At 47.8% G+C, this 142665-nt stretch overlaps 1 protein-coding gene and 5 long non-coding RNA genes across 9 annotated transcripts; 3 read left to right on the top strand and 3 right to left on the bottom strand.

Moving 5' to 3' along the window:
• Positions 1-11572: 11572 nt before the first annotated feature.
• LOC110146252 (uncharacterized) lies at positions 11573-58395 on the bottom strand. Of its 2 annotated transcripts, XR_011490188.1 has the most exons (4): positions 57525-58395; positions 21646-21801; positions 17173-17330; positions 11573-12519 (listed from the first exon to the last, which is right to left on the bottom strand). It is a non-coding gene; the product is annotated as an uncharacterized lncRNA (long non-coding RNA). The 2 variants fall into 2 exon arrangements; XR_011490187.1 differs by lacking the exon at positions 57525-58395 and having other exon boundaries at positions 21646-25518.
• Positions 58396-60636: 2241 nt separating this feature from the next.
• On the top strand, positions 60637-75033 carry ZNF281 (zinc finger protein 281). 3 transcript variants are annotated; one of them, XM_020906969.2, is made up of 3 exons: positions 60637-60677; positions 62618-62666; positions 63442-75033. In XM_020906969.2, exons 1-3 carry the CDS (start codon positions 60658-60660, stop codon positions 66079-66081), a joined length of 2709 nt encoding a protein of 902 aa, XP_020762628.2. In that variant the 5' UTR covers positions 60637-60657; the 3' UTR covers positions 66082-75033. The 3 variants fall into 3 exon arrangements, with proteins under 3 accessions (XP_020762628.2, XP_070329920.1, XP_070329919.1); XM_070473819.1 differs by lacking the exons at positions 60637-60677; positions 62618-62666 and adding an exon at positions 63172-63318 and having other exon boundaries at positions 63446-75033; XM_070473818.1 differs by lacking the exons at positions 60637-60677; positions 62618-62666 and adding an exon at positions 63193-63318.
• A 14852-nt stretch (positions 75034-89885) lies between these two features.
• LOC139037407 (uncharacterized) lies at positions 89886-93145 on the bottom strand. Its single transcript, XR_011490189.1, has 2 exons — positions 93059-93145; positions 89886-91769 (listed from the first exon to the last, which is right to left on the bottom strand). It is a non-coding gene; the product is annotated as an uncharacterized lncRNA (long non-coding RNA).
• Positions 93146-94064: 919 nt separating this feature from the next.
• LOC139037408 (uncharacterized) lies at positions 94065-100620 on the top strand. Its single transcript, XR_011490190.1, has 2 exons — positions 94065-94153; positions 94292-100620. It is a non-coding gene; the product is annotated as an uncharacterized lncRNA (long non-coding RNA).
• A 19062-nt stretch (positions 100621-119682) lies between these two features.
• Positions 119683-122727, top strand: LOC139037409 (uncharacterized). The gene is made up of 2 exons (XR_011490191.1): positions 119683-120090; positions 120240-122727. It is a non-coding gene; the product is annotated as an uncharacterized lncRNA (long non-coding RNA).
• Positions 122728-122735: 8 nt separating this feature from the next.
• Positions 122736-125112, bottom strand: LOC110146244 (uncharacterized). The gene is made up of 3 exons (XR_002316455.2): positions 124619-125112; positions 123827-123993; positions 122736-122984 (listed from the first exon to the last, which is right to left on the bottom strand). It is a non-coding gene; the product is annotated as an uncharacterized lncRNA (long non-coding RNA).
• Positions 125113-142665: the final 17553 nt, after the last annotated feature.

Here is a 142665-nt window from a genome sequence, read left to right on the forward strand (position 1 = left end):
TGGAGTTTCAGCTTCAACATCAGTCCTTCCAGTGAGTATTCAGAACTGATCTTTAGGATGGACAGGTTGGATCTCCTTGCAGTCCCAGGAATTCTCAAGAGTCTTCTCCAACACCACAATTCAAAAGCATTAATTCTTCAGTCCCAGCCTTCTTTATAGTCCAACTCTCACATCCATACATGACTACTGGAAAAACTATATTGCATAGGAACCTGGAATATTAGGTCCATGATCGCATCTAAATATGTCTTAGTAAGAAATCTCCAAGTGAGTGATGGAACAATACTCAGATCATTTAGAGACATCTAGAGCTTCAGTCCTACTAGAGCAGTTGCAGAATATGGGCAAAACCAAGAAATCAAAACCCTTTGGAAGAAATAGTTGCTAGCTGAGTTTCATGCTGTTGAAATAGGACATTTCTGAAGGCACCCCCAGCCTCCACGCGGCCTTGAGGCTCTTCTGCACAGATCAGAGGGCGCTTTTCTTCTAAGAGACATTGGGAGACCCATAAACCCACTCTCTCATTAACACGGGATCACAGAAATGGGAAAAAATTCATTTTTAAATAGGCCATTTCTGACTTCTAAATATAGACCAAGAGGCTTGTCTTTGTTTTTAAACGTAAAAATGCAGGTTCCCGAGAGCAGTGTGACTGGGACCTTTCGTCTCACGTGTGCGCTATTTATTTATTTTGCTATCATCTGGCGCGTCAGCCAGGCCTCCTAACACCCCGTGTCACAGAAAAGCAAACGCAGCCACGGCATACTCATGAACGCGCTGAGCTCAGACCGCTGCTGGCTACAATTCTATGCCCCCTTTGCTATAGAAACGTGACCCTCAATCCTAACCAGCTTAGAATAAAAGGCCCCACAATTATGATACAGCAACAAAGCCCATGCTGTAAACAATGTGATTGTTTCAATACTTCGTCCGTCCCTTTTCATTTTACCTGCTATTTATATGAGGCAGTAAAAAAGTCAAGTGGAAAATCCACTCTTTGGTGTGTTAGGGGTAATATTCATTTACCCAGCATGTTTGCAGGATAAAACTAAACGTGGTGGAACCTTCTTTTATAATCCTGGTGTTTGGAGTTAGAGCTACACCCGCCTGGCAGTGTAATTGTAATCACAGACCTTTTCCATATGTATCCACATTTCCCAAAGGCTGGAGTCATGATTTATCTCTAAATACCTGGTCAGTCTTCCCCAAGGTCCCTGAGTTTTATCCGGATGGGTCTTTACCAGATAATAGATACTCAACAAGTACTAATCATTTGGAGCAGAAGCAAACCTTCCGTTTGGGCTGTTTCTTCTCCAAACGACGCAGTAGAGATTTGTAAAAGCAAGGCAGCAAGTCCAAAGTCTCAGGCAAGACGGTGCTAGCGACGGTGGGTCTGCGTGGCTTGTCCGCCCTGCGGAGGGCGAGCAGCAGAGGTTGACCAGCACTCTGTCCTTCCTGAGAGGCCTGTGGGGCTGGTTTTTGGAGGCCAGATGGAGAAACATCTACCGTGGTATCATTTCCGTCAGAGTCGGCAGCTTTTATTCTTTTCAGTAAGTGTGTAGAAGAAAGTGTTGATGCTTATTAATCTGTTTCTTGTCTTACACACATGTGTCCGCAAGATTGGTGGCAAAAAAAACTTGTGTGTCTGACGGGCCTCGATGTAATCTTCGTGGCAGGACGAGATTGTTAACACTGAACAGATCTGTTTGGAATTGTTATTCTTTGTAATTACCTTCATTAACTGAAAGCATGTGTCAATCAACTTTGAACTTTAAACAAACCAGGAATTTGCAAGAAAAATGCATTTCTATTTCCTAGGGGCCCATGTGTGTTTGGAGATGAGTGTGTGTGAGAGAGGTATAGAGATGCTGTGCTAGAAATGGGTTTTTGCAATTTTCCGAATATGTCATTCCACCCTGGTTTGCATTTGCTAACTTTAAATAGAAACAAAGTGCATGATGGCTCCAGAGAAATGTGTCAACAAAGAAGATTTAATCAACCCCAAGTTCACACCCTCGAGTGAGCGGATCTTTTTTAATTAAACAACAATGCTCCCTGAATTTCTGCAATAAAAAAATACATTCATGTTCATTTTAACAGCCAGTGGTCGCTATGGAGACATGAACTCTGCTGTTCTATGTATTGGAAGCCAACCGTGCGCTGCAAGTTTCTGGATTTGATCGGACCTCCCCAGGTCAGAACTCTGCGGCCAAAGTAGAGAACGTGCCGTGACCACACCCTCGACCTGAACAGGCTGGAGGCTGACGGTGCCCCTGCACCTGCTCAGCGGGATGCGTAAGGTGCCCAGAGACGGTCCAGGAAGGAAAGAGGGGGGAAGCGTGGAGCTGGTCCCCGCGGGCATACACTCTGTCTGGGTGAGGAGCCAGTCACCTCCACCAGGGGGTGGTCAGGGACAGAGAAGGACAGACCTGCGAGTGGGGAGGGGAGGTCAAGTCCTCTGGGGGACCCTCACCCCAGAGGCTGCGCGCAGACCCCGGGGACCCACCCCCACCCCACGCCACCCGCCACTCCTCGGCCTGCCCCCCGAAGACTCCCGAGCCCCAGGCCCGGCTCCCAGCCCTCTCCCCCCTCCCCCGCCGCCGGGCCCGGCCCCCCGCCCCCTCTGGGCCTTTGCCCTCCTGTCGCCCCTGCAGTCTTTGTCGAGGGCGTCTCCCTGTGCTTCCAGAAGCTGCTGCCCCAGCCGCCCCCGCAGGACCCCTTGCTTCCAGGGGGCGCGTGGGACCCTGGGTGCTGAGTCCCGGGTCAGCTCACCCAGCGAGTGGGGTCTGTCCCGCCGCACCTCAGGTACATTCTGGGGCCCGGAGTGAACACTATCTACAGACACCTTTGGAGTAAATGAGCATTTTCAGACCCCCAGACTGAGCACGAGGTCAGGCTTGTCAGAAGGCCTCGCTGAGGCGCTGCCGCTTCTGTCGGGGACCGACGGGGGGCCACGAATACACGAGAGCAAGGCGGCCGGCCTGGCCGGGGGTCGTGATGGGCCCTGGAGTGGAAGGTCGAACCCGTCGTCTCTGGGCTGAGACCAGTAATGACCTTGGGGGAGGGGGCGACCATCCGAGCAGCCCCCTCTTCAGGGGCACGATGTGAGGCGCTGAGACAGGGCGCTGGTTCTCTCAACACTCTCAGAAGGGCCGTAGGGGGCCTGAGTGTTCACTGAAGGACTGATGCTGAAGCTGAAACTCCAGCACTTTGGCCACGTGATGGGAAGAGCTGAGTCATTGAAAAAGACCCTGATTCTGGGAAGGATTGAAGGCAGGAGGAGAAGGGGACGACAGAGGATGAGATGGTTGGATGGCATCACTGACGCGATGGACGTGAGTTTGAGTAGGCTGCAAGAGTTGGTGATGGACAGGGAAGCCTGGCATGCTGCGGTCCATGGGTTTTAAAGAGTCGGACACGACTGAGCGACTGGACTGAACTGAACTGAACTGAGGAGGGGCCTGGTAGTCAGGAACCTGTGAAGACACTGCGGGTGGTCCAGAAACCTTTGGCTCCTGGAGGGCTTGGAGAGGAGGGGCTGATGGAGACCAGGAAGCCGCTGGAGCAGTTTGGGAAAACTTGCCTGTGGGGCGTGGACTGGAAAAGCGTCTGCAGGGCTGGAGGGGCGAGTGACACTTAGACGGAGAGGCCCTGCAAGGCTGCGGGGTTTCATCTGGGACGGAGGGGACTCACAGAGTCCTGGGTGCCTCTTGGGTGGGGCAGGTGGTGGCTGGGCTGTCACTGGCCTGGAGCTGACTCTGGACCCTGGAGGAGGGCCTTTAAGATCCAAAGCCCTGATCTTCTCCACGGAAAGGACTAGAACTCCCGCCAGGGCCTGCGTGTGGGGGCATGGAAATGAGCCAGCCGAGGATAGAAACGTTCTCACGCTGAGAAGGAAGAGGCGCCGTCAGACTAAACGGGGAAAGGGCAGGAATTCATAAGGCGCCCAGCCAAGGGCACGCTGCCATCCCGGCCTTCCTGCAAGCAAGGAAGACGTGCTTGGAGGGGCGGGTCCTGTCTCTCTGTAAGTTGTGGCTGCCCTGACTACAGTCTTCCAGGTAACACTTTCTTAGGGCCCTCACGACCTTTAAGATACATGCTCTGTTCAGTCTTTGTAGGTGTCTGTTGTTGAAGCACACATTTTATTTCTAATAGCTTTATTGAGATAAAATTCACTCACCATACGATTCACTGGTTTAAACCATGCAATTCAGTAGTTTTGAGTGTATCTGCTGAGCTGGGTGACCATCACCACGGTCAATTTTAGAACATACTTTTATGTTTTAATGTTATCTTTTAGAACAATCGGACAGTTTTAGAACACCCTTTCCCCCCAGAAGAACTGTACCCGGGGGCAGTCACCCTCCGCTCCGCCCTGCCCCCAGCCCCAGGACAATCTCTCCCCTCCTTCCCATCTACATTTTCCTCTTCTGTGCGTTTCGTGTAAATGGGGTCCTATAGCATGTGGCTTCTGTGACTGGCTTCCTGCACTTTGCAGATGTCTGCAAGGCTTATCCAAGGTGCTGCTGGATCAGAATTCCACTCTTAGGGATGAAGCCTATTACACCCCACTTTGTTTATCCACGCATCGGTTGATGGACATCAGGATTATGAACAATGCTGCTATTGGTGTCCAAGTTTCTGTGTGAACATCTGTTTTCTTTCTCTTGGGTGTGTGTCTAGGAGGGGAGTCCCTGGACCATAGCTTCAGGGCTTTCCTGGGGGCTCAGACGGTAAAGAATCCGCCTGCGATGCGGGAGACCTGGCTTTGATCGCTCGGTTGGGAAGAGCCCCTGGAGGAGGGCACGGCAACCCACTTCAGCATTCCTGCCTGGAGTGTCCCCATGGACAGAGGAGCCTGGCAGGCCACAGTCCATGGGGTCGCAAAGAGTGGGACACGACTGAGCGACTAAGCACAGTGCGGAAGCTTCATGTTGAGCCTTTAAAAACTGCTAGGCCGCTTTTCAGAGCGGTGACGCGCGTATGTGTGCGGCAGCAGGACGTGGTGTCAGTGCTGCAGCCTTTTCACCCAGACCTTCCCCTTGGAGCTGGTCTCTGCGGCCTGAAGCCTCCGGGGTGGCTGGCTGCCCAGGCGCCCCAGGTGCCCAGGGTGAGTGCCCAGGAGGCCCGTGGAGGACGGTGGGTGTGGGGCGGCGATCAGGGCAAGGAGGAAAGTCCGGGAGGAGAAAGAGAGAAAGAGGACAGGGCACTGAGGCAGGGGGAGAGAGGCCGGGGCTGCCTTCTGGAAGCTGCCCACTCCCGGAGCCGGACACTGATCAGTGTGTTTGTATGGTGAGTTCTCTGAGTAATTCTCTCGAGTGCTTGATTAAGAGGGGCGTGTGTCTGGGCTCCGCGTGGAAGACTGCACATCCCGTGCCGAGCTGCCTCCTGTTCGAGGGATGACTCACGTTGGGGGGGCGTGGGGAGCAGCGTGACTCCGCTCGCTTCTGGCCGCCCTCTCCACCTGGACTCACACGGGAGTCGCTGGGAAGCTTTTAAATATGATGCCAGGGCCTCATGCCAGGATCCCCTGTCTGGGCTGGGGCCTGGGTGCAAGTGTATTTTAAAGGCTCCCCGGGGACTTTATGCGGACTCCCTAGGTGGTGCTTGTGGTAAAGAATCTGCCTGCCAATGGAGGAGACATAAGAGATGTGGGTTCGATTCCTGGGTGGGGAAGACCCCCTGGAGGAGGAAATGGCAACCCGCTCCAGCATTCTTGCCTGGAGAATCCCATGGACAGAGGATCTTGAAGGGTTACAGTCTGTGGGGTCACACAGAGTTGGACACGACTAAAGCGACTTAGCATGCACCCTTTGAGTTGCCTCGTGAGAACCGGGGCCTGGTGCTCTGAGTTCTGCACCTTGGTCTCCCCGAGCCTTGGTGACCTACCTGGGACCACCCTGACCCAGGCCTCTTAGTGAGAGGGATCACTAAAAAAAAATAAATAAGAAATGAAAAAACATTTTTTTAATTAAAAAAAAAATCATATGCCATCATTCCCTCTCTCACAGCTTCCAAACGGCTTCTCATCAGACTCAGAATTAAATTCTAGCCCCTCCAGCCCTCCACGGCTCACCCGGAACCCCTGCCCATCCTCACCCTGCTCCTCCCCCCAACCCCGAGCCCTGGGCTCCCCTCTTCCTCTGCGCTCTGGACCTGCTGTTCCCTCTGCTGGGCCAGCCTTCCCCCAGATGATCAGTGGGAGCCTCGCTGTGCATCCCCCCGAAAGACGACACGCCCCCCACCCCAGGACCCCGGGCCGGGCATCACTGCGTCCCTGCAGCCCCCAGGGAGGCCTGCTTCGTGGACAGGGTCCTCGGTAACACACTGGGGCTGGCAAGGGACACAGATATCAAGCCGGTGGTGTGCTGGGAGGCCTGTGCCCGAAGTTGTCTGGAGCAGGTATCTCGAAAGAGCCAGATCAGCAGCTCCGAGGCCGCGCTGGCCGCCTCGCTGTCCACAGAGCGCTGGAGATTTTACGCTTGTGCAAGCGGGTCCTCCCGGGGAAGTAATTTTCTCTGCAGGACACAGGCTCAGCAGTAAATTCCCAGGCTCTTACAAGAAGATGAAAAGTGAGGAGCGTCTGGGAAGTTCTAATCGCACGCGAGCAGCTCCAATCTCTGTCGGTTAATGGTGTGGGGCCACGATTCGACCATAACTTCTGTCTGTCTGTCTGTGTGTCTCTTCCGTTTCAACTCTGAAACATGCCTCGTGGCAGGTCTACAGGGTGTGAAGTAAACCGGTGGTCGTGCAGACACATGTTTTGATGTAATACAGCCTTTGTTTCCCATTTTTATATCTTTATTATACCTTCATATATTTTCAGTGATATTTATATCTAACTCTAGATAATTTGGAAATAGACGGATTAAAGAAAAAGTCACCCGTAGTCTACTACTCAGAGAAGAGTCAGGGTTTTTTAATCTTCCTGAGTGGGAAAACTTTGGAATTTTTAACTTTTGCTCATGGTTCTGAAAGCCAGACATCTTCATCACAGAAACTTTGGGAAAGGCAGAGAGCCATAAAGGAGAGGAGAGAGAAGCAGGTCATAACATAGAGAGATTTGTCGATGAAGAGTGTTTCACCAGGACACACATGGAAACAAAAACGTCAGAGCAGCTGAGAAACTCTAAAGAAAAAAACACAAGATAGAAATGTCTCCCCAGGGGAGTTCCCTGGAGGCCTGGTGGCTGGGATTCTGGGCAACATTGCAGCTGGGGCGGGGGTGGGGTGGGGGGCTCAAGGGGCTGAGAGTCACCTCCAGAGGCGGGGAGAAGGGTGAATGGCAGCAGTGTGTGCGCGCGCGCGTGTGTGTGTGTGTGTGTGTGTGCATACGCGCGGAGGAGGTGGGGAAGGAGCAGGGCTTGCGTGCACACACACTCAGGGTGGGGAAGGCCGAGGGGCAGGGAGAGGAGGGCGGTGGAGGCGACAGAGGTGGCCCCTCGGGTCCTGGGGGCCTGCGGACACGGAGGCCCTGGTCCTCCCGGGGCCCCTCGGAAGCAGGTGGCCTTCTCTGGGGGGTTTGTCTTGGTCACAGGTCACGGCTCCTGCGCTCCAGCCGGGGCACCATCTACCTGGGGAGACTCGGCCGGGGTACCTGGGGGCCCCCATGGAGAGACAGGCCTCCCTGACTCGGCTCCCGTGGGAGGCACCCTCTAGAGGCTCACGGCCACTCCAGGGGCCGGCCTGTTCTGTTCATGCTGCTTTTTGTCTTATCTGAAACAGAAATCAGTGCATGCCTTGCTTGCCTCTCTGGAGAATTACAAGAATAAAATGAAGCGGTGAACATGAGAGACGACCACTATTACTAACCGTGATATTCTGTGGCCGATCCCCCTTGGATCTGTGAGGGTGGCACCCCCTTCAGAAGCCTCCGGGACCCCCAGTCAGGGTGAGGGGACCCCACCGGCAGCTGGTGAGTGGTCAGTTTTCATCTCTGGCCGAGCCGGTGATCAGGGCTGGCGGCTCCCTGCCCCCTCGTCCCTTCTCAGTGGTGGGCTTCCTAGCGCTGCGGGGGACGCAGTCCATCCATGCTGGCTGAACGAGTGAGCGCGTGCTGCTCCTGAGTCTTGCAGGGTGTAATGCAACAATCTCCTGCTTGCTTTTCATGCGAGGAAACCACAGGCTGAGAGAGGAAGCGCAGGGAGCGCAGAACCAGGAGGCTCAGCTGCTCCAGGCGTGTTTGCATGCCGGGCTCGCCCTCTTCGGCTGGAAGCGGCCCCTGGACGGAGCGCTGGGCGCGGATTTTGTGCCCACGGGAAAAAATGCATTAAAATTTCATAACTGCTGCTCTCCCCGCCGCGTCACCTCCTTGAGGATAGAAGGACGGCTGGGGAGGAGGCACGGGGTGGGCAGCGTTCCGGCCCCCGAGGGAGCGGGCTGGGCCCGCGGCTTGCTGCCCTGCAGGGAGACGCCCATGACACGTGGGGCCAGGGGTACAGGCGTGGGCAGCGCCCAGAGAGACGGCGGGTTCGGCCGCAAACGCCCTTCCGCCGCTCTGTCGGGCAAGAAGAGAGAGGTTTAAATCAAAGGGGTGAAAAGGCTGGATTTGGGCTGAGTCTCTGTGGTCGGGGCTAGGGCCTGGGGCGGAGCGGGGGAGGGGCTGCACCCATCCATTCTTGGAGCTGGTTACGCCTGTGAGGCATGCTAATACTAAACAGAACCGCAGAAAGTAGGTGTGCATGTGGGTGGGGGGCGGCTGGGGGAGCCCAGAGGAGGTCTGGGAAGGTTAGAGCCATTTATTGAATCACAGGTAATTTTCCTTTGCTATTTTTGGTAATTTTCTTAGGATGTATTTCCCATCACCACATATTTGTATTATGCCTGGCTGATGGCTGGCCCCCAACTCCCGCAATTGTTCCTAGGCCCCAGACATTCTGTATTAAAACTGTGAAATCATCTCTAAGCACTTTGTTATTTTGTTGCTAGACACTTGGCCCTATTTCATTTTGAAAGGACCTAACGAAGTACCTAACATATTTCAGTGTTACACTGACGCTGTATTTAACGTGTACCTCATGTGTGTGAAAGGCACAGAATATCAAATATCTTCAACTTTAGCTTTTAGCATTAATGGCCCTGTATTCTAAACTGAGGCACGTGCTTCTTGAATCTCATAAGGAATATATTCAGGAAGAACCAAACTGGGATTTGGATGGGTGGGAAAAAAAGTAATTTGTATTTTCTTTAATAAAATAAATTTCTGGAGAAGACAGTTTTGTTTGGATATAGGTATTGCAAGATGAACTTGTAATGTTCTTATTGCCTTCTTACCGTATCACTGTGTTTCTTTAGGAGAAAAAAGGTATCTTCCTCAACCCCGGGCAGGACATTTCAGATCCAGGAGCTGGATCTAGTCAAAAAAGAATAGTTGACTTATTCTACTATTCGGTCCTTAAAAATCAGTGCATATTTTGAGATTAGAGTGACCCATCATGCAGAGAAACTCTCCATTATTACTCCACTACGTTAAAAAACAAATGGTGTTTCAAATGAAGAAATAGGTTGCAGACTCACTTCGCCTGAGCCCAAAAGAAAAGCAGTCTATTTTCTTCCAACAGACAATGTTTAAAATTTGTGTAGAAATGAGCTTTGTCCTTTGTTTGAGAGAACAACAGCATGGCCCAACAAAAGGGTGATTTACCTCTTGCTAAACCGCCCTGACTGTGGATGACGGAGAGAAGACAGGGATCATCAGCCTCAGGTGCTGGGAGCGTAGAACTCACGGGAACAAGTAAGAGAAACACGGCCAAGCCCGCCCTGAGTGTGCGGCCAGCGGGCGAGGCCGTGAGCCACCGCCTCAGGCCCCCGGCGGCACCCAGGAGCGGGGCTTTGATACGGGGTGGGGCGTCGGTGTTACGTCCCCTCTCTCTGAAGTTGAAGCAAAAATTGTTTTTAGGAAAAATGGCTCTATATTCCAATGAAGGTATTTTTCCAAGTCCCTTGTAAATTCATAATTTACTGAACCGTTTTACCCCACCTTTTAAGTGATTCCTGTGTGAATTAGGGATGGATTCCTGATTAATTTATTTTTGCTGCTGTTCTTGGATGTTAAAAGCTTGCATTCCTCAAGATCACCCTTCTTCATAAAATTACCTTCAATAAATTTCAGCCCAGAATGACAGCTCAAGCTCTTTTCTCCTTTGCGGGATGATATAATTGAGCATTCTAAAGCAAATATGAATACGGTGACCCCCAAAATGCACCAGATTAAAACCCACCAATAAAAAACGAAGTGGTACCAGAGAAAACAGTCTGCAGCTGTTCTTTGCTCTAGACACAGAGCAACACTGCAGATTCGGGGTGAGATCTGGTCTCGGCGTGGCATGCATTCATTCACTTTAAAAACTCTTGTACATACGTTTATCTTCTTAGGAGCGTACTGCTGTTCTACATTACATTTACTCAGAATCTCTGGAGAGGATTGATTTTTTTTTTAAAGATAGTCAGCATCGTGAGGGGGCCTCTCTCCTCTTGTAAAGCCTGTGAGAGGAACCAGAACCGTGCTGACATAAAGGAGAACACTTCCTAATGCATGTGATATGTCGCGTGGTTCAGAAAACCCAACTCTTCTTCAAATCTAATTATCTGGTTTTGCCAAGCTTGGACGCCAGCGGCAGTCTCAGTTTGCACCGTGATCCCACCTCTATCAACACGAACGCCCCTAGTTAGTAACCAGATGTGGCTGAAAAAGGGGACTAATCAAAGCAGAACTCTCCTAATATTTTACCACCGTGGTAACCTTCGAATCTAGCAATGACACAAACTGTTTGAATTTCACCTGTGCAGTTTTTTTAGAGATAACGTTCAATTGCTATGAGATTGGAGTTTCAGAGGGTCTGATTTAGCTGCAATAGTTTAGTAAAACTCGGTAGACAGACCAAATGCCCCGGATTCCCTTATTAGCCATTATGATTTTGACACCCTCTGGATTGCTGAAAGTTTGACCAGACGAGCAGGGATGGCTATCACTGAACCTGATGATGTCTACATGGGGAGGAGCAGGGAAATCATTACATTTAAGAGACCAGCACCACCACCCCCAGCACGTGCGCGCGCACACACACACACACACACACACTCGTATTCAGGTGAAATGAGTGCATCTGGGAGCTGGAGCATGTGTTTGCGCTTTTGTTCCTCTCCGCTGCGTTTCAATTGGATTTCCTCACGCAGGCCCCAGGCCTGTCACCGCGGCCAGGCTCTGTTAAACATCGCCACCAGGCCACATTAAGGAGGAGGTTCAGGGCTAAGCTAATAACTCGCCTGCCTCCCTGACTGATCGCAGGCGTGCTGTCCGCGGTCACTGATCCTCTGCTCCTGGGGAGGGGGCTCTTTCTCGTCCGTGCCTCTGGGGGGGACCGGTCTTGTCCCCCTGTTCCTGGATCCTACATGAGAAGCCAGAGCCCACTGTTGCTTCTGTGGGGCGCCTGTGTCCGCCCCCCACCCCCACCCCAGGCCCTGTCGAAGGAACCAGGGTCACATGCGAACTAGCCTCGCTCTCGAGGTGTGAGCTCCTGGGATCACCTGTAGGTGATGAGTCCCTTCCTGCGTCCCCCACCCGGAAACAAAGGACAGGATCTACCACTAAATACAGTTTAAAGGAAGCTTCCCAGATGGCGCTAGTGGTAAAGAACTTGCCTGCCAATGCAGAAGACTCAAGAGATGCAGGTTGGATCCCTGGGTCAGGAAGATCCCCTGGAGGAGGGCGTGGCGCTCCAGTACTCTTGCCTGGAGAATCCCTCGGACAGAGGAGCCTGGCGGGCCGCAGTCCGTGGGGTCGCACAGGGCTGGACACGCCTGAGCGGCCGAGCACGCATGTGCACTGGCCCCTGTGTGGGTCGACTGCAAGATGGAAATGAGACCCCGGTGAGGACTCACCCAGAGTGAGCAGGTCTGGTTACTGCAGCACTGGAGACAGGGTCAGGGTGCCAGGCTCCCCCGACCCAAGTGGTGGTCCTCTTTTGGGGGAGAAAAGGGCAAAAATATTCAGATTTCTAACTACAGAAGCCATACCCCTGGGCCTTACTAAGTATGATAACACCTCTTTTGTTCTGATTTTACCTGTCACCTTTGCATATCCATTTTCTAAGGATTTCCGAAAAACAATTCCACTTTAACTCTAGCTGTGGAAACCTGCTCCAGAGATTGGTTGTTAGAAGTCCAGAATTATATTGTTAAAGTGGTTTGAGCTTTAAAGAGGGAATAAATTGATGGCGTGAAGAATCAGTGGAAAATTCTAGCATTTTGGGGTGAGCCTGTGATTTTCCTTTTGAGTTTGCTGGTAAAACAAAAAAACAAACCAAAACACCCAGCAACTTCGGACACTGCTGCCTCTGTGGACGCCGCTGGCTGATTCTTGCCGAGCATCGCCGAGACCAGTCTTGAACTGAGTGCCCACCTGCGCTATTGCCCGCGTTCTCACAAGAATCCCAGGAGGTCTCTGTTGCCTTATGGTCACTGAGCTGAAGCTACGCGGTTGTTCTGAAAAGTCGTCTGCACAGCAGATATATCCTCCTGCTGGAGAAAAATCCGAGACATGCCTGGTTCCCCCCACACTTCCCAGACCCCACTCCACCTGTGCCCCTCCTGTCCCACGTCAGTATAGAGTGAACCTGAGCAACCGCAAGCAACGTTAATTCAAACTCCTTGTTTCATTAAAAACTTTTTTAAGATTTTTTTTTGATGTGGACCATTTTTTAAAATCTTTATTGAATTTGTTGCAGTTTTGCTTCTGCCTTACGTTTTGATTTTTTGGCTGAGAGGCCTGTGGGATCTTAGCTTTCTGACCAGGGGTGGAACCCACACGCCCTGGGTTGGAAAGTGAGGTCTTAACCACTGGCCACCAGGGCAGTACCCCAAAATACTTTATTTTTAAATGATTTCGTAAACTACATACATTATCTCGGGCAATAAATAGGAGTGCCTGACCATAACTTTCTGTTTTTATTGTCATTTTCTTATTTTGGAACTTTGCTTTACTTTGACACAGTTCTTCTCAGGCACCAGTTCAATTTTGTATCCTACTTTTCTCCCCATTAGCGTTATATCTTAAGCATAGCATCTGCCATGGTTTTAAATATGACACAGAGATAATATTTTAATGGCTGTATAATATTCCACCCAGTGGGTGATCCAGTTACCCAATAGCTCATGCTTCAAAATGTTAGTTTCCAGATTTTTATTGGAAAATATGTTTGTGTGTACAAACATTTTAATAACTAGGACATCCTCTATGTCATAGTCCAAGAATCACCGAGTTAAGCATTGTGTGTAGTTGGAGATAACTGAGATTCTTTAATTTTTTAATAACATAAAGCTCTCCTTCAATGATTTAGTTTAAAACTCCTACCATGGTGAATTTGGTTATCTTATTTATTTTATCAGTACATGGAGTGGTCCCTGACTTATTCAGAACCACTAAGGTGATAACCAAAGAGAACTGTAAAGTGGAAAAAAAGCACCATTTCATACTTTGTGTTCAATACAAACTTTCCAGGAGAAAAAAAAAAATCTGATTTATCTTCATATACCTATAAGTTTGGCTTGTGAATATATCTTAGGGAAGGCAGAATCAGAAGGATGCAAAAACAGAGAGGGTGTATTAATAGGTCTGTAATGATATAAAATTTATTCTGGGGGTGAGGTAAAACTTAATGGTTCATAAATAGCAAATTCATTATATTTCTCATACTCAGGTTATATTAACACCATATAACATCTTTATGGTACCATTAGTAGCATTTAAATCCTTGACTCAACTTGAAAAAACAAACATTTCCAAATCTTGACCCTGAAATGATTAGCTAAATAAAATGTTTTAATAAATATTATTGAATGAGAACATGGTTTGTTGGGTCATAAACTGTCTTATAAATGTTTTATGTCATCTGTTACACTGCATTTTTAAATGTTAACAAATTAATTTATTTTAAAGGCCACATCAAGGTGAAAACACCTTGTTCTCACGGGGGCGTTAGGCAACGGGACAATACATCATGCAGCCATTTCTCATACAGCCACATCCCTGGCAGAATAGATGTTAAGACATAAAAGGTTGTGTGGTTTGTTAAATATTCATTTATAATTTGCATTCATTACTAAATTATGTGTTGGGCTGATCTTTAATTTTAAACATACACACAGTGTCATAAAACTCTCAGCATACATAATAAATATTTCATAATTTAATGTTACTTTAAGCATTGACTATAATGCACACAAATGTTTGTCAGTCATGATACCTAATTATTCCAAGGCAATCTGATCTTCACTGGGGTTGAGCTCCATAATTCATTCCAGCCTTCAGGTGACTAACAGAAATATCAGTTTGGGGCGCCATCTTCTCCTGATGAATGGGGATCCAGCTACGGGTCCCTAGGGTAACGCTGCGATTCTTTGCCCCAAACCATTTCAACGCTGAGTGGTGACTTGTGAAGTGGTGGCTTAGAAGTAGCGGGCTTGTTTTTCATGTGGTCTCAACTTCACTTTTGGTTTGGGAGCTTGAGAATTGAAATTCTTTGAGATTCAGTCCTGTGAACTGACTATCCCAGAATACAGTAAATTTCAGGCTAAGAATTTCCCATGCTTGAATAGCCAAGTATTTGACAAAGCTCCACAGCCGTGAGATTCAATTTGCATTTGCTAAACTGAAAAAGTACAGCCATCCCGAGCTAGCGGCATGTGGCGGCGTGGTGATTTGTATTACAGGAGCCTGGTAGCTGCCCAATGAACCATGTAAAAACAGTTCATTAAAATGTTTATGTGCTTGGCTGGTTAATGCAAAGAGAGCTTTATTGCAGCCTTATAAGCCCTTGGTAACTTCAAGATGAAGTCAGATCAATTCACTGTAATAACTCAGGCATATGCTTTACTTCTGGACGGGGAAGAAGAACCAAGACACTTCCTTATCCTCCTTGCTTTTATGACCACCTCTTTTCAGGTTTTTGAAGCTAATCTGGACTGTTTTCCTTTGGTTCTTTTTAAGCAAGATGAAATATTCCAAGTTCATTTGCAGGCAATTTGTAATAACTTTTTTTTTTTGCATAACACCATGGAGTTTTGATCATAATAAACCTTAATCAATGAATATGTGACATTTCTGCATCTCTGCCTTTTGATACATCTGCATTTTGTTTGGAGGTGAAATTTTTATGGAATATTAACTGTGCTGATGCTGAAGTTCCAATACTTTGGCCATCTGGTGCAAAGAGCCAGTTCATTGAAAAAGGCCCTGATGCTGGGAAAGACTGAGGACAGGAGGAGAAGGGGGCAACAGAGGATGAGGTGGTTGGATGGCATCACCGACGCGATGGACGTGAGTTTGAGCAAGCTCCAGCAGACAGTGAAGGACAGGGAGGCCAGGAGTCCAGTCCTGTGGGGTTGTAAAGAGTCAAACACGATTTAGCGACTGATCAACAACTACATTGAGCATCAAAAACTAATTCGTATTAAATTGGATGACAGACATGTTAATTTTCTCACCAGCTATTTTCTTTCATTTGCTTCAATGATTTTGGGGATGCATGGACCTTTTTTCAGCTCATGAGGGTATGACTAAGAGACTACGGTTAGTCATTTAAAAAGAAAAAACTTAACTATTGGGTGTATAACAGAAAATGATTTGTTTTTAAACTTCCTTAAAACTGGGACTTCCCTGGTGGTCCAGTAGCTAAAACTCTGAACTCCCAATGCAGGGGACCCAGGTTCAACCCCTGGTTTGGGAATTACTAATAGATCCCACATGCTGCAGCCAAGAGTTTACTCAACTAAGACCTGGGGCAATCAAATAAAATGAATAATTAAAAGAACACCCATTTTAAATAGAAAATTGATCCACATGGACATTTGCTTCCATGGGATAAACAGAATTAGACCTTTGGAGGAATAACAGTGTTTCCAATCCATCTACACCGTCTTCCAATAAACGGTTTATTCATCAGTTTGGTGTGCTCAAAACTGTCTCCAAAACTAGCAAGAGGAAGAAAGATGCTTTCAGTTGGAAAACCAAAGGTGCTGAAATATGAAAATAGTGTGATATTAAGACAGATATCCTGTAAGTTTTCTCTCCTTCCCTCATTACACATCGCTATCTATTATAACAAGCAGCACGCAGGGGGAAGAGCCCAGAAGGCCCAGAGCTTGCGCTGACACTCAGAAGGCATCAGCTAACATTGGGGCTCCTTGCACACAGCAGACTTCTCAGAACATGCTTAATATTCTGTGCTCAGTCAAATCACGGCATCTTAATGTACTAGTGAGCATCAGAAACCACTCCCGCCCTCCCACCTCACGCCGAGCTGGAGACTGGACAGCTACCCCTCCTTTGCAGCTGTTTTCCCCTAATTCCTAGGACTGTTCAATCCTTCAGTTAAGGAGCTGTTTGGGGATTTGGTACTACATCAAATAAAGATGAATTTGACTCCAATGCATGGTGAAAATGAAAAGTGAAAGTGTTAGTCGCTCACTTCTGCCTGACTGTTTTGTGACCCCCATGGACTGCAGCCCACCAGGCTCCTGTTCTCCAAGCAAGAACACTGGAGTGAGTTGCCATTCCCTTCTCCAGGGGATCTTCCCAACCCAGAGATTGAACCTGGGTCTCTTGCATTGCAGGCAGATTCTTTACTGTCTGAGGCATCAGGAATATATTCAAAATTGTTAGTAACACCTGAAAGCAACATTTAGCAAGATGTTTCACACACGGCAGTACTCAATAAACTTTTGTGGAATGAATGAATGTTTATAGGAGTGGTCTTTTAAAGTCTTTGAAATCCGGTGGCTGGGTGTCCTCTTACCTAAGAATATGAGGCTGGAAGGAAGGAAAGGTAGAGAAGAATCCAGGAAATTAAATACTTAAAGACAAATATGTATCTGCTCTGGAGCCTTAGCCTCTCTTCAGATGCACACGGAACACCATTTAACATGTCTCTTAGCACACTGCTGGACACCAGATATCTTCCTTCTCTATGTGGGTTTTAAAGTAGACTTGTGTTGTCAAATTGGGTCTGGAGCCACATGCATTCAAGACCACCCAATTGAGAATCTCTTCTTATTTTAAACTGCAATTCCATCAGCTTTCATATAAGATCCAGGATGTGAGCAGTGATATAGACTCTGAGTGCACCATCGTCTGGTTCGAGACTATAGATGGGACACTTAAACGCACTGACCTACCTGTAACTTAACAGCAGCCGTATGGACAGACGTCAACGGCAGACTTGGACTTGGATGGCTGTTTCGAGCTTCAGATGAGATTCAAAGCGAATCATACTGAGTGAATTAGGTCAGACGGAGAAAGACAAATATCATATGACATCACAAAGATGTAGAATCTAAAAAAAATGGGACAAGTGAACTTACTGATATTTACAGAACAAAAACAGACTCACATACATAGAAAACAGACTTCTGATTACTGTCGGGGGCTGGGGGGAAGGGGATGGAGGGATAAACTGAGCGATTGGGGTTGACACATAAACTCAGCTACACATACAATAAACAAGGACCTATTGAATAGCACGGGGTACTCTATGCAATACTTTGTAATGACCTATATGGGAAAAGAAGCTAAAAAAGAGTAGCTATATGTGTATGTATAAGTGACTCACATTACTGCTCACCTGAAACTAACACATTGTAAATCAACTATGCTCCAATAAAAATTTAAAAATGAAGAATCAATGTTTCCCAAATTTGACTAAAATCTGTGTGTGCACGCATGGTATAACTATTACTATGTCAGTACAGTGAGAGAGGGAACATTATAAGACTTGAAACTCAATATACCTAAGGTCATGGCTTTTCAGATCCTACAATGAAAAAAGAGCTTGGATACGTTTAATTAAGCTTCCTCATCTCTCACAGCTTCAGAAAGCCCGAGTAGGGTGGAGAGGGGAAGGCTTGCGAGGCATGTGGGTCCGTCCCCTCAAGCTCCCTCCAATTTAATTGAGAGTGTAAATGACCCCCAGTCCTGCAGCATCTCAACCTGATGTGTGTAATTGATGGCCAAACATGTTTTACAGGCTGTTAAATGGCGAGCCCACAATGAAATGTATATACGGTTGATTAAAGTGATTTTTGTACAAAAGGGTCAGAGACATTAACAAGTTAAAAGAAAGCGTGAGCTCTGTGCTTATTCTTCTAACCTTTGTTCGGTTTTTTCCCATAATTGACACCACATGTTTACTATGCCTATTTTGGTCAAATTTAAGGCTGTAAGTATTGTATGTATTTAGAAGTGCTCTTGAGATTAGGGCTCTCACAGAGTGCTCAGAAAGGTAGATTTCAGATATTATTATAGCACATGACGAAGGGGGGAGATTGAAAGAAACCCCTCCAGCATGCCCTGCATTAAGTTGTCTAGCTTGTGATGGCAGACAAAAGTAACATTCACTCTGAAAAGGATTCGAGTGGACATCTAAATGATAATTACCGGGTAATTTTGTTTTGGTTATAATTTGTGGTGTTATTTTTATAACTGACATGAGACATAATAGATTTTCAGGGTTCTGCAACAACTAAGCAACAAATGGAAGCTGTCAGGAAATATTTGTAGGAACAGTTCTTGAAGAAAGCTGTGACGCTGTTGAAACACTGCACAGGCCTAGCGTTTTTTTAGCCCACACATCAGCGGAATAGTTTCCTAAAAATGTAACTGCTCCGGCTGGAAACAGTCTCTGATTTTCATTAATGGGAAACCCACAGGGTCTCTTTCGGGATCTTTCAACACGTCCTGTGTCGCAACGTGAACATCCCTGGGCATCTGCTGCTGTGGGCCGGTCACCTCCCCGCCGCGGTCGGGCCCTGCCCCCTCCCTCCCCTTCTCTCTGCTTCTCTCGGTCTCTCCAAGGACGCTTCAGGCTCTTTAGCTCCTGGTCCTTAACTGGCAGCTCTCAAATCGACTGCATGTACTGACCTCTGCCCGAGCCATGAGCTGAGGCCGACGGACAGACCACCCAAACTGCCCGCAGCTACCAGATGGCGGTTGCACTCCGCCCTCCCCGAGCGATGTAATTTGGTAGAAGTGACCTCTCTGCTCGTATGGCTCTGGTTATTTGCTGACTTGTAATTTTAGGCCTTTGCGTGCGGGTCTGATCTTCCTCCCCGACGATAAGCTCCTGGACCACAGGAGTGACGCTTCATGCTTTCTGTGCGTCTGCCCTCGCTCCGAGTGTGGCCTGGTGCCCCGCACGCGGTGGAAATTCACTAGGGACATCGAACATCCTAAATGTAATTGGCAATGCCCGGATTGGCCACATCCCTGGCTAAATCTGCAGCTACTCAAAGTATGTTTCCAGTACCTTATTTCCATAGGTAGGAAATCAAGGCGGGGGGCGGGGGGGGGCGGTATTTATTTTTAAATTTCTACAGTATCTTATTTCCAGAGATTTGAAATCAAGATGTTCCATCTTCCTTCCCTGAGTAGGAAATAGCTCTCACAGCCTGCGGTGGCAGTACAAGGCTGAAGGAGTTATAATAATCCTTGGACTCAAATCTGATAACAGATTTTATTAACTGGTTGGGGACCGGAACAAGACTTGTGGGGGAAATCAGCATGACTCAAGCAATTCTAATCTGCAGGCACAGAAACTGTACTTTTATTTGAGCAATGGCTTTACTAGGAGAAATTCAACCAATCATTTAAGTTCTTTTTAATTATAGGAAAACGGAAACTCGGCCTCAAGCACCCAGATACACTCAGTATTATAATAGTGAGGCTGGCATTGCATTTTTGTTTGCTTCATGGTGATCTGGGGGAGATACACAAGAAGCTACCTATGTTTTTTTATGCATGTTTCTGACTTTTCTAGTTTTTCTTGACTCAGCTTTTCCATCATATAGAGACCTAAAATAATGAAATCAGCTCTTGCAATAATGAAAGCAGTTAGGACAAACCAGTGCTTTTCCATTTATGTGGTTTTCCAGAAAAAAAAGATTCTTTCATTCCCAACTATCTTTGTCCTCAATTTCTGTCCAGTCCTTGATACTAAATTTTAATTGAAATGAGATCATTTTCGAGTCACAAGCTCAAGAGTGCAAATAAGACCTTTCTAATATGTTATAAAAGTGAAAATTCAAAAATACCGAAGTTAGAAACCATGTTTCTAATGGTTTTTTCCATGACTAACCCATGTCTATTCTCTATGAAATTGATGTCAAAAAAGTATTATATATTTTCAGTAGGAAATAGAAGGCTGCCCTCTACTATCCTTGTCAGGACGCCGTATCCCTTTAATCATACTTTTCATTTCAGTACATTGAAATTTCCGTTACCAAGGACAACATCATAAATAAAAGTGTTTGTGAAATTTTACCTGCAGCTTTCTAACTTTGTGCATTAAGCATGAGGCCAGCAGAGAGGTGGTCAAATGTGAAAATTTATAATCATTTATTACGTACGGCTGAAGCAAGGAGGGAATAAAAGCGTGAAGGCATACATCTATAAACGGAAGCCGAAAAGCTTAAATGAAAAGTAAAGTGAATTTCTGTGTCTTGTCATAAAGTAATGAGAAGCTAGAGCTTTTATTCATAGCAACCCAAGATGCATTTACTCTCAATCTAGCTTCGGCAGTAAATGCTTCCCTGATGTATTGCTTTGGACTTACAGAGAAATATTTGTGCTCTACATAATAGTATAGTTAGGAGAATTACTGCATGGTTGAGAAGATTCTATAAAGGTTTATAGCTGGCGGTGTTACTGTAATTTAATCACAATGTAGCTAATGTCGTACTTTAATATCACAGGTTACTTTTTTATTTACCATTTATTAGTAACTGACAGAGTCAATCATCTCTACATCATAAACAAATCATGGGAGGGTTCTATAGGAACCCTAAAACCCCAGAATAGATGGACTGTGTTGTCATACACTACCACATTTCCTGTAATGAGCTAACCATCAGATTATTATTTAGATCTGTGAAATGTAAGTCAGGATCCTCGTTCGCAGTTCATTGGCCAAAGGAAACTTGAGAGCATTTTATGTCATCAATACAATTAACGCTGCACATCCTTGAAGCATGGAAATAAGTCATCGATCCAATGTGAGCAATGATTAGAAGTGATTTCTGAAGAATCCTAAGGTATTTAGCTAGAGATTTTATCTACCTGTTTTGTAATATATTCATGAACATTACTATAATATTAACCTTAGCTTTTAACTGAAGTACAGTTGATTTATAATACTGTGTTCGCTTCAGGTGCCCAGCATAGAGATTCAATATTTTTGCGGATTATATTCCATTATAGGTTATTACAAGATAATGGGTATTATTTTCTGTGCTATGCAGTCAATCCTTATTGCTTACCTATTTTATATACAGTAATTTGTAAGCTTGAACTGATGTTTTCTCATTAGAATTTTCTACAAAAAGATTTTTTGTTTTTACATTTGAAAATTAAAAGCAACTGCTATTATACTTTACTTAAATACACTCTTGTTTTGCTAGATAGATAGGTAGATAGAATAATAGATACAGAGAATGACAATTAGTTGTTACATAAATCAAGCCACATTGATTGATTGATGCAAGCATTAATCCAGACTAGTGAAAAAATGGGACTTGACTCGTGTGTGGGGGCCGTGGGATGTTGTGGAAAGTGGACTGAGGCCAAATCTACATCAAAGCCAAGTTTAGTTTTCTGACCTTGGACAAGTCTCCTGACTTTCGTGAATGTCAGTAGCTCCATCTGTAAAATACGAGTAGTGGTGGACTTCCCTGGTGGTCCAGTGGTTAGGACTCAGCGCTTGCACTATAGGGGGTGAGGGTTCAATCCCTGGTCAGGAATCAAGATCCTGCAAGCTGTGGGGTGCAGCAAAATAAGAGAGAACAAAAGGAATAATGACACTTGCCCTACTCACCCCTCTATTGCTGTGAGAATCAAACAAGATATTATAGGAAACGCATTCTGCAGATCGAAGAGGTGCATGAACTATCTGTGCATTGGACGTAAAAGACACTGAAATGAACACAGAATTGAGTGCTCAGAACAGATACTTTTCTATAATATTTGAACAACTTTTATGACAACATGGGTAAAAAAGGCCCCCCAAAAGTCTGTCATTTAGTTAGTAATTATTGAGGACCTACTATGTGTCAGGCACTGATGGAGCCTGTTGTATTAAGAAAAGTTGATGAAAACTTCTGAAGGGGTAATGAGCTTGAACCAGGTTCAGTGAGAGTACCCAGCCGAGTCCCATTCACCTCGCCTGCCACCCTTTCATGGAGGCGAAATACTCCTCCATCCTCCGTGGGATCAATTAGATTCTCTACATTCCTTAATTTCTGGGAATGTGCAGGCTTTCAAATGCTCCACAGATGTTCAGCTCACGCAGGGCTGGTCCTGTGTGACGTCGTTAAGCTCTAATTCGGTGACAGTGACTGATCTCTGGTTAGGAGGTGATGCTTCTGGAAATAAAAATAGTCCTGCTCCAAAGAACAACCTTAGATTAACAACTCAAAGCAAGAGAAACAGTCTTCAGGTACCTGAAGTGACCGTTCAGTTGAGAACTGAAGTGTCAACACGGTCGTGGGCTTTATTGATTTTCCCATGGATGTTATTTAGTTCTGGGTGTCTGGGAGATCCCCTCCTTTGTCAAAAGTCTTGCTAGTTTTTCAAGGTGCCGTTAGAGGGTCTACCCCTCGTATTCCATCACACTATTTCTTACTTATAATTCTAAGATTCTGCCTATGTTCCGTTATTTCATGTAATTATTTAGTATAGTTTAAGTTTTTTAAAGCAAGGGCAGTCATCTTCTTTGAGCTCCTTTTGGCTTCTGGTAGCATGTCTTGCACAAGAAGCAAACCAAATAATCATTAAACCTAACTACAACCACTTAAAAAAATTGTCTGACATAGGTGAGCATACAACATTAGGATTTTTATAATAACACACTGGTGACCTCAAAAATAACAGCTAAAGCTATTTTAGCCACTAAAGAATGGCGGCATATTGGGTTGATTTTCATCTTATGAAATTAATTTTAAAATATCACCAGTCTAGGGACTTCTCTGGAAGTCCAGTGGGTAAGACTCTGTGCTCCAAACGCAGGGGGCATGGGTCTGATCACTGGTCAGGCAACTAAGATCCCACATGCTGCATGGCACAGCCAAAAAATACCACCAGATTAACCTTTAAATGCAGTATTCTGTTTTCTCCTTTGTACATCTTATGACAGGTTCTTTAGTAAAAAGCAACACTAGTTCCTATGTATTTTAGCACCGCAGTGGGTACAAAATAGACTCGAGAAAATAGAAGATTAAACACTTTCTAGGAGGCTTAGCTGTCTGAGAATTGTAACAAACCCAGGGGGTTGGCGCCCGTCAGAACAAGCCATCATGAAGACCCGTGAGGAGTGGTTTGATCTTTGGGATTTGATGTTGATGGGATCAAAGGAGAAAGCAATGGGGTGAGGATGTGCTCGCTTTCCCAGATTCCCTGTGATGGGGGTACATCATCCCCATTCTAAAATATGGAACATTTCATCTCAGGACAAGACAGTACAAACTGTAGCAAAATAGGTTTGATAAAATATGCCCAGAGCCTTCCGTTTAAGGTAATTTTTAACCATTTTCTAAACACGTTTATCTTTCTTTTACTCTAAGATGTAGAAATAAGCTTAAATATTTGTGTTAGTGATAACAGAAAATCACAAGTTAGTGGGCAAAAACAACCTTGGGGGAGTCCTCTGTGTTACAGCAGCTTGAGCACCAAGGCACACCCCCCCACCCCGCGCACCTAGTCTCATTTCTGTAAACAGAGAACATTAATTTTTTATTTGCTTCATGTCGAATGTCTACTTGTGCCTTTTAACATCAGCGTGCGCGTGCTTAGTCGTTCAGTCCTGTCTGACTTTGAGACCCGTGGACTGTGGCCCGGCAGGCTCCTCTGTGCGTAGGATGCTACAAGCAAGAATACCGGGGTGGGTTCCCTTGCCCTCCTCCAGGGGATCTTCCTGACCCTGGGATCGAGCCCACATCTTTTATGTCTCCTGCATCGTCAGGTGGGTTTTCTTTAACACTTGACCATGTGGGAAGCCTTTTAACATTAGAGACTAAGATGATTTAGTTCAAACTTCATAAACTTTTTGAAGGCCTGCTCTTCCAGATCTTTTCTAGGTGTGTGTACGTATGCATGTGTGTGCACGCATGCGTGTGCACCTATGTTTTGGAGGATTCTGTGAACAGAAAAATAGGCCTGTCCTGGTGGACTATGCAGACCTGCCCACAAGGTCAAATGGCTTACCACATATGATGCAGAATTACCTTCTTCACAAGGGATTTCATTAAGTAGGATCTCTCACACCATATTCAAGACACATTTTCCCAATTTCTTTTCACTTTTGTTGTCTTTGTGTATTTCAAATGTCTATCCTCTTGGACTGGAATCTATTATCTTTTGCGATTTAAAAACAATTTAATTTTTTTTGCCAAATCTTGGAAACGATCATTCTTTCAAAGAAGGGATAAATACACATGAGTTTTTCATGGTTTGATTAATATTTAACTCTTTAATCCAAGTTTTGTTAAAGCGACATTTAAACCACTGTGAACCCTGGTACTTTTCCTTCACCTTTCAGCCCAGCTATCACTCCCAGGAGGTTCTGGGGCTGAACGGGGGTGGGGGGGTCCTGCTGCCTTCTCCCGGGGCGCATTCCTTTCCCTCACGCCACTAATCCAGTGATCCCAGTTGAATCTGATTGTGATGATACGTTTCTTCCTATGACTTATTTAATTTTGTTATGGATAGACTGCAAACACCATGGAAACAGGAGTAAGTTCCGGTTCTGTTCAGCCTCGTATTCTTAGCGAGGCGGCGGTGATGGTGCTGGAGACGGAACGAGGCGGCAGACCCAGCACACCGTTAGGATGTGAGGTTGTCAGGTCGGGACAAAGTTCCTGGTTCACAGAACTGGGTGAGGGGTGGCATCATTTTCCAACAGAGGAAAACCTGGGAGAGGGCCAGCTGGATGCGCCTTGCAGACACGCAGTGGAGCCGTCGAGCCGACGGCCGTCCATCGGGAGCTCGGAGAGCGACCGGGGCTGGAATCGACGGCCTCAGAGTCCTGGGCATGGTCACAACGAAGACGCCTCTGGAGAGGTTTCAGTGAGAAAAGTACGCAGCTGGGACCAATCCTGGAGAAATGCTAGCGTTTGGAGTTCGGGAAGGGAGACCGAGGCTGAGGAGGAGACAGGGTCCAGGTTCCAGCGCCAGCTCCCTGATTTCTGGTAGCCAGGATATTGCACTGTTTCTTTTTATGGAAAAAAAAAATGATCTCATATTCTACAAACTCTGATCTGAGTCATTTGTGTCTCCAGACGAATCTAAATGGTTACTCATGGTTCTAAAATCTTTAATTGAACAAAGATGTGCTGGCTTGTGATGCAGTTAGACCACGTAGCTCTTCTGTTCAAAAAACCGTTCCAAAGGTTAAAATATTGCTCTTTTATCTCCCGTTTCCTGAGTTAGTGAGCTTGATCACCTTTTCTTTTTCTTACATGAATAGGTAGGTGGGAGCCGCCTTAACATTTATTAAGAGCGAGGGGGGAGAGGAGGATGGGGAGGGGCTTGGGGGAGAGGAGGACTGGGGAGGGGGGCTTGGGGGGAGAGGAGGATGGGGAGGGGCTTGGGGGAGAGGAGGACTGGGGAGGGGCTTGGGGGAGAGGGAGGATGGGGAGGGGCTTGGGGGGAGAGGAGGATGGGGAGGGGCTTGGGGGAGAGGAGGACCTGGGGAGGGGCTTGGGGGAGAGGAGGACCTGGGGAGGGGCTTGGGGGAGACGAGGATGGGGAGGGGCTTGGGGGAGAGGGAGGATGGGGAGGGGCTTGGGGGAGAGGAGGATGGGGAGGGGCTTGGGGGAGAGGAGGATGGGGAGGGGCTTGGGGGAGAGGAGGATGGGGAGGGGCTTGGGGGAGAGGAGGATGGGGAGGGGCTGGGGGGAGAGCAGGATGGGGAGGGGCTTGGGGGAGAGGAGGATGGGGAGGGGCTTGGGGGAGAGGAGGATGGGGAGGGGCTTGGGGGAGAGGAGGACCTGGGGAGGGGCTTGGGGGGAGAGGGGGATGGGGAGGGGCTTGGGGGAGAGGAGGACCTGGGGAGGGGCTTGGGGGAGAGGAGGACCTGGGGAGGGGCTTGGGGGAGAGGAGGACCTGGGGAGGGGCTTGGGGGAGAGGAGGATGGGGAGGGGCTTGGGGGAGAGGAGGACCTGGGGAGGGGCTTGGGGGAGAGGAGGACCTGGGGAGGGGCTTGGGGGAGAGGAGGACCTGGGGAGGGGCTTGGGGGAGAGGAGGATGGGGAGGGGCTTGGGGGAGAGGAGGATGGGGAGGGGCTTGGGGGAGAGGAGGATGGGGAGGGGCTTGGGGGAGGGGGGGATGGGGAGGGGCTTGGGGGAGGGGGGGATGGGGAGGGGCTTGGGGGAGAGGAGGATGGGGAGGGGCTTGGGGGGAGAGGAGGACCTGGGGAGGGGCTTGGGGGAGAGGAGGACCTGGGGAGGGGCTTGGGGGAGAGGAGGATGGGGAGGGGCTTGGGGGAGAGGAGGATGGGGAGGGGCTTGGGGGAGAGGAGGATGGGGAGGGGCTTGGGGGAGAGGAGGATGGGGAGGGGCTTGGGGGAGAGGAGGACCTGGGGAGGGGCTTGGGGGAGAGGAGGGATGGGGAGGGGCTTGGGGAGAGGAGGATGGGGAGGGCTTGGGGGGGAGGAGGGTGGGGAGGGGCTTGGGGGAGAGGGGGACCTGGGGAGGGGCTTGGGGGAGAGGGGATGGGGAAGGGCTTGGGGGAGAGGGGGATGGGGAAGGGCTTGGGGGAGGGGGGAGGGGGAGGGGCCCTTTGGGGGAGAGGGGGGATGGGGAGGGGCTTGGGGGAGAGGGGGATGGGAAGGGCTTGGGGGAGAGGAGGTGGGGAAGGGCTTTTGGGGGAGAGGAGGGATGGGGAAGGGCTTGGGGGAGAGGAGGATGGGGAGGGGCTTGGGGGAGGGGGAGGGATGGGGGGAAGGCTTGGGGGAGAGGGGGATGGGGAAGGGTTGGGGGAGAGGGGGATGGGGAGGGGCTTGGGGGAGAGGGGGGATGGGGAGGGGTTGTGGGAGAGGGGGATGGGGGGAAAGGGGTTGGGGAGAGGAGGGTGGGGAAGGGCTTGGGGGAGAGGAGGGTGGGGAGGGGCTTGGGGGAGAGGAGGATGGGGAGGGCTTGGGGGAGAGGAGGACTGGGGAGGGGCTTGGGGGAGAGGGGATGGGGACCTGGGGGAGAGGGGGATGGGGAAGGCTTGGGGGAGAGGAGGACTGGGGGAGGGCTTGGGGGAGAGGAGGATGGGGAGGGGCTTGGGGTGAGAGGAGGATGGGGAGGGGCTTGGGGGAGAGGAGGATGGGGAGGGGCTTGGGGAGAGGGGGGAATGGGGAGGGGCTTGGGGAGAGGAGGAATGGGGAGGGCTTGGGGAGAGGGAGGACTGGGGAGGGGCTTGGGGGAGAGGAGGCTGGGGAGGGGCTTGGGGGAGAGGAGGATGGGAGGGCTTGGGGAGAGGAGGATGGGGAAGGGCTTGGGGGAGAGGAGGATGGGGAGGGGCTTGGGGGAGAGGAGGATGGGGAGGGCTTGGGGGAGAGGAGGATGGGGAGGGGCTTGGGGGGAGAGGGGGACTGGGGAGGGGCTGCGTGAGGGGAGGATGGGGAGGGGCTTGGGGAGAGGAGTGATGGGGAGGGGCTTGGGGGAGAGGAGGATGGGGAGGGGCTAGGGGGAGAGGTGGGGATGGGGAGGGGCTTGGGGGATAGGGGGGATGGGGAGGGGCTTGGGGAGAGGAGGATGGGAGGGGCTTGGGGGAGGAGGAGGATGGGAGGGCTTGGGGAGAGGAGGGATGGGGAGGGGCTTGGGGGGAGAGGATGATGGGGAGGGGCTTGGGGGAGAGGAGGACCTGGGGAGGGGCTTGGGGGAGAGGAGGGGAGCTGGGGAGAGAGATGGGGAGGGGCTTGGGGGAGAGGAGGACCTGGGGAGGGGCTTGGGGGAGAGGAGGACCTGGGGAGGGGCTTGGGGGAGAGGAGGATGGGGAGGGGCTTGGGGGAGAGGAGGATGGGGAGGGGCTTGGGGGAGAGGAGGACCTGGGGAGGCACATTTCCAGACCCCTGGTGGCTCAGTTGGTAAAGAATCCGCTTGCGATGCAGGAGACCCTGATTCAATTCCTGGGTTGGGAAGATCTGCTGGAGAAGGGGTAGGCTACCCACTGCAGTATTCTTAGGCTTCCCATGCGGCTCAGCTGGTAAAGAATCCACCTGCAATACGGGAGACCTGGGTTCGATCCCTGGGTTGGGAAGATCCCCTGGAGAAGGGAAAGGCTCCCTATGTCAGTGTTCTGGCCTGGAGAATTCCATGGACTGTATGGTCCACGGGGTCGCGAAGCGTCGGACACGACTGTCACTTCCCTTCCCAGCCGCAAAACCTCTCCTCCCTCTGCTCCCATCATCAGAGGCCTGACCATGGTTTACTTGGAATAATTCTCAGAACAGAAGCAATCACCTCGCCTGGGGAGAGACCCAAGCTGCCAGGAAGCCTGGACTCGCGGCTTCTCAGATGGAAGACCCTCTGGGGGTGCAGGGTGGAGGGGCGGTGGCCACTGTGCCTGAAGGCAACGCCCCGGATGCCTTTGTGGGTTTGCCCTGTGCTGACACGGGGGAGCGGGGCCTTGGGGTCTCCAAAGCCAAGGGAGGCATCGCAGGGAAAGGCCAACCGAGGCATGGCCTGGAGTGAGTCCATGAGGTCGCGGCGGCCGCTTTCAGTGGGGGCGGTTTGGGGGAGAAGGGGCTTTAAAGGGAGTGAGGAGTGGGTGGGAGGTGAAGAGATACATAGGAGGTAGCAGATGACGCTACAAATTTGATGTGAAGAAGAAGAGGGGGAGGACTGGAGAGGAAGGAAAATCCACGGGAGGGTTTTGGTTTTCTGTCTTTGAGGTGAGAGAACTGAGCATGTTTAAATCTCCCTGGCAAGGATCCCCGGAGAAGGTGAGATGAACGTCCCTGTGAGGGAAGGCGTGAGGATGAGAACCGGGAGGGACGCTCCTGAGGAGGAAGGGGAGCATGGGGCGGGGCTGGGGGCCTTTAAGGAGCGGGAGGGGAGGGAGGGGCAGGCGGGTCTAGGAAACTGCAACGATGCCCTTGAAATAGGCACTGGGTCCTCTGATCTTGCAAAGGAGGCAAATGAAAGTAGTTTAAAAACTTGGGAAAATTTTCTCACCTTGGAATGGTGAGTTCATGGACGTTATAAGCTTCTGCCCTAATTATTTTTGGTCCCAAGTGAAACCAAGAGTCGCTCATTTGTGTCCAACTCTTTGCGACCCCATGGACTATACAGCCATGGGATTCTCCAGGCCAGAACACTGGAGTGGGTAGCCTTTCCCTTCTCCAGGGGATCTTCCCAACCCAGGGATCGAACCCAGGTCTCCTGCATTGCAGGCAGATTCTTTATCAACGGAGCCACGAGGAAGTCCCATTTTTGGTCCCAAATGAACAGTAAATATGTGTTGAACTGAATTGATAAAAAGCCTCACTATTTCTTAAATCTCCCATTAATGAGTGTTAAAAGCCAAATCTTATGGGTTGCTGATTATGATCCAACGTAGTAAGACACGGACAACCTTCTTCGCCTGGCGAGAGCACATATTTTACAATATACGGACGTTTATCATGAAGGCCATCAAACTTCTAAACCACATTACCATTGACAAGTTTTTGTTTGAATCCTGTGAAACGTGAGGATGTGTGTCCTGGGTGGGATGGGGGATAAATGAGGAGTTTAGGGTGAACAGATACTCACTACAATATATAAAACAGGTAAACCAGTCCTCGCTGCACAGCACAGGCAACTATACTCACCATCTCGCGCCGGCATGCTCAGGTGTTCAGTTGTGTCCGACTCTTTTGTAAGCCCCTGGCCTGTAACCCGCCAGCCTCCTCTGTCCCCGGGGTTCCCCAGGCAAGAATCTTGGAGCGGGTCGCCATTTCCTCCTCCAGGGGATCTTCCTGACCCAGGGATCGAACCCACGTCTCCTACTTGGCGGGCAGACTCTTGGCCACTGAGCCACCTGTGAAGCCCAGATTAGAGCCATCTAACTAGTGGCCCAGTTCTAGAAAAGGGACCCCACACGCAACCCCCAAAGAGGAACCGACATGGAGGGGAGAGTGGCGGGAAGGGTAAGGAGGGCGGGCAAGGAGGACGGACCGGGGAAGTGATTCCCTGACACACAACGTCCTTGCGGGTTGCTGTGACCCTGACTCCCAGCAGCAGCTCCTAGCGCCCCCACCAGACCGAGGACACCTCCCCCCAGGAGAATTTAAGGACCAGCCCGATAAGGAGAGAGGAAACAGAGATGTGGGGGTGAGATTGGGAGATTTAGGGCGGTGCCTGTCAGAGGCCTCTTGCCACCTACATCAGACTGCTGGCACGCCCGCGAAGAGGGCAGATCCTTGGACCCTGGACCGGCTCCACACCTGCTCCGCTGAGTCTTGTACTGGAGGAGGGGTGGGGCATGCCGGGTGACATGTATGCACGCTGAGATGGGAAAACTCCTAATTTAGCGAAGGGCCAAGAGGCTGGTGGTGGGCGCCATGACAGAAAATCATAACGGAAAACAAGCTGATCTTCCCAGCTCAGTCTTCAAAATTTAGTGTCAGTGCTTTGCTAGCACATATGCTAAAAATAACTTACAAACAACAACAACAAAAAGCAAATAAACACAATTACTTATAGTTTAGTGGGGTTATTTTTGGAAGAAACATTAGGAAACTTAAGAAAATGTAAAGATAATAAAAGTCCCAGAAAGTTCATCAATTAGAGAAAACACCCACTACTATTTTGGCTATTTCTTTTCAGTCTTTTTCAGTATTCAGATCTCAATATATTTATATAACTGGGGTCACTCGCTCTATCCTCTTTTTCTCCTAACATTGTATCTATCGTGAGGAAACTTTCAAGTTGCTAAAAAGCCTTTGAAAAATTAATGACTGCCTGATGTTATCACTTGGATGAAAGGAATTATCACCGGTGCTTTCATCACTGGATATTCAACTTTCTGCAAACGGGGCTTCATGTGCAGACGGCACCGCCCTTATGGCAGAGAGTGAAGAGGAACTAAAGAGCCTCTTGATGGAAGTGAAAGAGGAGAGTGAAAAGGTTGGCTTAAAACTCAACATTCAGAAAACTAAGATCATGGCATCTGGTCCCATCACTTCAAGGAAAATAGATGGGGAAATAGTGGAAACAATGAGAGACTTTAATTTTCTGGGCTCCAAAATCACTGCAGATGGTGATTGCAGCCATGAAATTAAAAGACGCTTACTCCTTGGAAGGAAAGTTATGACCAACCTAGACAGCATATTAAAAAGCAGAGACATTACTTTGCCAACAAAGGTCCGTCTGGTCAAGGCTGTGGTTTTTCCAGTGGTCATGTATGGATGTGAGAGTTGGACTGTGAAGAAAGCTGAGTGCTGAAGAATTGATGCTTTTGAACTGTGGTGTTGGAGAAGACTCTTGAGAGTCCCTTGGACTGCAAGGAGATCCAACCAGTCCATCCTAAAGGAGATCAGTCCTGGGTGTTCATTGGAAGGACTGATGCTGAAGCTGAAACTCCAATACTTTGGCCACCTCATGTGAAGAGTTGACTCATTGGAAAAGACCCTGATGCTGGGAGGGATTGGGGGCAGGAGGAGAAGGGGACGACAGAGGATGAGATGGCTGGATGGCATCATCGACTTGATGGACATGAGTTTGAGTAAACTCCGGGAGTTGGTGACCGACAGGGAGGCCTGGCGTGCTGTGATTCATGGGGTCACAAAGAGTCGGACACGACTGAGCGACTGAACTGAACTGACTGATATGGGGCTTCCCAGGTGGCGCTAGTGGTAAAGAATCTACCTGACAATGTAGGAGACTTGGGTTTGATCCCTGGGTCAGGAAGATCCCTTGGAGAAGGAAATGGCACCCCACTCCAGTGCCTGGGAAATCCTACGGACAGAGGAGCATGGCGGGCTACAGTCCGTGGGCTCGCAAAGAGTCGAACATATCTGAGTGTCTGAGCACTGTTCGGTGTATCAAATACAGCTTTTATTATTGAAGATCCCGCTTGATTAAGTAAGGGATCTCCTTCTCATGCCTCTTAGAGAGTTCCAGCCGGTCTCATGAGAGTCTGTGAGGCATGCATGCCAGGTGTCTCAGAGCTCTGCATCCCGAGATGGATGTCTATCCAGCTGGGGTCCCAGGGGAGGGTTCTCTCTGCATGTACAACCATGGACTGGGAGATGAACTTGGCTCAGAAGTATATTGTCAGAAAGAATGAATGAAACAGCTATCTTAATAAAATCGAAACCAGGGGATTTTGCTGAAGCTGCTTTCAAAACATGAATGACCCATGCTGACATAAGGAAAGAATAAAGATCGCAAGGTTTGGTTTCTATATGATTGTTTTGGAATTTTTCCAGTTACAAAGTGTTATTTACTAGTACTGTAAAAGTATGCCAAAAATACATCTTCGAATGCAGAAGAGATAATTAGGTTTCACTGTCCCAAGTCAAAAGGAAAAGAATTATTTTCTGTCTGATCTCTCAAACTCTGGCTACCTGCCTGGTATTTCCCTGCGATTTCACACTTTGGCATGGCCTTCGGGCAGACACCCGGAACGGTACCAGAGAACAAGGCTGCCAAAATAACCCTTTCACCCACTTTTCAGAGGAAACCAGCCATCTTAAATCTATATTTAGAGGATAGCTAAAGTTAACCATTGCTTATTAAAATTATTGTTTTTGTGTCATATTTCTTACACTGCAGCTATCCCTGATTACAAGCCAATAGAATTCATGGAATTTATAACAAATACAAGTTATCTCACCTGAATCTTCAAGCTTATAGAGCTTTAACTAGATTGTGTCCATTTCCCTGCAAAACAAACCTTAGGCAAATTTTTGAAAAGTATATTGTGTCTTTGGATATTCTTGCATTGATTTTTTGGGTTCCTTACATGTTCTGCCTTTTCCCTACATGCAAACCAGGAATCTCTGTTATTAATTAGTACATCAGGTGACTCTGAGGCAGGTGACAGATATATAATGGGAAGAGGCACAGATGGGTAGGATTATATAAATACTGCCAGTGGGTGGTTAAATTATCATGTTGAATATTGAGCTTTTTCCTGTGTTTCCTAAAGTGGAAGTAGGGAAGAGGCCCAAAATCTGTCTCCCTCTGGGCCACACTTATTCCTCAACTACTCACTCATTCATTCATTCCCTCATTCATTAATTCACTCACTCGCTCATTAATTTACTCATTCAATCAATCATTTAACAGATACATCTTAAATATAAGCTCTTATTGAACTGTAGGGAGTGGAGGGTGGGGAGCACCCCAGGTGGAAAAGACTGTATTTGCCACGAATTCTAGTGTGGAATTTGGGCACATTAACAGGCAATCACAGTGTGAGACAAAATTCAAGAAATACCAAAGGATACCTGCAGAGGACATCATGAGAAACGCCGGGCTGGAAGAAGCACAAGCTGGAATCAAGATCACCGGGAGAAACATCGATAAACTCAAACACGCAGATGACACCACCCTTACGGCAGAAAGTGAAGAACTAAAGAGCCTCTTGATGAAAGTGAAAGAGGAGAGTGAAGAAAAATGGCTTAAAACTCAACATTCAGAAAACTAAGATCATGGCATCTAGTCCCATCACTTCATGACAAATAGATGCGGAAACAATGGAAACAGTGAGACTTTGTTTTTGGGGGGCTCCAAAATCACTGCAGATAGTGGCTGCAGCCACGAAATTAAAAGACACTTGTTCCTTGGAAGAAAAACTTGACCAACCTAGACAGCATATTAAAAAGCACAGACATTACCAACAAAGGTCCATCTAGTCAAAGCTATGGTTTTTCCAGTAGTCATGTATGGATGTGAGAGTTGGGCTATAAAGAAAGCTGAGCACTGAAGAACTGATGCTTTTGAACTGTGGTGTTGAACAAGACTCTTGAGAGTCCCTTGGACAGCAAGGAGATCAAACCAGTCAATCCTAAAGGAAATCAGTCCTGAATATTCACTGGAAGGATTCATGCTGAAACTGAAACTCCAATACTTTGGCCACCTGATTCGAAGAACTGAGTCATTTGAAAAGACCCTGATGCTGGGAAAGATCGAAGGTGGGAGGAGAAGGGGACGACAGAGGATGAGATGGCTGGATGGCATCACCGACTCAATGGACATGAGTTTGAGCAAGCTCCGGGAGTTGGTGACGTATAGGGAGGCCTGGCGTGCTGCAGTCCATGGGGTCACAGAGTTGGACGCGATTGAGTGATTGAACTGAACTGAAAGGATACCAACGTTTTCAGGAAGTTTTTTTTTTAACTTATTTCTATCACATTTGGCTTCAAAAGAGGATTTGGGGTAGCTCCAGGGATACATGTAATGCAACAGAATAAAAGTAAAATAGATGAGAAAGGCAGAGGAACATAAGGGTAAGATGAAATCAGAGTCAACACCGTACACGAAACGTCCATCTTCAATTAAGCACATGCATTAGTAGAGGTGGGCTGCATACTTGGGTCTGAGCTTTCTCAGCTGCCAAAGGAAAGAGTCCCATTCTGTGGTGAGTTCACTGTATCCATAAAATATAGAGCTTCCAGGGATTGAGGTCTGAGAGAAGTCTCTTCTGTGGGTCTCCATTTAGGATACTTTTGTGAGGCAGTGGACACTGTTCCCAATCAAATCCCTTGCAAAATACAAAACTGTGTTTCACAGACCTATCTATTGTAATGCTAAAATGCAAAACAATGAAGTTGGACCCTTACCTCACACCATATACAAAAATTAACTAAAACTGTATCAAAAACCTAAAAGTAAGCCCTAATTCTAGAAAGCTCTTAGAAGAGTCTTCCCTAGTGGTCCAGTGGTTAAGATTCCACCCTTCCACCCGGGGGACGTGGGTCTGATCCCTGGTCAGGGAACTAAAATCCTCTATGCCTCGTGGTGTGACAAAGAAAAAAAAAAAAAAAGCAAAAGCAAAGGAAAACACTTAGAAGAAAATATAACAACAAATCTTGGTGACCTTGGATTTGACAAGGGATTCTTCTATATGGCATCAAAAACACAAACAATAACAACAGCAGATAAATGGGACTTCACCAATATAGAAATATTCTCTGCTTCAAAGGACAAGTCAAAGAATGAAAAGACCACCTGTAGAGTGGGAGAAAATACTTGCAAATATAAGGAACTTCTTTCTAGAATATAATACTGGCAGTATTTATAAAAGAAACTTATACAACTCAATAATAAAAAGACAAATAACCCAATTTAAATAATGGACAATAATGGGCTTCCCTGGTGGTTCAGATGGTAAAGAATCCACCTGCAATGCAGGAGACCTGGGTTAGATCCCTGGGTCGGGAAGATCCCCTGGAGAAGGGAATGGCAACCCACTCCAGTATTCTTGCCTGGAGAATCCCATGGATGGAGGAGCCTGGCGGGCTGCAGTTCACGGGGTTTTAAGAGTCAGACGTGACTTAGTGGCTAAACAACTTGGCAAGGACTACTACCAAGGTGAGATGTCCCCATCTCAGAGGATACATGGTGTTAATGTTAAGTGGTGAAAGAAGCAAATCAAAAAGACTACATGTTACATAATTTCATTTATATGAAATGTTCAGAACACATGAATCTCTAGAGACAGAAAGCAGATTAGTGGTTGCTTATAACTGGGGGAGAGAGACAAAGAAGGGGCGTAATTGAAGAGTGGCTTTTTATTTTTTGGTTAGACGACTTAAACGTTCTAAAATTGATGGTACTGATGAGAGTACAACTCTGAGTATTCTAAAAACCAAAAACCACTGAATCGGACACTTTGAGTGAACATTTATATCTCAAAAAAGATGTTACCAAAACAAAAACAATCCTTGGAGAATTTAAAACATTGCAATCAAGTATATGGCCCTCTGATGGTCTGACTTGTCCCAGACAAGTCAAGAATTCTAGAAAAAGACATGCTGCATATCTTTCTGAAAATCATCTATTAATGTCATTTCTCGTAAGTGAGCTCTGATATGAATGGAGTACCAGAGAGTTCACATTACGCTTTCTGGCAGGATCCTAAAATACAATTTTTTTTTAATGATTAAGGATAAATTCTTGTACCTTGGCAATCCAAAATGGCATTCTTTCACAAGGCCTGAAGGTTTAGATATACTCTGGTGAGAGTGTGCAGAGGTTTTTTGATGACAGCACTGCTCAGGGTTGAAAATGAAGATAAAACACAGTGATTTTAGTCACCAGAACAACTGTTCACCAGGCAGAATTGAATTTAAACCATTACATTCAATGTGGTCCCAAGTACTACAATGATCTAAGATGATATAAACTAAAACAAAACAAAACAGTGGTATCTGCTATGATTTTCTTTAAGTAAGTAAAACAGACACCATAACTAAAAAAAAAAAAAAAATTTGCAGACGGGTATTCAAGGGACAGTCTGACACAAGCTCTGGGTGAGTCATCTTTATCTGCATGGGTTCACATTATCTTGTGTGATGTGTGAAGTTCAAATATTATGTTGCCGCCCTCAAAAATAACTACAGTGCAAGGGGAGGGAAGGCCAACGGTCATCTTGTTCTGGGTACACAGCCTCAGGTCAGTCCTCTTGGCACATTCTTCTGGTCAGAAGGGGCACAGGAGAGGCGTCCAGGGATGACACCTCGCCCGCTCAGAGCCCAGGTTTCCTGCTACAGCGCTGTCTTCAGAAGCCCGGCCTGCATCCTCACCGGCTGGCCTGCTCTGGGCACTTTCTGTCACTCGTGTCACGTGGAGACCACTCAGGTCCATCTCCGTCACCTCAAAGCTCCACCTCTCTGACTCTGTATCCTGCACATAGTCCTCATCTCAGGCTTTGGCCCCTCCCCAAATCAATCTCTTTTTAGTATTTGTTTTTGGCTGAGCCACATGGCGTGTGGGATCCTAGTTACCTGACCAGTGATCAAACAGTGGAAGCATGGAGTCTCAACCACTGGGCCGCCAGCACGTGCGTGCTAAGCCACTTCAGTCGTGCCCGACTCTTTGTGACCCCACTGTAGCCCGCCAGGCTCCTCTGTCCGTGGGATTCTCCAGGCAAGAGTCCTGGAGTGGGTTGCCATGCCCTCCTCCAGGGGATCTTCCCGACCCAGGGATCAAACCCGTGTCTCTTGTGTCTCCTGCATTGGCAGGCAGGTTCTTTACCACTAGCGCCACCTGAGAATTCATGCTGTAGTTCTGCATTTATTCCCTTCAAAAATATAGATGGTAAGAGAAAATAGCATGTTACAAAACAGAAAATAGTGTGGTCCCATTTTTAAAAGATGTACATTCATGTCAATCAGCATGGAGTTTCCTTTTTTTTTTTTGCCATGTTGTGTGGCTTGTGGGATCTCAGTCCCCTGACCACGGGCTGACCACCGGCTGACCCCGGGCCACGGCAGTGAAAGCGCCACATCCTAACCACTAGTTTCCTTTTTGTACCAACAAAAGTGAGACTATACAGTTTGGCAACTTACATTTTTATGTATTATGCCATTGACCTCTCTCCGTACTTAAAAATGACAAAACATAATTATCCATACAACTGTAAAGTTACTAATAAATGATGTTCGTTTTCTTTGGTACTATTATAAACACAGATTTGCATGTATTTTTAAATGTAATCACTCCTAGGGAGAAGAATTTGGGGTGGTTTTTACTTTCCTCTTTGAACTTTTCTTGTTGTTTAGCCGATAAACTGTGTCTGACTCTATTTGGTCTGATGGACTGTGGTCCACCGGCTGCTCTGTCCACGGGATTTTCCAGGCAAGAGTACTGGAGTAGGCTGCCATTTCCTCCTCCAGGGATCGTCTTGATCTGCGGATCAAAGCCATGTCTCCTGCATTGTGATTCGCCGCTGGGCCACAAGGGACGCACGCCCCTTTGTATTTTTCCCACCAGATTTTTTTTTTCACAACAAAAATATTTTTGAAAAAGCAGTAAATCACTCTTTTAATCATAAAAAGCTGGTCTACATACCAAAAACAAAGAAGATAAAACTCTGATTTCAAATCCTCCAAATAAATCACAAGAGAGGAGAGGCAACTGGATGGTTTATGTGAATAAGATCTGGGCTTTTCACTTCATGCATCTCGCCTGGTGTGGAACCCTGTGGGTGCTGTCGTGCTGAAATTCTGATGCACTCGTATGAGGCGTCAACGTTGAGTTACAGCATGCCGACCGTTGGCTTTGAGCGTGTCCAGACACTCATAGGTCAGCTCCAGTTGTGCATGGTCGACAGAGGCCTTACGATCCAGGGAGTGTTCAGACAGAGGACAGAGATCACAGGTCAATGTTGAGAAAACCCCCAGCAATTAGCACAGAATAGACGATGCAAGAGGATGTGTTTTGGTGTCCTCAAATATTTCCTGCTTTCGAAAGCAGGATGGAGTCCTTCTGTGTTGCCCCAAAGAGCAAAACTAGGGCAAGGCAGTGGGATTCACACAGAGGCAGCGTTCAGCCCGACATCACCCTGGACATCAGCGCTGGCCGTGCATAGCAGGCAGTGCACTGAGCTTCCCACCACTCTCAGTGTTCACCCTCCAGGAAGTCACATCACTGGGGGCTGATCCAGACGACAGCCAAGCCCACTTCTGCCCATAAAGGCATATCCTCAGTGGCCCCATAATCTGCTCACTCCTCACTACATCTCTGTCTTCAGTCACTTCAGTTTAGTTGCTCAGTCGTGTCCTAGTCTCTGCGACCCCATGGACTGCAGCACGCCAGGCCTCCCTGTCCATAACCAACTCCTGGAGTTCACTCAAACTCATGTCCATTGATTTCACTCAAACTCATGTCCACTGAGTCAATGATGCCATCCACCATCTCATTCTCTGTCATCCCCTTCTCCTCCTGCCTTCAATCTTTCCCAGCATCAGGGTCTTTTCCAATAAGTCAGGTCTTCATATGAGGTGGCCCAAGTATTGGAGCTTCAGCATCAGTCCTTTCAATGAATATTTAGGACTGACTTCCTTTAAGATTGACTGCTTGGATCTCCTTACAGCCCAAGGGACTCTCAAGAGTCTTCTCCAACACCACAGTTCAAAAGCATCAATTCTTCGGTGCTCAGCTTTCTTTATGGTCCAACTCTCACATCCATATATGACTACTGGAAAAACCATAGCTTTGGCTAGATGAACCTTTGTTGGCAAAGTAATGTCTCTGCTTTTTAACATGCTGTCTAGGTTGGTTATAGCTGTCATCTCTGTCTTATCAGTTACTTGGAATTACAATCTCATGGGGAGGGATAAACTAGGAGCTTGGGATTAATATACACACACTTCGATACATAAGATAGATAACCAACAAGGACCTACTATAGAGCACAGGGAATTCTACTGAATACTCTGTAATAACCTGGACGGGAAAAGCATCTGAAAAGGAGTGAATGTTTGTGTGTGGATAACGGGGTCACTATCCTGTACAGTTGAAACCAACACAACATGGTAAATCAACTATATGTCAATAAAATAAAAAACAGCACGACTACTGCTACCACAATCGCACAGCTCTTAGTCGGAGCAGCCTGTGGCCCAGTCGGAGCAGCCAGGGGCCTGTGCCAGAGAAAACAGGAATATATCTTGCCGAACAACCTGTCTTTCCACTTGCAGGATTTGTCTCAATAAAGGGGAGTTTTGCTAATAACAGACAGGCAGTGCTGCCTGAAATTGGCACTGACGATCCAATTGCCTCCCCCGACGACCCATCAGAATCACTCAGCAGGTCTCCATCGATTGTAGCATCCTCTGTTGGCAAGGTCGGTTTTCTGTGAATCCCTGGTGTCTATGCCAGTTACAATCAGGCTTATAACACTTCAAATGCTACGAATAAGGTTATTTTATCGCAGCTATTTAAAGATGGCCATTTTGACCAAGTATTCTGTGCAAGAGACATTCTAACCCCTCAAGGTTGACCCTGCATGTTAATTTTAACCCGTACTCCTCTTTCGTTCCATTTCTGAGTCTGGCTCCATTACAAAACCTCACCCATCCCTTTATTCCTATCCCATAATAGTCTAAGCTCTTCCTCACTCTCCCCCATCAAGGAAAGGCTGTGATTCCTCAGGAAACGGCATAGAAGGCCTTAGGTGGATACAAGACATAATTTCTCATCTCTCTCTGGGCCCCCTTTCTTAGATGCAAAAATCTGAAAGGCAAGGAGTCAAATGAAGGAGTGAAGTAAGATGCTAAAACAGTGCCTCACTGGCTAGGATGGGATTGCTGTTGTTCAGCTGCTAAGTCTTGTCTGACTCTTTAGCAACTCCACGGACTGTAGGCCTCCAGGCTCCTCTGTTCATGGGATTTCCCAGGCAAGGGTATTGGAGTGAGTTGCCATTCCCTTCTCCAGGGGATCTTCTTGACCCAAGGATTGAACCTGCATCTTCTGTGTTGCAGGCAGATTCTTTACCACTGAGCCACCAGGGAAACCAAACTCCTGAAGGGAGGTTCATTTTTCAAGCAAGATTATTTATTGCTTGTTTTTAATCTCTGTTTCCTTTCTATTATCCTCTATAATGAGAAAGCCTTTATTTGGTCTTGCTTAGACGTTTCACTTCCAATGAAGGATTATAAAGGATTCATTTATTGATGTGTTGATTTCCTCAATTATCCATTCACCGATCCATCACACCCGTATTGAACACTTTGTTCAAAAGCTGGGAGATGAGAAGGGACAAGACACAGGCCTGCCCACCAGGTGCCCATTCTGCAAACTGGGCAGGAGCTCCCTCCTTGATGCCCTGCAAACGGTAAGGCCAAAGTCGGGACATCAGAGATGTCATCTCTACTAGTGAATTCTCTTCCCAAAGGCCAGTCTTGAAGAAGCGGGTTTGTATTAAGATAGCAGCTCTTTGGGAAACTCCTGTTCATCCTTTGAAACTTACACACGACACTTGGCGTACTGCCTGGCTTCTTATCTGGTAAACGTTCCCTGGTTTGTCCTGGTGCTGTAGGATAATGAGTAATTCCACAGACAACTTGGGCACTTCGTTGTTTATCTTTCTGTGTCCCTCTTCCAGAGAGTTAACTCCTCTGGGAAGGACTGAGTTTTGCACCTGGCAGTGAGCTAGCCACACAATTGGCATGTGTTGGCACCCCATTTCCGGAAGGAGAGTCAGGGCCACCTCTCTGTTCAGATCTCTCTGGAAATTGTTGGGATGCCAAGGAGCTGGACTTGCTGAATCTCCAGGGGAGAGAGCCTTGGAGCATTCCCTTTCACTTAAGGGACAGTTCTTTCCATTCTCTTTAAGTCTCAGCTTTGTCTTCCATGTGAAGCTTCCAAATGGGTTTCCCCTTTGGTGGGACCTGCTGACCATAAATCAGTCACTTCTGCACATCTGTGCTTTATCCAGAGCAGAGTGGTGGAGTCCTTCTGTTTAGGGGTCCTGTCCTCTGCACCTTACGTACTGGTCTGAGCCAGAGAGAGGCGTCATCATCAACAGGTCTGTTACTCTGGATAGCCTTTACGGATGGTGATCAGATTTCGTAAACAAACACCAGAGCTCATGTTCAGTTGTGGAGGGAGAGACCCACGGCATAAGGCAGAAATGGGGGCGTAGTGGACATGATGTCCACGGTGGGGTCACTGGGCCCTCCCTGAGTCCAGGTCTCAGAGCGTCTCATGTGCGCTCTCGTCTTTTAAAGGTCCCACAGTGGTTAGCAGGGTTAGTAGAGCACCGCGCCATCCTTCTTGCCTCTTATTCTGTGACAAGGGCCATGCACTTGGACCTGGGCTTGAACTCCTGGCTCTGTTACCTATTGACCTATGACCCTGGGCAAGTGGGTGGACATCTCTGCACCTCTCTGCTTTTCTACTGAAGGGTGATCTGGAGCAAGCGTGTTGAAGCACGTCACGTGTCTAGTAGACACCATGGGCACTGCGTACATGCTAGGTTCTCTTCTGTTTTCCTCAGCTCCTGGGGGCAGGCTGAAATGATCACTTTATAAAACCAAAACGAGATTAAAAAAAAAAAAAAGTTAAAAAAGGAAAAGACAACAGCTTTAAAATTCTGGCTTCCAAATTCCTGAATACTTCACTCCAGGAGCTGTGGTCACGTCCAAAACAGCCCGGGTTAGCCTTGGATTGGGGTTCCCTCGCCCCGCTGAGGACGCCAGGGCTGGACACTGTATTCCTTGGGGTCAACAGAGGCCAACTTCCCTCTATGGAAGTGCCCTACTCCGCCGAGTACAACACTGATTCTACTTTTGTCATGGACGTTGATGAGCGCTGTTCAGAATACAATTCACAGTCTTGCCAAAATCACATTTTGCATTTCTTCAGACACTGAAATGTATGGTTTATCATTTTGGGTAGAAACTCACATTCTCTGAAGATCTGCTTATGTGATCTTTCTCAGCAAGTGACATTGTGAAAGCTGGTGGTTGTCTAATAAAGGTTCCTGGTTTCAAAATCAGTTTATTTCCTTATAAGTGTGTTTAAGTTCATTCTTGATGGTTTTTCCCTAAATTTTTCCAAGCTATTAAAAAGAGGCTGACTAATGCTTTTGTACAATGTACACAAAACTCTGAAAGGAAAACAATTTAACTGAAATTTAACCACAATGCGAATGTGTGTGATATGTTATTATGGGAAAAAAGCAGAAAATACAGAAATAGCTCTCCTTCCCTTCTAAATAGAATATATGTACATGTTTAGATGTGATAAAAAAAGACTAGAAAGGTATGTACCAAACTGACAGCCGTGGCTATCCCTAGGTGGCAAATTACAAATGACTTAATTTATGGGTCACTTGATAGAGAGTCTAAAATGAGCATGTGTCCCTTGTTTAACAAGAGTGGGAAAAAAAGTTATTGTTAAAAATATATTTAAAATATGCTCTAATTTAATATAAATATTTTATATTATAATAGAATAAATATATTTTATCATATAAGATATAATGTAAAATATAATATTTAAAATACTTTTAAAAATATGACTTCTAAAAGAATAGGCTGGATGGACAATGATGGTAAGGTTATTTATTACACTAAAAGCTCTAACAAATCAGTAAGATCTCAAGTGCCTCAACAGAAATGTAAAGGGCCTGAAGAGACAATTCACAGGAGAAGAAATTTCAGTGTCCAACACAGGTATAAAAAAACAAAAAAACTAGACCTCAGTCTTTTTTTTTAAATTTATTAAAAATTTTTTTTCATTTATTTATATTAGTTGGTAGACCTCATTCTTAATCAAAGAAACAGAAATTAAAGACAACAAACCTCATCAAATTTTCATTAACTGTTTGACGCTGGAGCAGAGTGGTGAGTCAGTAACAAGAGCCTCCATCTATTGAGTGTTGGCTGACAGGCAGGCACTGAACTGAGCCCAAAAGCTTAAGTAACCTGTTCGTGATGACTCTGAAGCCAGAGCAGACTCTCTGAACTAGACACGGCAGGCCATGGGTGAGTGGGGCAGGGACTAGGAACCGCAAGGCTCCTGAAGAATACTGACAATCTGCTTTCCAGGAGTCTGCCTCAAAACAAACCGTCTCGTCAACTTGTCAGATCCTACCTTCTAGGACTTTAACTCTCACAGTCAGATAACTATTTCACTACATGAAAATAATCAGAATGCCAACAAAAATAAATACAAAAGTGTGCTAAAGTAAAACGTGTAACTTGGAGAAATAATGAAACAAATGATATTATATCCTATTTTGCTGTCCTTGAACGTAGCTACTCTGAGGAATTTTTAGCAACCTAGCAAAATGCTCACGACTTAACACATTAAACCAGTAAAACACTCTAGCCAGATCACCACTTAGAGAAGCCCACAGTTGATAAGCCCTCATCTCCAGGTACAGAGTTTCCAGCCAAGTTTTATTGTGTCCCACTCGCAAATATATGTAAGAGAAAACTAGAAAAAAAGGAAAAAAAAAGACACCCCCAAATTGTAAAATTAATATCACTGGTATTCATGAAATGAGAATAAGATACTGTTAAAGGATAAGAGAAATTCAGGGAAGAAAATAAGAGTTTTCAAAAATTAAAATAATATGGCATGACAAATTAAAAACTCAATACAAGGTTAGAGACTTCCCCAGTGGGCCAGTGGCTAAGACTCCGAGCTCCCAATGCAGGGTTCTGGGTTCGATCTCTGGTTAGGGAACTAGATTCCACATGTCACAACTAAGACCCCACGTGCAAAACTAAGACCCGCAGCAGCCAAATAAATGAATATTTAAACAAACAAACAAACTCACTAAGAGGTAAGAAGATAAAGCTGAGGAAACAGCCCAGAAAGCAGAATTGCTGTGCCTAGTCCCTCGGTCCTGTGCGACTCTTTGTGACCGCGTGGACGGTAGGCCGCCAGGCTCCTCTGTCCATGGGGATTCTCCAGGCAAAAACACTGGAGTGGGTTGCCATGCCCTCCTCCAGGGGGTCTTCCTGACCCAGGGATCAGACCCGGGTCTCCCATATTGCAGGCGGATTCTTGATCATCTGAGCCACTGGGGGAAGGGGTAGAAAGCAGAATAAATAGATAAAAGATGGAATGTGAAAAGAAAAAAAGAAATTAATGATTCTATCCAGGAAATCCAACATTTAAATAATAGAGTATTCAAAGGTGGGGGGTGGGACATCAGGGGAAAGAGAGGAAATGGTCAAAGACACAATTTGAGAAAAATTCCCAGACGCAAAAGATAAGCGCTTTCAGGCTGGAGGAACCTGCAAGTGCCAGCTGCGTGGGTGAGGCTCCAGACGCCAGGAACACCATCAGCTATGTTGCTGCTGGTTCCTCGCTCAGTCCTGTCTGACTGCGCGACCCCACGGACTGCCGCCCGCCAGGCTCCTCCGCTCATGGGCTTCTCCAGGCAGGGACGCTGGAGCGGTTGCCATGCCCTCCTCCAGGGGGGTTTCCCGACCCAGGAATCGAACTCCCATCTCCTGCACTGGCCAGCGGCTTCTTCACCACTGAGCCACCTGGGAAGCTCATACTTTCAGCACAAGCAGATTGGCAGAGTCTGGGGGCTTCTCCGCCGCCCGGGGCCCCACCCACCTCTGGGACTGCTCGTCCACCTCCAAGAGCGTCAGGACCACCTCGTCCGTGCAGCTCCGCGCCAGCACGCGAAGCGCCTCCCGGACGGTCTCCCGGGCCGCGGCGTCCGGGGCGCCGTGCACGTGGTGGCAAGCGTGCTGGATCATCTCAGGCACCTGCGGGGCTGGGGGGCGGAGAGCCTGCTTCCTGGGAGCGCGACACCCGCTCGGCAGGAGCCTCGGACCCAGGCATGGTCAACTATACCTCAATAAAACTAAATGAATAAAATAAAGTTTAGAATAATAAATAAATAGAAAGAACCTGTGCAAGCGCTGGGACTAACGATGAACAAGCTTCCAGGCAGAACAATGTAGTCTTCACAGAACGGATCAAGGGTAAGAATGACGTCCAGCTCTGAAAAGCAGCCCCAGGATCCGGAGGATAACTGGTAGAGGCCTTCCGACTCCTGAGGGAAAATCACTTCCAAACTAGAATTCAGTACAGCCTGCCAAGCATGAGGGAGAAAGGAGAGGCATTTTCAGACGTGTGTGGCCGCCGGTTCACCTTTTCTCAGGAAGCCACTGAAGGGCACACTCCGCCAAAAAGAAGGGGTGAACCCACAGAGAGGAGAGTCAGGGTCGGTGAGTGGAGCGGTGCACGGGGAGCCACGTCCACATTTCTCACTGTGGAATGTCCATGGAGGGGATGAAAACCGAGAACCGGGAGCTAGTCAGATAAGCATATCGTTTAGACGTGTTAAGTATGAAAACAATCAGCCGAGAGAGTTAGTCACCTCTGGGGAGTGGGAAACTGGAGGTGGAGGTCCATGTGTTTTATTACAAGTCTTGGGCAACCATTTGACTCTGTACCCTCTGTGTATGTATAGCTTCCAAAAGAATAAAAGTTCAGCTTAAAAATTCACATAGAGAATATCATTACTGGCTGAAGGAAACCATGCAAACACGATTTGAATATGTTGCTCTCTGACGACGTAACTTCATGCAGAAACAGCACCCGGAGACTCTAGGAAGAGTTGGCAGATCCCATCCTACAACTGTCAGGCGTCCCAGACGCCTCTGACAAGTGCTGGGCGCTGGTCAATGGATCCCTGAAACCCTGTCAAGTGCCTGAAGGGCCGCCGAGAGGCGCAGAAGCCCCGCACCCCAGGCGGATCTTCCTCCCGCCGCACCGAGCGGACCTGCGTCCCCGCAGCTGTGTGTGCACGCTTGCACACGGCTGGGGGAGGTGGGGCACATGTGCAGCCTGCTCCCGAGCATTCCCAAGCTCGCTGGAAGCCCACTGCTGCGGTAACACAGAAGTGCTTATTTCAGCCCGAAGAACTCTGGCCTGAAGAAGGCAGCCTAACAGAGCTCTCGAGATGCCACGCAAAGGCGTCCTGAGGATCTGAGTGCCCCTGCCCGGCAGAGGCCTCTCCCAGCTACTTTCATATTAAAGTCATTCGGCTGGAGACAGCGCTCTCACTGTCAGTAGACTTGATGCTAAGCTGCCACTTCCTACTCTCCTGTGTCCATAGGATCAGCTGCTTCTGAGGTCAGCACCCAGGTGAGACATAGCTCTCCAGGCCATCCGCTCAGGGGCCAGAGCCTGCTCAATTTATAGAGTAACTATTTAATTTAACCAGAAAGTGAGAGAATGAGGAGTCTACCTCCAAGCTGTATTTTATCCTGTTTAGGAGTGAAGGTTCTTTGACCTGATCTCGGCAGTAATGGGCTTCCCAGGTGGCGCTAGGGGTAAAGAACCCGCCTGCCAAAGCAGATTGACGTAAGAGACCTGGGTTCGATCCCTAGGTCAGGAAGACCGCCTGGAGAAGGGCACGGCAACCCACTCCAGTATTCTTGCCTGGAGAATCCCATGGACAGAGGAGCCTGGTGGGCTACTGTCCATATGGTCAGCAAAGACTCAAACACGACTGAAGTGAGTTAGCACGCAGAACAGTAATATCATGCTAATAAATTCTGAAAAAAGAATGACTAATCATTCAGGATTTGGGGACAATTTAGTTCTAGAACCCAGAACCCCGGCTGTGGGTATGCCACAGAGATCCATGCTACCCTCAGCTCTCGTGGACCCACTGCTCCCGAGAGCTGCTTAATCTCACCAGATTTTCGGTTAGGTCCAAAAACTCATTGCCTAAAAAACTCAAGATATTTGGCAGAAATAGTAGATTTAGTCAGTTTTGCCATCTAAAGATGGGTTAAATGAGCTTTTAAATCCATCTTAAGAAATGGTGATGACACAGTATCTTCTGTAGAAAACTCACCCATTAATTTTTGGCATACCACATGAAGTGGGTGAAGATGACAACTGTAACAGTAAAAGAGAAAGAAGCAAACAGGAGCAAGCCACGTTATTTGTTAAGTAGGAGCGCGCGACACCAGGAAAACGCCAGCCAGGAGCCAGAGCATCTAGGTTCTGTCTTCACTCTGCTACTCCGCAACGCTGGGCAAATGGCTGCTTCTCCTAGTTTTTAGAATGGGACGTTGTAGGCCAACATGAGATCATGCTCCGTAAAAGTAATTCACAAACTATAAAGTACTATGCAAATATTTATAAGGAGTAAATTAAATACCAGGAACTGGAAACGGGAACTTGCACGGGCCAGCCTCAGGAGTTCTGGCTCTTACAAATAAATACTATGCCTGGGGTTAGATTTAAGGGGGGATTTCCAAGCATTTTGGACTTATGCCATCTTATTGTTGATTTTTAAAGTTTCATACTTATTTCTTCTTTCAAAAAGCTTTTTTTTGGGGGGGGAGGGGTATACATGTAACAATTATATGTCAAATACATACATGTAATTAACACACATGTTAATAAAATTGACATGTAATTTTACACTGATTGGTGTATGTGTGATAGAGGAGCCCTTGAACTTGATGAGATGGTTTGGAGACTAGAAATCTGAAGGCTGAATATCTGGCCAATTAAAGCACTCCACAACCCGTGTTCACAGTGCATGCTCACCAGTATTTGTTCAGTGAACGGAGATGATGAAGTCCTACCTGCAGGGTGCTTTTGGCCAGTGTAGCACCTTGATCTGAGAAACTGCTGAACTACTGACTCCAAGTGCAAATCGTCTGAGTTCCAAGAACTAAAGTTGACTTTGGCAGAAGATACAACTTGTTTCAACATGCCAACATTTTTAGGTTTTCTTTGTTTTTCGAATTTTTCAGCAGACCATGGCAACCACTCAGTGAATTTGTTTGCCTGGAGCACTTTGCCCGAATTGCATAGAAGAGGGTACCACGGGGTTTTTGGGTTTGTATCAACAACTTTGCTCCATGCTCTGTTTCCAGACACCAAAGCAGCGAGATACCCCGTCTTCCTTAAACTGTCCACTCCACGTCATTATCTTCCTAGACACAACAGGAAGTGTGGAAGTCGTCGTTAGCTCTGATTTTCTGGGACGTTCTAGGAAACTTAACAGGTTGTCCAATCCTGCTAAAATGTTAAGCTACTTTTGCAAAACTCTCCCAGAAATGTGTTGTGACATCTTTTTTAAAAAATGCAAGTGGAAGTCTAGATTTGTGACAGATATAGTTCACAAATAATTAGCAGAGTAGCCACTCTGGATAGTTCAGATTTATTAGGCTTTTAGGCCCATGGAGCTTTTTATATTACTTTGGAGGAGCAGTTCTGATTGTAAAAAACACACCCATCCACTGGAGAAACAGAAAAAAAAATGGAAAACAGGAAAAAAAATGCAGAAAAAGGACATTTTCTTAAATTTCACCACATAGTAGCGACATTCAGGTGTATTTTTGTCCATTTTTTTCTACGTATATCATTGTATCTTTGTGATTATATTATGACACAAATTTGTATGCAGATTTTTGTCATTTAACAGCCTAGAATATTTTTACCTCATACTATTTAAAAAATCTTTTAAAACCTATTTTTAGAAAGCATATTTCTGATAATAAGAAAAATAGAAAATTTGAAAAATATATAGTAGATATGGAAAATAAAATAATCCATAGTCCTACAACTCACAGTAATCGTCATTAATACTTTGCCGTATTTCCTCTCTTCTCTTTAAATGCATTTTCTTTTATATACCCAAGATAATACTTTTTTATTCTGTCTTTCTTCACTCACATATCTTAAGTAGTTCCCCACAAAATTAACAACATTGTATAAAAATTATTTTTAATGTCAGCAAGTGCTCTAGCATGTGAATATACATGCTGATCACACCAATATATCATATGCATGTATGTGCATGCTTAGTTGTTCAGTCATGTCTGACTCTTTGTGATCTCTTGGACTGTAGCCCACCAGGCTCCTCTGTCCATGGGATTTCCCAGGCAAGAATACTGGAGTGAGTTGCCATTTCCTCTTCCAGGGAATCATCCCAATCAATATATTTCCTTAAACATTCCTCTTCTCAGTCAAGGTTTTTTTCTAACAGGTTAAATCTATCTTTAAGTAATCCAGAAGTCTTGAGTTTTGTGTTAATTTTCAATAAAGACTCAAAGAGCTTGAGAAATTCTACCAAAGCTAAGGAAGAGAAATTGGGTCACTATAAATATGAAGTCAAGATGTCATCATTCTTAGTCACAGGTACTGAGCTGGGATTTTAAATATTTGCTGCATGTATATTTGCTTCTCACCTGTTCCAAAAAGAGCTTGAGATGGTTTATAGAGATCCTCAGAAATTAGGACACAGAGGTGCTAATGGCAGGCCACACTTCTAATTCTGAGCATCCAGCTGCCAAAGCAAATTAATCTTAAGAGTCACAGTTTGCGTACAATGGAAACCACGCTCAGCTCAGAAGGGCCGCTTTGCCTGGCATGGAGACAAGCGCATGGCGTTGGAGGCTGTACATGAGCCTAAGGGCAGAGGGCCTGAGTTCCAGCTCTGGCCTGGCCACTCACTAGCAGAGCAAACTGGGTAATCACTTGTTCGCTCTTACAGCCTTTATTTCTGTCACCAAGGGGTCATTTTTAAGTACCCCACAATGTGTCACCGAGAGCGGAAAAGCAAATAAGAAGATTGTGTCCTGAGGAGCCCAGATCCTGGTGGGGAAGACCGGTGTGTGCGTGGCTTGTTTGAAAACTCAGCCCAAAGCTTATCATAAAGGTGTAAGCAGGGCTTCCCTGGTGGCTGAGTGGTAAAGAATCCACCTGCCAGTGTGAGGGACAGGGGTTTGATCTCTGGTCCAGGAGAACCTGCGAAAGAATCCGCCTGCCAGTGTGAGGGACAGGGGTTTGATCTCCGGTCCAGGAGACCCTGCATGCCACAGAGCACCGTAGCCCACGAGCCAGAGCCACTGAGCCTGTGCTCTGGAGCCTGGGTGCCGCGACTACGGAAGCCACGAGCCAAGAGCCTGTGCTCCACAGCAAGAGAAGCCACCGCAATGAGCCCACGCACCGCAGTGAAGAGGAGCCCCAGTCGCAGGAGCTAGAGAAGAGCCCATGCAGTAACGAAGACCCAGTGCTGCCAGAAATAAACGAACAAAACCATTCATATGTGAAAAACATTATTTTTAAAAAGTATAAATGGGTTTGCGAATGTCCCATCTGACACCTGTGACTTTCAGGTTAATCCAGACACCAAATAGCACCTTCTGCAAAATTCCATTATGCTGGTCAAAATCCACACCCCGAATTAGGGAACCCATGCGACCCCACGGACCGTAGCCCGCCGGGCTCCTCTGTCCATGGGATTCCCCAGGCAAGAGTACTGGAGTGGGTTGCCATTTCCTCCTCCAGGGGATCTTCCCGACCCAGGGATCGAACCTGGGTCTCCCGCCCCGCAGGCAGACTCTTCACCGTCGAGCCCCCAGGGACGCTCTGAGTTAGGGAACACTGAAAGCTTAATAGGCAAGGATCGGTGAAGCAGCCATCGCTGGGGCCAGAATGACACGGAAAACCGAGCATGCGCAGAAGGTAAGCGGCGGTGGTATTCTCACTCACTTTTTAAGTATAATCTGGGTTGCTTTGCAAAATCTGTTCCAGCAGAGCGCAGTCTTTTTGAATCGCATGCCCTGTCGGAAAGCCAGGCCTGTCTTTCTGTCCCTGCATCCACTTCTCCGGCACGATGGCCTGGCCAAGCCCTTCTCAGTCTCTACGTGATGCCCTCCCGTCCCCCTGGCCACACTATGATCGCAAGTCCCCCTCTGCTGTTCCACTTTCAAGTTGAAAATATTCACATTTCTTTGGCACTGGGTTTTCTTTGGTTTCTTGTATCCAGTCCATCAAACTTGACAACTTTTTTTCCTGACGCACACGTTCGGATTTTCCATTCACCTCTGTACTCTCTAAGCCAGCCTGGCCTCCATTCTGGGGTTTTCTAATAGTTTTCCCGTGTGGTTTTCTGCCTTTCCCCCCAAGCCCCCTTCTAATTATTCCTATATATCTTTACATTATTAGCTTCTATGGTGACTTACCTCTTAGAATTCCTTTAATAACTCTGCCATTATCCAGAGTACATAACTACTTTGGACTCAGCGGAAAACTACAAAGACTCTAATCAGGGTTTTCCATCCAAGCAGGTTTTTTTTTTCACATAATCTTTGTCTCTCAGGCATTGAGACCTCTGATTGGTCACTATGATACTCCCTCCTCTTTTAAGACTCAGAATCCCAATTCACAAGAGATTCTTTCATATTTTTATTATTATTATTTGCTTAGGCTATGCCGGGTCTTAGTTCTGGCATCTGGGATCTACTTCCCTGACCAGGGATTGAACCCATGCCCCTTGCATTGGGAGTGTTACCCACTGGACCACCATCTGATCCCTTCATGTTTAACTTTGCATGTTCTTAATTCCATAATTCACATGTATTAGTCTTTCTGCATTTAAAAAAATGTTTGATATAATTATTTAAGATTCAAATCAACATTTCAAAGCAGACTTAACTCACTGGAAACATTATTAAAGCAGAACACCAAATGAGTCAAATTCAAAGCACTATTATTTCTTCTGTTCACTGACAGAGTTTATTACTCATTTTGCATTCATTAATTTTTTCAGTCTATGTGCATCTGTATTTCTTATATACAGCCTTGTCTGTTTTGCTCTCCCACTAACTTGTGAGTCCCGGGGACAGCGAGCTTGTCTGCCGGAAACTCTTCCTGGTGGGTCAGACATTTCTGTCCATCCCTCCCCACGGCTTCAGCCCTGTGGTCTGAAGGGAAGAGACCGTCTTTTCTCAGGATCTTGCTTTTCCCAGTCACACGATTGGTTAAGGGGTAGGACTGTAGACCAGTGTGAGCCAATCACAACAGTCCACTGGGGCCAGAATCCTGTCTTAGGACTTTGGAGAGAAAAGCTGTTTCTTCCCGATTGTGTGTAGAGCTGTAAGAACCAGGAGCCTGGACCTTGTTGGGCATGATATCTCCCACCCGAGGAGAACGGTCTGGGAGGATGTGGAGAAGCAGGCAGAGACGTCTTCACATCCCTCTTCCTGCCATTCTGAGATTTAATTATTCAACTAGTTACTCAATTCTGATAGCTACCCCAGTATCCTTTCAATAAGTCTCCTCCTGTTTTATGTGTTTCATCTGGTTTCAGTGGGGTTTCTGTCGTTTGCAACCAAGAGGGACCTGACACAGAAAATTTAAACTGTGTTCTGAAGTCCTTGAAGCAGAGAGCTGTGAAATGCTAACCCCCATATAATGCAAGCCTCAGAGAATATCAGGCCAATTATCTTCACTTCAAAAAAGCTTTAGAAGAACATTTTTGTTGCTAAAATTCTTTACATTCTGTCTTGGAATTCTTCCTATTTTTTTTTTTACTCCCCACACCCTGTGGTTACAATGCCTAAAAATTGTCACGAGATAGAATTTACTTGGTCTTCAGATAAGGCAAACTCCAACATCTCTAAAGTGAAACAGACTTATATTTGCTGATTATTCCTTAAAACACAAAGTACCATGTATAAAATAAATAAGGTACAAGGATGTATTGTACAGAACAGGGAATATGAGAGTGTTTTACAATAAGTCTAAATGGAGTATATCTATAAAGATGTTGAATCACTATGTTGTATACCTAAAAGTAATATAATACTGTAAATCAACTGTACTTTAAAAAATGATTTGTTCATTGTACATGGCAGATATGTGCACAATGTTTATATTGAGCCAGGCATGTGCTATAATTTAACTCATTTGATTATCCCAACAAATCTCTGAGGTAGGTACTATTATTATTGCCATTTATAATGAGGTGATTGAAGCACAGAGAGACGGAGTAACTTGCCCTAGGTCACAGAGCTAGTGGGATGAATTTGACAGTTTATTACGCATCAGAACCAATGGGGTGTGTGTGAACAGTGCAGAGTCCTGAGAACTACTTACTCAGAACCATACCAAGAAAAGGTAAGACTGCTCTTTCAATTTTTTTACATTGACCAAAAAACCCTGATCTCTCCTCTGCAAGCTTAGCTGTCTCAAATCTCGTCGAGAACACATTTCGTCGTCTTTAATTTTTGTAATAGAATGAGATTCTGCCACATGTGGATCTGACATTTCAGTTACACTGACTTTGCTTTAATAAATAGTGCCAAATACAGACCCTCAGGCATTCACAAGAGATCTTAGTCTTGACTGTCCCCCTAACTCACTGCAAAAAAATAGTGGAAACAGATATTTGAGACAGACTTAACCAAAGGACAGACTTAGTATTCCACCTTTCAGCCATTTTCTTATTCTATCATGCAAACGAAAGAAGCCCAAGAGTTTGCACTCTGTTTGCTTCTCTGTGGAAATGCGTTCAGTCTCTCCTGATAAAGAAGCCGCCACTCAGTGCCGTCCTAACAGTCTGGGTACTGCCCCCAGCCCCGCGCCTTTGCGCGGCCGTGTGTGAGGTCAGCAGCAGCGCCTGGAGGCCACAAGTGTAGAGACCGAGGAGGTGTTTTCCAGAGCCAGGCCAGCTCAGCTCAAAGACTGCTCTGCGTCTCCCTGGCCCCCGGGGACTTTTCAAGTCCCCCTGTGCTACTCCGTGTTCTTATCTGTAAAATGGGATAATTACGGTACCCACATCAGAGGGTGGTTGTGAGGAAGGAGCGGGGTCAGCCTGTCGCGTGATGAGAACAACACACATAATCCACATCCAATAAATCTCCTTCACCAGAGTATGAGTTCCATGAAGAGCAAGATCATTGTTTTACTCATGAATCTATCTAGAGCGAACTGCAGCCACGAAAATTAAAAGATGCTTATTCTCTGGAAGAAAATCTGTGACAAACCTGTGAAAGTGAAAGTTGCTCAGGGGTGTCTGACTCTTTGTGACTGCATGCGCAAAGACAGTCCATGGAATTCTCCAGGCCAGAATACTGGAGTAGGTAGCCGTCCCCTTCTCCAGGGGATCTTCCTGACCCAGGAATTGAACCAGAGTCTCCTGTATTGCAGGTGGATTCTTTACCAGCTGAGATACTAGGGAATCCTAGACAGCGTATTAAAAAGCAGAGACATCACTTCGCTGACAAAGGTCTGTATAGTCAGAGCTATAGTTTTTCCAGTAGTCATGTACAAATGTGAGAGTTGGATCATAAAGAAGGCTCAGCGCTGAAGAACTGATGCTTTTGAACTGTGGTGCTGGAGAAGACTCGGGAGCTCCTTGGACTGCAAAGAGTTCAAACCAGTTAATCCTAAAGGAAATCAACCCTGAATATTCACTGGAAAGGCTGATGCTAAACCTGAAGCTCCAATACTTTGGCCACCTGATGTGAAAAGCTGACTCATTGGAAAAGACCCTGAAGCCGGGAAAGACTGAAGGCAGGAGAAGGGGGCAACAGAAGATGAAATGGTTGGATGGCATCACCAACTCAACAGACATCAGTTTGAGCAAACTCTGGGAGATAGTGAAGAACAGGGAAGCCTGGCGTGCTGCAGTTCATGGGGTCACAGAGTCAAACATGACTTACTGACTGAACAATAACTATCTAGCATGCCTAAAATACAGTAGGGATGCAAATATAAATGGAATGAATAAATAACTCCCAAGCCCATTGGTGCTTCAGGGCCTTTATTTGACCTTAGTGTGACAATTATCATTCAGTAGCAATTACCTCGTGCCACGCTCTGTTCTAAGCATTTTATAGACACTTTAAACCACTGAATTCCTGCAACAATCCTATGAGACAGTTACAATGAGTGTGTGCCTTTTATGCAAGATGAAAGTGAGTGACAGAGATGGCGAGTACTTTGCAAACATCACATAGCTGGCAAGTGCCAGAACTAGATCCCTTTAACCTATGTTTGCCACTGATTATTTCTTCCTCCTTGAAACGCTCCTCCCATGTCTTCCCTGGAAACACCCTCTTTTAACCTGATTCCTCCTTCACTGGCTCTTTTCTTTCTTTTTAAAAAAAAATTTATTGAAGTAGGGCTGATTTACAGTGTTGTGTTTAATTTCTGCTGTACGGCAGATTCGCTGTTACACGTACATATTCTTTTTCATGTTCTTTTCCTCTGTGGTTTATCACAGGATATAGAATATAGTTCCCTGTGTTGTACAGGAGAACGTTGTTGTTCATCATTGGTTCTTTCCTTTCTGCTCATCTCTGCAGCAGAAATGACACCCCCCAGAGCCTTGTCCAAGGCCACTGTCTCTACTTACACCCTAACATACTGACCCAGTTGTTGGTTTCATTTTCCACGTGTACTCTGATGATCCCCAATCCATACAGATTTACATCCCAGACATCCTTCCTAAGGCTCGAACTTCTGTGTCCACTTGCTCATGAGACCACACTCACATCCAACATATGTAAAATAATAAATGGTTTGGTGGGAAAGTTTCTACTGTTTTCTCTAGTGTAATCAGTTCTATTTGGGCAAGGGGAAGGGAAGGTTTTCTCACTCGTTTTGCAAAAATGAGATGATATAATGCACGTGTCTGTCTTTTCCTCTTGTTTTTCTCATTTAACAACGCACGGGAATCTCTCCTGGCTAGTAAGCAAGCTCTCACTCACCCTTTCAGGTGCCTGATAGTCTAGGGGCTGGAGGTGCCAGTCTTTCTGCCGTATTCAGGTCGTAGGACCTGCAGTTTCCAGGTCTCTGGCACCTCGCCCCGTGCTGCCGTGAGCAACCTGGAGCATACATGCCAATGTCCCCTGATGCTTTGTTTCTATGGGATTTTGTCCCCCAAATGGGAATTGTTAACAGCAGCTAATTTGGAGCATGATTTATAAATAAATAAACACACGGAGAGGGCCATCCATTCAAAGAAGTTCAGGAGATGCTGATAATGATAAGGATATTTGACTGTACGGTTACTTAGCAGCCTTTTGATGTGAAAAGACACGTTTCCCAGCAACTAGCAAGCAGACATCATTGAATGAGATTTTGGTAGGAAAGTACAAAAGGCGGGGCCTGGCGCAGAGCAGCTAAGGATCACTGTTGGGAAGCCCATTTCCTGTTGCGCTTGCCAGGCCCTCTTAGGCTGGCAGAGGAGCAGGATTATTACTGGAGGCTGAGTCCCTGATCTTGAGCTAATCAAACTGCAAAATGCTTCCGGCAAACCCCAGCTCTGAAAGATCTTTCCAACTGCATTATCTTGAAGCTGGTGACTTAAGTTATGAAGGTGTCTACTGAAGGCAGCGTGTGTGAAAGAGCATCGTATGAGGAGTGAGAACTCACGAGTCCTTGGCTCCGCCAGCTTGTCAGCATGCTGGCCCTCCGAGCGAGCCTCCAGATCCCCATATATAAAATAAAGCTACTAATACGCAGGCCGCCTACTTGGCACCACTGTAGTGAGGAGCAAACAGAATTATGTAAATAAAAGTGCTTTGAGAGGGCTCTACATATATTAGCATTGTTAATCTTATTCAGATTCCTGAGTAGGCGGTATACTGTGTATGGTGGCACCTTTCCTGTTCTTTGTATTGCCAGGAAAGAACATATTAGCACTTAAAAGAAGATTATTTTGTAGCAGTCACAAAGTGCCCCATGAAGGTTCAGAACAATCAATACAGAAATAACTGACTAGATATCAGCCCATGAATCTATCAGCAGATATTCTTCCACAGACTTCTGTAACAGTATTTACGAAGCGGCCTCAGTTTTGAAAGTTTCATAGATAAATGAGAATAAAGAAACAGAGGATGAGTCCCACCTTCTCCCCTTAAGTTTCTATTTTTAACTTCTGCATTAACTGTAACATCCTGGTGTTCTTCCCCTTGATGGCTCTTGCCCATAAGTACACACACGCTACAGGAATCCAGCCACACCTGGGGTGCTTCCTCCCAATCGCTGTTATTTTTACGGGGACCAGGGGTTTCCCTGGTGCCTCAGACGGTAGTGTCTGCTGCAATGCGGGAGACCCAAGTTCGATCCCTGGGTCGGGAAGAGCCCCTGGAGAAGGGAAAGGCTACCCACTCCAATATTCTTGCCTGGAGAATCCCATGGACAGAGGAAGCTGGTGGGCTACATGGTTCATAGGATGGCAAAGAGTCAGAGTTGGACACGACTGAGCAACTAACATTTTTCACATTACAAGGACTAAAATATTAAGAAATTGGTACCTCCATAGATGGGGACTCCAAACACATGATGGATGGGTGTGTCTGTGGATGGAACTGCAGACACTTCCTCACAGACGTGAGGGGTCATTCATTCCGGAGATGTGGCATACTTCAGCATTCACCCTGGCAGCACAGAATGTGGGCCTAAGGAGCTCCAGGAACCTCAGTGCCAGTTGAAGTTTGGCAGTTGGTTCCTTCCAGCTGTTCTTAAAGGTATTCTCTGCGGGGGTTGGAGAGTGGGTCATAGTTATGGCTCAGGACCGCTATGTTTCGCTGTTTCTGTTTTGATTCTTCTCATTGGAAAATAGAGGAAATGCAATGTTAACCCAGTAGTGAAGCGTTTATGAAATTCCTGAGTTAGGTGTAAACTATCACAACTGTTCAATGGCTGGAGGCATCATGGGTGAAGCATACAGTTCAATTACAAATTGTCACTAACGCTTTACCTTTCAACTGGTTGTGGCGGTCCAGGTGCACAACCCAAGAGGAAGACAGGCAGGCGTTCATGGAGTGGCTTCGGGGCTCCGACTTTTTGGGGGTCTTGGGAAGTCATCATCTGGGGGCTTGCTCATCATGCTCTCAAGTGCTTCTGTTGAAGAAACAGGAAAACGAGAAAAAAAATGTTTGAGACTGAAGCTGCTTTTATTTAAAAATTTCTTTTCAGTCCAATTTCTTTTTTCAACAGGGAGAGTTTTGATGTTGATCATTTTACAGTACTTTAAGGATAAATGTATTAAAATTTAAAATGTGTAACAAGAAACATGGAAGTGCAATAAATACAAATATTCTCATTACTTCACCAAGATGTGAGGGAAAATGTGACTTTTTTTTCCTCTTGGAGAAAATTGAGTTTACAAAATAAATTATTGGAGTAATTATACACATTATAAAGAGAAATGATGATTTTCAGAGCGTCAAATGGATTTCATGAAAACAGCTAAATTTCCTAATATATTGATATTATAGTGCATATTATTCAGTATACAGGAAATTGTATTTAGTCACGAAGTCAGGTATGACTGTAAACAACACTGACTTTAGGGAGAGTGTACTGATTTCTGTACCAAAAAGTAAGATGGGTTGATGTGTGATAGAGGATGGACAGATTGATAGATTGGCAATTAAGCATATATAATGCTGTGTTAATGGTAAATTCTTAAAAAAAAAGAACTTATCTATTTCACAAAGCAAAATACTCCTATCTCACAAACAGAATTAAAGTTTGAATGACCTACTCTTAACTTTACAACTATAGAACACAGCATGAAATAAGGAGCAGCGGTTACTAAAGAAAGGCTGGCACTTCCCAGGTGTCGCGGTGGTGAAGAACCTGTCTGCCAGTGCAGGAGACGCAGGTTCCACCCCTGGGTCAGGACGATCCCCTGGAGGACGGCATGGCAACCCACTCCAGTATTCTTGCCTGGAAAATTCCATGGACAGAGGAGCCTAACTGGCTAGAGTCCAGGAGGGTGCAAAGAGTCAGACACGACTGAACACGCACACTCACACTCACCAAGGAAGGAGGAATGTCCATTATCTTACAGCTTTTTCATAAATCAGAGAAAGAAGCACTTTTTCCTTGAATGATCTAGAATATGTACGAATAGCCTAGAAGATGAGTGCTACTTAAGCAGCTTGAATTCAGTCCGCACTCTGGATATCTTGACAAAGGCAACTTGACAGGTGGGGTGCGAGTACTGTAATTGTTCTAGTTTCTGGCATTACATAGATAAGGGTATTGAAAACCAACAGGATTGATTGTAAAAAAAGTGCTATACTAACGTAAAATGTTGACGCTAGAGGAAACTGACTGCAGATACAAGCAAACCCTCGGTACTATCTTCTGAATTTTTCTGTAAATATAAAGTTGTTTTTAAAAAATAAAGTCTGCTAAAAAAGAACAAGAACAAAGAACAAAACTCATTTCTGTTTTATTTAGTCTCCTTGTTCTAGGGTGGTTCCCACAGTCTGTAAGATGTAAGTATTCAGAGGTAAAACAAATATTTAAATTTTCCTGTAATATTTTCTTTTTGAAAATGCCATATTACTTTATTTGAATCATATCCAGATTTTACCCCAGACACCTATTTAGTATTTGATTTATTAATACCTAACAAGACTAATATGATATAGATTTTTATTTCCTCTGTAAGGCAAAAACGCAGGGGAAATTTCTTGCTCCATATTATTTCTACTAAGTTTAAGCCGTATCAGTTTTATTTACTTTTAAAATGTACGATACTAGATCTAAAAAAATGTTTATTTTACAGAAGTATAGTTGATTTACAGTGTTGTGTTAATTTCTACTGTAAAGTGATTCAGCTATACAGACACACACACACAGACACAGACACACACATATATATTCTTTTTCATATTCTTTTCCATTGTGGTTTATCATGGGATATTGAATATAGTTCCTTGTGCAATTTTAGATTTAAGAGACAGATCTAATTTATATCTTACAATTAAGTATTTTCTAATGCTAAGAAATAATAAATACAGATCTTTGGAACTTTTATTACATATAGGATACAATAAAATTGTGTGCAGTTTCACAACAGCTGATAATGTGAAATTTTAACTTGAAGTGGCATTTTAAATATTTTAAAACTATTCAGACTTACCACCCTAAGTTTATCTTTTCAGCTGTTTTATACTTTATTATTAAAAAATTTTTTTTACCTCATTGAAGACTGTAACAAATATATTCTAATTGCTGTTGTCTAAAACATTGGTTATAAATACTGGTGCTTACTGCTATTCCTCTGAGCCCTGTGATGACATCTTTTGAGTTTGTTTTTCATTACCCAGCTGTCTTTCAGAGACTGGTATACTGATTTTTCTAATTAATATTCTAGGTACCTGGGATGGCATTTTTAGTTTTTCATTTCTAAGGAAAACTGAACAGCACAAGCACTGTAAGTGATGTGTTGGTATGTTATCTTATAAATGCTCAAGGCACCGCTTCTAATGTTGAAAAATAGAAAAATAAATTGACCTTGATGAAGTGTGTCTTCTTTTGTCTGTTCCCAGGAAAGTTTATTTCAGGTATTTCTACTGCTGAAATGATTAGCGTTAACAGCTTTTTCCCTCCATTTTATTTTACAGGGTCTCTTCATCTTCCTGATATATGGGGTGTACAACACAGAGGTAAGTCGGCTTGGAGTATCTCAAGGCTGACAGAGTGAATGAGAGAAATGACAGGTTTCTTATCTTGATAACTGAGGAACAAAGTTGGCTTTTCATATGAGTGTCCTGCTGCCCTTCATGCTTGGACTAGCTTATATGCATCCCAGCTTACCATTAAACACTGCCACCCCGAGCAAAGGGACGGCCTCATTTCTCATAGGCATTGACTAATACTAGACTCCTGCCTGAAGTTTGTGAACCTTCCGTCTTTCTTTTAACACTTAACTATACTTGACAGTATCAAAGTTGCAGTTTGAGTGGCAGAATACTTCAATGTAGTTGCACAAGGTTAGAAAAATACTAATATTTCTCTACTCAAAATACCATTAAATACTGTCTCTAAGTTTTTGAGGGGCTTCCCTGATGGCTCAGCAGGTTAAAAAAAAAATCTGCCTGCAATGCAGGAAACACAGGAGACATGAGTTTGATTCCTGGGTCGGGAAGATCCCCTGGGGGAGGAAATGGCAGCCCACTCCAGTATTCTTGCCTGGGAAATCCCATGGACGGCCACAGTCCAAAGAGTTATAAAGAGTTGGACGTGACTGAGCAATGGAGCACAAGCTTTTGAGCAGGCTCAGAGCAGCCATTTGTCGTCGTTGAGTCGCTCAGTCGTGTCTGACTCTTTGTGACCCCGGAGGCCTGGCGTGGTGCAGTCCATGGCGTCGCAAAGAGTCAGACACGACTGAGCGACTGAACTGAACTGAACTGAACTGAACTGCTGCATGCCAGGCTTCCCCGTCTTTCACTATCTCCTTGGGTACACTCAAACTCAGGTCCATTGATTCAATGATGCCATCCAAACATCTCATCCTCTGTCGTCCCCTTCTCCTGCCTTCAATCTTTCCCAGCATCAGGGTTTCTGCTAAGGAGTCTGTTCTTCACATCAGGTGGCCAAAGTATTGGAGCTTCAGCTTCAGCACCAGTCCTTCCAAAGAATATTCAGGGTTGATTTCCTTTAGGATTGACTGGTTTGATCTCCTTGCTGTCCAGGGGACTCTCTAGAGTCTTCTCCAAAACCACAGTTCAAAAGCATCAATTCTTCAGTGCTCAGCCTTCTTTATGGTCCAACTCTCATATCTGTACATGACTACTGGGAAAACCATAGCGTTGACCATACGGACCTTTGTTGGCAAAGTGTTGTCTCTGCTTTTTAACACGCTGTCTAGGTTTGTCCTAACTTTCCTTCCAAGTAGCAAGCAACTTTTAATTTCATGGTTGCAGTCACTGTCTGCAGTGATTTTGAAGCCCAAGAAAATAAAATCTGTCACTGTTTCCACTTTTACCCTTCCATTTGCCATGAAGTAATGGGACCGGATGCCATAAGGATAAACTAATAATTTTTAAGTTTCCAATTGGGAAATTTCAATGAGATGTCACTTCTTATTTAACCATGAGAAGTTATTTGGCTAGAAATACTGTGAAGCAATGGACTTGTAATTTCATTATGTAAACGTGACATGGAAAGAAATTATTGTCATAGGGCTGTTTTTTCTATGAATAAAAACCTCTGGGATTTACATACAGTCTTGGTTAGGAAAGCTGCTGGCTTAAGTTTCTGCATGCTTAACAAGAAAGTGGGTGCCTTCCTTGTGTGTACATTAGGCAATGAATATATATTTGTTCCATTTTTGTTGATCTTTGATTTCATGGTTTTGCTTTGTGATTTTCTCTTAAGAAAACAAATTATAGTGATTTTGCCCGCGTTTCTCAGTACCCTATACTAGGGAAGGGAGAGTGGCTCTGAGGAGGCCGGTTAGAGGGGCCTGGCGGTCCATTTCCCGTGAATAACAGAGGCCAGGCAGCAACATAACAGGGCCGGCAGTCAGCAGCCAGACTGCGAAGGTCTGCGGGCATTTAAAAAACACCTGATGATGAAGAATGTGTGTGGGCGTGTTTTACAGGGTTGCCGCGCCTGGATTACACGCGGTCTCCTCTTCCCGTAGCCTTCAGGTAGGTTGGCAGTAAGACAATTTTTTTTTCCCCCTTTTTTGCAACGGTACCTCTCTCCGCTGCGGCTTCAAAGCGGGCCCCTCCCACAAATGCAGAGGGTCCGCACCCATTATTAAAGAGTGTGCCTGCCCAGGATGGGCGCCCCAAGCGCCCCTTCTCGGACCCCGAGCACTGGACGCCCCCTGCAAGGCAGGCAGAACCCACAGCGCCCCGAGTCTCCCCCGGGTCCGCGCAGGGATTCGGCTGCGACAGCCGGCCCGCAAGCCGTAGAGACAGGAGAGGCCGACCCCGCCGTGCACAGCCTCGCGTCCCCTCCGGCCTTCCGCCGCCGCCGCGCAGCCGCACCGCCCGCAGCCCGCCCGGCGCGCGCGGCCCCACCAATCGCGCCCGGCCGCCCCGGGCCTCCCCTCCCGGGGGGCTCCCTCCGCCCAACCGCCCGTGTGATTGACAGGCGGCCGGGCGGAAGCCGCCGCGCAGGCGCGTTGGCCGGCGCCGCGGCCCTCGGGCCGGGTCGCCGAGCTCCCGGCAGGCTCCGCGCCGCGGCTGCGCAGTGCCGCGCAGGCTTTTAATTCCATTGTGGAGAGGACGGCGTTATTTTTATTAACCGGAGGCGGCGACGGCTGCGGCGGCGGCGGCGGCGGCGGCGGGACCCGTAAGTGCGGGGCGCGGGCGGCGGCGGCGGCGGCGGGCGGGCGCGGGCCGGGAGCGCGGGCGGCGGCGGGCGGGCGGGGGCGCCGCGGCCGGCGCCCGGCCCACTCCTCTCTCCTCTCCTCAGCCAGGCCTGCTCCGGGGCATGAAAGTCGGCAGCGCGTTCCTGAGCGGCGGCGGCGGCGGCGCGGGTAGCGGCGGGCGGGCGGAGATGGAGCCCAGCTTCCCGCCGGGCATGGTGATGTTCAACCACCGGCTGCCCCCGGTCGCCAGCTTCGCGCGGCCGGCGGGCGCGGCCGCCCCTCCCCCGCAGTGCGTGCTGGCCGCCGCCCCGGCCGCGGCCCCGGCCGCCGAGCCCCCCCCGGCGCCCGCCCCGGACGTGACTTTCAAGAAGGAGCCGGCGGCGCCCGGCGCGGCCTTCCCGGCGCAGAGGACCTCCTGGGGCTTCCTGCAGTCGCTGGTCAGCATCAAGCAGGAGAAGCCGGCCGACCCCGACGAGCCGCCGGGCGCCCCCCACCCCCACTACGGGGGGCTGTTCGCGGGGGCCGACGAGCGGGCGCCGGGGCTGGGCGGCGGGGACGGGGGCGGCGCGGGCGTCATCCAGGACCTGAGCGCCCTGCACCCGCCGCCGCCCGCCCCGCAGGCGCACCCGCACCCGCGCGACGTGCTGCTCGGCCGGACTGACGACCCCCGCGGCCCCGAGGAGCCCAAGCCGGACGCGAGCGTCAAGAAGGCCAAGAGGCCAAAGCCAGAATCTCAGGGAATCAAAGCCAAGAGGAAGCCGGGCGCCTCTTCCAAGCCGCCGCCGGCGGGGGACGGGGAGGGCGCCGTGCTGTCCCCGAGCCAGAAGCCCCACGTCTGCGACCACTGCAGCGCGGCATTCCGCAGCTCCTACCACCTGCGCCGGCACGTTCTCATCCACACGGGCGAGCGGCCCTTCCAGTGCGGCCAGTGCAGCATGGGCTTCATCCAGAAGTACCTGCTGCAGCGGCACGAGAAGATCCACAGCCGCGAGAAGCCCTTCGGCTGCGACCAGTGCAGCATGAAGTTCATCCAGAAGTACCACATGGAGAGGCACAAGCGCACGCACAGCGGAGAAAAGCCATACAGATGCGACACTTGCCAGCAGTACTTCTCCAGGACTGACCGGCTGCTGAAGCACAGGCGCACGTGCGGGGAGGCCCTGGGCAAGGGGGCGCCCGGCGCGGAGCCTGGGTCCTCCGGCAGCCACGGCAGCGTGGGTAGCCTGGCTGTGTTGTCTCAGGGAAATACCAGTTCTTCGAGGAGAAAAGCGAAGTCCAAGAGCCTCGCCGTAGAGAGCAAGGAGCCCAAGACGGGGAAAGCGAATGAACCCCACCTGTCCAACAGTATCAACATGCAGAGTTACTCCGTAGAGATGCCTACTGTGTCTTCCAGTGGAGGCATCGTTGGCCCTGGCATAGACGAACTCCAGAAGAGAGTGCCAAAACTGATCTTCAAGAAAGGAAGCAGGAAGAGTACCGATAAAAACTACCTGAATTTTGTGTCGCCGTTACCAGACCTGGTTGGGCAGAAGTCCTTGTCCGGGAAGCCCAGCGGCCCCCTTGGCATGGTGTCAAACAGTAGTGTGGAGACCATCAGTCTCCTCCAGAGTACAGGTGGCAAACAAGGTCAGATAAGCAGTAATTACGACGACGCCATGCAGTTCTCAAAGAAAAGAAGATACCTGCCCACCGCCAGCAGCAACAGTGCCTTCTCCGTGAACGTGGGGCACATGGTGTCCCAGCCGTCCGTCATCCAGGCCGCGGGCGTCGGCGTTCTGGACGGTGAGGCCCCGCTGGCCCTCGTTGACTCCTCCGCCCTGAGCGCGGAGATCAAGTCTTGTCACGACAAGTCGGGGATTCCTGACGAGGTCTTACAGAGCATTTTGGATCAGTACTCCAGCAAGTCGGAGAGCCAGAAGGAGGACCCCTTCAGCATAGCGGAACCACGAGTGGATCTGCACGCCTCAGGAGAACACTCGGAACTGGTTCAAGAGGAAAATTTGAGCCCCGGCACCCAAACTCCTTCAAATGACAAGGCGACCATGTTGCAAGAATACTCCAAATACCTCCAACAGGCTTTTGAAAAATCCACAAATGCAGGCTTTACTCTGGGACACGGTTTCCAGTTTGTCAGCCTGTCTTCACCTCTCCACAACCACACTTTATTCCCAGAAAAACAGATATACACTACATCTCCTTTGGAGTGTGGTTTCGGCCAGTCTGTTACCTCAGTGCTGCCATCTTCATTGCCAAAGCCTCCGTTTGGGATGTTGTTTGGGTCTCAGCCAGGTCTTTATTTATCCGCTTTGGATGCCACACATCAGCAGTTGACACCTTCCCAGGAGCTGGACGACCTGATAGATTCTCAGAAGAATTTAGAGACGTCGTCAGCCTTCCAGTCCTCATCTCAGAAACTGACTAGCCAGAAGGAACAACAGAAAAACTTAGAGTCCTCAACAAGCTTTCAGATTCCATCTCAGGAGTTAGCTAGCCAGATAGATCCTCAGAAAGACGTAGAGCCTAGAACAACGTACCAGATTGAGAACTTCGCACAAGCGTTTGGTTCTCAGTTCAAGTCGGGCAGCAGGGTGCCAATGACCTTTATCACTAACTCTAATGGAGAAGTGGACCATAGAGCAAGGACTTCAGTGTCAGATTTCTCAGGGTATACAAACATGATGTCTGATGTTAGTGAGCCATGTAGTACCAGAGTAAAGACCCCCACCAGCCAGAGTTACAGGTAAGGTCCCAGGAGTGACCAGGCTGGAGGTCTTCTAATGTAATTTTGTTTTATTTTGAGAACACTGCCATTGGAATGTTTCTACACGATCCTATTAAGAATAATGTAATGCCCTTTCAATGCAACTTTTCATATTTAGTTTATTTTGTTAGCGTGATTTTAGCTCTGTTTGTATTATGATTTTTAATCAAAATCAATAGATTAAAATAGTTTGACATTCGAAGTGACAATGTTTAGCAATCAAATTTACATGTATAGATTGTCAGGGAATAGCCCAAAAGTTTTAAATGCAAAAAAAAAAAAAAAAAAAAATCGTACAAAAAAACCAAAACAAAACAAAAAAATCCACAAAAAAAAAAAAACTTTGTTGCTAGGATTAAGGTTATTCTAATTGCTTTACTCTCAGGAAAGTGTAATAACGCATGGGAATTCTGTACGTTATCACTGTAATGGAATATCCAATTTACAGATAGTATGATAATACGTTTCATCACATAAGTAAGGGATCGAAAACATTTCAAATTGCTCTATCTGGGCTGATGTGATATACGTTTCATCATTTAAGGGATCGAAAACATTTCAATTTGCTGTCTCCATCTGGGCTGATCCAAAATTCTGAGATGTTGGCTACCTATATTTTATTGCAGCTTTTAAGTGTACTCTGATCTTCCAAACCACATTCATTCCAGCCTGGTAGAACAAATATTCTTGGATCTTTGATCAAAGCCTGGAATGATAGCTTTAATAAGAGAAGGAAAAAAAAAAAGCACCCTCTCCTTACCCCAGCTGTAAGAAGGCTGTGACTCCATCCAGAGCTGATGGGCACAGTGTTAAAACCCACGTGGTTGGTTGGTTCCAGTATTAGAACCCAAGTTGGAATTACATAATTCTTTGAGGTTTGGGGTGTGTGGTATTTATACATGGCCTAAAAACATTGTTCTCTGTCTCTGTTATGACGTGTCACCCACACTTCTGGGGGAGTTTATGTTATTTTGGTTCTTAACCTGTCCTCTCTTAAAAGAGTTCTAGGCCTTCCTGGTTCCCTCTTCTCCCTGTCTGAACCATTTCAATTTTAGAATGATTCACATTCCAATGCATGAATCGTCGTGCATTTCCTATGCTTTATGGCATCCAAACACCAAACAATAGGTCAAACATGCCCCTCCCCCCTTTTAAAAAACAACCCACACAGATGTCCATGTATAATAAAGCCCCACATACTCAGAGCTGTGGATATTAATAAGGTGGTAATTCCAACTGGTGACAGAGCCGATGTGAGGGTTAAGAGTATCTCCTTTAGTAACGAACGACATCAGCACCTCTTTGTGAAATTGCAGCCTGTGTAATGTACATGTTAAAAGGGTGCGTTAGTCAGTATTGTAGAAGGGTCCTGTAAAGTCATCCAAACTTGCTTTGAACGCTAATTGCCATTTGAAGCCACTGGTAGACAGTGGCTCTGCTCTAAACCACTTTTTAGCAATTGTATTTTTTTCCTGATTATATTTTTAATGTACTTTGATGTTTATGCTGATGAGTTTTTTATGTACTTTTGGTGATGTTTCAGTCTTATGTACTCTTCTGACGTCAGAAAAGTACCACTGGTTGTTTGCAGTCTTATTGTGTAATCAGCCTACCGCAGGCTTCCATGTGTAATAAAGTAATTAATATTGTGCAAGTGTAAAACACTTCTGTTATGAAAGCAGTGTTTGGAAAATGAGAAATTATTTAAAATGGTTACAAAATAGTTAATTTCCTATCCCCACTTTCCTCTTTTAAAGGTCTGCATTACCAGCGAAAGGGTCACTTTATTTGTCATTGCAAGATTCTTAGAAAATGTGTTTAATCCTCTTAAATACATTCAGTACTGAAAAGTCTGTATTATTTTGGTAAATGCGTAAGTTCTGTTGGGTACAGAGTACAAGCGTAATCACAGGATGGAGAGGACCTTTCCCACTGTATCTCTTGAGCTGTATGATTTTTTTCTCCAGTGTTTTGTTTTATACAGGTTTTGAATTCCTTTAACTTTTATTGTGTGTACTGAATACTGCATATGTACTATTCTGATTGTTTGCTCTAGTTTACTACCAATAAAAGACCTGTTAATCACAAAATTGAAGAAAGGAGATATCACTTAATATCCAGTCACATTTTTCAGGTTTTCTTTTAAATACATTTCATAAAATATTCATGTCAGTAGTATAACCTGCAGTTTAGGGACTGGAATTTTATGTCTGTGTGTTTTTAACTTGAGTGTTTCATGTTTCTAGGTTTTATTTTATTTGAAAATTGGTTGAATATTTTCTTCAATTTGAGGCATATGCAAGAATAGAAACTTAATAGTATGGAAGTTAGAACATGTTTTATGGAAATGTGGTTAGCCATCCCAAATATTATTCCAGAGAGATTATTTATCGAGGTTTCGTTTTAAATCAGATTCCAGTATCTTCGGGTTCTAGGTGCATCCTTTTTAACTCCAGAAGATTGTAATAAAAGAACAGTATGACACAAAAGTGGCCCTGAGCATTTTTAGTAGGGAAGAAAACAGATTGTTAAATCATAGTTTAACAGTGTTTCAAGAAGTTGTGAATATAGATATTAGAGGGAGGGAGCCAAGACATGTAAATATTGAGGATGCAGAAAAAGTTTGAAAGTATGTATGTTAAGTTTTAAAGATAAAGGGGAAAAAATGTAGGTGTGTGTAAAATCTGTGAAAAAATTATGCTTTGAAATTCAGAGGGTAGAATAGGTCTTTGAGGCTTTGCTTTTTTTGTATATGATACTATGTAGAGAAATTATATATTTGTGTTAAGCATAAACGTGGATTTCCCTGTAGAGAGGCTATCTACTCGTGGAGCCATTTAATTAGGGAAAGTAAATTTGTTTTCTCTTTGCCAAGATTATTCCCTAGATTTGGTCATTTTTTTGAACAAGAGTACTAAGTGAAGTCTCACTGATTCTTTGTTAAAATCCAACTCATGATTTCTCTGTACTGGTGACTTTTTTCTCTGTTCTAGATTAACCTTAACATTAATTAACCTTAGCATTAATTTTTTTCATCTACTGACGCTCCCCCCTCTTTATCCGTTGCATGGAATGTCTGTATCTGAATGTGGTAATTTTAAAATTAAGGTTTTTACTCCTCACGTATTAGGTTATGAAGTAGAGAACTATGCTTTGAGTTTGGATTTTGCTGCTGTGAATTCAAGATAAGGTCTACCACAATTTGTCAGTTGCCTGTTAGTGATTTGTAGGGTAGTGAAAACAAAAAAAAAGTGGGGAGAAAAATCTACAATTTTTTAAAGTTTTTTTAAAAAATTGCAGTTTACAAATATTTCTACCTCAGATAGTTTTTCTGTGTTACACTCATCAGATGAGAGAGGCAGAACTTTTGGTTCATCTGCGGTGTCTGACATTCTGTAGTTACCTGTCATTAGTTGCATTTAAGCCTGAACTGGGTGACAGTTTGAGCAGTCCAGCCTCGTGAGGACACACACAGTTCTTAGCTTCCGAATTCCTAAGTTCTTGCTGAACTGGAGAATTTCCCTCAGAAAAGAATTCACTTCTGGACTAAAGAGTTAGGTTTTTAGCGTCAGCTGCGTCTGAAGACTCTCATTTTCACAGCTTTGTGGTCTGTGTGTGTTCTGTGACACGTAATGACAGGACTTCAATTTTGGAAATGTGATGCAGGGCTCCTTTGTCAGTGCTCTCTGAGTCTCACGTTGTGTAAGGTGGTGCGGTTGTGGCCCACGAACATTGTTCGTCTGGTGTTTACGAGGACAGGTCTGAGATGGTCTGCCAGTCTGCTGTACCTTCTACAGTCTGATAAAGGGGTTCTCATAGCTTCTGAGCAACAGTGTTTTAGTTTCACTTGTTATTTTTCTTTGTCCTTAATAATTTATTACTTAAAATGCACATTAGCATGAAGACAGCAACTGGGAATTCTTATGTCCTTAACCCTTGATCCAAAAAAAAAAAAAAATCTAAAAAAGCCCCCAAATTCTCTGCGATTATATAGTTTTAAAAGAGATTGTTACCATAAAGAGGGCTTGCATTTTTCAGATTATCTCTGCTTTGTTTTTTACCTCTTTTGCTTTTTCAAAAAGTATTGAATGTGTGAGTGTAACTTAAGCAGATTCTATTTAAATTCTTTGTGAACCTTTGGGAAGAGTTGCATTGCATTTCTAGGGTCATGGACTCTGGGCAGCTCATTATAGAATGAATGTCTCCCCACCCCCTGCATTAGCAGAAATATATTTGCACATGAAAATTTACAAGTCCATCTATAGGCTCACAAGAACTGCCCCCCACCAAAACCTGGTAATGTTAAAAAAAAATTCAGGTTAAGGATCGTTTCTTTAGAAGGGTGTTTAAACATTGAACTTTTGTTGTATAAATAACATGGTCAATACGTGAACTTAAAAATTCATGGAACAGTGGTTTTCAATATTAAAATTTCTTTATCTGTTACTTAGCATTTATGGAATACATTCAGGTTACATAAAGCCATAGAGTTTTATGGTAAGCTGGTCAAATAATGAATAGAATTTATAATTCTTTGCAGTTTCTTATCTGATAATAAGTACCATTGAGATGCTAGGCTTGACAATAGTTTAGTCTTTTCCATCAACAAAGAAATGTGTTAACAGCGCATAATAACTACAGTCAACTACTGTGGTTCTTCACTTGCACGGAAGTTGCTTCCCGCATAAATGTATTGGCCAGAATGAAAGCCCACAGCCTGTTTGTCTGGAAGGAATAATTTGAGTTTTTAATAACATGAAGCCTGTACCTCAGGTAGCCTGAGTGACTAGCTGGGTTGAAATACACTGTGCAAGATAAAAGCCTTGTAAATAAAGCATGTTTTGTGTTGAAATAGGTATCTCTTGGGAAATGTAGATAAATAGCCACAGAAAAATGTAATGATTTGGACCTTATACTCCACAGGGGAAAATGTGCTGCCTGTTTTGGAGAACCGGGCAGAGGTGGTGTGTTCAGGGAGAGAGGTAGGGATCTCTTAGAATGGAGGAGAGAAGGAACAGGATTTGAAGGGGAAATAGGGAGTGTAGAACAGCCCAGTACTGTCAGGGGTCCTGGAGAGTAAGTGATCAGAAGGGTAAAGGAGATCTGTGATGGGAAAACACAGTTCTTTTGTGATTTTTCAGTTCAGGCTTCCTTGGGTACTTAGGTATGAACTGTAGTTCATTGTGGAGCAATTAATAAATAACAGACAACCGTGGTGAACTTCTGTTTACATTCCCAACTAGGAAAAAGATGGCTAATCTTTGTGTTTATGTATTGTTATCTTTTCTTTAGTAACTCAAAATCACATAGCTTCCATTGGTTGGTGAGAGTTTTAAGTGACTTTCTCATCAGATGATTGGAGTTAAAATTACTGTTACATGCGATGAATATGCACAGAATTTAGGAGTTAAGACAAAAGCTTTGAGTCTCCCTTCCCAACCCACAAAGAAAAAATGTCAAGTACAGTGTATAAAGGCATACTTGGTTATGACAAAGGAAAAGTGTGATTATAAAAAGTTGGGAACTCCCTAATTAATAATTACTTTTTAAGGTTTGCATTGCAAAATGTTGTTTAATTTTAACTTGTGATGGCTCATCCGTTCTTTCTAGTTTGAATAAGAATCTTGTTTTATAAGCATTATCTATTGGAAAGTTAATTTTAGTTGGGAGCTAAAGTTTTGATTTTGGGGATGCAGGTTTTTTTGAGTCTGAAAGTGATATTTTAGATTTTTTTTTCTTTAAAGAGTGGGTTGCAAAATTGAATGACAGAAATCAGCAGTGTAACTATTTTATGTTTGTTTGTGCATAAACTAGGCTCTTCCCTACAAGAAAGCCAAGTGCAAACATTTGAGAGTTCCATCTCTGTGGAGGGTAATGAGAGCTGAAAATGGGTATCCTTCTGGGTCTCTGGTAGACGACCTTGACCTTGAGAGTAGGACCGAAGAATCCTTTCTGAAGGTGCCCTCATTTACTTAGTGGCCCAAACAATACAAGTGCCTGTTAGTGATTTTACATTAAAGGCCTGGGCCTTGTACTGCTTCCCACCTCTGCTATAAGTACACCGTCAGTGAACGTCTGAAAATCCGGTTAGTACTGTTAAGGGTTGTGTGGTAAAGTAAGTTATTGTGGAATTTTATTCCTCTGGGTTTGGGAGACCGTCCTGCAGAAGTTACAGACGTTGAGCTTGTTCTTAATGAAGTCCACTAAGATATTGTAGGTGTTTCTATATTCAGTCACATTTGGAATAGTTAGCTGTGTGTTTCTCTTAGAGGTGGTGAAAATTTAGCTGATCTTTTAAAGTTTAGAAAAATCTGAGCCCATTTCTCGCTAATGTTTCAAATTGCTTAATTTTTAGTAAGGAAAATAATCAGGCTATGACTAGATTTAACATAGTTTACTCTGTGTGAGGATTTATGTGAATATAAAAAACCTATTTTCACATAAACGTAAGGATTTATGTGAATATAAAAAACCTATAAATGTTGAACAGAGTGTAACATGTTCAGAGCATTAGAACTGTTGTGGCAGATTCGTCTTTGGAAAGGAAGGAAGGACTGTAGTGTGAAGGCAAGAGGGGAGAGGGGCCCAGGAGACCGGTATTCGAGGGCGTTCGCTCCGGTCGCGTCGCCGAGGGGCCCCGAAGGGCTGAGTGAGACCGCCTGGGAAGAAGAGCAGCAGTGGTGAGCTGGCGTGGGTTCCTGCAGGTGAGACGCGGGAGTGCATTCTGGAGACAAAATTAAAATAAGACTGGGGGAAATTTTCTAGAGAAGACTGATAGAATGAATGAAAAAACTACAGCTTTTCATTTTGTTCACTCTGAGTTTTACTAAACCTCTGAAATTGGCATTTGGAAGAAGAGAGGACTATTAATGACATAATAGTATTTTTGCTGATGACGCTAGTGTAATTGACATGTGAAAAGGAGGACAGGTTGTGTGCGTGTTTTATGATTTAACAAGAAATGATCCCTCTGGATTATATTCAGTCAGTCCACCCAGCTGAACCAGTATTCCATCTGGAACTAAAATACAAAAACATTTTGAATGACCTGAAAGTACTGTTCCTGAAAAATGTTCAGTACTGAAGTATCAGTTGGAATCTTGGCAACTGAATGTGAGAAAAGAAATTTAAAATATTTGTAGAATTTTCTTTCATGTTTTCATATTTCAGTTAATGGTTTTGTTTAAAAGCCAGGTATAAACAGTTGTTTAGGTAATCAAATTTATTCTCAGTACTCCTTGCCCACCATGTACTGTATGTTTTGTAACAAAATATTCAGAACACATATTACTAGGGCTGAATATATTCCTTAAAGAAAAAAAGAATTTTCTGATGAAATTCCAGCAAGAACAGATGGTGGGGACGTAGCTCAGCCATAAATAAGATTAATATGTTCAGAGCTCTTGAGATTCTGAAGACAAGGGAAGAAAGGTTAGTCTGTCAAGAGGGAGCAAGCACTGCCTGAACCCAGCTTGACTTGGGCTTTGGAAAAAACCCATTTCTGATCAACATACCTAGAAAATTGAGCTTCACCTGTGTTTGAAATTCTTTGTTTCATGTACGGTTTCTGCCTGTGTTTCAAGAAGAGCCGCTTGAGACCTTTCAGGGGACCTGCAGGTGTTGGGTGGCACCAGTTCAGGCTGATAGTAAAATGTGAGTTAAAGATCTTTTTTTGAAGAAAACTGAAAGTTTTCACTTGATGAAATTGCAGTGCATTTCTAGAAATACCTGTTGGAAGGTAAAAATTAGACACTGAAGAGAGTAACATGTCAGTGAATTATCTTTTAGAAATGATCACTATTGGGTATTTGATTAGAACCAAGAAATCATAAACTTAGTTTGCACTTTGGAAGTGCAAAAATTCTGTGATTCCTGTCATTTTTTTTTCTACCATATGTCTTGGTTAGCTGAAACTTATTAATCCATAAATAAGTTTTAGTCATTTTTTTTCTGTTAGAAAATATAGCATCATTTGATTTTAAATTAGGGGTAGTGTTTTTAAAAAGATGTTTCGGTAGTTGCACTTTACTTACTTAAAGTTGCCTTTTATAATGAAACTAAACGGAGCGTTCTCCTGTCACAGAGGCTCTCTGAGGCTCACCGTTTCGTGAGCTGGAAACGGTGATGGTCAGTGCTGCTCTTAGTTTTGGTCCCCATCACATTGTTAGCCGCCGCAGCCTGGAGGATAGCTGCCTGCGCTTCACCTGGCATGTCCCCTGCACCATCGGGTGATGTGAGGCGTGAGCGCAGCCTTCGGCGACTGCGGGGGAGAGCGTGTGCTGTCCCTTACTGAGTGAGATACAGTCGTCAGTATTTGTTGTAATCAGGAATTAAGCTTAATATTTTTAAATATTAGAGATTCCAGTACATTACTGCCCAAACAAGACCAAAATGTATCCAGATGGTCATTACATTGTGGACGAGATGTCGTGTAAACTTGGGATTGTTTAGTCTGGGATGTGTAGACTCTCTGTGCACCTGCTCGGCCTTCGAAGCCAAAAGGCAGGCGGTACAGAGACACACACGGGTGTGCTTTCCACGGGCAAGTCACTCCAGTTAGTCTTCTGCGGCCCTGAGTCTCCTCTTGGAGCAGCGTTGTTTTAGACCCTGCCCAGGTGCCTGTCTGATTGTCTCGGGCTGGGCCATGCAAAGTGGACCTGCGCTGGGGGCATCACCTGGGCACGTGAGACCCGCAGCATCTCAGCCCTGCCCAGCCCGGGCCTGCGAGTCGGAAGCTGCGGCAGAGCCAGAGCCTCCGGGACGTCTGTGGCGCGCTGCCCTGAGACTTCCACCGAGCCTCCCACGCTTTCTCCGTGGCTTCCTTCCCTTCGATGGGAGACTCAAAAGCCATCCCGATCCCACAGGTCCTTAATTCGAATTTCTCTGGTTTTCCTCTGTTCGCCTATTAAATAAATTGAACCTAATTGACATGTAACATTGTACTAGCTTCTGATGTACGGCATAGTGGTTTGATACACGTGGGTATACAGTTAAACATCCCTCGCCCCCATTGTTACAGTCACCGGTTTAGTTTTTAAAAGTCAGTCCACCGATCAAACACCTGGGTGCCAGGCAGTGTTCTGGGCGGTTAGGGATGAAGAGAGCACAGAATGAAGTGCCCTGAGGCTCTAGTAGGGGAGTGGGGCAAACGGACGTGTCACAGGTTGCGGGCTGAGGCGTGTGCTGTCAGGGAGCCTGCAGGGGTGGAGTGGGAGCCCACCCGGAGGAGAGGGCCCGCAGGGGCCGCTGTCCGCTGCGAGTGTAAGAAGATCATGGGGATGACGCACCTGGGTGTCAGCACGGGCGCCTTGTGTGCTGGGGGTGGGCCCGATGTTTCCACATCCCTGGTGAGGAGCAGAGACCCAGGGGAGGTCGCACCTTTGGTAGGAGTGGTGAAACCTCTTGGTGATTCTAAGTCTGGCGGGGCTTGTTTTGTTTCCGACCCTACCCTACCCTGCTGTGCCTTCTCTCATCAGAGGTCTTCTGGCCTTATGGAAAGATCCAGATAGAGAACTTGACAGTTAGACGTGACTTAGCAGCGAGGCTCCGCGTTGGATGGGAGTGAAGTGACTCCATCGTCCTGAACCGGAGTTTCCTGTCTGTGAAGCGGCGCGCAGAGCTCCACCCCAGGGGCTGGAGCTGATGACCTTCCTTAACCTATCAGGCCGCGCCCGCGCACTGCGACGCCCAAGGAGAGACTGGAACGGCGATGGTTCCGGGGGACAATGGGGGATTTCTGGAGACAGGTGTGGTTGTCACAGCTTGGAGCCAGGCTGTCTGCTCCTGGCATCTCGTGGAGAGAGACCGGGGATGTTGCCGGACAGCCCCCGCAGCTAAGGTTTCCCAGCACAGCGGGTGTCGCCCAGGCTGCCTCTATTGAGGTGACCGAGGAGCAGGCCAGGGGAGCTCCTGGAACGCGTGGGTGACCTGACCAATCGCTGTGCGGGAGATGCGTACAGGGCTCTGTGTGCTCAGAGATGGGGTGAATTTTACCCAGAAGCTTCACTCAAAAGCCTCCTTGGGCCTATCTGATTCAGTAATTTCATTTTTAAGCTTGTTTTAAAGCCAGTTACTCTCATTGTTTTATCTGACAGTGATACTAGTTAATTGAAGGAACTTCCTGCTCCTTAAATTTTAAATTAAAGTTGCTGATGGAGTATTAGCTCAGCACTATAATGTTCTGGTGCATGCTGGACAATTTCTGGCTCACTATGGTGATGGATTTAGGATTATTATGTGATATGCAGAGTTTGGGATCAGCCTAGTTTCTTCAATGAGAATAAATCTATTTGTAGTTAGCTCAGATTCCTTTTATATTAATTTCATGTTCATCAAAATACAAACTAGTGAAGGAAGAGATAACTAATCTCCCTTTTGTTCCAAGACTCTTCTCTTTAAAAAGGAAATGTCCCTTAAAGACCAGTCTTCAGCTGTGTGTGTGATCTGATAACCCCTTCACGTGGCGTGCAAATCACTGCTTCGGATCAGCAGCAGTTCTGGACGTGCGTGGAGCAGGGAGGGGGCCTGTCATCTTGGGAGAAGCAGCTTATTATAGGCGACCTGGAGCTCTGCTCCGTCGGCCCGAATGTCTGATTCTGGAGCTGCGTAAACGCAGAAGAGCCTGGTTAATGCGTGCGCTGTCACCCCAAGCACATGTCCTGAGGAACCCGGGTCCTGAGGCTCCACTGGCTTTTGTCGTGGGGGGTGGGGGGACGTTACCACTTACTGAACACCTACTTTGTGCAAGAGCCCGCACACTTTGCCTTATTTAATTCTCCCGACAAGCCTGGAAGGCAGGGTCATAACCACCTCATCTTACTGGTGAACAGATTGGGTTAGAACCCTTCCGCCAGAGTGGCAATGTGAGTGTAGCTCAGCCCGGACCTCTCCACCTTCCAGGGGCTCCCTGCCCAGCCTGGCGCCCGGCTTCCAGGAAACGGGCAGCCAGCGCCCCAGCCCCAGGTCCCAGAGGCCTGAGTTCTCTGAGCAGCTCCTGGCGGCAGGGCTGTGAGCCTCCGCTAAGCTGTGCTAGGCGACTTCTCCCCGTACGTGTGAAATGGGTGCCTGCCTGGGTCTCGGGACTGCTGTGAGTGTCAGAGTGGGGACAGGAAGTCGCTCTGTGGCAGGTAAGGCCTGTGGCCTCACTTGAAAGAGGTCGACTTGGCAGAAGTAGGCTGAGTGGAAGTATGGGAGTGAAGGCTTCTGTGTCTACCCTTTCTCTCTTACAGACTCTCCCCATGTCCTGCTTGATTGCACACCGAGGTGGTGGTGATGCCGCTGTGCTCAGCCGTGCTGGCAGTTTGCAGTCTGTGTAGCGGATAATGCTAATATTTGCAATTTGTACACTGGAAAAGGTTTTTTGAGGAAAGGACATTTTAGAACATGAAAAAGTAAATTGTTTACTATCTCTACAATGTTTGGATTATTTTTGTAGTTTCCATTGGCATGATGAAGAGAAAGTAAATTTAGTATAATTATTACCACCTTCCACATTTTGTTTCCCCAAAATATAAGAATTTATAGGAAAACTTGACTCTTCTTGTTATTCATCATAGCATTCTTACTTTAATAAATACTAATAAGTAGATAAGAAGAAATACAATTTTCTTAGAAATGGGAGTTGTATAATGGTTGTATAATTGTTCATAATACCATGCAGTTTGTTTTCAGAGCAACTAATTTAGAGAGAAAATAGAAAATGACATAGTCAAGAGTAAAAACTAGTGTTTATTATACATTAACTGTATTTTTTGATTTATCGTCTATTGAGGAATCTTTTCTGAAGCTGTTTAATTTAGGACTTGCTTAGAAGATGAACTGGGAAATTGAAGATAATTAGAGAATATTTTTGAAAACAAAAATGTCACGGGGTTTTCTACTGCTTGTAATTATAATCTGATGACTGGTTTTTCTGGGACTTCTCATTATATAGTCAGCTATCCCACTTAATCTTTCCCCCAAAATAGGTATAAAGGAAAACAAAACTTGTTGCTAGTATTTGGGATCTGACTTCAGTATTCTGAGTGGATGTCAGGCATAAAACACCTCATCTTGGAGGATATAGATGCTTCTCAATACAAACCAGTATCTTGTTATCATTATCTCATTAAGAGGCAGCTCATACTTTTTATTGCTTAAGGATTTAATTCGACTAGAACACTTCAGAATTTTTAGCAAAACAAATTGCTTAAGATACCTGTGAAAGATGAATAGTAATATCATAGTTATGTGTAACAGGTTTGCCTCACTGTTGAGACTTCCCATTTTAGCATGCCGATAACACAGAAATCAGTCTTTTCTAGCAGGCTTAATGCCACAAACTTTTAATGATTTTCAGTATTAGCTTTTTATTTTAAAATTGCCCAAAAAAGGAAAAAATACCTTAACGTTTCTAACAAGCTGATAATTCAGGTATTCTGTGCTGCCAAGGAGATCTAACCAGCCAGGGATGTTGCAGATTTATGCCATTGGTCGCAGGAGAGAGCAAAAGAGTGGATCCACGTGAAACCAGTCCCCGCAGGTGAGAAGCCAGTTTTACATCCCTTTCATGGTGGGCGGTGGTGTTTCCTTTCCAGTCAAACGCAACAGCCTAGGTGAATTTGGTGAAGGACCTAAAATGATAACTTCACTCTTCCACTCAAGAATCACTTCACTCTCAGTATGTCAGTGTTCAAGATAGGGTATCCCTGTAACAGTCGGATTGCGTGCTAGGCACCACTAGCTGATGGAGAAGCTAAGAATCAGATGTGGTCCTTCCACTTGACCTTAGTTAAAGTCAAGTAAGTGACAGAGGGCAGCAGCCCAGAGTGATGGGGGGGATTGGGAGTTTCCGGGGGGAGGGGGAGGTGGGGACGTCAGGACGGGAAGCTGAGGAGTCCGGCAGGCAGCGCGGCCTCGAGGAAAGGAGGCCGGGCCTGGGCACAGCCGCGGCCGTGGGGAGGGTGGCAGCCCCTAGCCAGGCGGCAGGACGGAACCGCCATGGGGAAGGGTGTCAGACGGGCGGGGAGAGGAGGAGCGCTGGGGCAGGAGAGCGGCGGGTGTTGGTGGGGTGGAACGGGAGGTGGAGGCCGGGGGAGCGGGGTTTAGTCCAGAGGCTGACCTCGCCGTGGGGGCTGGCTGGACGGTGCCGAGTGGGGTGGCAGGAGCTCAGGGGGCGAGGGCTTGGGTGGCACCCCCTCGGATCCAGAGGATTTCCAGGAGCACGGCAGACTTGGCGAGGAGAGGAGCTCCTTCCAGAGCGTTCCCCTTGGGGCCTGTAGTGGTAGGCGTCCACCAGGAGACAGGTGGGCAGGGCCGGAGCCAGATGCCCTGAGGTCCAGAACAGTCTTTCAGGAGGGGAGCTTTCAGGAAGTCTTTATAAAGGAGGAGGGTGGGACCTCACCCAGCCCCCAGACCCAATCCTTCCCAATTCTCCCTGTTTCAGCAGGCGGCCGGGTTCTCAATCGCCTCGAGAAGAGACCGTTGGTCTCTCCACTAACTGCCTTCCTCTCCTCCCAGCCTCCTTTTTGCCACCGCCAATCTGTCTCTTCTAGAAGGACTCAGAGCTCCCCGGCTAAGGTAACCCCAAACTTCCTGCGGGGCCCTCTGGCCCGCGGTGGCCGCTTCTCTCAGAGTCTGTCCCTGCCCCCTGACAGGCAGGCGTCTGTCTCTGCCGGAGCCCAGCGCGGTCACTCTGTCCCCGCCTTGGGGCCGGGCCCGTGGCAGGTGCCCCGCGAGTGCTAAGTGAGTGGAGAAAGGCCTCCTCTTGAAAGGCCGCAGGGGGAGAGGCTGCGGTGAGCACAGGAGGTTGGGGCTGGAGAGTTTCATTTGGGCTGTGCGTCCGGAGTTCACAAAGGGAGGCTTTGAAGGGAGCAGTCTGGCCAGGAGTGGGGCGCAGAGAGCCTGGGGTTTGTGGTGCCACAGGCTGTGTAATTACGGTGTCACAGGGGAACCAAGCGTCAACAAACAGACCAGGGCTCCGTGTGGCCCGGCTGCCAACACTTCCTGTGGTTTGGGGTTCAGGTTAGGTTAGGGCGTAACTACGAGATCCTTCTGCCCCACGTTACTTTTTCATACTTTCCAGGAATACTTGATTTGGGGTTTCAGTCTGATCAGGTGTGGGGGAGAATGTTAGTTTCACTGTTTCTCCACCACATTAGAAGAAGCCTTCAAATGCTCCCTGTGACGGCACGTCCATCACCTATAATGCAAATCAGGTAGCAGGTACGGTTTTCACACCACATACCTTCAGTATTGGGCTTCCCAGGTGGCTCAGTGGTAGAGAAGCTGCCTGCAATGCAGGAGACCTGGCTTCAATCCCTGGGTCAGGAAGATGCCGTGGAGGAGGAAATGGAGCCCACTCCAGTATTCTTGCCTGGAGAATCTCATGGACAGAGGAGCCTGGCAGGCTGCAGTCCACAGGGTCACAAAGAGTTGGGCACGACTGAGTGTGTGCGCGCATACACACACACACACATTCATCTTTCTTACTGCCCTCCGATATATTTTATTTCATCTTTAAAAAGGTGCTGGAGGGGACCAACTAAAACCCAACTGGTGACTTGAGAAATGTGTTCTGAAAAGTGAAGAGCATACCTTCCCTGAATGATGGAGTGTCTTATGTGTCTGCCTGGGTCTCATCCCTTAGCGGGAGTGAGGGAGAGAGACGGAAAGGGAGAGAAATGGGCGTTTGTGACTAGGTTTTACGTCAGCATCTCAGGGCAGCTTCTGAGTGTTTCTAACGAATAAACAAAGAACCCCAAAGGCCTCTTCCCAATTGCCTTTCCTTGCTCTGTTTCCAGATGTCTGCTGCACAGGGCAGTGAGCTGGAGAATAAGTAACTAATTCTTTTCCTCGTATCCAACCTTCTGCCACACTTCATTGTCTTTATGCAAGGAAAACATCTTTTATTGCCACACGTGCCATAGGTGGGCCTTAATTGCAAAGTTACTATGCTGTTAAAAGCTCATATAAGTCATCTCATCCTAAAGAAAAGCAAATTTTAAATAACTCTCATGAACTCTGCAGAGATCATGGGACAGCATTTAGAAGCAAACATCTTTTAGGTTATAACCCTTTAGGTGCATAGAGTCCATTAACAGTGTGAGCCAAGATGCAGAAGATAAAACTCTAAAACAGAAAGAGAACTTGGTAGCATTTTTTACTTTACCAAAATTAAAAAGTTCATATATATGTTTCTTTTGCTTTTTCTGGTTATCAAGACAACAAATGTCCATTGCTATGAAGTTGGAAGATACAAAAAAAAAGCACTCCACATTTAGAAAACTTTTTAATTAACATTTTGTCATACTTCCTTTCAGCTTTCCCTATGCCTGTGTAGGCTTTGTTCTTTTTATGATTTTTCTGTGTATTTTTAAAAATCTGGTTTGTTGCTTCCCTGTTGCTGGTTGGTGGTAGTTTCCCACTGCTGTGATGATGAAATATATAAAGCTGTGAACGCCTTTGTGTCTGTAGTTCTTTGTGCCTGTCTCTGATGACTTTACTGCACTGAGTCTGTACGTGTAGGTTAGAGTTTGAAAATTCTCAAGGTTCTGAGACTGCTGTGTTCGCCTCCAGAAACGTGCGTGTGCGCTGTCAGCTTCACCATCGGAAAGTGCCCAGGTTATGCCCAGTCTCACCAACTCCAGACGATTCTTTCTGAGAAATGTTTCCATTTTGATTAAGAGGAAATTCAGTCCTTTTACTCTGCATTTTCGTGATTATTTTGAAGGTTTATTGGCATTTTTTTGTTAATGGGTTTTTCCTATGTTTTGATTTAAGACATCATGCAAGTTAAACACACTGTTAATATCCCATCCCTTTGAAATGGACTAAATTGTCCCATGTAGCCAGTTGTTTAAATTAGTACAATTTTGCTGGAGATCAACTATGTCAAAAGTCTTAAAATATTCATAGAGCATTTGAGCTACCAGTTAAAATCCTGGGGTGAGTTCTGTGGGAGTGCTGTGGATATGACTGCGATGTTCATCCCAGCACTGTTTATACATGGGAGATGGAAGCATTCTCGATGTGCAGACAAGCTGACTAGCCCTCTCTGTTTCTAGAGTGTGATCATTAAAAGTGATTTCTGTGAGGAGTTCCTGGTGGCCTAGTGGTTGGGATTCTGCGCTTTCACTGCCGTGACCTGGGTTCAATCCCTGGTCAAGAACTGAGATCCTGTAAGCCTCACAGTGCTTAAAAAAGTGATTTCATAGAAATGGGAGAATGCTCCATATTGATTCAGTTTCTTTTAAAAAAAGAAGCAAGGAGCTGTAAAATGGAGTATAGGATCATTCCTTTTTTCTTTTTATGAGAACGAGCACATAGAGAAAAGTCTGGAAGGGCTAACTTTGTTATGTCTGGGTGATGGGACTGTGGGTGGCTTTCTCCCCAAGTCTGTGTGTACTTGTGCATTCTAATTTGTCTACATTGATACATGTATATGTGGAGATTAAAGCTCTGCAAGACAACAGAAGTGAAGTGGCCAAAACTTCCTAAAGTGTTAGTGTTGTCAGAAACAAAAGCAGCTTCGACCTTAAGTTACAGAGAAACTGGTTCATGGTTGCTTTAGTTGGAATATTACTATCTGTTTAAAAATAAGCTAATGCAAAGTGTCTTTAAACTTAACCCTCACGATTTAATTGGAATAGTGTTTGCTCCATCCGGAGCTAGTGTGGAATATAAATTCACCTTTGTGATTGTTGGTAGATCTTTGTTAATGTGCTAATCCAGCAGCTTCTGGTCTTTGACTGTGTCCTCGTTCCTCTGAGATGCACAGAGACAGCACATTAGTCCAGGGTGCTTAGGCTATCCTCAGAGTTTTTCTAAATTCTAGAATGTGTTGTAGGATGGTTCTGTGTATGGCAGTGAATCCTGTACCTTTTTGAAGGAAAAAAAAAAAATTATTAAAGAGAATGAACCAACCTGGTTTTCTCTTTTTTCAAGTTTGTCTTTTTTAAACGTTTTATTTGTATGGAGCACATTTGATTAACAATGTTGTGTTACTTCAGGTGTAGAGCAGTGTGATCCAGTTCTCCATATACTCATATCTATTCTTTTTCAAATTCTTTTCCCATTTTAGGGTTGTTACGTGATACTGAACGGGTTTTCTCTCTCACCACGTGGACACTAAAGAATGTGATGGAAACTCGTACTTGTGTACAGCCCGTGTCTGTAGTAGAGGTGATCAGTTACCTTCTTTAACACTCTTGTGCAACATAGCTGGACTTCTGCTCTAGTCTGTCTCCGCTGGACTTGCAGTGTCACCTTCGTTTATTTTTCACACTGCTGTTAGCATCCTCCAGTTACCCAGAGCCAGGCGGGAGTATCGCGTACGTGGACCACGCTGTGAGGCTGGAGACAGGTCACCCCGAACTTGGCGATGTGTAACTGGGTGGAGTCGTCCACGGACTGGAGAAAGGTGTCAAGTCGCTTGAATCCCCAGGAGCTCCTGTGTTAGACACCTTCCTGGGGAATCTCCGTGCGCTCTTTCAGAGATGGTTTATGCTGAATCCACTACCGACCAGCCTGTAGTAACTGGAAGCCACAGGCAAGCTGGAAGGCACCTGGACAGAGCTTTTGTTTGTCCTGTCGTCCCTGCCGTCGGGCTTCCTTTCCCGCGCGCCGGCGCCCGGGTCGCCCCGGGCCGCGGTGAGGCTCCATCTCTCCGGGCGAGGCGCTCACCGCCCCGCTGGCTTCCTCCGCGATGTGGAGTCCGGTCGTCTCGTTCCGTGACTCCCTTCCTCCATCTCCTTTAAAGGGAGCTGTTTGGGATGCGCACCACGGCTGTTTCTTACTTTATTTCTTCCAGTTTAATTTATTTAATATTCTTGTGTAGAGATTGGTTCTTTAGGGAACAGAAAAATACAAAACATTCCCCAAGGAGTGCGGCGGCGTGCCAGGGTCCGGGGCGGGGCGGGGCGGGCTAGATCCCAGGGCGGGGAAGGATCTGAACCTGACCTTCTCGGAGGGCTCACCTCTGGACCGCTCCTGTTACCTGCCTTCTGTGACGTGCGTTCTGACCGGGAGAGCGGTCCAAGAACGGATCAGTAGGAAAGGAAAGATTCGCGAAAGCAAGGACTGGGTCTGACTTACACGCCTGTAGTGAGTTCAGACGTCCTTGAGCGTTGTTGGCATCCAGGAAGCGGAGCGGTCAGCACGCGGACGGCAGAGCCCGCGGACGGCAGAGCCCGCGGCCGCAGCGACGAGGCCCGTAATATCCCGGCCGTCAGGGGGTGCAGCCAGCACCCCCGAAGCCGGTTTCTGAAGAGAAGCTGTACTGGATGGTTTCATGAATAATTACTCCAGAATGGCGCTAAGGAAAGTGAAGGTGTCCCGAGGGCATACCTCGTAAGCTGTCTCAGGGCGCCAGGACTCCCCATAAACTCCCGGCTGGGTGGGCCAGACCCTGGATACAACTGACCCCTTTCCTTTTTCTCTGCTGCTTTTCTTGACGTAAACAAAAGCCATAGTCTTTTCATAATCATTCTGCATTTCCATTAACACCCAGGTTCCTCATGCTTCTGAGAACAAGCCGAAGTCTGGGTTGAAATGTGACCTAGATGTGAAAATGTTCGTGTTCTCTGATTAGATCCCTACGTCCAAGAATCTGCTTTAGAATCTTATAGTCAGATATGTGCGGTGTTCCTTTTGATGGTCTCCCTACACACGAGTCATGCCTCGTGTCTCACAGAAGGAACATGAAAAAAAGAAAAAATTATGGGATTTATCAGATGAAATATTCACCAGTGAAAAGTATAAATGTGAAGTGTCTGGCAACACGGAAGAGATAAGTATAAAGGACAAAACCTCCAATAGAATGTATACTATGAATGCAATTTAAAGTCATGTTTGGGAATTCCCTCAGTCCAGTGGTCCAGTGCAGTCGCTCAGTCGTGTCCGACTCTGCGACCCCATGCACTGCAGCACGCCAGGCCTCCCTGTCCATCACCAACTCCCAGAGTCCACCCAAACCCATGTCCATGGAGTCAGTGATGCCATCCAACCATCTCATCCTCTGTCGTCTCCTTCTCCTCCTGCCCTCAATCTTTCCCAGCATCAGAGTCTTTTCAAATGAGTCAGCTCTTCGCATCAGGTGGCCACAGTGTTGGAGTTTCAGCTTCAGCATCAGTCCTTCCAGTGAACACCCAGGACTGATCTCCTTTAGGGTGGACTGGTTGGATCTCCTTGCAGTCCAAGGGACTCTCAAGAGTCTTCTCCAACACCACAGTTCAGAAGCATTGCTTCTGTGCTCAGCTGTCTTTATGGTGCAACTCTCACATCCACACATCTGTACAGTCCAGTGGTTAGGACTTGGGGTTTTCACTGGGGTGGCCCAGCTTCAGTCCTTGGTCAGGGAACGAAGATCCCACAAGCTGTGTGGCAAAGAAAAAAAATTTTTTTTTAAATTTGGAATGATGTACCTTGGTGCAATGCCAGTATTGTGCCATAAATACTTTTTTTTCTTTCTTTCCATCCATAATTCAGGGAATGCAGGGTGAGTGCAATGTGCGTAGTGGTGGTAGAACTGAACCAGCAGCGAGGTTAGAGAGGCCTACATCGAATCTCACATGTCTGATAAGAAAAGGTCCCATTAGCTAACATCTTTTCCTGAGAATCCACACATAATGAAAAACTAGAATACCCGAACGTCACTTGGTTAGGGCAAAAAGAAGAAACTTTGGGTTTCTACAGATTCACTGTTGAGTTAGTGGATTGAGTAGTCTCACTATACCCGTGATAATGAGAAGCGGACCTTTATACTTACTTGGTAAGTTGAATAGAGTTGCAGGCTATGCTATAGCTGGAATTGTGCAGGTTTTAATACATTAATTTTAAAAAATACATACACTTTGAGGAATGTAGGCCATACCTTAAATTTGAGAGCACTTTGAGCTGTTCAGATCTTTCTTAGAATCGGGAAGACTTGGATGGTTCCTCCATGGAGAATAAAGTCAATTACTTAGAAAGCCCCTTTCTAAATCTCACTTAAAAACAGATAGCAGCAGAGAGTGAGCAGTCTGAGAGCATGTTTACATAGCTCTTCCTGGAGCTCCTGATAAGCTGTTTACCTCACCCTTGGATCCAGTATTCTTTTAGTCATTCATTCATTCTTAAGAGTTTGGATATCTGCCAGCTACCAGGCACTGTGTCAGGTGCTGGAAGACGCTGATAAACTAGGACAGCAAGGGTCTGCTCTCCTGGGAGTGACGATCCAAGGGGAGTAACAGATGGAGAAGAGCAAACGAGATAACTGGACTGTGATAAGTGCTGGGAGGAGGGACCCAGGACCCTGAGCCAGGCAGGGGTGGGGGGCGCTTTACATGGGATCCTAGCAAGAGTGGCGATGCTTCTTGGGCAGTGGGTGTCCCCGAGCAGCCTTGGAGCCCACTGGTACTCAGAGCTGAGAAGGTGAATTAGGGGCGCAGGAGATTTAGGTGGGATGGGCTGGGGGCTGGGAGTGTGCTCAAAACCTGTGCGTCACTTTGACCAAGAGCCTTGTGAAACTCGAACATGACCTCGTCTACAGAGACAGCCTCTTTAGCCCCAGTTTGGTTTTATTAATATTGTCTCTGTCTTTCAAAGGCAGCGTTTGTACCTGAATTTTAACACCCAGCTTTTGAATGCAGTGTGTATGCAGCATCTTCTCTTGGGTGGGGTTTGTCTTCTGACTTGTGAAGGCAGGTCTGCCTGCTTTCACAGCCTCGCATTGCAAACCGTGTTTCTATTTTATGATCTGTTATCTGTGCATTTATTCATTCGTTATTCCACACATTTACAGTAAACCTGCTAGCTCCTGGAAATACCACGGTGAACAAAATAAGCGGTCTCTGATTATGACTCTTGATTCCTTTTCTTTTCCTTTCTTATTTTACCCTCATATCCTGGAATGTGGCTGCTTAACATTGTATATGGAAGACAGTCTTTATGTGACATAAATGGATATATTTTACTTTCTGTTGCTCTTAGCGCTTAAACATTTTTAGGGATTCCCTGGCAGTCCAGTGGTTAGGACTTGGAGCTTCAGCTGCAGGGGCTCATGTTCCGTCCCTGGTCTGGGAACTCAGATCATGCCTGTGTGTGTGCTGAGTCGCTTCAGTCGTGTCTGACTCTTTGCGACCCCAGGGACTGGAGCCCGCCAGGCTCCTCTGTCCATGGGATTCTCCAGGCAAGAATACTGGAGTGGGTAGCCATTCCCTTCTGCAGGGGATCTTCCTGACCCAGGGGTCAAACCCACGTCTCTTACATCTCCTGCATTGGCAGGCAAGTTCTTTACCACTAGTGCCGCCAAGATCGCGCATGCCGTGTGGACCAAAAAAAAAAAAATTTTTTTTTTTGTATTTTTATTGTTGGTGCTTGTGTTCTTTGGGGTGTGGGTAATTTAACTTTTATTAAGGTGGTTTGGGTGTGTTAGATACTCAACACTTGGGCCGTTAGAGCATTCTTCTTTGTTTGGGAGCATATAACCACTTGTCCCTGACAGATTGTGCGGTCCTGACATAGCTGGCAGGAAGATCAGCTCTAAACATTGCAAGATAAATCATTTCCACATTCTTGCTTAAGTGGCCATTTTAGTGTGAGAAGCACATTTTCTGTGGAGCGCCAGCACCAGTGTCTCCTTGACCCAAGGTCACAGCAGTTTTTGAGCAACAGAGGCAGGACGGCTCAGGAAGAGCTCCACGGATAAGAAGAGATCCCGGAGAATTTCAAGTTTTCCCTTTGAAGAGCTAGTGGAAAAACACTCATTTGAAACTGTATAAGTCACATCCATCAATAATGTCAATAGGGACTCTTAATTTCTCCTTATTTACTGACACACCAGGATGACTGTCTGGGTTTCCTAAGCCTTAGCTGAGCGGTAGGTGTTCTTCTAAGATACCTGAGTTCAAAGAGCTCAAGACACTGAGACAAAGCTACAGAATTCAGTAGACTCCCCATCCTTAGTGATTTTTGTAGCAGATGCACACGGGCATGCTTCACATGGAAGCATCGGTGGCCAGCATGTGCGTGGACACCAGTGTAGTGTCAGGGCCCCTCCCTGCCCTGCCCCTCCTTGCCCTGTCGGAACAGACGATGAGCCCGCTCTGGGAGCATCCCCTCTTCTGTGCCTCCCCGAGGAGAGCTGCAGGTGGGCCCCTGAGGGAGCAGCTCTTCCCAGGGGTGAAAAGTCTGCTTTTGAGAAACAAAAGTCGAAACAGGTCTCGCAGCTGTGGACTTTCCTCCCTTTGGGTCCAGGATCCGAAGTCTGGACTAGGAAGGGCCCTCTTGCCTCCCAGAGTGTGCGGTGGCTGTAGGGGGCGGGCCCAGAGACTTCACAGACCAGTCCTCTTGGAAGAGGGAGGGGCCTGCATACGGATTCCCCATCCAAGAGCCTGAGCTTCCTGCATCGAGCCGGTGCCCGTGTGATCTGACAGTGTCCGACTGTCATGTTGACCCAGCATCATCCCCATATCACAGCACTCTTCTTAATTCCCATGAATGGCTCTGTAATGTTTCATAAGAAAAGGGTACCGTAATTAACAGATTTCCTGTTATTGGACATTTAGGTTGTTTCAGATTTTGTAGGGAACATCTTTTTCTTTTGGCTCATCTCTGCAGATTGGTTTCCAGCTGTAAGCTTCCTGTGTCAAAGGGAACAGACATTTTTATGACTCTTGATACACACCATTAAATTGCTTTACAAAAGGTCTGACCTTTTCTTTGCACAACTTGAAAGGTGAATCATCAGCTGTGAGCCAGCACTCCAATTCTGAGCAGTTAATTATTATTCCCATATTAGGCAGAGAGAGAGTTGTGGGCCCATCTGAATTTCTCCTAATTGCTTTCATTACACAGAGCTGACTTGTTGAGAAAAATGTCCTGGCCATGGGATATTCCAAACAACCGACCATCACTTTTGAAAAGCTTGGACCCATCCCAACTTTTGTAATCATTTCCCAGAGCTGTTTGTATTTCTTTTGGCAGAGATCATCTGTGGTCAAAGGCAGCTGAGTTGTGAAGCCCCGGGGTTAGCTGGTCAAGGTGCCTATTTTAGCATTAGGTTGCCAGCCTGTGGCCAGGTGTCTGGGTATTTTGAGAGAAGTAATTTTGAAAAGTAATTTGCAAATCATAACTCTGAATAGCATCAGAAGAGTCATATGCAGGCCTTCCGTGGAAATTCTTTCTCTCTCTGTCTCCCTCCCTCCCTGCCCCCTGCACCACTTGGAGGATAATCATTAGGTTTCCGTGAAAGCGTCAGGATGGCAGGGACGTCAAGATGCTTGCATGCATCACAGCACCTGGGCTTTGCAGCAGACTGCTTGACCTGGGCTCCCCCCTGACGAGCAGGGATGTTGGAAACAGGAGTCCCAGGGTCCCTGGGAGTTTTCAGGTTTTCTGTCCAAGTTTTCAGGTTTTCTGTCTCCCGGGTGACAGCAGTCACATCTGCACTTTTGTAGCCAAAGATACACATTTCCCCTTCACTGATGCCGTTGTCAGGCAACAGCGGAGAACAGGATGTGAGACAGAAAGCGCCGTGTACAGCCTTCCACTTCCACGGAGAGGCTTCACAGCCCGTGGTCTTAGGACTCAGGGAGAAAACTAGTTTCGGCCTACAGAATTAAAACTATTAGCTACCTGTGGCTTGCATTTTACTTAGGCCATCCCCGCTCCTCATTAATATGGTAAATGCAAAACCAAGGGGAGAAGGAAAAAGAGCTTTCACTCCTGTCCAGCGGGTTAAGAGGAAGTTGACCTAGTCTTAGGGACTGGCCTGGACTTTACTGGCCATGAGTGTTTGCTGATGGCAAAAATTTAGCATAAAACTAGCACTCTCAGCAGCAACACCTTCAGACACGAAGGCCACCTGTATTTTATTTAGCATGTTGTTCAGTCACTCAGTCGTGTCCGACTCTTTGTGACCCCATGGACTGTAGCATGCCAGGCCTCCCTGTCCATCACCAACTCCCGGAGTTTGCTCAAGCTCATGTCCATGGATTCGGTGATGCCATCCAACCATCTCATCCTCTGTTGTCCTCTTCTCCTCCCGCCTTCAATCTTTGCCAGCCTCAGGGTCTTTTCCAATGAGTCGGCTCTTTGCATCAGGTGGCCAAAGTATTGGAGCGTAGCATTTGGAGAATCTAAAAGCAATTTGAGAGACGGGCCATTTAGGGGAGAAGATAAAGGGTGAAAGTCGGGGGTAGGACTCACTTCCTGTGAGCAGGACTGAATTATTTTTCATTTGTTCTGTCATCAAAGTAATGATTCTCATTTCCTCCTAAGAAGGCATAGAGTCAGAAGAGATTTAATCAGGAGGCTGTGTTGTTACCGTGCTCTATACGAAAGGTTTTCTGTTGGTGACGGAAACCCCCCTTGAGAGGCAGGATGAGGTTCGCTCCAGCTGATCCTGGGCAGCTTCCCTCACCGCTGTGTCTGCTCCGGACGGTGTGTTGTGTTATTGGCGCCAGTGCAGGCAGAGCACGTGCCTCTCCAAGCGAGGAGGCTGTGTTTAGAGAGGAAGAGAATCTGCCTGCCTTGCAGGAGACCTGGGTTCGATCCCTGGGTGGGGAAGATGCCCTGGAGAAGGGAATGGCAATGCACTCCAGAATTCCTGCCTGGGAAGTCCTATGGACAGAGGAGCCTGGTAAGCTACAGTCCATGGGGTTGCAAAGAGTTGGATGCGACTGAGTGACTGACACCAGGTCTCAGCTCTCCCCGGGGAATATCTGCAGAAGGGTTGAGATGGTTGGAAATAGTTTTTAGCACCATACTGCCATCCACATTCTTTCCTCCAATTCAGCTCTTTTTTTTCCCCCTGAGTGCCAGGCACTGTTTCAGGCATTAGGAATAGTGGTGTGAGCAAAACAGACAAGGCCCTGCCCTGCCGGGGGCGAGAGACAATAAACAAGCAAACAAGCAGGGTTTATCAGATGGAGATAAGCGCTCTGAAGGAAAGGCTGGAGACAGAGCCCTGAATGGAGCGCGGACTTTCCGGGCAAATAAGGGTGGGTCCGCCCGCCCTCCTGGGAAGACGCTGGGGCCTGTCTGCAGGGAGTGCCGGGGCTCTGAGCTTGTGACTGCAGAGCGTGAGTTAACGGCCTTGGCAGGACGACGTGGTCGGATGGCATCGCCGGCGCGATGGGCGTGCGTTTGCGTAAGCTCCGGAAGCTGGTGAAGGACAGGGAAGGCTGGCGTGCTGCCGTCCGTGGGATCTCAGAGAGTCGGACACGACTGAGCAGCTCAACAGCAACAACAAAGGCCCTTGGCAACGGTGTCCTTGGGCCTGGCCCCTGCAGAGGCCAGCGTTGCTCATGGCTAGCGTGGACACGGAGAGCGGTGGGTGGGGCGGCCAGGCCTCGGAGAGCCCTGCAGGTGACGATAAGGACAGTCTTTGGCTTTTGTTTTGAGTCAGAAGGGAAGCCATCGGGACTCTGAGCAGAGGCACGGCTGTGCCTGCCTTCAGGGCAGTGTTTGTGGCGGGCAGACTCGGGCAGACCCGGGAAGGGGGCACCAGGCGCAGGCTGGGGTGAGGTGCTCAGAGTGTGGCGGCCTCTAGCCGCAGGGGCTGCCTTACTGTGAGGGAGCTGAAGTGTTTTCTCTTTCCATTAAAAGTTTATATCCTCAGGAATTCCCTGCTGGTCCTGCGGTAAGGACTCGGAGCTTCCACTCTCAAGGGCCCGGGTTCAATCGCTGGTTGGGGAACTAAGATCCCGTAAGCTGTGCAGCCAAAAAAAAAAAAAAAATTAGAATTGTCATACCCGTGTTTTCAGCGCTCGCTTCCCACACGTAGCGCCTCCTGTGCTAACAGTGGGATCGTTTCCACGGGGGCCCCCGGCGGCCCAGGGGTTAAGACTCCATGCACTGCCGGGGGCTCTGGTTCCATCACTCGTGGGCGGACAAAGACCCCACGTGGCGAGGCCAAAAAGAGAGCCTGGATCACTTCCATGACCACAGACGTTCCTCTCGGACAGCGCCGACCTGTCGGCCTTGTGGGGCCCACCCAAAGGTTTCAGGCAGAGGAGGATTCGTTCCAGGCTGTGATCACCGGCCGCTGCGTGGAGAACAGACCGGAACCGGGCAGTGGGGCGGGCAGGGGGCCGTTAACCGTCCGGACAAGCAATGACTGCGTCTTGGATGGAACGTCCTGGCGTGGTGGGCAGACACGGTTGGTTCAGAGGTGTCCTAAAGGCAGGCCGGATAGTCTCTTCTCTTGCAGTTTCGCATGGTTGGAGATGAAGGTGGTCGATGCCTCGGGTAATGGTGAGGAGAGAGCGCAGAGGTGGCGGCGGTGGAGGGGGCACGGAGGGGGCAGCCCGGGGAGGGTTGCAGGCCTCCTGGGCCCAGAGGGAAGGCAGGACGGTGGCTGGAAGGAGGCCCAAGAGCCCTCCCCTCGGGAAAGGTGAGTGTGGAGACGGGCTGGTGCAGAGCGAGCTGCAGGGACAAAGAGAACATAGGTGCTGGCAGCGTGGAGGCCTGTTGGTCCTGGTGCTCAGGAGCACATCTCCCTTTAAAAAACAAACTGTTTTGCTTCTTTGGCTGTGCTGGGCCTGCAGTGCTGAGCGCAGGCTGCGGTCCTCGGGGCTCACGGGCTCAGCTGCTCCGCAGCGTGTCTCATCTTCCCGGACCAGGGCTCAGACCCCTGTCCCCTGCACAGGCAGGCAGACTCTTATCTAGGGAGCCACCAGGCAAGCACCCCCCCCCCCCCATCTGCCTTTTGAGGTTCTCCCACAGGATTTGAACCGCTCACCCGCAGGCTGAGGAGAAAGGAGGTGCCCGCGTTCCTCCAGGGCTGATGGCTTCCGGCTCAGATTCATAGGAAATACAAAAGGGATTGGCCAGAAGGAGGTGATAACTGATCCCCAAAGCAGAGGGTTGATGAAGAGGAGGAGGCAGGCGGGGGGTGGGGGGGAAGGGGGGTGCACGATTCCTGAGAACAGGCGGAGCTGGAGAGCAGGCAGGTGGGAGAAGCGGGTGCTTGTCCAGGAGCCAATGGCCGGTCCACTCACAGGTGCTGGTGGCGGGTCAGGCCTCCGAGATGCAGGCAGATACGTCTCCATCCTAGGCTGACTTGCCAAGTCCTGGGATCCGCGTGCTCTCTTGCTAAGTCTTGGGATCCTGCCTCAGTAGGTTTGGTACCCAGCCTCCAGAGAGCGGGTCTCTAACCCGCCCCCGCTCCCAGGCCCGTCATCAGCTGGCCTGTCACTGCAGGCCCTCCCTACTCTAAGCTGGGACTCTGTGACCTCACTATAATCACAGTCTTTCCCCAAACGCTGACCTTCCACGTGGACTCTGAGGCATTTGCCTGTTAAAGTGTGCTATTTGGGAAATATTTATCTGCCGCCAGCACCTCCTGGATCAGTGAACTTTTGGAAAGCTGCCTTTGGATCTTGTGACCTTGTGGCCATGTGAGCGGGTGTGGGGGAACTCTCGGCCCCCAGCATCTGGACTTAGTGTCCTGCGGGTCCTGGATGGTGGGCCCCTTTCCCAGGTTTTCTCTGTAAGCCCCTCACCTTTTTTCTTTTGCTCTTGTTGGAGCTCTATAGGGGAGCTCCTGCAGCAGTAATGGCAGAGGCTGCCCCTGTCAGAAGCAGATGCGATATGGTGACCCGTGAATCCCTGTGAACATCTGAGCGTTGCATTGATAGCGTTTCATTGATATTTATTGAGGAGCGATTCCAGGAGGGCCCCCCACCCCCACCCCTCCATCGCTCTTCCTGCTCTGCGGCAGAGAGAGAATTGAGAACAATCCAAGGTAAATCTTTAACAAGATGGTCTATCTTGGGCTTTGTAGGCTGGACTGAAGTAAGAGGTGGCTTTTCGCTAAAATAACCGCACTGTTTGCACAAGTTTCCCCCTTGGAGTTTTCTAGGGTCATTAGAATGATCTAACTGCCTCACCTGCTCTTAAAGGGGGCGCGCCTCTGGAGGGGCAGAAAACAAAAGCAGAGTGTTGAAATGCAAATAGACCTCTCTGGTTCCAGTCCCGGCGGCAAGGCTGCAAAATAGAGTCAAAGCTGACTGCACTGTCCCCACAGAGGTCTGGAGAAGGGCTCCGGAAAAATCTCACAAGATATATTTCTTTTCACGCACTAGAGCCCCAAGGTAGGTAAGAAAAACAAAAACAAAATAAAAACAAACAAAGGAGTTCATACTTGAAATCTGCGCAGTGCCAGCTGAATGGCTAATTGTTTCTTGTTTTCATTCCCTCCCCCTCTCCCCCTTTTTTTCCTGCCTGAATAGATAATCCTTACAAAACATCTATTCATTCTACAAGTGAAAATTTCAGGAATACTGGATACTGACCTTGGCAAGACTAATGGACTGAGGCTGAGTGATGGATTTGTGTGTGTTGTGGCTGACGTGCGTTCTGGCGCTTTGTACGCCAGTTTGAGAATATCTTAGCAAAAGGAAAGGAAGGTTTATGGCACTTTAATTAATGACGACGATGACGGCTTGAACTTGTAGGTAAAATTATGACAAAGCGTTATTTTTATAGCTGATTTTTTTATTGTTTTTGTTGCCTCAAGAAAGGACCTGCTGATAATTAATGGTGGCTCCCTTTTCTATTTTAATGTTGCTACTCACTGATATGTAACAATTATTTTTTAAAGGAAATAAAATAGGGAGGCAATACAGCCTAGCAAAAAGAATATACTTTATCAGATTCTTAATGGCTAAATTAATTGGGCTCTTATTTGATTTCTGCTGTCATCTAGCTGTGGGTAACTTTGGGTAAGTTATTTAGCTTTTTTTTTTTTTTAATAAAATTGGAATGAGAAACGTGATAGGGAAAAAAAATTTGTAAAAATGTTTTAAGGTCCCCCGAGAAAAGCACAATGAGAAACCACTGCTGGGTTGGTTTTTTTAAACTGAAAGTATCTGATCTTGTCAGTAAACCTCAATTTGAGTATCAATTAGTTTATTTTTTTAAGCTGTCATTTAATTTCAGGTGCTTTATGAACTCTTCAATTTGTTAGCAGAAAGAAATGCCATTTACACAGGATGGCTACAAGAGCAACTTTATTCTGGTAAAATAATCCCTCAAGTCTTTATATACACAGCCCGTAAGTGTTGGCTTTATAAGGTCTGTCCTAGCAGACCGGCCCTGTGGCTGTCAGGAGCTCAAGTCCAAGGCAGCAGCAACTCCGACACACATACACACAGAACACAGAAGAGTGTAAACGGTTCTCAGGGATTCCAAAATAACCCAGTCTGAACAGATGACTCAAAAAAAGAAACTCACTGGCAAGGTTATATGAGTTATGGAGACTGTTAATGGCAGCCCACTCCAGTATCCTTGCTTGGAAAATCTCATGGACAGTGGAGCCTGGTGGGCTGCAGTCCACGGGGTCGCAAAGAGTCGGACATGACTGAGCGACTAACACATACCACAGTCGCTCAATGGTGTCCGACTCTGCTGTGACCCCGTGGACCCTAGCCCTCTAGGCTCCTCTGTCCACGAGATTTCTCCAGGCCAGAATCCTGGAGCAGGGTGCATTTCCTTCTCCAGGGGATCTTCCTGACCCAGGGAGGGGACCCGTGTCTCCTGCACTGGCAGGCGGAGTCTTACCTCTGAGGCACCAGGGGAGCCCGTGTAGAGTTCAGTTACACCTTAGTGAGAAGCAGAGGTTCAAGAGTGGAGTCCCTTCCACTGAGATGTTCTTAAATGAGTGGGGACCCCACCCGCAGGCCAGCTCTTATTTCTGATTGCTGCCTCCTTTTCAAGGAGAAGGCTTTGGAAACTCACATTCCCGTCCCCGAGGCCTCCAGGAAGCCTGGTGCTGTGAAGGAGTGGATTGTTTGTGCTTACCAGAAGCCAGCGGCTCGAGGAACTGGGAAGGCCGGGCCCCGGCTCGTGTGTTCCCCGGTTGACCTGCCCGTGAGTCACCCTGACCAGTCAGCGCTGTCTTGTGTATTTCCCTCTTTACAGAGGAGCTGAGACTGTTGACTTTTGCAGGGGTTGCAAAACGCACTGCTGAAGGGTAGACAGTCACTGTGCAAACACGTAAACACAAGACGCTGGAAGGGCACTCTTGAATCAAGATAAACGCATTCTTTGCATAATTGGGAGTTTATCTTTACGAAAGAATAGGGAGTTTGGTTTCAAAATAGTTTTTATGCTTGAAATTTTTTATTTGCACAGTGGGAACTTGGGTCATTGTTCTATTAATTGTGTTGCTTACCGAAAGGGAACTGTGACCAAGTTGCCTTCCTAAGAGTGGTTAATTGGGTATCAGAGATCAGACCCTCGGGCGTCTTAGAAAAGTACATGAAGATGTAGGGACCTGACTTTACAAGAGGGAGACTAACACTGGTGGTCTACTGGGCACTGTCCTTAGGTTGCTCTAGGGACCTTACAAAAGTGTGTGTGTGTGTGTGTGTGTGTGTGTGTGTGTGTGTGTGTTAAGGAAACTGAGGCACCCATTTTATCCCTCACTTTCCCAGGACCACTGTTCAGTGAAGGTTGGATTTTTGAATTCTGACTTCTTGTTGGACGTCACCTGGATGTCTCATTTATATGGCAGGCCTTTCTAATATGGAACTGAATGTTTTTTAGTTCTTTTAATGGTGCAGCCAGCCTCTCGTCAATTAAAAAAAAGTATAATTAAATTTTTAATTTTTAATTTATTTTTAAATTGGAGGATAATCGCTTTACAATGTTGTGTTAGTTTCTGCTGTGTAACGTGAATCAGCTCTAAGTACCATATATCCCCTCTCTCGAGCCTCCCCCAGCCCCCCAGCCAACGCAACCTCTAGGGCATCGCAGAGCACCAGGGACAGGGACAGAGATGGAGAGCACAGACTTGTGGACACGCCGGGGGAGGATAAGGTGGGATCCGCCGAGAAGGTAGCATTGACATGTGCACGACCGCGGGTAGGACAGACGGCTCATGGGAAGCCGTGCGGCCCAGGGAGCTCAGCTCGGGGCTCGGCGAGGAGTGTGACTGTCGGCTCCCGTCCTCGAAGCCTGCTTTCTCCCAGCCCAGCCTGTCCTGAAACCCTCTTAGTAGGTCTGTCTGTGTCTAGCGGCTCTCTTCTGACTCCCAGGAGAAAGTACTGTCACAGTTCCCATCGTCTGTAACTAAGAGCGGATATCAGTATAACCACTATACGAATATGGTAACTGTTTCTGTGGGGCTTCCCTGGCGGCTCAGTGGTAAAGGACCCACCTGCCCCTGCAGGAGACGCAGGAGACCGGGGTTCAGTCCCTCGGTGGGGAAGATCCCCTGGAGAAGGAAATGGCAACCGGCTCCAGCACTCTTGCCTGGAGAAGCCCATGGACCAAAGAGCCTACGGTCCATGGGATCACAGAGTCAGACACAACTGAACTTCCAACACTAGCACTATCATTTTCATCACATCTGTTTCAGTTCTTTAAATGAACGAGCTATTGGAGACAAGGTCAAGTTCCCTTTGAATAAGAATTCCATTCCTTCCTTCTACCTTCATCTATCTTGCAGAGTCCATGTTCAGTTTGATATGTGCCTTTAAAACATTTTACATACATTTACATGTGCTCATAATTAGTATGTAGTATTGTTTTATGTATGTATGTATTGTTTATGAGTTACATATGTATATGCATATGTGGATCCATACATGCCCCTTGTTCTATGATTTGCTTACATTCACTGAACAGGGGTTTTGAAATCCATCCCTATATAATATAAAATGAAGTGAAAGTCGCTCAGTCATGTCTGACTCTTTGCGACCCCGTGGACTGTAGCCTGTCAGGCTCCTCTGTCCATGGGATTCTCCAGACCAGGATGCGGGAGTGAGTAGCTGTTCCCTCCTCCAGGGGATCTTCCCAGCCCAGGGACTGAACCCAGGTCTCCTGCATTGCAGGCCGATTCTTTACCATCTGAGCCACAAGGTATATATGATATATAAATACACATACACACCTATTTTTATTAATATGGCCATTCATCCCATCATGTCATGGTATGAATAATACCACATTTTATTAATTAGTCCACTAGTGGCTATGTAGATGAATAAAAAATTTTCACTAACAGAGATAATGCTTGGATTACTTTCCCTAAGTCGGACATAGGGGATGGTTTCTAAGGCAGATGTCTAGAAGCAGAATGGCTACATAGTGAACATGCCCAGTTTCACTTTTAAGGGATACTACCAAATTGATTTTCAACTGTTTCCCCGAATATTCTCCAACCCTGGTCAACTTCTGTTTATTAATAAAAAAAGCTTTTTTCTTCTGTGTGATGAGAGCTTTCAATCTCTACTCTTTCGTTGCTGTTTAGTTGCTCACTCGCGTCCGACTCTTTGTGAACTGACGGGCCGCGAGGCCTCTCTGTCCATGGGATTTCCCAGGCAAGCAAAGTGGAGTGGGTGCCGTTTCCTTCTCCAGGGCATCTTCCTGACCCAGGGATGAACCCGTGTCTCCTGCATTGCAGGCGGAGCCCTTACCTCCGAGTCTCCCGGGAAGCCCTGCAAACAGAGGACCGTGTTGTCACGTTAGCTTCCTAGCGGGTTTCTCCCTCGTTGCCGGCCGCGGGGCACGCGGCCTCCGCTTGGGTTTCCAGCTTCACGTCCACCTGCTGCCCTGCAGGCCCGTGGGCAGCCACGCCAGGCAAGTCACCGCCTTCCAATCCCAGCCTTTCCTTCCCGCCTCTGCAACTTGACCCTGCTCGTCTGCCTTTCTCTATTGATTCAATAAGTATTTATTGAGTTCCTTGCTTCCTGCCAGGTGCCGGGGGTATAAGGGTGAACATGAAAGACAATATCTAGGCTCTGACGGTGTAGAGGGTGGAGGAGGAGGGGGCAGAAAAGAAACGAGTGAAAACGCAAACAAGATGACCTTTCACAGATGTCAGTGCCGTGAAGCAAGTACAAAGGAAGAAAGTCAGTGTGACTCTGTATGTGTGTGTGTGTGTGTGTGTGTGTATATGTGTGTGTGCACGCGCGCTGCATGGGGCATGTCCGGGGCCTTGGGCATGTCCATCCAGCTGCCCAGGGAAACTGTTCCTCCTGAAAGGTGGCATGAGGCTCACTTACAGGCCCGGGTGCTGCCAAGCCCACCCGGGTACCCCCAAGCCCCAGGCTGCTCCCAGGGCTCCGTGGCCAGAGGGCCAGGAGGCTGGCAGACGCGAGGGAGGCCGTGCTCCTTAGAGCTGAGATCGCGCCCTCTCTGCACAGCTGTCCCCAAGCCTAATTGCTCAGAGGATCAGCCCAGGGTGTCCCCCCTCACGGCACACTGCCAAGCGCTTTGGGATCTTGGTGTCCATTCGTCCCAAGAACTAACTTGCTTTCCTTTTGCTGTTCCGTTTTTTTCCTCCTAAGGGAGTGTCTTTTGCTTCTGGAAAGAGGAGAGGAGCGGGAGAAAAGTCCCAGGGCAGAGGGAACCTGGCCTTTCTCACAGCGTCACTTTGGAATGAGCCGCGTCTCTGTGAAACCAGCTTTCCTTCAGTGTCCAAGCTGACTTTCACATAACAGAAATCTCGTTTTCCGTAATGATTGTCGATAGCAGTTGTCGATCTCAACGGGGCGTTTTTCACCCCACTCAGCATTTTTCCCTCAGAATAGCAATATTATTAATTCGTAATAGTTGTAAACCATCTTGTTAACGCTGCGCCCACTGTGAGCTTCGGCTTGTTCTCCTGGAGGGATGCTCTGTTATCTGCAGTGGGAACTTCCTCTGGCATTGTCAGCTGTGACGGTACCACCGCGTAGGGAAAGTGAAATGTATTTTGCTGTGAGTCAGGTCACAGGTCACTAGCTTCAGGATCATCTTTGAGTTGTGTGTTCTTTCACAGATGAGTTGTGTGTTCTTTTACAGATGAAGAACCTGAGTTTCATAGAGGTCCTTCTTGTCCCCAGGTTGCAGAAGTCAAGTGGATGAGCAAGAGCGTTTAAATTTGGGGCTGCTGACCACACCTCTGTGAAGCCGCCTGCTTTAAATAATAATAGAGCAAACACCAACCACTGCTATTTCTAGACACAGCCTCTGCGTTTGTAAGCACTGAGCTGCTGTCTTGATCGCTCTTCCTTCTTTAAGGCCCCTCTCCACCGAGCTTTGTCACGCGGCGAGTGGTGCTGAGCAGGGACTTGGGCTGGGGCGCCCTGCCGGGGTCAGCGTGTTCCTCCTGGACCAGCCCACTGCCTGTGTGGGCAGGCTCCTCCCACGTCTGGAGACGGAGTTCGGTTTCCTTGTTTTTGAGGCAGGGATCCTGTGGTTTTGATGTTTCTTGGGTGGTTCTAAGGATTGAATGGGATGATACATTCCGTCCTTAGAAGGCTTGGAAGGAGCCTGCATTTGGGGAGCGCTCAGGTGATGTTTCTGTATCTTAGGTCTCAGCTGGCCCGTCCAGACCCCACCTTGTACAGGAGCCGCCCCCGGGCACCAGATGCTTCTTGGAGCGTCCCCCACTCCGGGCCGCACCTGGGACTTGTCTCTGCCCTGGCTCCCTGCGCTCCAGGGCAGACTGTCTCCTGTAGCTGGCCCCTCGTGCGTGTTTGCTGAGTGCCTTTCTCTCTCTCTCTTTTTTAAGATTTTTTTGTTTTGATGTTGACTATTTTTTTAAAAGTCTTTATTGAGTTGGTCACAACATTGTGTCTATTTTGTTTTGGGTTTTTGGCCTCAAAGCATGTGGGGTCTTAGCTTCCCGACCAGGAGTCAAACCTGGGCCGCTGGCACTGGAAGACGGAGCCCTAGGCACTGGGCCACCAGGGGCGTCCTGCGAGCAGCTCGGCTTTCCTCTCCCGCTGCTTTGGTCCCCATCTGTGTGCCCTCGGGCCCCCAGTCCCTGAAACACCAGCGACGACCCGAGTGACTCACGAACCTGCTCTCCCACCCCGGCCCCCCGCTCTGTCTGTGTTCCCAACTGACCACAAATAGAACAAAAGCCCGGCGCACCCCAAGCCCGAGCTCGCCCTGTTCAAAATGAAGGCCCCCCCTTCTCGTTCAGGCTGGCCCCTTGCTCTGTGCCCCCCCCCCCCCCCGCCGGGCCGACTACGTGGCCCCCCCCACCCAACCCCCCTTTGGAGAGGCCTGGGAGAAGACCTGGGCTCGGCCCCCTCCTCACCCGCCTCAGCCCGTCAGCCAGCAGGGGCGCCCGGCTCCACCCTGCCCACAGACCCTGCCCCAGCCTCAGGGTCACGACTGCAGAGCGGGCGGGCCGGCCCCGGTGAGTGCCGCAGCCTGCCCCCCAGACCCTGCGCCTGCCACGCAGCCCACGCCCACCCTGCAGCCAGCATCGGGGTCGTGCTGAAGTGTGACTCTGCTCCTGGGAACCACTGTGGGCTCTTTCAGTGCCAACCACGCCCCACGTGGCATCAAGTCCCTCTCTCCTGCCCTGTCCCCTCTCCTGCCGGCGGCTAGTCCAGGGCACGAGGCGGGCTTGGCACGTGCCGCTTGGGGCCCAGAACACCCTTCCTCCTCTTTGCCGAGTGACACTTTTTCATCCTTCAGCTCACAAGCCACATCCTCTGCGAAGCCTTTCAAAGAGGCCCCCGTGGCCCCTCCCGCCCAGGCACCCTCCGTTTCTGAATTTCAGAAGGGCAGCTCCCACAGCCCCGAGTGCGCTCCCGGAGATGGAGGATTGGATCAAGACCCCAAGGACCTCCTGAGACCCTTCCCTTTAGTCCCTCTCTCCCCCGTGAGGGCCTTTCCCATGCAGGGAGCAGTTGGCCTTCTCTGGATCCGCCCAGAGGCTGACCCGATGCCCCAGCACAGCCAGTGTTTTCAGAACACGTGAAAATGACGCCAGGTTGGAGAGTCCAGGACCTCAAGGGTAGATTACTCCAAACAGCCAACCTGCCCACCCGCAGACCAGTAAAAGCCGTTGGTGGAAATCTTGGCTCTATCATCAGAACAAATCGCTTCTCTGAGCCTCCACTTCCTCATCTGTGAAATGGGGATGCTTATAACCACCTCCAGGGGTGGCTGAGATTATAGGAGGGCATGGAAGGAAATTAGCCAGCCCAGGGCCTGGCTGGGAAGTCTCTGTTGCATACAAAGATATGTGTAGCTAATCATCCTAAACAGGAACTGGGAGGCAAGGTCACGTCCTAAAATAACTGCATAAACTTAGAATTTCACTGGGAATTTTAGAAGTTAGGACAGTTAAGGCTGTCACTAATGTTTGTAGCAGCTTTCACCTAAGAAGATGCATCCAGCTAAATTTTAAAGTTCTCTTTGAGTTTTCCCATACAGGTCACAGTGGGCCTGGGGGCGCGTGATATGCACAGCATGTTTTCCTGCACTTGTGTGCTTTACGAGTGCTGTCTGATCCTGGGCCCGGTGGCTGTAGGGATCACTGGGGGAGTGTTTTAGAATCCGAGGCCCGTCTCCCGCCTGCTGAATCAGAATAGGGGCAGGAAGGGGACCCACAATCTGCATTTATGAAAACCTCCCTTGTGGTTTTGGTAATCTGCTGGGTTTGGGAACCTCTAGCACATACACCAGCAGAAAAGCCTACTGCTCAAAATTCTCAGCTTTATAGTCTCTGTAAATAAAAGAAGAAACTAGTTTATTTGCTGTTTTGTCAAGGATTTGCTTTCTCCAGGCCTGTTTTTATCTTCACTGTGGTCTGTTTATCTGCCAGTGGAAAAAAACTGGCTCTGCTTCAACAATAGGAGAAGGAAAGGTGCAAACCTCACCAGCTTCCCCGTCTTTTTAGCAGCAGTGGGGTATTTCCCCCGCATCCTACTGCGGCAATTTAAATGTTAATGCACTTAAGTCCAGCAGGCTTTTTAGCAATCAGATTAGAATTGTTTTTATGAGAATCTTATTCTTCTTTTCTCTGTTCTATATTTGTCTTTTGGTTATTAGTTTTGCTAGAGAGGCATATGTTTAGATTCGTTGACCTTTTAAACCTTGAATTAAAAAAAAAAAATCCCATCCTGATATCATCTCAGCAGTATTTTCTAGAGGAGAGGAAGATATCCACCCTGTAAACCTGAGGTCTGCAGTTTCAATGTGCTGAGTCACCTGGTCTTTGCTGGGTCAACCCATTCTGCGCCGGGGAGAAGTACAGCAGAAAAATCAAACTGTGAGCTGGCGTGCCGTTAATTTAAATACAAATAAGGCTGGAAGACGCTCATGTGTCGATGCAGAGTAACTTAGTATTAATGTTAGAACTTATTTCTGGAGATTTCTTTTCACTTATTTGTTTGGTTGCGCTGGGTCTTTGCTGCACTCAGGATCTTTGATCTCAGTTGTGGCACGGAGGATCTTTCGTGGCAGGATTCGGGGCCTAGTTCCCTGACCGGGGATCCAACCCAGGCCCCTTGCACTGGTAGTTTGGAGTCTTAGCCACTGGACCACCAGGGAAGTCTCTGGAGATTTCTTATAGTCTGATAAGTCCTTTTTCTGATTGGTCATATGTTGGTGAAATTTTGTAAATGTCTCTTCCCATTCTTAGAAAGTGAAAATGAATATCAATGGAAAAGCCCTTGTCCTGCAAGGTTTAGAAAAAAGAGAAACTTAATCTCGACCATTATTCTGAGGTTTTGCATAATTAAGTTTCTTGAATTAGTTTTCTTGGAAAGAGCTAATAACTGGCAAACAAACCACATACAGTAATGAACCAGATCTCGAGAGGTGATGTCCACCTTCGGTTGAACTTTCTGGAAATCTGTTTTCCTATTTTGATTGTGGAGTTGAATAGACCCTGAGGAGGCATGGCTGTGACTGTTAATAGAGGAAGTGGCAGGAAGCTGCAGCTTCCTCAGAGTCAGAAAGTTTATAGAACTCTTGATGGGAATGCGGGCTATAGATGAAGATGAAAGTCAGGGTAATGTGTGCTGAGAACTGCTGCTTTATTTTTATCCTATAAAAGTGGTTCCTCTAAAGTCAGCATCTGGGGCTAGAGAGAAGGCAAACACTCCAGGAAGTCAGAAATGTCTGTTTACCAGTGTTAACAAACATCCGGGGTCATTTCACAAGGTGGGAATTTACCATGGGGCCAGTTACCGTCCCCCTGGCCTCCAGCAGGTTCGTGTCCCGAGTGGGGAGCGGCTTCGGGGCCCTCTGGGGCCCAGCCTTGGGCACAACATCCCTGGACCCATCTGGGGTGGAGGACTGGCCGCTGCCCTGCGTGCGTGCAGCCCACGCCCGCCACGGTGCCAGGAGCCTCCACCGCCTCCTCCAGGCCGGCCTCGGCCGTCTACAGAGAAACCAGCTGTGTGTTTTAATGACTGACTGATGGCCAAGCTGGGTCTTTGCTGCTGTGCGTAGGTTTTCTCCAGTCGCGGCGAGCGGGGGCTGCTCCTGGTTGTGGAGCGCGGGCTTCCCGTGGCCGTGGCGTCTCTTGTTGCCGAGCTCAGGCTCTAGGAGCACGGGCTTCAGTCATCCCAGCACGTGGGCTTGAAAGCTCGGGTTCAGCGGTTGTGGCCCACGGGTTAGTCGTCCCGAGGCACGTGCGATCCTAGTTCCCAGACCAGGGATGGAACCTGTGTCCCCTGCGACGGCAGGCGGAGTCCTAACCACTGGACCGCCGGGGAAGTCCTGCGACTTGTATTTTGAATACCTTCAGGCCGAGTGGTGAAAACTCTGAGGCTACATCGTCCCCACTGTCCTCCTCGCCCTGACTGAGTGAGTCGGCCCCCAGGCAGGACCCTTCGCCTTGGTGTCCCTGCAGAGAGCAGGGAAGGTCGTGAACGTGACAACTCACGGGCCAGAAATGTTAACTATGGCAGGAACGTCGTCAGCAGCTTGGAGCACGTGTTTCCCTCAGGGAGCGGTTTCAGGGGAAAGGGCAGAAAAGCTGGGAGGTCAGACGGGCTCCGAGAAAGAGTCTGACTTGGTGCACTTTGTACGTGGAGCTGCTGTGTGACCTGCAGGTGAAAATGTGAACTGTATTCAGCATCAGTTGTGTGTTTTCCCAGTCTGGGTTGATGGCCGTAATATAGTGACTTGGCATTAAAAGAACAAACTAAACCCCTCAGCTACCTGCCTTCCCTGGACTCTGCAGAGCCGGAAGTGGGAACGGGGCACGTGTTTGCCGGACGAGGGCGCAGGGCTCCAGTGGTCAGCCGGGCCTGAAGACCAGGTGCCGGCGAGCGGCGGGCGGGCACGGCTCTGTCTCAGCTGTCGCGAGCCTGGTGAGCGGGGGCAGTTGGATTGACTGCCGTGAAGTTCGAAGGCCTCTTCACAGGTCCCAGCGTGGGCCGGAGACACGCAGCGAGGGGGAGCTTCTCCGCTCACGTCCTCGGAGGCCCAGGCGTGACTGGTCGGCAGCACAGCCTCCTGGGAGGCCTTGGAGCTGCGTTTCAGGCCTCACTCAATTCAGTCACTCAGTCGTGTCCGACTCTTTGCGATCCCATGGACTGCAGCACGCCAGTCCTCCCTGTCCATCACCAACTCCTGGAGTTTACTCAAACTCATGTCCATCGAGTCGGTGATGCCATCCAGCCATCTCATCCTCTGTCGTCCCCTTCTCCTCCTTCCTTCAGTCTTTCTCAGCATCAGGGTTTTTTCCAATGAGTCAGTTCTCTGCATCAGGTGGCCAAAGGATTAGAGCTTCAGCTTCAGACCTTCCAATGAACACCCAGGACTGATCTCCTTTAGGATGGATTGGTTGGATCTCCTTGCAGTCCACGGGACTCTCAAGAGTCTTCTGTAACACCACAGTTCAAAAGCATCAATTCTTCGGTGCTCAGCTTTCCTTATAGTCCACCTCTCACATCCATACATGACCACTGGAAAAACCATAGCCTTGACTAGATGGACCTTGACTAGATGGCAAAAATTATCAGCATATACCTGTTTAAAGCCTGGAGACTTAAAGAGACCACAAAGGGGCAGTGAATGGAGAAGCGCAGGGGTCAAAGGGCTGCGCTCTGGGCACGCCAGCCCCGAGAGCCCTGGAAGAAGAGGCGGTCCGCGGAGGACACTTGGGATGGGGCCCGGGGAGGGGGTTTGAAGGTGGGGTCCCCCGGGCCGGGGTGGGGGTGGGGAGCACCTAGGGAAGGGGGACGGGGCCCAGACTCGAGGCTGGGTGAGTGCTTCATGGCGGTGGTGCCTGGGGGTCCGAGGCCTCGCCCCGTGGGCCGCATGCCGGGTGCAGTGCTGAGAGAGCGGCATGCCCCCCTGCGTGTTTGTTCCTCGGGCTGTGCCGGGTCTTGGTTGCGGCCTGTGGAATCTTAGTTCCCCAACCCGGGCCCCGGGCCCTGGGAGTCCGGAGCCTTAACCGCTGGACCACCGAGAGGCCCCAGCACGTGACACGACTTCGACCCCTTCATCCTGACACCTGCCCAGTAGGAAAGGGAGTGTCCTTATCTGCAGTGAGGACACTGGCTCAGAGAGGTCAGAGGCCACCCCAGGTTATCTTCCTGCAACTGCCGGCGACCCAGGCGGCCCTGTCCCAAGGTCCTCTTAACCACCAGCCTGCCTTCCCCCGGGTCAGGTCCTTCTCGGCTGCGGTCAGAGGTCAGAGGCTGAGGGCTCGAGTCCATCCCCTGGAGACTCCGGGCTCCCCTCTGCCTCCCAGAGGAGGTGCTCTGCAGGTGGAGGGAAGGATGTGCTTCCGCACGGACTGGTCTGGCTGCAGTGCGGGGCAGGAGGCGGAGGGTGCTTGGCCGCTGAGGATGGAGGGCGATCTGGGGGAGCTCAGCTGGGCATGGGGCTCTTGGGGGGCCTGAGGGCTGACCCAGCCATGTGGCAGCTGGAGAAAGGCATAGAGCAGGGAGCCAGGCTGGGGAGAAGATGGAGCCTGTGGCCTGGGTGATGACACCCCTTTCTAAGAACAAGCGCGTCCCCCTCCCACATGGCAGGAGAAAGGCACATCTCTGCTCTGCTTGTTCCAGGGCGCGTGTCCCCACCCCTGGGCTCCAGACAGAGGGAGATTCAGGGGGCTGGGGTGGTGCTCGAGGACCCAGGGATGTGCCCCCAAGCCGTCAGGCGTTTCGAGATGTTCGCTTCCACCTCGTTGGGGGAATGAAATGTGGTTTTGAGAGATGCCAAAGGGATCCTGGGGCTGTGATTTGCACAGATTTCAAAGGTTTGAGTAATGCTGCTCTGAGTAGAAAGCTTGTGTTTCTTCATTTACTTATGTGAGAAGGGTTCCTCAGGGACTGTGTCTATAAAAAGAAAAGCAGAGGCTTCCCTGATGGTCTGGTGATTAGCACTCAGCCTTTCCACTTAGTGGGCACAGGTTTGATCCCTGGACTCAGATCCCACATGCCTCATCGTAGCATGACCAAAAAAAAAAAGCAGTGATGCAAAGTTATGCCAAAATGTGTCATTGTAACAATGAGGCATCCACACACCCATATGCTAACCATTGGGATATAAACCCAGTTCATCTTGTTAAGAGATGTATTTCCATTAAGATTTTATCTTTTATGTTGAATCATTGTCAAAGTTTATGATATGCTTCTGATGCTTCGACTAACTCTGTACTGTTAATAATTGGGATTTCCTGCTTCTCAATCCAGAAGTTTTTTTGTGTGTGCTTGAATTATGGTCACAGGAACTTTAAAAATTTTTAATTATGTACATAGCTTGTGGATGAGTTACATGGAAAAGTAGTCAATAAAAGGCTGCGAAGCATAAAGGTAAATTTGGCTTAGCATCGGTGAGCAATGTAAGAGCTTCTCTATGAATGTCTATAGCAGCATCGTTCAAGACGGTCTGCAGCAGAAGCAAGCCTGCAGTCCACCAGCCGAGGAGTGACTGAACGAAGTGTGGTCCGTCCGTCCAGTGGAACGGCTTCGGACAACAGATAGGAGAGAGCCTGGATTATCGAAACATGATGCTACCTGCAGGAAGCCCCTCACAAAAGACCACCTGCTGCGTGATGGTGTGTGTTTGAAATGTCCCAAGAAAGTGAACCTGTAGAGAGGTTGGCAGTGGCTCCGGGCTGTGGTACGAGAGTGGGGGATGGGGAGTGATTGCCAGCATCGATGGGTTTCTTTCAAGGAGATGAAAGTGTGTTAAAACTTATTGTGGGGGAGAAAAAGCAAAGAGAAAAAAAAGGGGGGTATTCCCTGATGGTCCAGTGGTTAGGACTCAGCCCCTGGGTCTGTCCCTGGTTGGGGAGCTAAGATCCTGCTTGCTAGCTGTGTGACATGGCCAAAAAATAAGCAACAGAAGAAAACTGATTGTGTTGATAGTTGCACAAATCTGTGACTATCCTAAAAACGGTGAAATTGGTACTCTTCAAATGGATGAACTGCATATGTGGCTTACAGGTCAATAAAGCAATTAAATCTGTGGGGTAAGTGGAATGGAAAAAGAAAGAAAAAAAGAATGATGTGCCATTTCTGGCTTTATTAAAGAAGATTTGTGCACTCACAACACTATTAATGAGTTGCTTTGCAGTCATTTAAACTTGGGTTAAAAAACGTGGATGTCAAATTGAACACTGCCTAGGGGCGTGCAGTTCTCATTTTAGGATATTCATGAGGAAAAGAGTTAGAAGCCCAGTGACCGAGACCTCCTGAAGGCTGTCTTAGGTTGAGGGAGACCAGAGGCTGAGGAAGGAGACTTAGAAGCGGCCTGGGACTCAGAGGCTCGGACTCGGCGCTTTCACTGCTGGAGCCCAGGTTCTGCCCCTGGTCGGGCACTAAGATCTCAAAGGCCCGCAAGCAGCGGAGACTCAGAGCAAGGCAGGGAGGGCGTGGGGGACAGCTTCCAGGTGCAGGAGGGGCTGGCGTCACCTGCGACTTTGCCCTCTGGGGACGCAGAGCCGTCTCTGGGCACCAGTCGGCACTGATGAAGTCCTCGGCTTGGTTCCATCCATTTTAATAACCTCGTTGCAGCCCAGTGCGGAGTTGGAGGCTGGAAGCCGAGCTCCGGGAGGCCAGAGGAGGGGGTGAGAGGGAGGAGGAAGTGAAGACACCGGCCTCGGAGGCTGGAGCATAGCTCAGCGGAACTGTGGTAACTTTGGGCAGAAGTGGTGCAAAGGTAGTTGCTGATGCTCTGTGGACGCAATCAACGTGGGCATGTTTGTGGATGGAGGTGAGGCTGGTAAGCAAGACTGAAGAGGGGAGGACAGACGCCCATCCCTGCAGGGTGCCCGGCGTCCTCAGATGAGCCCGGGGTGAGAGGAGCCCCCCGTGACCCCAGGACCCCCAGCAGCCAGGACGCCGTGGCCCTAAGGAGTCCTCCTGTCTCTCCCCAGCCCACCGACAACATAGAGGGCGTCTAGGCTATGACGGCGTCGGGGAAGGGGGTGGGGCACCTCACCTGGCAGCAGGCTTGAACTCGGTTGAGGGTAAGACTCCCAGTATCTTGGGTCGGGGAGACAAGGGGTGCTCAGGTTTACTCACCTCAGTTCACCTGAAAGATGCCGGACTTTAGACGCTGGTCTACCTCCAGGGCTAGAGGAAACGGGTGGGTCGGAGGGTAGAGGCTGGCCACACCCCTATGTCGCCCTGACCCTCTGGGGGCAGGAGCCTCAGCCCAGTGTGCAGCCGGAGACCAGGGATCCTGTGAACTCTCACCGGGGACCGGGCTGCCCCCTTGGTGCTCCGCGGTCCCTCCAGTTCACGTGACCCCATTTCAGCATCCTTATGCTCGTAGAAAATGCTCTCAACAATAACGGCACCAGCAAGAGAGAGGAAAAGAGGTGTTTAGATGTAGGAAGAGAGAGGTGCGGGTGGGAGGAAGCATCTTGCTTTAGTCTCCACGCAGCAGGTGGAAAAAAAGACTGAGCAAAGGAATTTCTTGTGGTTGTGCGTCTGGACCTGCATAGTCACTTGAAGGTCACGTTGCACGTGGCAAGGTCATGGCAAGGGAACTGACTCCCCTTGCCCAACCCCCATGTCCCCTGAACCTTCTCAGTTCTGTTCCCACGGTTTTGTGTTACTGCTGAGAGAACTGGAGACTCTTACAAGGACGCCAGGGAATAATGTGGTCCCAGGTAGATGTGTCTGAAGCCCCTTGGCCATCAGTGAACAGTTTCCCAGGCTACCCTTGGCTGCGAGCACCCTAGTAGTAATGATAACAGTTATCAGCAGGAGAAATTATTTATCTTTGTTTTTGAATTCATATTTAGTGTTGTCGTTGCTGTTTTTACAGTGTTTGGTATCTGGATGTACGTTCCCCTTGTGTGCTAAGAGTGTTGAGAACACAAAGATAAATTGTACAGAGCAGGAATAGCAGTTCTACCCAGGCGGCCACGGATCCTTGTCCTTGGATGGAATTCAGGGCTTTGTGAATGTGGAAGGAAAAAAGGGTACATTTTCAGTAACCTCCAACTGCAATGCAGCGTTTCCTTCAGAGATGAGTGGCGACGGACGCCCAGGGGTAGAGCTGTCCCTGTGACTCTCGGGCGCATCACAGCTGTTGGCAGCGCTCTTGAAATATAGTGCATTTGTAGCACTACTTTGAAATTACCATAGTTACCTGACCTACCACTAAACCTGGTCATTGAATAAAAAGACACCCATGTTACTGTGTACATCAAATGTATATTGTAATATTTAGTTATTTCATAATTGTTGTTTAGTTGCTAAGTCATGCCTGACTCTTTGCGACTGCAGTATGCCTGGCCTCCCTGTCCATCACCAACTCCCAGAGTTTGCTCAAACTCACGTCCATTGAGTTGGTGATGCTATCCAACTGTCCCATCCTCTGTTGTCCCCTTCTCCTCCTGCCTTCAATCTTTCCCAGCATCAGGGTCTTTTCAAACGAGTCAGGTCTTTGTATCAGGTGGCCAAAGTTTTGGAGCTTCAGCTTCAGCAGCAGTCCTTCCGATGAACATTCAGGACTGACTTCCTTTAGGATGGACGGGTTGGATCTCCAAGAGATTCTGAAGAGTCTTCTCCGGCACCACAACTCTAATTAGATTTCTAATTCATAATTTCCAATTCCATAATTAGCTTTCTGCATATGTCTGTGTATTTCGCCTGATTCTGGGGAGGTTTCACGCAGCTGCCAAAGGAAACCAAGGCATCAGACAGGTTCAGAACCCCCTTAGGTGTACAGTCTGGGGCGGGGTGTTGGGGATGGGAGCTGAACCAGGAGCCTGAACGGATAGAGTCAGTACGAAGTGGTGAGAGGAGGTGAGAAAGATACCCTGGGGCCTTGGGGACCTGGAGAGGGCCCCCTCTGGAGACCGCTGAACTGCGTCGGCAGGACTGAGGAGAAGGAGAAAGGCAGGGGGCCAGGGGGGTGGGGGGAGCGCTGAGGCCAAGTGCTGCATCCCCGGGGCTCCAGACTGACTCACAGACAGATGGGTGTCCAGTGAGCTCCCCTTTAGAGGCAGACGGGGTGGACGATGCTCACTTTTCTTGAAAGAATTCAGTGGCATAATAGAATTTTTCAAAGTGGCATCATAGATGTGTGATTCACATACGGTCAATGCACGTATGTGCCAAGTTTTGACATTCTTAGCCACCCTGCCGGCTCAGCTGGAAAAGAATCTGCCCGCAGTGCGGGAGACTGGAGCTCAATCCCTGGGTTGGGAAGATCGCCTGGAGGAGGGCGTGGCACCCCACTCCAGTATTTGTGCCTGGAGAATCCCATGGACAGAGGGGCCTGGCGGGCTACAGTCCACGGGGTCGCAAAGAGCTGGACATGACTGAATGAGTGCCCACACACACCCCCCGTGAGAGCATCACAGGCAACGTAAGGAGTGTCTCCATCTCGCCTCCCCAGAGGGCCCTGCACCCCTCCCGCCTCCATCCCTGGCCCTCGGGGAGACCCCCAGGCCACGTCCTCTCCTGGTCTGGCTTCTTCCAGGGTAGCACGTCTGAGATTCAGCGGGGCTCTTACCGTCACTAGTTCCTCCCTCCTTACTGTCGGGTTGTATTTACTGTGGAATCACGTGCTTACTTACGTTTGGCTGCGCCTCGAGGCGTGTGGGGCCGTGGTTCTTAGTTCCCCAACCAGGATGGACCCTGAGTCCTCTGCAGCGGAATCGGGGGGTCTTAACCACTGGACCACCAGGGAAGTCCCGAGGCGGGCACTTTAAAAAGGGGAAAAGCCTAAGCCTTTATTTTCATAACTCAATTTGTAAGGAGAGTGAAGTTCCTAATGCTTATCAAATGGCAATGTGGGTTGAGACGTGTGCTCAGAGTGCATTCCAGCCCCGGGCTCTCTTAGCAGCACTGTCAAATGTGAACGCGCTTGGAATAGTTCAGACCTGCAGGACGGCGTCCCCCAGGGCTCCAATACACGCACCTGCATCTGCGCCTGCAGGCTCTCTGGCGGGAGGACTGGGGAGGACGCTGCCCCACGGAGCACCGCCGACGTCCTCTGGGTCATCCCGGCCTCCTCCTTCAGACGCCACCGGGCAAGCACCGCGTCCTGCCTTGCACAGAGAGGAAACGGTGCAGCGAGCTGTGAGGATGGTTACTCAAGACAGAAGTGTCGGGGACAGATGTGGCTGCCTGTGGCCGCGTCCCCGCCTGGCTCCCTATTAGGAGAAAATGCGAAGATTTCATTTTCACTTTTGTTCTTACCTGGGTTGTGATAGGATCTTTAAACTGGAGGAGCTAAGGTTTTCTTCTCAACACTGTCCTCTTTCCCACTGGGTCTGGGTGAGCATGTGTCAAGGGTTCACAGCCCAGCGCCGTGTGGACACTGGGTGGACGCGGGCTCGGTGCCGTGTGGAGCACAGACACCAGGGCGCTGGGCTGGCTCAGTCCTGGCGGCGACCCTGGAGTGTGTGGGGCAGATGGTCCGAATGAGAATTCAGTGGCGTTCTGACGCCTGGTGAAATCGTGGGTCCTCTTCCCCAGAAAGCACATGGATGTGCACACATCGCTCCGCAATGGTTTCAGAGACACTCCCCCCCCACCCCGCCCCGCAGCTGGTCCGTAGGAATGACCTCAGGCTGAGCGCTTTGGGCACTAAATGAAGGAGTCGTGCCTTCAGAGTCACTGCTGACAAAGATCAGAGAAGAGGCTGGGTGGGGGTGGTGTGGTCGGCGTATCCTGATAGACAGGCCTATCTATCAAAGAGGACTAAGACCCCACCCCAGCCAGTACCCGGGTCAGGGTGGGTGTTAGTCTCCGGGAGGCGGTGCTCCAGACAGAGGGAAGAGTCTGAGAAGGGACAGAGGAGCCCAGTTTGACTGGAGAAAGATGACAGAATCACTAGAAACGACCATAGCAAAGTGAAAGTGGAAGTGTCGGTCACTCAGTGGTGTCCGACTCTTTCAACCTCATGAACTATAGCCCGCCAGGCTCCTCTGTCCATGGGATTCTCCAAGCTAGACTACTGGAGTGGGTTGCCATTCCCTTCTCCAGGGGATCTTCCCCACCCAGGGATACAACCTGGGTCTCCTGCATTGCAGGCGGCTTCTTTACCCTTGGCGCCACCTGGGAAGCCCCATAGAAGGATTGTGAGGGGGTCAGATTGTGAATGACACTGAAACCTAGGTGAACGCTCCTCCCCACCATCACCCGGTGAAATATTCTGCAACTGCTTTTATTATTTTTTTAATGTGGGGTTTGGGGGATGTATACAGGTGAATAATGCATATTTATTGTTGGAAGTTAAAGATGACAAAAATAAACAATTCTTATATAATATAATCTGATCTCTATTAATAGCTGACAGTTTTATTTTATTTTATTTTTCTTCTGGCCGAGATGCACTGCATCTGGAATCTTAGTTTCCCCACCAGGGATCGAACAGAGGGCTGGCGGCTTGCTGTCGGACTTTCTTCTGCTGATTTGACTTTCTTGCTGGTTCCTCTTGGTGTCCTGTGTCTGCTCCATAGCCTGTGTCTCAAACACTGGACCTCCCGATCCCCGCCCCTCCCCGGCTTTCACACCGATCTCTTCTCTTCCTGATCTCCGTTGATGATAAGGCAGCCCGCGTCAAGCGCCTGTCGTGCACCCAGCACCGTGTTGAACAACATCACACTTAGTTTTCACCAAACCCGGCTACATAAGGGTTCATCTCTCCCTTGCACAGACGTGGCGCGCAGGGCGGAATCTGCTCTCCCGAGGGCACGTTCCTGAGCGCGTGTCCCCGGTCTGCGGTTTCCCTCCGCCCGGCTTCAGGGCGGCCGCGCATCACTCTCCTCTCGGGGTTTCCGTGGATACCCAGCTCAGGCCGAATCCCAGCCTCACCTATCAGCGGCGACCCCCAGCCTGCCCCCTGACATCGCTGAGCCCACGGGCCACCCTGCCGGCGTCTTTCCCCTCCCGACTCCCTCAGCCCACGGCGTGCCCGGGTTTCGGGTTGGTTTCCGTCCTCCAGCCTCGAGGAGGCCCCCTCGGTGAAGGCCTCCGCGCTGGTCGGTCCGAGGGGCCGCAGCTTCACGCAGCCGGTCCCCTGCCTCCCACTCTACGTCCACTCAGCGCTCTCCCCACGGGAGCTTGTCCTGTCTTCCCCCGCCTCAGCGACCGGCAGTGGCCCCCCTTTACCTTGAGAATGCAATGCAGCATTTTTAAAAGAAAAGTTATTTGCGACTGCGCTGGGACCTCATTGCTGAGCAGAGGCTTTGTCTAGTTGTGGGGGCTACTCTTCACTGTGGCGTGTGGGCTGGATGCAGTGACTTCCCTTGTGGTGGAGCAGGGCTCAACTGCCCCTTTGGCATGTGGAACTTCCGGGACTAGGGATCGAACCTTGTCCCCTGCATTGGCAGGCCGACTCTGCTGCTGGCACCAGGGAAGTCCCAGTGCAGTAGGATGATACGTCTGTGCTCCGTGATGACCCTTGCCTCCCCTCCACCTCTCAGCTCTGCTCACCCTGCTGCTTTCTCTACTTGTGTCCTGGGTTCCAGTCCCAGGAAGGACTTGAAGTTGTAAAGAACAGGGTCCCAGCTAGGTCTCTCCTTTGCTTCTCTGCCCTGTAAACCCCCTCCCCACTTTCCGGGCTGACTCCCAGGCATCAGGGCCTGGAGGTCTTAGTCCCATCTCCTCCCCTCCCCTGCGTCCCACCCCATCGGTGCTCAGAGTCTATTCCCATCTGATTCCTACTGTGCTTTCCCATTTCCTCGAGTAAGGATTTGAGGGTGGAACCAGGCTCCTTTGATCATCTCCAGGTTCCTGCGGACTCAATAGATGCTGTGGGAACGTTTGCCGACTAAACCACAGTGTTGTCCCTGAGCCTTGGTGGGCTTAGCAGGACCGCCATTCTGCCTGCCACGCCGCCACCCGGAGCAGGTGGACATGAGCCTGCGTCTCTGATGTTAGAAGAATAAACCGCGTCAAGTGCGTGAATTACAGTGTCTCAACGTGTCAGTCGCTCAGTCCTGTCTGACTCTCTGCGACCCCAAGGACTGTAGCCCGCCAGGCTCCTCTGTCCATGGGATTCTCCAGGCAAGAATCCTGGAGTGGGCTGCCATTGCGTCCTCTAGGGGATCTTCCCCACCCACGGATCGAACCGGGTCTCCCGCACAGCAGGCGGATTCTTTACCGTCTCAGCCACAGGGAAGCCCGATGTAGCATTCTGAATTGTGAAACGTCTGAGTTGTGTAAACGTTTGAGTCAGATGGCTTCTTGCTAGGAACACAGTCCCTCCAGCTCTTGCCAGGTTTAGTGGCTTCAACCAATCAAGTCTCTAGCTTGTGATTCTGTGGTCAGAGGGTTCAGGTGTGGCAGCTCCGGGGATTTCTCCTGGGCGGGCGGTGGGTCTAGAGTCAGCAGTGGGCTAGATGGTGGCCACATACCCAGGAGGGCCCTGCCGCGGTGCCTGGCGGGTGGCCGGAGTCTCTGCTCCACCTGCCTGCCTCGGGCTCGTTCACTCGGGGGTGCTGGGCGCCCAGGTGCAGCGAGAGAGCACCCCCCAGACTCAGGGGGCGGGGTTTAAGTCCCGACTTACAACACATTTGCGGCACAAGCCCCAGGATGGATAACGCAAGCATGGGGAAGCTCGCTTTTGACGGGAAGGACCTCTCTGTGACTAAGAAAATGGATGCAGGAAAAAGGCATTTTGGTCACTTTTACAAACTACCTCATGGGAATTGGAGTTCCGCAGTGTCTAAGAGCTAATAGGCACTTAACAAAAGTCTGGATTTTTGGATAAATTTTGGCCACACAAACACGTGTACTCGCATTATATTTATTTTGCAGATAGGGTTGAAGCTTTTGTAGGAAAAACTGACTTTCTCTTTCCAGGTCATCTTATTTTTGGATCTTTGATATTTGTGTTATGTAGAGCTCAACTATTGCAGAGCTCTTAGTAAAATGCATCACTACCTCAGATGCAGTTTTGGAAAGGGGAGTTACTGAAGAATACCGAATTCAGTGTAGAATTGAATTGATTAATGATAACCGAAGCCTAATATTTTGGGGCTAGTGCCTGGCATGGATAAAAGCTACAGAGGTTTGGTTTGCATTTTAAGAATATCTCAGGCACGAAGCCTCTCCGTATCTCTGTGCTTCATTGTCATTTCCAAGGAAAACATCTACTGATTAGAATAACTTCATTTTTCTAAAGTTGTTTATGTTTTAGTGGTTGGGTCACAGTTCAAGCTGCCTAACATGATGATCTTACAGATAAGGAAGCTGGACTTGGGTTACAAAACAGTGGCGGAAATAAGGAGTCAGGTGGACGGTGTTTATTGCTCTTCCTCGCAGGGGTCCAGGCACCCCCTCCGTCTGACGCAGCAGCTGCTGTGACACACGGACTGACTGGGCCCAGCTCCCCCAACCACAAACCTGGGCTCAGTCAGAGCTGGGTCGGAGGGACGGGCGACCTTCCCAGAAACCCCCGCTCAGGAAACCGTGCAGGTATGTATAGCTGAGCCTCGGGTTTTTAAAAAATCCCTTCCCTCCTTCCTTCCTTCTTTCATTTGAACCTAGGTGTGTTCCTTCTCTCTTTTAATATTATTTATTTGGTTGCACTGGGTCTTAGTAGCAGCATGCAGGATCTGGTTCCCTGACCAGGGATTGAACCCACGCTTCTTGCACTGGGATCACAGAGTCTTACCGCTGGACCCGCAGGGAAGTCCCTTTCTTTAGTTTTTATTATGTGAAACTTTGGCAAGCAAGGCTTCCATCATTCAAATGATTTTCAAAGATTATCTTTTTAGTTCATTTCTGATTTTTAAATATAGCCCTGGGATCATTTTTTATCATAGCCTTCATTATCTTCCACCCAGTTTTGTTGAGCTATAATTAACATATAACATTGTATTCATTCAAGTTGTACCTCACTTCTTGTTTTGAAGAATTTCAAACCTAGAGAAAAGTTGAATGAATAATACAATGAACGCCTGTATTCTTTTTATCTGGACTGACCAGTTGTTAACATTTTTGGCATTATTGACATTTCGAAAAGTCCAGATCCGTTATTCTGCAGAATATGCCTTGATCTGGCTGTGGCCAGTCCTCCCGGGCAGAGTTGGAGGGACAGCTGGTGCCTTACTTGGCGAGGCGGGTCCCCTCAGAGCATCCCACCAGATGAATGCCCGATGCGAGGAGCTAGAGAGCCTCCCGGTGAGGGGGAGAGAGGACGGTGAGGACGGTGACCTGAAGCTCAACATTAAAAAACGAAGACCGTGGCATCCAGTCCCATCACTCCATGGCAAATAGAAGGGGAAAAAGTGGAAGCAGTGACAGGTTTTATTTTCTTGGGCTCCGAAATCACTGCAGATGGTGACTGCAGCCATGAAATTAAAAGATGCTTGCTCCTTGGAAGAAAAGCTGTGACAAACCTAGACAGCATACTAAAAAGCAGAGACATTACTTTGCCAACAAAGGTCCGACTAGTCGAAGCTGTGTTTTTTTCAGTAGTCACGTATGGATGTGAGAGTTGGACCATAAAGAAGACTGAGTGCTAAAGGCTGATGCTTCTGAACTGTGGTGTTGGAGAAGACTCTTGAGAGTCCCTTGGAGAGCCAACCAGTCCATCCTAAAGGAAATCAGTCCTGATATTCATTGGAAGGACAGATGCTGAAGCTGAAGCTCCAATGCTTTGGCCACCTGATGCAAAGAGCCGACTCATAGGAAAAGCCCCTGACGCTGGGAAGACTGAAGGCAAAAGGAGGAGAGGGTGGCAGAGAATGAGATGGTGAGAGAGCATCACTGACTCAAAGGACATGAATCTGAGCACTATCTCTAGGAGATAGTGGAGGACAGAGGAGCCTGGTGTGCTGGAGTCCATGGGGTTGCAAAGAGTTGGACAGGACTTTAGCGACCAAACAACAATAAGATCTGATGACCCGGCTCAGAGGTGCTCACCAGACTTCTTCCCTGCCAAGTCATCCGTCTCCTTTTTAACTAATAAGTAGTCTGTTGGGTGATTCGTAGAGTCTGTGTGAAGGTCCTTTCTTCCAGGAAATTTTCACCCCTTAGCTTTAGCCTCCAGGCTGATCTTTGCCCAAGTCAGTTGCTCCAGCGGTGGTTTTCCAGTATATCTACATTTGTTTGTTGGCGGCCAGTGACTGCATCCAGGCAAAGATAGTTCAGGAGTTATCTTCACCTGTGACTTATCTTTTATTCGGAAAAAGGAGGCTTTGCTGATAGAATTAAGGATCTTGAGATGAGATTATTCAGGTGGGCCCTGAATCCTTGACAGATGTCCTTGGCAAGGGGAGAACACACAGGAGGAGACAGTGTGGCCATCATGGCCTCCCTAGTCCCACACCTACTCAGGAGTAGGTGCTTCCTAAAGCAGGGCTGACCCACCACACCCCTGCTTTCATGGAGCTTTCGAACTCGGGGTGGTGTTTATATTTTTAAAATTGGTTGGAAAAAATTAAAAGAAGAGTTCATGACATGTGCAAATGATACAGATTTCCCATGTCTGTGTCCAGACACAAGTTTACTGAAGGACAGGCACACACACTTGTACACATGAAGGACAGCCACACACGTGTACAATGTGAGGAACAGACACATACAAGTGTATATGAAGGAAGGCACACACGTGTACCTGTGAAGGAAGGCACACACGTGTCCATGTGAAGAACAGGTGCACACAAATGTGTACACACAAAGGGAAGGCACACACGTGTGCATATGAAGGACAGGTATACACGTGCACATGTGAAGGACAGGCACACACGTGTACACACAAAGAATAGGTATACACATGTGTACACATGAAGGACAGGCATACACGTGCACACGCAAAGGACAGGCACACACACAGGCACACATTGTCGCAGCGGCTTTCCTGCGGTGAAGCAGCCTTGGCTCGTTGCAGGAGAGCCCACCTGGACGGCCCAGTCCTGACTAGTCACTCTTCGGCTCTTTCAGCAAACACTTGTCCTCCCCGACCTCAAGGATGAGGGGTAACTGCTTGAATACAGGCTGGTCTCTCTGCTTCCTGATCCTCAGTCTTTCACGTGTGTGTTTGACTCCACTTTGCCCCAGTATTTATGTGTTCAGGAGATATTTAGTGGGCATCTACTTCTCCCACCAAACAGGTCGAGGGGCTCGGCCCCGAGTGTCTGCCCGCGCCGGTGGAGGAGTGTCCGGAGCACGGGGGGCAAGGGGCTGGACCTGTGTTAATTCCTCTCTGGCCAGGGTGTGCGGCGGCTGTCAACAGGAAGAAGCCGCGTGCAGGGCTTCCCTGGTTGTCCGGTGGGTAAGAATCGCCTTCCAACGCAGGGGACTGGGGTTCCCTCCCTGGCTGGGGAACTGAGAGGCCTCATGCCGCGGGGCAGATAAGCCCCCCGAGCAGCAACTGGAGAGAGGCCGTGTGCTGCAGCGGGGACCCAGCGTCGCCAAAGTGGAATGAACTAACGAAGCTAAAGAAATCAGGGGAAGAAGCCGCGTGCACCCGCGGGGTTGACACCTCGCCGTGGGCCGGGTCGGCTCCCTCCAGGAGGGGCTTCCACTCCTTTCCAGCGTGGGCTCCCCTGGCACCTGGGGGCTCAGAAGCTCTGATCTCCGCCTTGCCTCTGCCTCCTCCACCTGGGGCTGTCAATGTGTCTGAGACACCCCGAGGCCCCCTTTCCTCTTCCGCCACAGTTTCCACTTCCTGCCCCTGTCCCAGCTGTTCAGACTGCGCTAGCGGAGGAGGGGCTCAGAGCAAGGAGGGCTGTCAGCTGCGCCCAGGCACCCTCAGCACCCCGCAGGCACGGCCGGCTTCAGCCTCTTTGTTAAAGTCTTTTCTTTAAAAGGGAAGAAGAGAAAGTTCAGTTGCTTGGTCATGTCCAACTCTCTGCGACCCCATGGACTGTAGCCTACCAGGCTCCTCCGTCCATGGGGTTTTCCAGGTGACAGTGGGTTGCCATTTCCTTCTCAGGGGATCTTTCCAACCCTGGGATCTAACCCAGGTCTGCATTGTGGGCAGATGCTTTGCCATCTAAGCCACCAGGGAAGCCCATTAAATGGGAGGTAGCTTTATTGTTCTCCTATTTTGCAGAAGAAAAGACTGAGGCTCAGGGAGGTGAAGGACTTGGCCCAAGGGAACAGAGCTCTGGAGCACGGAGCCTGGAACTTGAAGACAGGCAGCGTGACCCCGAGCCAGGCCTCTGTGGGGACAGAGGGCGCACTCTGTGACCGGAAGGATGTGCCGGCAGGAGCCGTGGCTCCCTTTCTGTAGAGACATCTTTGCTCGCGTCCTCCGGTGCATTGTTGCTGTCACTCAGCCAGCCGCTCGGTCGTGTCCGACTCTTTGCCACCCCACGGGCGGCAGCGCGCCAGGCCTCCCTGTCCTTCACCAACTCCCAGAGTTTGCTCAAACTCATGTCCATCGAGTCGGTGATGCCATCCAACCGTCTCATCCTCTGCCGCCCCCTTCACCTCCTGCTCTCAATCTTTCCCAGCATCAGGATCACCCCCAGACACATACTGAGGAGAAAATTGGGCTCTCGGGCTGACCATCTTCCACCAAAGGGACTTGAAAGTCCTAACAGGCCAGACGCTGGCGGAAGGACGGAAGGACGGAGAGACGTGCTTTCGTCATCTGGGGTTGCCATGCCTCGGCAAGATTAAAGCATCCCCCCAGCCCAGGGTGCTTCTCCCCTGAACCCCGGTTGTTCAGAATACCAGCGGCCGGTACTTCAGCAGGACCGGCCACTCGGCAGTGCCCGAAGCGTCCATGGAATGTCAATCAGGTTCCCAGAAAAGGTGGAGTGGTCAGATAAGGACTGGGAATGTGGCGGCCGGGAAGCCGGGCAGGATTCTTGATGGAGCCTCCCAGGCCCTCGGCCCAGAGCGGGAGGCTGTGCGCGCTGGTGACCTGACTCAGTGCGTCCCCGCCCGCTGCAAGACAGGTGCCCCTGGGCGAGGCTGCCTGGGCCCACGATTGCTCCATTTCAAGTCCCAGACACGGAGGAGGGCTACCTCGGGAACTTGGGATTAATAGAGCGACACCACTAAATAAAAACTAGATAAACAAGGACCCACTGTTTAGCTCAAGGAGCTAAGAAATGGCAATCCACTCAGTATTCTTGCCTGGAAAGAATCCTTGTCCATGGAACTCCCATGGACAGAGGAGCCTGGCGGATTACAGTCCGTGGGGTCGAAAGAGTTGGACACGGCTGACTGAGCACACACAAGTTATATGCAATATCTTGTAATATCTTATTAAATACCTTATTAAAAGAAGCTGAAAGGAATATATATGTGTACACATATTGTTGTTGTTGTTTAGTCACTCAGTTGTCTCTGACCCTTGTAGTCCACCAGGCTCCTCTGTTCATGGCGTTTTCCAGGCAAGAGAACTGGAGTGGGTTGCCATTTCCCCTTCCAGGGAATCTTCCCGACCCAGGGATCGAACCTGTGTCTCCTGCATTGGCAGGCAGATTCTTTACCCCTGAGTCGCCAGGGAAGCCAATATACATGTTATATATGTATAATTGAATTGCTTTGCACTATACCTGAAGTATATTGTCACCGTGCTTATTTAACTTATATGCAGAGTACATCATGAGAAATGCTGGACTGGGTGAAGCCCAAGCTGGAATCAAGATTGCCGGGAAAAATATCAATAACCTCAGATAGGCAGATGACACCATCCTTATGGCAGAAAGCAAAGAACTAAAGAGCCTCTTGATGAAAGTGGAACAGAAGAGTGAAAAAGTTGGCTTAAAACTCAACATTCAGAAAACTAAGATCATGGCATCTGGTCCCATCACTTCATGGCAAATAGATGGGGAAATAGTGGAAACAATGAGAGACTTTTTTTTTGGGCTCCAGAATCACTGCAGATTGTGACAGCAGCCATGAAATTAAAAGACGCTTACTCCTTGGAAGAAAGTTATGACCAACTAGACAGCATGTTAAAAAGCAGAGACATTACTTGGCCAACAAAGGTCCATCTGGTCAAGGCTATGTTTTTTCCAGTGGTCATGTATGGATGTGAGAGTTGGACTGTGAAGAAAGCTGAGCGCCGAAAAATTGATGCTTCTGAACTGTGGTGCTGGAGAAGACTCTTGAGAGTCCCTTGGACTGCAAGGGGATCCAACCAGTCCATCCTGGAGATAAGTCCTGGGCGTTCATTGCAAGGACTCATGCTAAAGTGGAAACTCCAATACTTTGGCCACCTCATGCGAAGAGTTGACTCCTTGGAAAAGACCCTGGTGCTGGGAGGGATTGGGGGCAGGAGGAGAAGGGGACGACAGGGGATGAGATGGTTGGATGGCATCACCGACTTGATGGACATGACTTCAAGTAAACTCCAGGAGTTGGTGACAGACAGGGAGGCCTGGCGTGCTGCAAAGCGATCCCACGACTGAGCGACTGAACTGACTGATACCTGAAACATTGCAAATCATCTATACTTCAACTAAAAAGCAAGCAAAGAGTAATAGGCACGAGCTCTGGGGAGTTTCAGGAGAATGGAAATTCCCTTGTGCTGCCGTGTGTGTCGGGGGAATTATTAAAGCAAAATGATTTTTTAAAATTTATTTTTTTGTTCAAGTAGAGTTTATTTACGATGTTAATTGCTGCGGCACAGCCAAGTGAGTCAGTTACACACATTTACAGACTAAAACAATGCTTTGTTCTTTAGGCTTCAGCAAAATCGCAGTCTTCAAAAGGGCGAAGCGAGAGGAGCCCAGGCAGCTCAGTGATTACAGGCGGGTCTTCGTCTCGCATCGACTCACTGCTGTGGCTAGGCTGGAAGGGGGTGAGGGTGACTCTGGGTTTCCTGGATCTGTGAACACTTTGTTAGGAAAGTTTCGTAGAAATTAATCATTAGACGTGATATTAATCGCACAAAATTAGCTTGGAGTTTCCTGAGGGTTTTTAGTTACAGCAAAAGTAAACTAGGGACTTCCCTGGCGGTCCAGTGGTTAAGAATCCACCCTCCCACGCAGGGGACACGGGTTCAGTCCCTGGTCAGGGAACTAGGATCCCACATTCGGAGGGACAGCTGAGCCCTGGAGCCCCAACTACTGAGCCTGTGAGCCTCAAGGAAGACCCAGCCCAGCCAAAAAAAATACATAACGCGATCATGTAAACCTCTCTCAAGTGTTAGTGTTTTCTGCATTTTAGTCTGTCTAATCCTTTACAAAGTGTGCAAACATCAGCACCCCGGAATGCCAACCATGTTCCATCTCAAATGACAGACGTAAGCACACATTTGTGCGATTCTGATACGGAGCTGTGGCCCTTGGACCCTGGCTAACTCCACCTGGGAATATGTGGAATTTACTTGTCGTTTTCAGGAAACAAGGTGTCATTGTTAGGAAGGTTTCCTGTCATAAAAATTTCTCTAATTTGGTTTTAAAATAGCAACCTTAGATGTTGTTTTTGACTCAGAAATATATAGGAAATCTAAAATTTTATCTCCCTCCCCCCCTTTTTATGTGTGGGCTTGAGTGTATGTGGAAGAATTTTCCATATTTTCCACAGACAAAAAATGAGCTGCTCCTATTCCTGGTAGTGAACAATGTGACGATGTTTTATTGTCTGCGCGCACGTGTGCAGACGTCCTGACATGAACGGGAGAACTCGGGGTTGGTTCCAGTGACGGGTTCCAGGTACAGAAACCATCCTTCTTACCCTCGAGCCCTCGTCCTGAGAGCTGGTCCGCCCGCCAGCCTTAAGGTTATCATCTGCGGCCGACAAGTGGTTTTCCAGCCTGAAGCTTCTCTGGCGTGGCCCTCCTGACCAGGCTTGCACCCACACGCAGAGCCAGCCATTTCTGGTGTGCCCAAGCCACGCCTTATCTGTCAAAGGAAGAAATAGTCTGTCCTGAGTTTCTTTACATAAAGCATCAGGAAAAGAAATACTTTACAAAAGTCTTCGCAGTGTGATTAGAGAAGTTAAATATTGAAGATTCAAAACCCAACCAGAGTTCTTCAAAGAAAAAAGCAAAACAAACAAGGCCAGCCAGGAGGAAGCTCTGCTCTTTGTGGGAGCAAGAAGCTGCTGCTTTGGGGGACGGCGGGGGAAGGGGGGCTGATGCGGAGGCTCTCGAGAGCTGTGAGCACCAGACCAGGTATCCAGGACCCCACACTCCCGTGGTCTTCTCTTAACCCCCGCCTTTTAAAAAAACTGTGATACAGTGTATATGACAAAATTCACCATTTTAACCATGCCAATGTATCCAGTTCAGCGGCATTTAGCACGTTCCCAATGTCAAGACCATCACCATGGTCCAATTCCTGAGCATCTCCCGCCCCAAGCAGGAGACTGGCCCCCATGGAGAAGTCCATCCGCTTCTCTCCCTGCCGGGGTCCCTGCCTTCTGGGTGCGGACTCACATCTTCTGGACACTTCGCACAGCAGAAGCCCACAGTGTGTGGCCTTTTGATGGGGCTTTTCCCACATAGAATGTGTTTCTGGTGCTCACCTCTGCTGTGGCGTGTGTCAGGATTTCACGCCTCTTTATGGCTGAGTTCCATTGTATGGATGGCCTGTGATTCATTCATCCATTCATCTGTCAGTGGACATCAGGGTTGTTCCCACCTTTTGTCTGTTGTTAATAATGCTGCTGCGAACATCTGTGTGCAAGTTATTATTTGAAAAGCTGTTTTTCATTCTTTCCGGTGTATACCTAAACGTGGAATAGCTGGGTTATGTGGTAGTTCTGTATGAGCTTCCCTGGTGGTTTACTGACAAAGAATCTGCCTGCAATGCAGGAGATGCGGGTCTGACCCCTCGGTCAGGAAGATCCCCTGGAGAAGGAAATGGCAACGCACTCCAGTGCTCTTGCCTGGAAAATCCCATGGACAGCGGGGCATGGCAGGCTACAGTCCATGGGGTCGCAAAGAGTCAGACATGCCTGATCGACTCAACAACAACAAAACAATAGTGGTCCTGTGTCTAACTATTGAGAAAGCACCAAGCTGTCTTTTCGCTTGCCTTTAAAAGAAGTAGTCATTTTATTTATTTGGCTGTACCAGATCTTAGTTGCAGCATGTGGAATCTACTTCCCTGGCCAGGGATAGAACCCAGGCCTCCTGCATTGGGAGTGCAGAGTCTTAGCCAACTGGACCACCCGGGAAGTTCCTCTCTTGCCTTTTAAATGCCCCTCTTAAAAATTTACCACACAATTGATATTCTAAAATAAATTATGGGATGCGTTAAAGAATGGTTATATTTCTAGACTGAATGTTAAACATCTAAGAAGTTTCTTTGGAGCCCAAAAGCACTTAGACTAGTTTGTTAAATAAACAACCAAACATGCACCACTTAGATTTATTTACTTCCTGCCCGAGTTGGCTTTTTCCTACAACATTCAGCCTTTTACAAAATCCAGCATCTCTTAAGAGGACGGTTATAAATGGATTACACGGTTGCTGTCCACTTTGGCTTTCTACTTTCTGCATCAGATGGCAGCTCTCTAATCTCTGATTTGGCTGGATGCAGAGTAATCCCAGGGTGGATCTGAGTTTTAGTGCTCATCTTCCATTTTATGTTTGCTTCTGCTTAAATGTCCTGGTTCCCCAGGGCAGGTAGGAGAGAAATGACATGATTACGGATAATGCTGATGGCTGGGGACCGATGACCCCCCAGCACACTGGCTGGGGAGTTCCTGGTCCCAGCTTCCAGCGGACAGAGCAAAGACCTGAGCGTTCGCTTGCCTTGGACAGTGCGAGCTCACTGGAGGGGCCAGCCCGTCCCTGCAGGGGCTGCTCCCACCCCCAGCTCCTCCCTGGGTTTGGGGATGTAGTTCAAAGGTGCTTCTCTAAAAGGCGTACGCTGTCACCCAGGGCGAAGATCCAAAGCACTCAACAGTCAGTAAGGCGGAGGCACCAACCAGTTGGCATTAGGCTGTGGGCTGGGGAAGGGGCAGCAGGTTCTGGAAGCCACCCCAGGGCTCAGACTCCACGCGGCAGCGGCCAGAATGCCGGCTGGTCTCAGGGTCCTGGGTTAGGATGCAGAGGCAGCGGCTCTGGGAGGGAGTGTTGGGGTTGTGACTATGGACCCACTGACAAGCAAGTATTTTAATATTTCAGCAAGCAGCGGGGCTGTCCTGCCAGGCTAGGAGGATCTGTCACTTTCTGCAAGGCTGGAGCGTGTCTTCCGTGTGTCCTCACAGGGCAGCGATGCCTCGTCCTCAGAGGGTGAGGACCTGGGGGAAGGCAGGGAGATGAAAGCAGAGTCTGGAGAGTGGAGAGTTCCGGCTCCCACCTGTTTTCAGAGACCGTGTGTTGAAGATGTTGGAGGCAGTGGCGGGGACTGAAGAGGGTGCTGTAGGCGGGCGGGGCGGCCCACTGAGGGGGGTGGGAGAGGAGGACGGAGACGCAGCCTGCAGCAGGGAGGCCCTCGAGGGCAGAGGTCACATCCGGGGAGCGGGCAGCGAAGGGGGTGTCCTCTCCGGATACGGCTGCCAGGTACTGGGAAGGCTCAGCTGCTCGTGGCGAGGTATCCGGGTGGCAAGGGGTGGGGGTCCTCTGGGTTTCCAGCGTTGACTTTCCAGCCTCCCGTTTGAAAGCTGCTTCTGCCGGGTCCTTGGGCGAGAGGCCAGAGTGCGGCCTCCCAGCCTTGCCCAGGTCGTGTGCACCCTGCAGATCGTGCTGACGTGCTAACCGGTGCTAACCCTAGCCAGCAGACACTGAACTCAGTGTAATAATAAAATCAGCATTTTACTGTTTTGTTGATCCGTTATATAAAACATACTGTACTAACCCTATGTAAAAAATCCTGCTTCTGTAGAAGTTTCATAGAATTGGCTTCATTCCTTTTTTTGGTGTGTGTGGGGGTGCTGCACACTGTGGCTCCGGGGATCTTAGATCCCCCACCACGGGCTGAGTCCAAGCCTTGGCAGCGAAAACGCAGAGTTCTAACCGCTGGACGACCAGGGATGTCCCAAATCGGTCTCACAGATTGCAGTGATGACATTCACATTTGAAGAGTCGTGGGTACCTCCAGCTCTTTGCATTTCGTTATTCCTAGAGATTTGCTGTTCATTTAATATACTGACAACCACCACAACAGATGTCCTTTGAGGGTCCATAAGTCCCAAGAGCTGTGATGGACAGGGAGGCCTAGCGTGCTGTGATTCATGGAGTCGCAAAGAGTGAGACACGACTGAACGACTGAACTGAACTGAACCGAAGCCCCAGCTCTGGAGAGAGGCCGCCTGCACTTGAATTCTGACCTGACCCTCGGTGACTGACGTGCCTGGGCCACTCACAGGCCTCCAAGTCCTCCCCGCAGGACGAGCCTGGCTTACGAGGTTAAGTGTCCTGAAGCGTGTCGCTCTCGGTCCAGGTGAGTTTCTACGAAGGACAAGTGTGCTTCTCCCGTGCGCCCGGCAGCGCAGCTATCTTACCCGATTCCATACAACCGGCTCACATTCCTTTCCTTTCGTCCTTGAGGAAGCGAGGGTCAGAGAGGACGAGTCTGCCTCGTTGGCGCGGGAGGGCTGGGAGGGTTTGCACCCGCAGGCGCCTGGCTGGTCCCAGGGCAGCCGGCTGCCTGGGCTGTTGCATCGTCGTGTCCCAGGAGCCCAGGACGCTGCTGGGCACACAGGCCGAGGGCATGAACGGTTGTGTCTTCCTCACCCTGCAGGCGTGCTGAGTAGCCTCAGTCGTGTCCAACTCTTTGTGACCTCATGGACAGTAGCCCACCTGGCTCCTCTGTCCATGGAATTCTCCGGATGAGAATACTGGAGCGAGTGGCCATTACCTCCTGCAGGGGATCTTCCCGACCCAGGGATCGAACTCGTGTCTCCTGTCTGTACTGCAGGTGGATTCTTCACCACCAGGGCCGCCTGGGAAGTCCCAGCTGCTTCCTTTGTTCCACTTTCTGCAGTCAAGTGCTCCGGGCGCTGCAGGGTCTGGCTCGCGCGGCGCCACACCCTCTCACCAGTACGTGGTCTCTTATCTCTAAGCCTCTGTTTGGGCCTGGCCTGATGGCCAGGATGGCCTTGTGTTCACGGATGCAGCCATAAAGCTTCAGCCTGAGAGAGCCCAGGCGGCACTTTCCAGAAAGATTGTTCTGAACATGCAAGGATGGGGTGTCCTGACTTAAGGTTCAGGTACCAAATGCACCCTTGACTGGCTGATTCATGTGATGTTTTTTTTCTTAAATTGAAATATACTCGATTTCAATATGAAGTGAATTTCTGCTGTACACAAAGTGACTCAGGTTTACACATGTAGCATTCTTTTCTGCATTCTTTCCGTCACGGTTTATCCCGGGGCACTGAATGTAGGTCCCCGTGCTGATGGACAGGAGGACCTCGCTGCCCATCCCTCCTGAGTGGAATCCGCACTCTGCGTCTGCCGGCCCCACACTCCTGTTTCCCTCTCCCTTGGCAGCCACAAGGCTGCTCCGTGTGTCTGTGAGTCTCTTTCTGCTCTGACCTGCTTACCTCGGATCGCATGCATGAAACCTCTCATGTTGGCAGCTCACCCAGAAGTGGACGTGTGGCCACTTCCAGATCTGCTGCTCCTCTTGGTGCTGGAGGCTGGGGCTCAGAGGACAGTCCTGGGTGTGGGCTGGAGCCCCGGAGCCTCCGCTTCCTCACTTACGCGCTTCCCAAGGTCAGTAGAGACGGCCCGTCTAAAGGGCATTATAGCCGCAGAGGACCATGGAAATCACAGGGGCCATCTGGAGAGTTTTTTAGCGAAAAGCAGGGGTGGGAACAGAGCCCAAATTGTCAGTTTCAACACAGAGTTTCAAAAGAATAAGCCCGAGATTCTGCTTTTGTTATCTCTGAGTGAGGAGAACAGGGTCATTTTATCTCCTCTGTTTTGCCTATCTGCATTTCCTAGCTGTGCTACCATGAACTTTTTTTTTTTTAAACTTAGTTGAGTCATGTTTTTAAAAGAAACATCTTTAAAGATATCCAAGAACAGGGTTGTACTTACATTCTGATATTTAGTTGATACTTGAGGATCATTGCTATAAATATCCAATATTGTACAATAGATGTAGCTAAGTGACCACCTAACTAATATAAAATAACAGGGTGGATAAATAAATAAAATTATATAAAAAAATAGAATGGTCTCCATTGAATTTTTTTTTTAAGTAGCTGTGGTTTTCCTGCCACATCTGACGGGTGGTCTGGTTCCTTCTCCAGCCTGGCTTCTAGAGTGTGGCTCAGACTGAAGGACCTCTGGGCTCTGCCCATCCAGACCCCCAAGTCTGAATGTAGATAATCACAGGGACACAATTTTGCAAGTTCTTGGTTGTTGTTGTTCAGTTGTTCAGTTGTGTCTGACTTTTTGCAATTCCATGGACTCAGCACGCCAGGCCTCCCTGTTCTTCATCACCTCCCCGAGCTTGTTCAAATTCATGTCCATTGAGTCAGCGATGCATCTAACCATCTGTCGTCCCCTTCTCCTGCCCTCAGTCTTTCCCAGCATCAGTGAGCTCACAGTGAGCATGGCTAAATTTGGCACTCGGACTACAACAGGGTCTAAAGAAATCCCATGTCAGCTATGACCTTTTGGTCCTAACATTTCTGGGGAATTCTTCATATTCTCCTGAACTTGACCTTCTCAATTTATTTTCTTCAAAAACTATCACTTTAAAATTGTTGAGGAATTGTGCATATTCATTATTATTTATGATTCTTTAAGCTACTGAGTATTCAAAGTTGCCATGTTCCAATATGACATCGCTCCTGCCTTTGATGGTCCAGCTAGTCTTTAAATTCTCTGGGTCTGGGTCAGCTAGCAGTTAAGGTTGGGAGGGACAAGCCCCACCTGAGGTCCCCTGGGGTCCCAAGCTCGGCCGACATTCTTTCTGCTCACCCAGCACTGGCCACCAACATTTTTATTGAACTCAGTGTTGTGAAATGTGTTTGCCCATACGTTCCTCTTAAATTGTGTTCTCTCTTGCATAACTTCTAGTGGACATCTATCATTTTCATTATAAATTTAAATATTAAATGTTGAAAAAAATCTATAAGAAATGTCATATTACTTTTTTAAGGATTCTCAGGACTTCCCTGGTGGTTCAGTGATATGACGACTTCGCCTTCCAGTGCAGGGGGTATGAGTTGGATCCCTGGTTGGGGAGCTAGGATCCGACTTGCCTTGGGACCAAGGGACCAAAACATGGAACGAGAAATGGTCATCTAAAAAAAGATCCTCAACCAGAGACAGTTTTGCCCCCCAGGAGACATCTGGTCAACTTTTGGAGGCATTTGTGGTGTCACACAAGTTTGAAAGAGCGTGTGTGTGTGTGTGTGTGTGTGTGTGTGTGTGTGTAGACCAGGCAAGCTGCTCAGCACGCTACAATGCAACATGTAAGAAAAAGTCATCAGGGCAGAATCCCGACAGTGCTGAGGTTTGAGAAACTGATTTGAATGCACCCCAAGAAATACGAATATCATGGTGAGTTTATGCTCAGTAGCATCCATTCAAAACACACATCACAATTGTCTATAACATTGTTTCTTTTTGTCCCTGAAACTGTATTTCCATTCTTAATCCCCACAGATTTTTATCCTGATGAAAGATCTTTACTTTCCAAAGCCTTACTAGGTGTCACATAATTCTCTGCTACAAAACTCTGCACATAAACTGAATTGGTTTTTAACTCCTACACTATAAGGTTCTAAAGGTTAACATTTTCCTTCCGTATTGAGGTAGTATTAGAAAGCGATCAAATGACATAGATATACTACAACATTCGACAGATGAGTTTTAAGCACAGAAACCTCTTGGGTGCAGCGCGTCTCTTCACGGGGTGAATCAGGGAGGGTCTTCAGGCACCTGCTCGATAGTCTTCATAGATTCTCACCTTGGGGGCCAGGTAGACTCTGGGGGTGGAGGGGGTGCCTCTTGAAGTAACGTTGGGGAACCACAGTGAATAGGGTAAAAAACCAGAATGGACATGATGTTTACTCAGTTAGACCAGTTGTGGGAAGAAAACATACAGACACTGAAGATTTTGAAATGGCCTTTCACATGCACACACTGCCTGGAGAGTCTTCATGTTGTCTATATACTGGTGGGATTTAAGGAGCTGAGGAGCCTAACAGCTGTCTTCTTCCAATGACTCAGGCTGTCTCCACAATGCTAAAGCGTGCTACAGGGCAGCAAGCCACGTGTATTACACTTTATAAACCCAGCAAGTGGAATGTCTCGCCGGGGGCATCAGTATTGCAGAAGTGGTCTAGCATGTGGTGGATGGTAACTAGTTCTTGAACCAGACACAATGTTTATTCACTTCTCCATCATCCAGCTGTGCGACCGGGTCAAATTATTACCAGTTCTGGTACATAGCATTCTCACCTGTAAAGTGGAACTAAAAATAGATTTCTCATCGGGTTGTGAGACTTAAATGAGGTCATGCATGCAAAGCGCTCAGTTCATGCCCCATATATGCTAAGTGCTGGGTGAATATTGACTTGTTGTCACCTTTAGACATTGCAGTGTTCGGCTTCAGGAGAGAGCTCTGTGACGGGCGATGGGGTCATCATTTCAGCCTGATTTCTTCCATCGTGACTGTTCCGTGCACAAGGTGTTGTACCGCCCTCTCTAGTTTTACGATCGGCTGTAGACCTTTGAGATTTCAATTGACCTTGGGGCTCTGGAGCTGCTGGCAGGGGTCTGCCCACGCCAGCCGGGCGCCCTCATCTTCCGCTCAGCCTCTCAAGGACACCCGTAAACACTCTAAGACCGCCTACCGCAGGGTGGTCCCCTGGATGCCTGAAGGCTTTTGGTGTTCTCAGAACACTGTCTAGGAGCTGAGTCAGGTGGCTGACCCACATTCAGTCTCCTCTGGGGCGACTTACACAAAACCCACGTCAAGGCAGGGCTCCGAGGAACAGCACAGGCACCTTAATCCTTGTATCGACAACTGTTCTGTTGGGTTACACAGTTTTCATCTCAGAGGAATTGTCTCTTGACATTAAACTGTCCAAACAGTATTTATATCTGCGACTGCCCCGCAAGATCACTTAACCCCACACAGCCGTTTAAAAGTAGTTAATGACAGAAGCGGCCTGACTAAACCCTGATGAGTGATGGGCCACGTTCGACCCGGGCTGTCATGGTTTATGGAGGAAGGCGGTTTGTCCATCGCCTGCTTCAACCACAGCAGGTAATTTGAAATGAAATGAGACAGTTTCTACAAGCAGATTGATTTGGGAATCTTGCCTGCTCTTCCCTTTGACCCTTGACAAGTTGACACTACAAAGATTGTGACTTTAAAAAATGATTGGGTGCAAATACGTTTAGGTAGATGATTTACTGGGCGCCGAAGTAAGGACGGTGCCTTTGGAGTAATGCTGGCAGAGAAGGTAACTGTCCACTCTAACTCAGGCTTCATGTTTCTGAATCCAATTAATTACCCGACCAGGTCAATCTATTAATGATCCTTGATCAAGGTGTCTATATTCTTGGTAAGAGGCCACGGACCCAACTGCCTGGTCAGAGACCGGTAACCAACATCAAGAGCAAGAGACTCTGTCTCTTATTTATGTTATAAACACTCTTACTTATGATAAACTTATTAAAAGGTACTGATTCAGTTTGTCATTTTGGTAGAAAACCCACAGCTTGAAATTAAGTTCTCTTTCATGGGTCCCCTTTTTCCTTTTTTGTAAGTGTGGTTAATAAAATACACAGGGAGACACTGTGATTAAAAGGATGATTCAATTTTTTTGATCTTCGAAGAGTTACCAGGGGAAAAAAATCCTGCAATATCAAAAATTTTTTTCTAATTCTTGGTAATCACACTTAGATTTTCCTACCAGGCATTATACACTACTTTATGTGTATGTAAAATATTATGCAATACTTTAATATGTAACAATTAAGCAAATATTTTTCACATTATTTTTACGCTACTCTTCTGATGCAGTTGTTTCTCTTAGAAGCGGAGTTTTGTCACAAGTAAATGTTATCTTACACTCAATTTAAAAATTAACCATTTTCCAAAACAAGAATAAAAATGACAGTAAGATGATTTTTTAAAAGCAGTTATCTCAGTTCATGATTATGTAATATTTATGCCTGGATTTCTTAAAATGAACTTGGCAATGGAACTGTCGATTCATTAATGTTGGGATTTGCCTTGAAGTAGCCACGTTCTGGAACATTTGCCATTGAACCTGGGCTGTTAACTGCAGCTTTTGTGTTTCTCTCTATTCTAACCACTTTGTCTGAAATATAATTTTGAAGATGCTAGTAAAAAATATAACAAATTCCTTATTGGTCTCCGTTTAAATTATTTACTACCCTTTGGAGCCATATCTTCATTGAACTATGCTTAAAGTATTTTGCAGGAATGTTTCTTTATGTTGTCCATCGGGTTTAATAGACGTGCCATTTAATAAGCTCTCTACCTGTAAGGATAGACTATTTGACCTCTGTGCCCTGCCACTGGTAGACATAGTATAAGATTGCTTTGTGAAATAAAGCTGTCGGTAACATCAACAAAATAAAAAATGATCGTATTCCAATACTCTCTGCTGAGTACTATGACAGCGCTGAAATATGGAATAAAATTGAAAGTAGATTAGTTTTGGGTCTTAAGTCATGTTTTGACAAGAAATAAGAGAAGAGAACATATCTTTGAACTTTTAGTTTTAAAGTTTTTTAATGAAAATATTTATCATTTTGTAAGGTTCCTTCTTTCTTTATCACACCGCGGCTGTATAACCTGAAAACAATCCGTTCTTTTATTGTGAGGGATATAAATACTGTTCTGTCTTTACATTAAATACCAGAAAGGGAGCTCACACGGGGAGAGGTGGTCTGACACTTGTAAGTGAAGGAGTGTCACGCTAATAAAAAAGGCTTATTGAAGAGGTTGGAAAATCAGTCATTAATAAGCTACATATTTCCAGGGTATGTAATGCATGTAAATACTCTAGACAAGCGGGCTGGGTTTGCTGTAATTTTTGTTTGCCTTCAGGAACGGTTTGAATCTGAAGAGGAAGAATAAATATGTCTGGGTGGGGAGAAAGCCTGGCTGGTGACTGCTTTCGACCTGGAGGAATCTGAAAATCGGGGCGACTTGCAGATTGTGAAATGGTTCCTTTCACCCCCGTGGTTATACATTAATGAGGTGAAATCGCTGCTGGTCCGTGGCGGGGTCGGTCAGCAGGGGGTGTGGGCTGAGGACACTGACCCTCCCCTCCAGGGGTCTGCAAACAGCTGGTGTCACCACATGTGAGCCGGCGGAGCCCTTGAACACGCGGCGCCCGCTCGCCCTTTATTCTACAGGCGGGCGGTTACAGCGGAGGGGGCAGTGGAAGCCGCGCCCCCGCCTCCGCGGGATGAACCGGGATGTGGAGTCTCTGCACACGTCTGCCTCCTCTTCTGCTCAGAGGCCCTCCTTCAGGGCGAGGTTTGTGTCTGCAAGCCATCTAACTAGGGCTTCTTTGAAAAAAAAAAAAAAAAAAAAATCCAAGTTGACTCTTTCCCCTAATGAATGTGAGTTATCCACACATGGTAGCATCAGACTAATAATGCTAGCCAGACTCTCCTGGGACTCTGCTGTTAGTTACGAAAAAAGCAATCCTGTTGTCCTAACCTTCAATATATTCTATAGTCCGGGGTTTTGAAAGTAAGTTTAAAAAGTAGAAGATTGTTTTGGCTAGCACTTCCCTGGTGGTATAGTGGATAGGAATCCGCCTGCCAATGTAGGGGACACAGTTTGATCCCTGGTCTGGGAGGATCCCACGTGTTGCGGGCAGCTAAAGCTGTGCACACAGCGACTGATCCCGCGCCCTAGAGTCTGCAACCAGACAGGCTGTTGCAATGGGAACCCCGCGCCCTGCAACGAGACAGTAGCCCCGCTCGCTGCAACTAGAGAAAGCCTACGGGCAGCGGAAGGGCCAGTGCTGCCGCAGATACATTAATTACTTTAAAAGTTATTTTAAAAAGATGATATTGGCTAACAGTTCTGAAAAAAGTTTTCAAGCGGGCTCTGACAATCTCTCCTGAGGTATTTTGAGGCTGTTACAAAGTAAAGTATTTTTTAATTTGGGATGAGTATGAGACACAGCTATGTGGCTGAGTTGAGGTGGGTGCCAAGTCTTGCGGACCCCTTTAATTCATTCGACGACATGGCACTAACCTTGGCTTTGCTAAATAATACCTTTAAACGGGACGGTGAATTACTGTGGTCATTACGTTGGTGTCGTTTGTCATCACGTTGGTCCTGAGTGCAGAAGGTTTTGAGTAATAACTGTATGGTCACTGATGACGGAGATCAAGTTTACACGCGTGTTTTATTCATGGTTTTCTGTCAAACGTCAAAATCCGAGAGGAGCCCTGAGCATCCCGGGAAGGGTCGGCGAGTGCGCTCAGACTCCCGGAGGCTCAGGTCACAGCTGGGCACACCGTGTCCTTGGAGGGCGGAGGGCACCAAGGAGAGAACTAGGCTGGGACACGCAAACCCAGGGGGAGGTCGGCTTCAGCCTTCCAGAAGACAGCAGAGAAGGAAAGCGCGGGTATGAACGGGGCTGCAGGGGAGGGGTGTGGGCGCCCTCCCGGGTGAGGGGCTCCCCACAGGGGGGCGGGACAGCTTTCACAAAGCCCGTCCTGCTTCACAAACAGCGCGCGCGCGCGCGCCGTCCACCGGCGAGCCTACTGATTCTTCCGCTGGCCGCTGTGGCGCCTTCAGCGTAGACCAGAGTCTCCCGGGCTCTGGTCACCTGTGAGTCTCTCACCTGTGGAGCCGGGCTGGGACCGCGGCGCCCGTCCCCTGTGTGAGCGGGCGCGGTACGCGCCCTCCGAGAGCCCAGCTTGGGGCTGGCCCCTGGCCACTGCCCTGGGAACACGCGGCCTCCCGTCTCTCTTGCGGGCTCTGAAATGAGGATGTCAACCTCTTCTTCCCTTTAGGTTTCATGAGCCTGATGAGGCCTATCCCCCTCTTGTGAAGAAACATGTTCTAGAAGTTGGTTTTTTTTCACCTTCTGCAAACCAAAATTTCTTATTCCAATTCGGGTTAACTCTGGTTGCTGGTTTAAGAAGTCCGGACTAGACCCTTGATGTCACTGAGTTTTAGAGAAGATCTTTTCGCTGGTAGTCAAGCTGGAGTTAGCACTGTTTTAAATATTAGGGGCTGAGACAGATAACCAACAAGCACGTACTGTATAGCACAGGGAACTTTGCTTAATGCTCTGTAATAGCATAAATGGGAAAATAGTTTGAAAAGCAATAGACACGTGTATACAGATAACTGGGCTTCCCTAGTGGCTGAGATAGTCAAGAATCTGCTTGCAGTGCAGGAGACCCTGGTTCAATCCCTGGGGCAGGAAGATCCCCTGGAGAAGGGAATGGCAGGCAAGCAATTCCAGTATCCTTGCCTGGAGAATCCCATGAACAGAAGAGCCTGGCGGGCTATGGTCCATAGGGTGGCAAAGAGTTGGACACGACTGAGCGACTAACACTTTCAAACATATAACTGAAGTATCGCGCTGTACACGGGAAACAGGATACTGTAAATCAACTACACTTCAATCACAAAAAAAGGTCCAGGGCACTGGAAGCCTGAGTCCGGGGAAGCAAGGCAGTCCTCCTAAAAATGGACTGCAGAGATCAGGAGAGTGGGGCAAGCTGCTCTGAGATCCTGTCCAGAGGGTCCCCCAGGGCATGAGTGACAAGGGTGAGTCTCACCACCAAGAGTGGGCAGAGGGGCCGGGGGTACCTGGGGTCACATTAGTTCCGCTGTGACCTGTGCACCCTTGCAGTGCCATCCAGACACAGTTAACCTCTTCACCACCTATGAGTGCAGCACCACCTCGAGAATGTCTAGTTCTAAGAAAGAAAGGCAACGTAAAAGTGGACATAATTTTTTAAAATGATGAACAGGGACAACTTTACAAGAATCGATGCCATGTTCTACTTTCTCTTGTAAAACTGAGCTTTAGGGGGGCTCCCTGGCGGTCCGATGATTAGGACTCCATGCTCTCACTGCAGGGGCCCAGGTTCAGTCCCTTGCTGGGGAACTAAGATCCCGCAAGCCGTCAGGCCCAGCCAGAAAACAAACAAAACACCCCAGCTTTAACTGATTGTATTTCCTTGTGAGGATCATGTTATGTTCATGAATAAATGAATTTAAAATCAACTTTTGGAACAAAAGCTGTTATTCAAGAGAGGATTGCTCTCATATGAGTATAATTGCTTCTAAAATATCTACTTGTAGACAGACTTGTATAAACCATCATTAATTCTTTGTATAACTCATGTATAAAATGCAGCGTTTCCATTAATGGAAAAGGAAACTCAAGCATCACACTGATAATGTCAATAATATGCATTTGTAGTTACATGCTGTAGATAGCTGTAAAAGCTACATTTTATTACATTAATAAAACTCCTGAAGCAGCCCAGCTCGGGTGAGAGGCGACATTATTAAGGCTCATGGCTTCAGCAGCTAAGAGTCTGTCAAATCGCTCTTAGCTGTGGCAACACACGGCATGTTGGGGAAGCTCTCTCCCACCCATAAAATAACGATGATTATTTTTCAAGATAAAATACTACATGCTGCTGGAGTGACATGCTACCTGAGAGCTATGAGAGTAACAAAGCAAAGATAAAACTCAAACTCAGTGAGAACAAAAAGCAGATTGAGAGGGCTTCTTGTCCTGGGGCAGACGGGGCCATCAGGTTGTGCCTCCGGCAATGTTAAAGATCACTTCTTCCCCAAGTCTACAGCAGGCCCAGGGGGACCTCGTGAAGACAGGATTCGTCTCGAGGAGGGGACGTGTGTAGGGTTCCAAGTGTTTCTGGGTCACTACCTTGGGCACGCTGACAGGTAAGAAGACCAGGGCGTTGGACCTGCAGGGTGGATCGATAGCTCTTTAGGTGTCTGCCAATCACCCATTAGGGAGGAAGACCAGGGGGATGAATCCCAGCAGCTTCTCAGATGCTCTAACGACTGTGTGTCCCCCTCGCTAGGTGGGAGGCAGGGCGGGGGGAGGCCTCCAGATCAGGAAAGCACGGGGTTATGGGCAGAATAGGGGCTTCCCAGGTGGCTCAGAGGTAGAGAACCCGCCTGACAATGCAGGAGATGCGGGTTCCATCCCTGGGTCAGGAAGATCCCTGGAGGAGAGCATGGCAACCCGCTCCAGCATTCTTGCCTGGGAAACCCCATGGACAGAGGAGCCGGTGAGCCGGTGAGCCGCAGTCCATGGGGTGGCAGAGTGGACACGCCTGCGCGACTGAGCATGCGCACACGCGTTCGGAGCAGCACGGAGACAGCGGAGGAGGCTGGGCCGCAGCCGCGTTCAGCGGCCCAGACGCCATCTGTGTGAACCAAGCCAGTGATCGGACCACAGGCTCCAGACGGTCACCCGCCAGAAAGTCAGCTCCGGGAGGATCTGCGAGATCAGCACGGCGGTGTCAAAGCATCTTGCTTCTGTTGGAAATGTCGCCCGGGATTCCCAGTGAGCCTGCCTTTCCCACTGATTAACTCTGGAAATGAAATCCAAACAGTCTCGACTGCAGGGAAAGGTTGATGGAGGTTATTTATTTATTTATTTTTAATTCTTTCAACACACAGCCAATTTTGAACTAAAAATCAAAATTATCTTTCTGAGTCTCGCGTTCTAATGATCCTCCCGGATCGCCCACTTTCTTCCACGCTGCAGATTTTTTTGGTCATCGCACAAACCCTGAGACTGCGCTGCTGGATGTGTGGTGTACTCGCCCAGGCGTGGGTGCATGGGCTGCCTTCAGGGTCAGGATTTTTGTGTGCACGTGTTTTTTCCAGGAAGAAGGTCCAGGGCTTTCATAACTTTCTCTCCAGGGGGGTCTCTGAGCTCCCCTCCCCTCATGTAAAAGCACAAATACCACGGGCAGACAGCATGCGACAGGACTCTGCATGGAGGTGTCGTTTCTGGTAAGGCCGAGAGGTGGCAGGGTAAACACCAGCCTGCAGCGGCCCCATTTTCCCGACCGGAGAGAAGCCCCGCGAAAGGAGATCTTGTCTGTAACCTCGCTTCCGCTTGCACACACTGTGAATACGGGGCCCATCAAACTGCCCTGAAACATCCCCGGAGGAGGACAGCAAGGCTGAAGGAGCAGCTCGCGGGTTTAAAGGTCACAAACATCCAAAGACTGCATTTGGTAAATGTTTCTCGGGGCGTTGAGCACCGCGCCAGAAATGCACAGAGCTCAATCACTGGCAGAATCAAGAGCACTTATAAAACCGATGATCATTTCCCAAGCTATAATTAACACTTGATTTTACCACAAAGTATCATTGTTCAAAGACGCTATAAACTGCCTGAAGAATTGACTTCTGAAATGACTTCTTCTGAACAGAAAAAGACTTCAGTTTCTTTGCATCAGCACCGAAAGATCTCTTTCAGTTCTTCTACTTTGTGGGGGTTAAAAATAACGGAAAAAGGGGAAGCTGCCTCACTTAGGTAGATTCAGAGGATTTTTATTTTGATAGTTAAGTATCACTTTCATTTTCTGTGAAAGTATGAGAAGCAGGGATCTTTGCTTGCAAATTCTTAACCAGATGCCCACTGGATAACATTTTCTACTTTAAACATATCTAGCCAATTCAGATATAAGTATTTAAAGTAGCAGATGCTGGGTTTCATATAGCTGAGCCCAGTGAACTTTCTCAAGGCAAACTCATCTGTTTAATGGTATATGTGATGTGATAACCTATAATTCTTAGTGATGAAATTAAACTTGTGTTTATATCTTTAAAAGCAATCATTTGGTGGGCTGAGATGAAATCTATTTTTGCCTATCATTTCCATTCCTTTAAGAAGTTTCCATAAAATTCATAATTATTAGGTGACAGAAAGCAAATATGCACGGTTTCCAGCTATTCTGGGAGAGGATGATAAATAGGAAGGGCTTGAGGGCATTTGACAAATATCATCAGACGTAATGCAAATTTTGTGGGTGGAATAGATTCTGAGAAGTATCTGCCCGCCTGTTTTGGTTCATTTTTCACAGTCTAGTTTAAACTGTGAGACTCCTTTGAAATAGAAAATAATCTCCTGGGGTTAAAACAGGAACAAAGTGTTTACAGTGTTAAGTCCAGGTTCTCTCGGATAATAAATAACTTTAGAAGGGGTATCAGCTGATCAATTAATTAACCAATTGATTAGCATTTATGGAGCATCTATTTTTCTCCACTGTTGAGAGGAACATGAGACAAAGTCAATGCATAATTTCTTAGTTATATTCATGTTACCTCTTGTGACTTAATGTGTGTGTGGGGAGGCCTGCAGAGAAAGGGTCCTAGCCTTGGATGGGAAGGGTTATCTAAACGCGATTTGCTAAGTGTTTTAAGTACCTAGTCAAGGCTATGTTTTTCCAATGGTCATGTATGGATGTGAGAGTTGGACTATAAAGAAAGCTGAGCGCCGAAGAATTGATGCTTTTGAACTGTGGTGCTGGAGAAGGCTCTTGAGAGTCCCTTGGACTGCAAGGAGATCCAACCAGTCCATCCTAAAGGAGATCAGTCCTGGGTGTTCATTGGAAGGACTGATGCTGAAGCTGAAACTCCAATACTTTGGCCACCTGATGCGAAGAGCTGACTCATTGGAAAAGACCCTGATGCTGGTAAAGATCGAAGGTGGGAGGAGAAGGGGATGACAGAGGATGAGATGGTTGGATGGCATCATCAACTCAATGGACATGGGTTTGGGTGGACTCTGGGAGTTGGTGATGGACAGGGAGGCCTGGCGTGCTGCGGTTCATGGGGTTGCAAAGAGTCAGACATGACTGAGTGACTGAACTGAACTGAAGTTCCTTTGCCGTCCACCTGAAACCATCACAACGTTGTTAATCAGCTATACTCCAATACAAAATAAAAAGTTTAATAAAAAAAAATGCTTCTCTCTCACTTTCTAAAGAATCTCTGATGGAGAAATTTCAATACAACTCCTTTCATGTGGCTGCTCCTCACTTCCTATTAGGTCAGGTGCTTGAAACACCTGGAGTTCCTTTTATAAAATGTTTTATTGAATCAAAGTCGGTCCAGATGGGCCACAGTTTGAGCAGCATTAGGCTGCTAGTTTGACTTTCTTGTTCACAAGGATGACGGTTGTGTGTTTTTTTGCCCTCTGCCGTAAGGGAAAGAAGGTGTTGAAAAGAGTTGTCAACCATGCAGGCCTCTGGGAGCACAGAGCCGGTTGGGGGGCAGGGTGGTCTTTTGGGGACAAAGGTGGGGTTCAAGTAATAAAGCAGGTTCGGACTGGGGGCCCCTCTCCTGAGCAAAGCAGGAGACTGTATCTAGGGCAGGCATTTCCAAAACCCCAGCTGTGCTGGGGGCTGACTCAACAAAGATGGTATCTGCATTACTTGGGGTTGTAGTTCCCATGGGCGAAAAGAGATATTTCTGGAAACTTCTTATTCTGTGTAGTTTGAGGTTTGACACAGTGTCTGTTTATATACATTTATATTCTGTGTATATGCATATATACTCAGAATATATATATACATGTATATATATATATATTTTCCCAGTTTTATTGGGAGGTAATTGACATACAGTACTATATAAGTTAAGGTGTAGAGCATAATGATTTGACTTAGAAACATCGTGAAAAGATTATCAGTTTAGTGAACATCCATCATGTCATATAGACACAAAATTAAAGAAATTGAAACTTTTTTTCTTGTGTTGAGACCTCTTAGAATTTACTCTCAATAGCTTTTGTTTACAACATACAGCAGTGCTAAATACATTTATTATATTGTATATTACATTCCTAGTACTTGTTTATAATTGGAGGTTCGTACCTTTTTTTTTTGGCAGGAATAGGGAGATTTTCTATTCCTTTTTTTTTCTCACGTTCCTTTTGCTTTCAAATGATCTACATAAAATCAGACTGCTTTCACAATAATTGATATATTTTTGAATGTTCTGTTTCCTCTGAATTCCAGAGATCTTTTTACTTATTATTTTTTTAATTTATTTATTTTTATTGAAGTGTATTCAATTTATAATGCTGTGTTAGTTTTAGGTGTATAACAGAGTGATTCAGTTATATACACATACATATCTATTTTTTCAGATTCTTTTTCCTTATAGTTATCACAAAGTATTGAGTATAGTTCCCTGTGCTGTACAGTAGATCCTGGTTGTGGAAGTTTGTACCTTTAGACCACCTTCATCCAGTCCCTAACTTCTGGAAACCACAAACCTGATCTCTTTTGCTATGAGTTGTTTGTGCGTTTGTCTCTGAAGTACAATTGACCTACAGCACCATGTGAGTTCTTGTTACACAACATGGTGATTCAATATTTCTATACATTTGAAACTGATTACCACGAGAAATCTAGTCACCACTTGTCACTGTACAAAGATACTACATAGCTATTGACTCTATTCCCCACCCTGTATACATCATCCCGGGACTCATTTATTTTGCAACTGGAAGTTTGTCCCTCTTAATCCCCCTCTCCTATCTCTCTCCTCTGTTTCCTCCCCCCTACGCTGACCACCACCTGTTTGTTCTCTGTATCTACAATTCTGTTTCTGTTTTGCTCTGTTTGT

Source organism: Odocoileus virginianus, chromosome 11, assembly GCF_023699985.2.
Source record: "Odocoileus virginianus isolate 20LAN1187 ecotype Illinois chromosome 11, Ovbor_1.2, whole genome shotgun sequence".
NCBI lineage: Eukaryota > Metazoa > Chordata > Mammalia > Artiodactyla > Cervidae > Odocoileus > Odocoileus virginianus.

Coding starts and splice junctions, on each gene's coding strand:
- ZNF281 (XM_020906969.2), top strand. CDS start 60,658: ATGGGGTGTACAACACAGAG. Junction 60,678..62,617: donor ATGGGGTGTACAACACAGAG/GTAAGTCGGCTT, acceptor CGTGTTTTACAG/GGTTGCCGCGCCTGGATTAC. Junction 62,667..63,441: donor CCTCTTCCCGTAGCCTTCAG/GTAGGTTGGCAG, acceptor TCCTCTCCTCAG/CCAGGCCTGCTCCGGGGCAT.